The sequence below is a fragment of the Lycorma delicatula genome, chromosome 4, assembly GCF_047948215.1.
Source record: "Lycorma delicatula isolate Av1 chromosome 4, ASM4794821v1, whole genome shotgun sequence".
Classification (NCBI taxonomy): domain Eukaryota; kingdom Metazoa; phylum Arthropoda; class Insecta; order Hemiptera; family Fulgoridae; genus Lycorma; species Lycorma delicatula.
This window is the reverse complement of record NC_134458.1, coordinates 25,996,964-26,141,142: the sequence shown is the minus strand read 5'-3', so window position 1 is coordinate 26,141,142 and position 144,179 is coordinate 25,996,964. Positions and strand designations below refer to the sequence as shown.

The following is a 144,179-nucleotide window of genomic DNA, read 5'->3' as shown; positions in this document are numbered from 1 at the left end:
CGAATGGTTAACGGTTGCGGAATTTCTGCACTATTTGCCTAGGAAACGGATTGCGGAATCAATCTAGGGTGCTGCTTGGTCTTGTTCCTGAGTACTTTGTTGCGTTACGATTTCTTGTTAGTGTAATATCGATTTGTTTGTTTTGTTATTAGTTTTATTTTCGTGTTTTTTTCGCGTTTGTTTGTGTGTGAACCGACTTTACTTTTCGGGTAAGTAGGCGATTCAGTTCCTCGGACGATTATTATTTTCAGTCTTGCTTGAGACTAGAAATGTGTTTTGTTACTTTTAATATTAGTTACACCGATGGAAATGTCGCTTGCGGCATTCGCATCGATGGAATCCTCGGCCGAGGCGACTGAGAGATCGTATACCGAGGTTTAAAAGACGACCCCCGGAGCCCGTCAGGGCTAGGTACTGATAGGCGGATGGTTGGAGGGTTTCTTCTCCTAGGGGATCAGGATTTCGTTTCAGCGATTCATTACTACGCCACATAATTTTCTATAAGAATATCGGTACTCGACAGGTAGAAATTTTTCGATTTGATTTACGACCCGGAATGCTTACAGCTAACTTTACTTTTAGTTGCGGTTTAATAAGTATTTTAACGGAAAATGGCGAGCCTCTTTTTTTGTGCGTAAGATGGTATTAACTATAACTTATATATGCCGTTTAAAGGTATAATGTCAAGGATTCTCTTACGCGGCGTTGTTTATAAGAGTAATTTTATTACCGCTTTACTTACCACCCTCCTATTAACGGCTGCGCTCAGAACTGATCTCTAAACTTTATTTCAAATATTTGCTTTTTTTTAATGCCGGAGTTCATTTAAATTCTTCATTATTCTTTCTCCGTCTCTGGAGGGACACTCGGCTATTTAATTTTCGTTTCATTTAACAATGTTTCATTTAAACCTGCGCTGATTTTAGGTAACGGTGCGTTACATCCTCCTTGATTGTGTACGATGTATTTAATTGTCGGGTATTTTTGTCGGAAATAGAAACTACTACGTAAAATTAGCAATATTTTATAGGTGATCTGAGAAAACTTAATTTTTTTTTTTAAATCTGCTGCTCTTTTACCTGAACTTCGATATAATTCTAGTCGATTTATATTTTTGGTGGAAGCCCTTTACATTACCTCGTGGTTTGTTTGAAATTTAACGACGTTGCGTTTTTGTTTTTGCATTTTGTTGTTTTTAAATATAATTTACAACTATTTTTTTGTTAGATAATTTTTCTTAGCGAAGGGATATTTTACGCCTATCTTGGTTTGTTTCTCTTTATTATATTCATGAGGTCTTCAAACCGCTTGTCCTTTTGTCCTTTTTGTTCTGTTTGGTACCGCTTGCAATATTTTTTGAGGGTAATGATGATTTATCCTCGAATTTCATGTTATTCTACGAATTTACAGTAATGGAAAAAACACATAAAAATGTGAGAGTGTGCGTGTGCATGATAGAAAATGCTTTGCTATTCACAATTTGCGTGATACTAATATATTTTGGCGAAATTTATAGATCGATTCCTTGAACTGTCTCTATGAAAAACATATTATCGCTAAATTCCAAGGAAGAGACGGTTAATGATTTTTGTGTGGAAATCTTTAAATCCCAACTTCTATATAATAATTGTATGGAAAAATGAACGGGTAATTTTTATTTTTTGATTATTATCTCCGCGGCGGCTGACCGCCAAAACTTGTTTTTTTTTTCGAGCTGCGTTTTTTATTCCGTTTTTTGTGCGGTTTCGTAGAAGTAATTTGTTTTTCTCTCAAGAAACATTTTTGCTATTTAAATATCTGAAATTGTATCCCGGTTTTAAATTAGCTATTTTTGCATTTCCCTAATTTTGATGATAGCTGTCCGTGTATATGGCGACGGGCCAGCTAGCAGGCGTAGCGAAGGTCGTTGTTTGCAGGCAATCTTACGTACGTAAACGGGCAGTCGGAGGTTTTTAAATCCTTTTTTATTTTATACTAGATCATAATAGAAAATCAATTTTATACGAGCCTAAAATCTCTACCGGCCGGTTTACAGAGGCTCTCAATACGTACTTGCTATGTAATATATATATATATTTTTTTTGTTTATTTTTTGTCTTCAGTCATTTGACTGGTTTGATGCAGCTCTCCAAGATTCCCTATCTAGTGCTAGTCGTTTCATTTCAGTATACCCTCTACATCCTACATCCCTAACAATTTGTTTTACATATTCCAAACGTGGCCTGCCTACACAATTTTTCCCTTCTACCTGTCCTTCCAATATTAAAGCGACTATTCCAGGATGCCTTAGTATGTGGCCTATAAGTCTGTCTCTTCTTTTAACTATATTTTTCCAAATGCTTCTTTCTTCATCTATTTGCCGCAATACCTCTTCATTTGTCACTTTATCCACCCGTCTGATTTTTAACATTCTCCTATAGCACCGCATTTCAGAAGCTTCTAATCTTTTCTTCTCAGATAATCCGATCGTCAAAGTTTCACTTCCATATAAAGCGACGCTCCAAACGTATACTTTCAAAAATCTTTTCCTGACATTTAAATTAATTTTTGATGTAAACAAATTACATTTCTGACTGAAGGCTCGTTTCGTTTTATATCGCTCCTGCTTGGTCCATCCTTAGTAATTCTACTTCCCAAATAACAAAATTCTTCTACCTCCATAATCTTTTCTCCTCCTATTTTCTCATTCAGCGGTCCATCTTTGTTATTTCTACTACATTTCATTACTTTCGTTTTGTTCTTGTTTATTTTCATGCGATAGTTCTTGCGTAGGACTTCATCTATGCCGTTAATTGTTTCTTCTAAATCCTTTTTACTCTCGGCTAGAATTACTATATTATCGGCAAATCGTAGCATCTTTATCTTTTCACCTTGTACTGTTACTCCGAATCTAAATTGTTCTTTAACATCATTAACTGCTAGTTCCATGTAAAGATTGAAAAGTAACGGAGATAGGGAACATCCTTGTCGGACTCCCTTTCTTATTACGGCTTCTTTCTTATGTTCTTCGATTGGCAATTGTTCTTCTATCTCTGTATTTGAACCCTAATTTTTTTTAAATGCTGAACATTTTATTCCAGTCTACGTTATCGAATGCCTTTTCTAGGTCTATAAACGCCAAGTATGTCGGTTTGTTTTTCTTTAATCTTCCTTCTACTATTAATCTGAGGCCTAAAATTGCTTCCCTTGTCCCTATACATATCCTGAAACCAAATCGGTCTTCTCCTAACACTTCTTCCACTTTCCTCTCAATCCTTCTGTATAGAATTCTAGTTGAGATTTTTGATGCGTGACTAGTTAAACTAATTGTTTTGTATTCTTCACATTTATCTATATATATATATATATATATATATTGTGGACTAACAAATTCAAAAATGTCAATTTTTATATAGTATATATTCCTGTCTGTAAATTTATTTCTGAAAATATTTTAAAATATTTTGAAAATTTTATATATTTTTGAAAATTATCTAAATGCTTTTCATGAAAAAATTTTGTAAACAAACAGAAAATTCGGGATTTATTTCTGTTTCCGTAAATATTAAGATGATACTACTGTTAATCGTGTGATGTAAAGAGAAAACAAATAGAAGAACTTTTTTTCTGTAAAATCTATTTTATATTTATTGGAAAATGCAATATTTTATTTATTATTCTCCTGTAGATGTACGATATATCCAAATTTAACATGTTACGCACGATACAAAAAACGTGTTCGTAAATATCCCCGGGTAAGTTTAGATTTATTTTACTTGTCGGTGCTTTTAATGTTTACATTTTAGTTAACGTAAGAGATATTTTAAGGGTCAAAGGTTTCTCTCGCTTGTTGTTATACTTGTTGAATAATTAATGTTTTACCTTATATATGTTCCTTATGAAACCTTCTGTTCTTCCATTACTCTTCTGATCAGCTGTACAAATGTAACACTCATTTAATTTTCTATCACGTCCTTTGCCTCTTATCTCTTTTCATCTTTGATAAAATTTCATAGTTACTCTGGGTAAATTTACTTTGATGTTGTGTCCGTACACACACATGCACAGTTTATACTCGTATATGTAGCAGTCATAACCTACTTGTTGAACTCATTAAAGTGGTCTTTATTACCTTAAGTAAAAATAATTATTTTTTTTAATGATCCTATATATTATCTGAAGAAAATAATTTCAGGGTTTCATTTTATAAATGCTGTAATTTAGAAATTTTTTTTAATAATATGAAATTGTTGCAGTTTAAAAAATGTTTGTATATATGTTATATATAAAACCGAAACTTTGTTTGTTTGTTCTCGCATCACGCTAGAACCAACCGACCAAAAAAAAGCTGCTGTCAAATTTTCCGGATACAGTCGTGTTATCCCAAAGAAGATTTTAAGTTTTAGATGGAGGCCCTAGTAGCCCCCTTGGGAGGTGAAGTTGTGAATTAAAGATATTCATTAAAGAAAAGATTAATCTCCTTACTGCGTTATTATTATATTCTTATCACCGAAGCAACAAAATAAGTCAGGAATTCTTTGTCGTCAGAGGTGTATACTTTAGTTACCGTAGTTACTATTATTCTGTGTTTTGTAATCGAGTTTCTTTTTCAGGTTTCATTGAATACTTTAATATCATTGTAAACATCGAACACTGCGGTGGCCAGGGGGCGGAGCCATCTGGATAGACGGATTGGCGATCGAAGCCAGTTCTGCGTAAAGAGCGAACAAAGCGAGCTATGCGGGGGTCCAGGGATGGAACCTTCTGGCTAGATGGGAACGGCGAGCGAAGCGAGCTCTGCCGCCCTAGGGTAGGCCCCGGGGAGCCCCTGGGTCGACCTGGATCTGGGGGCGGGCTACATCGACTAGTATATATACTGTATATACCAGCATCTCCGTCGCGGTTTCGCTTGCGCTGTGTGGTTACTTGCAGTCAGGGGAAGTCCAGCCGGTTAGGGTTTTCTGTGCTCATTAAACTTGTAAGAATAAGGTAGTTAAATAAAAATTAAACTGTTGCAATTTATAAAAACTATCAGTATATTGTCATTCCTTCAGAGCATCAGTTTGGTTAGTGCAGGACCTGCTAATCGGTTATTAGATTTCCCATCGCGGTTTCGTTTGCGAAATACATAATCAGTATTACAAACGTAAATTACCATCAAAATTTTACCAAATCTCATAAAGATTGATTCAACATTGATAGTATAAAATTGTAAAAACGGAAAAGATTTTTTTAATCTTTAAAAAATAGTTCTTTACTTGTTAAAATCTTGAAATTCCAAAAACCCGTAAATCGGTTTTAGGTTCACATCTGTAGACTTATTGCAAGCACGAATCGAGTGAATATCTCGTGTTTAGTATAGATGGAAATGTGGAAAATTTGTAAGTTTTGTGGAAATTTATTGACGTATTTTCACCCTTTTCAACGTCGAATTTCAATAAAAATTAGAAATTGGTTTTTAGATATTCACATGAAGATAAAACACGTAAATAATCATGTTGATATCTTCGTTTGTCGTCACCGATTGGCTTGATATCACCGAAACATTAAAAAAAAAATAGCCGGGTTTCAAAAAACGCGTCTCTTCCCAAATCAGCCGATTTGGAAGTCGAGAGTTACAGCGTTCAAGTCCTAGTAAAGCCAGTTATTTTTACACGGATTTGAATACTAGATCGTGGATATCGGTGTTCTTTGGCGGTCGGGTTTCAATTAACCGCACATCTCAGGAACGGTCGAACTGAGAATATACAAGACTACACTTCATTTACACTCGTACATATCAACGTCATTCATCCTCTGAAGAATTATCTAAACGGTAGTTACCAGAGGCTAAACAGGAAAAAGAAAGCCGGGTTTCAAAAAAATTCAAAACTCTATTTTAACCCTTTATGCTCGGGATTTCAAAAAAAATTAGAAGTTGTTTTTTCATATTCATACGAAAATTACTCGCTAAAGCCAAACTCAACTCAAAAATCTTATACGGCCACGGTAACAATTATTTACGATAATTGATAGCCGCGAAACAATTAATGAATTTTGGTTAAAAGAAAATTAAACTTCGTCTATCCCTTCGCTCGGTAGGTGCGGAAACCATTCCGGGTAGTACTTTTTTAAAATTTCAATCCAACAAAAATAACTGTAAATTTACGTGATATTACTTCTTAAATCATTTGTAATAATCATAATCTGTGAGAATAATTTAAATGAAACTATGTAGCTTGACACTTGATCGGAAGGCCCTTTGAATGATAAGTAATTTGGTATAAATAAAATAAAAAAATTGGTTCACCGGTATTGAAATTACCGGCTTCGTTGGGATACAGTGTTATTGACCGACACAAAGCATTAGTGTGAAATCGTCCGTTCTTGTTAAAAATATGGGTTTTACGTTTCTCCAGCATCGAAAAACCCGTACCGGCAAATACAGCATTATAACGTCAGTTAAAAACACGAAAAACCAATAATAAAGTACTTACTTCTTTGCCGGTAACATGCTGAAAAATTTATTACCGGATAAACTTAATGATTAAATAAAAACTCATAAATGAATAATTTTTAATCAAAAAGTAAAGCTTAAATCATTCATTACTTAATTTTGTTATGAAGGTTTGTAACAATAAGAGTCCTTAAGAAATAATAAATGGAACTTTTTTTTTTACCTAAATAAAATAGTATCGGTGTTTAAATCGTTTGTTCAAAATGATTCCAATTTTCCTGTAAACAATAATAATAGTCTTTGTTGGAATTCACATCTTACTTTTAATTAAGGTTTCTTTAGTTACATCCCTACACGTTTGATTTTTCAACTCTTGTATGTTAACACGAATTTCTTTATAGATTATTGATTTTAAATGATCCCACAAAAAAAAGGTCCAGCGGTTTAAGATCAGCAGATCTTTCCGGCCACTTAACTGTTTCTCTTCTACCAGGAAACATTCGGTCCAACCATCGCCGAACTGGAAGTGAAGCATGTCTTCGTCGAGTAACATGTTTCCATAGTAATCTAACTGATTTTCCAAGGCGTGGACTATTAGCGGGTGAATAACTTCATCCGGCAACTGCAAATACTTTTCACCTGTCAAATTCCCATCGATAAATACCGGACCGATTATGTTATCACCGTAAATCCCGGCCCGCATATTTATTTTTTCAGGATGCTACAGGATTGAAACACGAGTATTTACATCGCTCCAGTATCGGCAGTTATGTTTATTAATAAAGCCGTTTAGAAAGAAGCTGAATTCTTCAGAAAACCAAATATTTTCGTAAAACCAAATATCGGATCGGCATCTACTAATTGAATCCTTCTGTCAGCATCATCCTAATTCGGTTCTTGATGCGGTTGAATTTTATACGGAAAAAATATATTCGATTTGAATGTAGCGAGTGAAAACATAATCATAAGAAACCTCAGTTTCGCGGGATTTTTTACTACATTTCCCAAGATTTCTTTTGCCTTGCACGACAGATCCCGTTTCTTGGAATTTTTTTGACCGACACAAAGCATTAGTGTGAAATCGTCCGTTCTTGTTAAAAATATGGGTTTTACGTTTCTCCAGCATCGAAAAACCAGCATTTAAAACCAAGTTTTACAATGTAAGAGTGTGAAATATTTTTATTTGGATGCCGTTCATTAAACGCTTGGGCAGTTCTTCTAGCCCATTTATTTTTTTCTCCGTCTTTTCTTCCAGATCGCAAGTCATTTTAGCGAAACAAGTTTACTAAAGACAAAAATGAAAGGCCAAACGGTAGAACAGTAACACAAACCGAATGCCAATTTTAACTAAATAAACACGACGATAAAATAAATACTTTTTGCCACTAATTACGTACAATAAGGAAGAAAACAATTTGCAGAAATTTACCGTAGAAACTAAGATCTCAGTAATCGGCAGAAAATTATCTCCTGTTATAACAAGATATCTTGCCGGCAAAGATGTAGGTACCTTATTACTGGTTTTTCGTATGTTTAACTGATGTTATAATGCTGTGTTTTCAGTGCTGGAGAAACCTGAAACCCATATTTTTACAGTTATACTCTATCCTAACGTAATATAAAAAAGCAAATTTTTAATCGTAACTTCCATACCGGTTTTATTTTATTCAAAGGGCCTTCCAATGACATGTCATAAGCTCCATCGTTTCATTTAAAAAAAATAATTTTCAACGTTTTAATCCACAGATTATGATTTTTGAAACCGTTTAAGAAGTAATATCACGTCATTTTATAGTTATTTGTTTGGACTGAAATTTAAATAAATTACCACCTCAAATGGTTTTTCGCACGTACCGAGCGAACGGGTGGGCGGATTTTAATTTTCTTTCACCAAAATTCATTATTTTTTGAGTCGGGGTAGGCGTAGCGGCGAGGGTGAGTTCCACCCCTTTGAAAATAATTTTAAAAAGGTTCCCCTCGAAAATGGTATACGTGCCTGCAAACAGAAATACGATGGGACTGATAGCTGTCTAATAATAAATCCGGTAACTTTTCAAACGATCACCCGGTAAGACTAAAAATAGCTTCTTTAAAAAATCTAACTGTAGAATAGGTCGAATAATAAATTAAACGTATAAAACTATATCGTTAAATCGATAAATAATCTTCTTACAATTATATCCACGCAGTGGTGAAATAGTATCGTGTTGACTTTTCACCCGAATCACATTTTTAAAAAAAACTTACGTATCACGTCCCTATCTATCAATACTTGAGCTTATTCGGTGAATTAATTATCTAATAGAAAAGTCTTTCTAAACTAAAAGTATTTTGGAATATAAGTATTTAGAAAGTTTTGATTTTATTTTACTTTATATTTTCGTTTTGTTTTAATTTTACTTTATAATTTTATTTTAAATGACGCGTATGAATTTTTCGTATGATAAATAAATCATATATAGAACACAAGCTTACTATATAAATCGAGATAAAGTTTAAACACGTTTCGACGGAGAAAACTTTACGGGCAGCGTCACCGGTCAGGTCTGACTAAAACTTTGTAATCGTGTTTAAATAAACACGGTTACGTCCGTGCTGAAGGTACTGTAATATGCCGCGCTAGCGGCGGGACCCTTTCTTGTTTCATGTAACTCCTTTTACGAGTAATCGTAACCTTTGTATACATTATTTTTAATTAATTTTATTATCTTAAAAATTTTATTAGTTAAAAAGAAATAAGTTTTACTATTAATTTTGCGATCAGATTTCTTCTTGTTGTTTAAATTTAATTAAGTTTTATCGATAAATATTTGTCTTAATCTGATGTATGTTTATGAAAATAAGATAGGAAGGTATAAAAAGATCAAAAACCGTTCACAAAAATTGAAATATAAAATAAGTCTCGTCATTAAACGCAAAGGAATTAATAAGTAAATTAATTACAAGAACAGAATATTTACGAAACGTTAAAAAGTTTATTAAAAAAAAAAAAAAAAACTTAAAAATGATACAAGTTTTAGACAGTTCTAGTGAAAAGTTACATTAAATACTAAACGTTGCTAAATAACTTAAAATCGCTATTCTCTCACCCGTCGGTTTTTATATATTTTTATAAACCGGTAGAAATATTCTTCGTAATTCCCCCAAATTTTTTGTTTTATTTATTTTTTCTTTTCGAATAGCCCGTTCAGAAGGCACGCTTAATCGACTTTTTAGCCTGCGCTTCTTTCATTATTCTAGAGCGGTGTTCTTTGACTTCTTGAGTCCATTTTCTCCCTCTTCTACAAGTGAGTTTTCCCTCTCCTGAAACTCTAATTCCTGTATTGTTTTTTCTGAATGCGGCTCTGTCTTTTAAAATGTCTGAGTCTATTGAATCGTTTACTAGGTCATCGTCTATTTCTTTAAGCCAGGTTATCTTGTTCTTGTGAGCGTTTAGTCGGGTGAAGATCTGTTTTGTTAGTCTGGTGTTCTCCGTTCTGTATATGGTGTCCGTAGAATTGCATTCTTCTTTTCCCGAGTGCATCTGTTATTTTTTCTATTTTGGAATATAAGCTGTCGGTTTGATCTTTGTTTATAATCTAGTACCGTGTTGTTTTTCGGGCCTAATATTTTCCGTAAGATTCTTCTCTCTATTTTCTCTGTTCTCTCTACGCCCTGTACTTTATGTAGTTTCAGCGTTTCTGCCGCATATAGTATTTCCGGTCTAAGTACCGTTTGGTAGCGTCTTAATTTGGTGTTCCAGGAAAGGGATTTCTTGTCGTAGATATTTTTCGCGATATCGTATGCTTTTTCTATTTTGAGTAATCTGTTTTCTAGAGCTATTTTTTCAATATTGTTTTGCGTTATCCATTCTCTGGCTATTTTATTTCTGTTTATTTTAAGATGTTGCGGCGCGTTCTTGATGTTTGTAATGTATTGTGTTTTCTCAAAGGAGATCTGTAAGCAAGCCTTAGCCTCTTGTCTTTGGAGTTCTGATATTTGTTCTTGCTCGTGTTCTATCGTATCGGTGATTAACGCCATATAATCGGCAAAAGCTAAGCGGTCTATAACAACTCTCTTGTTTTTCGTTCCGAGATGTAGGCCTTTGGTGTTAATCGCCTTTCTCCATTCTCTAACTATCTTCTCTAAAACGCGATCGAACAATAACGGTGATAAGCCATCTCCTTGTCTTACTCCTGTTTTATTTTTAAACGGCACGGAGTGTTCTCCCGTGAATTTAACTTTGGAGGCGGTGTTTGTTAATGTGACTTTGATCGACTCTGTAGTTTTACCGTCCGGTCCCAGTTCTCTTAAAATGTTGTTTAATGTGTCACTGTCTATGGAATCATAGGCCTTTTTAAAGTCGATGAAAGTTATGACGTACTTTAAATTTCAGATTCTTTTAATATCCATCAGGCTTCTAAGGTTTAGTATTTGTTCTACGCATGACTTGCCCTTCCTAAACCCTCCCTGATATTCATCCGGTTGCGGGTCAAGTCTTGCCTCAGCACTGTTTAAGAGCGCTTTGAAAAGGATTTTATAAGTCGGGTAGTAAGGATATTCCTCTGTAGTTGTTTGTGTGTGTTTTGGCGCCTTTCTTATGTAATGGATGTATTAACGCCGTAGTCCAATCGTCTGGAAGTTTGTTTGTTTTCCAGATCTCCTGTAAAAGAGTTTCATTTTTATTTTGTTTTGTTTTATTTTTATTTATTTTGTCGATATTTCTTAGATTCTTTTATTTTTTCTCCTCTTACTTACGATCGTTAAATAGTGTCCCTGTTCATCTAGTTTATATTTCTTCTTTTGTAGGTCGTTTTCTCTTTTATATTTTGTTAACTTTAATATTTTTTAAATGATTTATCTGTAAATTACGGTAAGAGTTTTAAAATGACGATTCCTCGTTATGAGTTAGTGAATTCCGATTATTCTGTGCTTACTTCCGTCGAGCGTTTGAACGATAGAGAATATTGAATTCTCTTCTTTTTTCATTAACTGTTTATTTTCTTCTGTAATATTAAGCGCTGAACTTTTTAATTAATTTATTTTTGTAAAAAATAAAGTTTAAAAAATTGGACCGAGTTGTTTTAATTAGGTGAAAAAACAGTTTTTACTGTTAACAAAAAATATCTTTGTGCTTCCTACTTTCACGTACATACATACATGCATACACAGATGATACCTACAACCCTGTATAGAGAAAACAAAACGGACGGGGTGTTGCTATATAGGCTATGTCGTGTTTTTCCAGAATGAAGAGGATCCTTTTGTGATTTTTCAACGCCCTGAACGCTTTTTGTTTGCTTGTTTGTTTTTCCTCTTCTACAGTACGCGGCTGTGTTGTTTGCGGTTGTGTCGACGTAGTAGTTTTTCACGCTTCAGCAAAGTTTTCATCTTTTCGTTTCTAAAATTACTCTTTTCTAAACTTATAATATTTATCTTGATAACGTATCGAAATAACGATATTCTCTTAGCAAAACGTAAACGCTTTCGTTTTCTTTTGTAATGCCGATAGATGAATTTACTCTTTTATAGAAATTAGCCGATTATAGTTTACCGGTATTTCAACCGGTTCGATTCTACCGTTCTACCGATGGTCAGACGGTATGATTTTATTTTCCGAATCGGAGATAAATTGTGGACCTGTTAAAACTTTAACGCGTTGAAATTTTTATTTTTAAAATAGGAAGTAGAGACGGGCACCACCCGTAAGCAGAAAAAGTAAAACAAGAAAAAACATTCAATTAATTATATTCCATGTGTGTGCGCGTGCGTTTGCACTTCTTTCCCACACACTCATATCGCATACAACATGTGAAAATTTAATTACAGGTATGCACCGGTAAAAAAAAATCATGAACTTCACATCGGTCGCTAATACTCTCGAAGTACTACAGTTTTGTATCTATAGACCGATATCGACGTTTTTCCCGTTTCTGGAAACAGCGGGTAATCGATCTTTTTCCAGATACACTCTTCCGATGAATGCTTCGTGGCTCGACATATTTTCATAACTGATGAACCGCATTGTCCGGTCGATATTCAGAACTTTTTCTTCGACGAGAATCTTGTAATCGTTTCATCCTCGTTAATATATGCATTAATCGCCGATCAGACGGTAGCTTTTTCGCGTTTGGATCTTCGCTTAACATCTTTCCCTCATCTTTGAATCGTTTATACCGTTCAAAAAAAAAAAATTTTTTTAGAGGCCGTCACCATATGCTTTTTTCACCAGCAATTTTTACAGATAACTGATGTTAACTAGGTGTTCTAAATTATATCGTTAAGTATTACGCTGAAAGTTATGGTAGGCCTTAATTTTATTAAAATTGCAGGCTAAAAAAATCGTTTTATAAGCTTGAGGTTAAACGCCCTGATTCTAACCGAACGGTTCGCTGCGGAACCGTTCAGGGAATTAATTTGTCATACCTCGTGCGTAAAATGATCAAAAGTACAGTTCATATGTAAGTTAAAGAAATTTTAAATGCTGATTTTAATCTACAACACATTGCCGTATGACGTACTCGATTAATGTAAAATGATCGATGAAGGTCGACCGAGTTTAAGCTATGCGGCTATATCGTATCTATCAAAGAGGGTGACTCCACCCCCCACCCTACTGCATGATCGGCTAATGCAGTACAACAAGGGAGACAGATTGCGATTGCTAATCCAAATCCTAACGGTCAGGTATCAGTGTCGACTTTATTTTTAATCGTGAAACGGTGAATTTTAATCGTCGAAATATATTTTCTAGTTCTTATTATTTGTCGACCGATTTCTTAGTCGGAATTCGTATTTATCTGAATATGTAAATATATCAGGATGAATTTGAATTTTACGCCTTTTGAATGCTGTATTGCCTTTGAGTCGGTTCAGTTAATTAATGCTCTCTGACATGTACACATTGACACTCGCTACATCTCTTTAGGCGCTGAGGTTAAGAAGTGTTTATCGGGGTTGTGGAATAGCGATTAATTATGCGTTGCATAATTAAGTTTACGTCTGCGGTGTATCTTTTTGAGCTTTAGATACTCTTGAAAGGTTATATAGGGAATATTTGATGAGAACTGTTGAATTATTTTGGTAAACTAGGTCGATGCATGTTGTGCGATAAAATATACTGTACGCATTGATAATTTTGGAAATTGCTACTTGCATTTTATCTAATATATACTCTTGCGTGTATCTATCTATCTATATATATATATATATATAAAAATTAACATTGTTATATTTTGTTAGGAACTATATAATAAAATATGTTTACTGGAGAATTTTTTTTAATATATATACATACTAACCGGGAAGTCACCGTACCCCCTAAAGTTAGAACTAAAAATTTGTAATAAAATGAAAAAATGCGAATTAATTCTTTTATTTAGACAGTCGATACGTAAGTATTAATTCTAATATTCCAGTGAATCTGTGTGAATTGTTGCACGCACAATTCTATACGTCGCCACGTCCTGTGTGATATGCACGACGGAGCATTTCTGGTGTTACGGTACGGAAGGCGTCCTTCACAGCGTCACGCGATTCTTCATTTGTGGTGTAGCGACGTGCAGATACGTGTGCGTTGATTATTCCCCGTAATGAATCGTCCGGTGAGGTGAGATCAGCGCTTCACGGTGGCCATGATAACGGAGCTGGTGACGCTGAAGAGTACTGTTGTGGCCGATCCAACGCCCCGGGAATTTTTCATTCAGAAACGCGCAGACCGATGGAGTAAAACGTGCAGTTGCTCCATCCTGCTGCAACTATACGCGTTTCACGAGATACTTCTCTTGGTGCTGCGGTATTAACCGTGCCCCAAAAATCTCTAAATAAGTGTGTGAATTCACCGACCCGTCGTCCAGTACATATCATGACGTGCGTAGATTTCTTTCGATTTTGTCGCGTAATAAGGATTTTCTTTCGCTCAAAATAACACATTTCTGGCACGCGAACGCGATAGATTGAAAATTCGTCGGTAAAAGCACCTTTCTACGGTGCGCTGCAACGGAAAATTTTTCTAATAAAGCCCGGCAGCATGCAGCGTGACGTTTCATGTATGCATCTGCAGTTCATAAACTTTCGGTTTGACCGTCGGACGAAATGGCTTCGCTTTCAAGTCCTTTTTCATCCGATCTTGCGTTGTCGTCTGCAGTATACGAAGTTCAGCTGACCGTTTACCGGTCGATTTCATCGGGTATTGCTCAATGGAAACCGCAACAACAGCGCATATTTCTAATCGCGATCAATTTCGTCCACTCTGCGGCCTGTCTTTAATACTGTCTTATTCAAACGCGCGTTTCTCCCGAGCCAACATTGATGCTTTTCGTTGTGGCGGCTTATTAAAGCGTTGCCGAAACATATCACCGATTAGCTTCATTATTTGATTCGTATGTTGCCGTTCATGAACCCAAACACTTGTCACTAACCGCTCCTCGACGCTGTAACTACTTGTGTCAGCCATTTTAGCACGACTCTCTTTAGTGTCGTGCTAAAATGGCGAGTAAAGTACTCAGAGTGTATAAGTTTGTAAAAATCTGTTAACAAACGACCCCAACGAAAATACCGTATGTCCTAAACACATATTCTAACTCATATTTTTCGTTAACTTTAGGGGTACGTTGACTTCTCGATCCGCTCTTTACAAAAGAAAAAAAATACACGCGATATTTTTTTTTCGTATTTTGTTGGAATGAAGGAAGAAGTAATAGTAAGGACCGTTAATGTTTTATTTACGAATTAGAATTGTAATATTTAATGTTCTGTAACTACTGAGTATCTATATATAATACGCTAAAATAAGACGACGATTGTGCACCGTTTATAAGACGCTATCAACATCCATAAATGTCATTTTTCTGGGAAGGGAATTGCCCCCGGGTTTGCATCAAACAAATTTAAGACTATAAAAAAAGTGTTGAAAGTGCAAAAAGGTTATTTAAATTCTTTTCACTGGCTCATTGATGCGTCCTATCGACACCTTCGCAGGCCGTATGTATATTTCAATAATTGTACAGCTGTGTTTTCACGGGTTGCGAAATTTTCGCACGGGTCCGCTTGTTGTCATTAAAGGATGAGAAAAAATCGAGAACATCTCTAGTAATTTTACTTAATATATCTATTTATTATTATTATTATTATTTTCTTAGCCGTAAACATTCGATTGCACTGTGGCGTTATTAGTGAATCCATTTTTCGTAAACATATTAAGAAACGTTTCTTGGCTGAGCGCTTTGGATACATAATGTCGTATATTATTGTTTCGATACATTTATACTTCGCTGTTCAGAATATAAGCTTACAATATTATATTAGTGTTTTTGTTTTGTTATTTATCTTTTTAAATATGAGAATGAAGTGTAATTAGGTGATGTGCAAAAGCTATTTCTTTGCTTTCTGTCCGTGCTAAAAACATAGATATTTCTCGATATACAAGATAATTAAAATTTTTAGTTTTAATCCTTCAGGTTATCGCAACGAGAAAGACAAAAGGGTTTCGCATCGGGAATTCAGAAAAATAAAAAAAATTATACGATCCGAAATACTATAAAATGAGATTAAAAAGTTTCAAATTTTGATTTCAGGGTTATATATCGTTAATGCGGATAATGAAATCGGAAGGATTAACAGAATTGTAATATACTGTATCTTCAAAACACACTTACTGTTTATTATCTTTCGTAACTTTTCAAATAATTAGTGATTTTTGTCTTTCTTTCAAGAAGTTCATAAAGTCGATCCAAAAAATACTCAAATAGAATCTTGCAGTAAAGATCTGGCAGACGGTTTAACAGTTCGATCGAATGCATCCGCTTTTCATTTGTTTTGTGGTTCTTTTCCTGTTTAGCCTTCAGTAATTACCGTTCGGGTAATACTTCAGAGGATGATATGTACGAGTGTAAATGAAGTGTAGTCTTCTACAGTCTCAGTTCGACCGTTTATTTTGTGATTGAGAAAAGGTGTATTTACTACTTCCTTGTACGAAGTAAAGGAAGTATTGTGATCTCGAAAAATTTCGGTTTTCAGATTTCAACGGAAATATCAATTTTCACCGTTCCTGAATCCATTTTGACTAGTTTCGGCGTGACGTCTGTACGTACATACGTATCTCGCATAACTCAAAAACGATTAACCGTAGAATGTTGAAATTTTGGATTTAGTCTATTGTAACATCTAGTTGTGCACTTCCCGTTTTATTGAAATCGACTGGACCAAAAGTGTCCAAAAAAGTACAAAATTTGGATTTTCAACTTTTTTTAAATGCAGTAGTAAGCCCTCATCGAGAGCTTTTCAACGATATATCATAAGTAGTACTTATTTTCATCGGTTTCAGTATTAGAGCCACATAAAATTTAATTAATGAAGTATTTGGGGATTGCAAGGGGAAGGCACATAGGTTCGAATCAGACTTAATTTGCTTCTTTTTTTTTGTAACTTTTTTTTAATTCAAATATATTGATTTATTAATAATTATTAATCTCTGATTGTAAAAAAGTTTTACGATAAATAAGAATTCAACAATTTAAAAAAAATTTCAGAAGTTATTAATGAAATAAGATTTTTATGTACTTTTCATTTGAAAAAAATGTGTATATGTAATTTAATAGGCGTACAAGGAAGTCATGTGGTGTCCACATCAGAGTTTTATCGTACGGAAGCCTGCGCGATTTTTCAGACGGTTCTTTAGTAACTGGAAAAATAGCAGTTTTATTGCTCGGAAAATATTTTAAAGCTGCTTAACTTATAAACGGTGCTGATATTATCCTTAGTAAATATAATCCAATTTCCCGAGAATTTGTGGGGAGAATGAATCTGCCGCCTGGAGCCGACTAAAAGCGACGTATTTAAAATTATTTTTGCGGATTTTTTAAGGGAAGATCACTTTCTTATTAATTTACTCTTCCTTTATTTTCTACTCTTAACTTCACAAATTTTCTACAAAACTTCGAGGGTGTTTTGGCCAGATGCTTATCGAATCCGCTCTTATGTTATATGTACCTATAAATTTGTAATTATTCGTTTTAAGGGAATCTCTAGCGGCAGAGGTACAATTTAGCGACTGTTTTTTACCTACCCGGAGTAAAATCTCGGGATGAAGTGCTTAATAAATGAAGCCTCTTAATTTTTCTAATACGATGACCGTACTGCGATTCGTATAAGAAAAATAAGACTGGATTAACAAATCGGTGCCCGTGCCCTTGATTTTTTTAGGGTAATTGTTCACAAGTCAAATTGAATATATATTAAATTTATTTTCTCGTAATTTCTATATAACAGTAAAAGATTTTCCGAATTCATTATGAAGAAATGTTAAATGAAACGTTATTAAGTGACGCTTTTAAATTTTGATCGACAGAAAATTAAATTATTAAGGACATTTTAAGTTTCTTAATTTAGTCGTTAATGACGAAATACATTTTATATTTCAGAAATGTTAAGAACTCAAAAATTTATTGTTTCCATTGAAATTAATATTTTTCTATCGCACCGTAAAATTTAATTAATATTATTCAGGAAATTAATCGATTATTTTATTATATATTGCGATTTATTTACTTTTGTTCGTGTAATATTAAATTTATTTGAGAGAATGTAAGCTAATTTTGTACATTCTCGTTAGCTGTGGAATGTTACCCTTATTTGTTATCGCGGTATGACTACAGAAGTCGATACAGAAGTCGATTAATATAATATCAAAGGATGACATTAATTCCATTTGAATTTAATTAGTGTATATTGTTTGTTGCTACCTCACTTGTTATATATAATTATCGTACGATATACGACATCGATGCAAAATAACGTAAATCGAATTAAATTTTTGTAAATGTATTGTCCTATATGATAATTCAGTTTTATTTTTTATAAGTTTTCGTTTTTTAAAAAGTTTTATCGTCTCGTTTACCTTTGTTGTTTTACTATAGTACTTGTTTTTCTTCTTATACAATAAACTTTCGGAGTCTGTTAAAAAAGTAAAAGAGTTCTCTTGTGACTACTGAACATGTCATTCGTTAAAAGTTTTCTTTTCCGTTCATGTACGCTATTGTTGTTATTGTCATCTTTTATTCTGAGTTTTTGCTTTCGTAATCGTTCTATCTACTTCGGAATCTCCGTGTTCCGTTGTTGTATTTTATGAAATTATTATTAAATTCACTTCGAATTTTACAATCGTCACAAAAAAATCTTGTTTATTCCTACTCTGTGCTTGAAATAGTTTCTGACGCTATAAATTTGTTTTTCTAATTTAATGTGTAGATTTACCTCGTAGGATCTTGACCGTTATTTTCTCCCCGCCCAGTCAAACAGATTAACGAAAATCATAAAAAGATTCTTATCTACCATTTTATCGGCTGCTTTTATCACTTAGATATAAAATTATTATTCGTAGTAGATCGTTAACTCATAAGAATACTATGACCTCTGTATTAATAGATTTTTATATACGAGGGTTATTTTTTTTTCAAGGTCCGATCGGTCACGAAATTAAAACCACAGTGAAAATAAATAAAAAATTTATTTGTAACAATACTTACATAGTTACGCTATTTCTCTACATAGTCGTCACTCCGATTTAAGACATCTGTCGTAGCGCGGTACCAACTTTCCGATACCCTCGTCATAGAAAACGGAGTCGCCTGTGTTTTCAGCCGTGTTTCTACGCCGGTCTGCAGCTCGATGTCTGTGTCAAAATGTTGTCCTCCTAGCCAGTATTTCATGCGAATAAAGAGGTGAAAATCGGATGGAGCCAAGTCCGGGCTGTACGGTGGGTGATAAAACACTTCCCGACGAAAACGCTGCAGGAGCTTCTTTGTTACAGCTGCAGTGTGCGGCCGAGCATTGTCGTGGACAAAGACAATGCCTGATGACAACATTCCTCTCCGCTTATTCTGAATCGCCCTTCGTAGACGTTGAAGGGTCACGCAGTGTGAGGCTGCAGTGATGGCCGTGCCGCGTTCCATTAATTCCACCAAGAGAACTCCATTCCGGTCCCAGAACACAGTAGCCGTACGCTTTCTGTTGGAGAAGGTTCGCTTGAACTTCTTTGGTTCACTCGTACAGGGAGAATGAGAACGCATCCGCTGTTTTGATTGTTCTTCGGTTTCGAAATGGACCCGTGTCTCGTCCCCTGTGACAGTTTTGTTCAAAAAATCTTCTCCTTCATTGCGGTAGGGCTGGAGAAGATTAGAATCTTCTCATTGTTTTGTGACGGTCGGACAGCATCTTGGGAACCCATCTCGCACACAGTTTGCGGTACTGAAGTCTCTCGCTCGCAATTGTGTAGAGAGACCTTGAAATTTCAGGAAACGAAACACTCGATACAGAAATTGTGAACCGACGATTTTCTCGAATCGCCTCATCCACTCGCTCAACGAGATCATCGGTCGACACTCGCTTCCTTCCCTGACCGCCTGCATCATGAACATCTGTACGTCCTGCTTTAAGGTTCCTGCACCGTTGTCGCACTTTGCCGTCACTCGTTGAAGTTTCACCGTACACATTACTTATTCGTCGATGAATTTCGGCCGCATTACACCCCTCAGCCTGAAGAAATCGAATTACCGCACGCTCTTCACACTTGGAGGGAGATGCTATTGTTGTAGACATGTTTACGTGCTAGCCGCGCGTTCAGAACTAAACGAAGAGACGCGGCGTAATTGACGGCCACAGTAGAGACGCTGCACAACACGTATGCGCAAAGGTTCATCCGATTTTTGCGCGGGTTTTTATTTCGCGACCGATCGGACCTTGAAAAAAAAATAACCTTCGTCCTATAAGTCTCGTTAAATCTTTATCGTCGAGTATTTAGCTGTCGCATTGTAAACATACAGCTACGTTTTTATTCGAAGCTGTAACCCTTTCAAAACAGGTTAAAAATCGAGGGCTGGCCTTATTCTATTTTCGAATCGGTTTTCTGTTAATTGGATGCAATATTTTTAACAGGTTGGTTTTTAAACGTTATTATTTAATAATGAAATTTATTAATATATTTCAGTAATTCTATTACTGATATTCAAAAAATAAAACCAAAACCGTATAAAAGTATAATTTAAATAAATAACTTTACTACCATGTGAACGAAAAAAATCTACGTTTTACGTTTTCAAAATTGTATTCATTTTAATTATTAAATCGATAACATTTCGGAAACTGTTATAGTTCAGCCAAATTATGTTTCTTTAGTAAAATTTCAAGCGGGCTTTCCGTATTATGAACAAATTGACGTCATTGTTCAGTTGCGGTTTCAAATTTCCCGTGCTACAACGGAAATCGTTACCGTCCTAATCGAATTGTCGACGTTCTGATACCGAATCTGGGAAAGAAGTTTGAATGTTGAACCGGTTTTTCTTATTGTTTTTTTTTTTTGTTTGTGAAAAAGAATACTGCGTTTTCAGCAGTTAGCAGTTATTACTATTGAATAAATAATGTAGTATTTTTTTTATTTGCGAGTTGTTTACAGCTTCCTTGTGCCGTTTCTTACATCCCGAAGGCCGTTTTTATCTCTGCTATATTCTCTCATAAACCTCTTTTTCCCCGTTACATCCGCAATACCATCACTACTTTTTGCTTTCCCGTCTAGATAGAGCTACAGCTCTAGAAGGGTAAGTATTATAATCGGTCCTATTTGGGCATATGCGGTTTTCACTGGATCTTGACGTTTTCACACCTAAGGAAACCAAAAAACCGGATGGAACTTTTCCGGATGTTAATGTAGGTGCGTTCGGTGTAGTTTCTAAATCATCTTATATCGACCGGCTATCACCTTATATCGACCGATTTTTTACCAAACTTTATATACGGGGCATTGATGCCATTAAATTTTCAATTTAACGGTCAAGGGGATGAGGCTCTGTAAACCACGGCCGCTCTCAGTATCTCGAGATTTCGCCTAATTAAGGTCATATTTTTTCTTAGATGCATTTGTTAACGACCAAAAATAACAATATTTGCAAAATTGCAATCCGCCCGAAAAAATGCTGTTACAGTCGTCTGCTATGTTGTGACGTTACAGGTAAACGGTAGAATTAAATAAATGAATAATATTTAAGGTGTAAAAACGTAATTCGGTGTGGCCGGGTCTCGAACTCGATCGTCTGGTCGACTCGATATCTAGTGCGTTAAGCCTTGCGACTGCACCAGACTGCCGACCGTACAAACGAAATTTGTTCTATGTAAGTTGTGAAATTTCATTAGTCTGGTTAGTGGCGCCTGTCGCCGCTAGTACCGCCACACCTGCGCGAATTAAATACGGAAATGCGGAGGCGCCTTAGTTTTAATCGTCGAATTAAATAAACGATAAAGTATTATATTTAAATAAAGCGATAAATAGGAGGGTAAGTCGATTATTATCCGCAATTTAGTTATATTTTTGTTTACGTTATTAGTACTGCCGTGTTGCGTAGATGACGCACGCGTGGTTTAATTGTTATGTCTGTGCAGGTTTGATGCTGCTAGGTTAGTTTCATTATCGCGGCCCTGCCGTTATCCATGGCCGCTCCGTTTTCTGTTTGCACCGAAGAAGAGCAACGTTCAGCGATCCATTTTTTGCGGTCGGAAAGTGTATCAGGAACCGAAATTCGTCGAAGTCTTTCGGTACAGTACGGGAACAGTGTGCTGCCGCAACGGAGCGTCTACCAATGGATTGAAAAATTGTCGCACAAGTGTTCTGCACGACGAAGGAGTCGGGCGACCGTTTACCGTCACAAATGAGGAAAACATTGAGCGTGCACGCGACATAGTTTTCTTAAACACACGAGTAGCTGTCGATTAAGCGGCATATCGTCTGCAAATTAGTCACGGTTTTGTCTACGATATCATCCACAACAGACTTGGGTTTCATAAAGTCTGTGTAAGACGGGTCCCAAAACAACTCACACGGTCGCATAAACAAACTCGCTTGGACATCTGCCAAAAATATTGGATCGCTACGGTAACGAACGGGACATCTTCTTAGACAGAATCATCACCGGTGACGAAACACGGATCCATCGTTACAAACCGAAGAGTTAACCGCAGAGTATGGAATGGAAACATCCAAATTCGCCCTGCAAAAAAACGTTCAAGACCCGACCGTCCGCAGGAAAACTGATGCTTACGGTTTTTTGGGACTCACAAGGCCCAGTACTGGAACATTATGAGGATAGGGACACGACAATAAACAGTGCGCGTTACAGTGAGATGCTTACTGTCAAGCTGGAATCCTGCGATTCGAAACAAACGCCGAGGACTGCTGTCGAAAGGGGTTGTGTTGTTGCACGGCAATGCCCGTCCACATACTGCTGAAACGCTCCGAAAACTCAACTTTGAAGTACCGGCTCGTCCTCCGTATAATCCTGATCTTACCCCTTCTGACTACCAATTGTTTGGTCCACTCAAAGAGGCATTAAGGTTTACCTTCTTCCTTTATTTCCATCATTATATTCCTTTTTTTTACTCGTGTCTTGTAATCTCTTAGTTTCCTACATGAATCGTAAACTTTGTAATCGCCGGCAAGACGTGCGTTAAATATTTCTAATGACAGAAACGGTAGCAGTGTAAGAGCACGCGGAATTCTACTGAATTCTACGAGGCATTCTGGGAACACGAATTAAGTATTCATAACAACCCAGCTGTCAAATGGAGAAATTACAAGAAGTGTGCGCCGAAAAATGAAAAAATCAATTCGTGTAATCGGTGGCCCGGGTCTGACAGTAGAAATCGACGAGTCTCTATTCGTAAGGAGGAAGAATAACGTCGGCAGAGTCCTTCAGAAGCAACGGGTTTTGAAGGGCTGTCCCGTGTAGCTGGGGTATATTACATTTCGCACTAGATAATCGTTCTGGAGATAGGTTATTGCAGAGTGTAGTGTACCAGATCGAATAATAATTTGTGATCGGTGGGTAGCATACAACGGGATATATATTTTGAACACGGTTAATGTGCAACCCACCGGGTCGGTCTAGTGGTTAACGCGTCTTCCCAAATCAGCTGTTTTGGAAGTCGAGAGTTACAGCATTCAAGTCCTAGTAAAGCCAGTTATTTTTACACGGATTTGAATACTAGAACGTGGATACCGGGGTTCTTTGGTGGTCGGGTTTAAATTAACCACACATCTCAGGTACGGTCGAACTGAGAATGTACAAGACTACACTTCATTTACACTCATACATATCATCCTCATTCATCCTCTGAAGTATTATCTCAAAAGTAATTACCGGAGGCTAAACAGGAAAAGAAAGAAAGAAAGGTGAAAAATCCGCAGACCACCATCGATAAACCCGGTGTCACAAGTGTTGTATACACTCGTTCGTTGTGAATCGGCTTGTCGGTTTGCTTAGCATTTCTCCCGCCACCTCCTCATTCGGTCACCCTAAAGCATAAGACCGATTGTCTGTGCCGCAAACTGCTATTGAGCCGCGAAACAGTTTAGCGACCGGTGTCATAACTAGCTCGCAGAGCTAACCTAAAAGCGTGAGCGGAATAAGCGTGGTACTATACACCACTCGCTTGCGTTTCCCACCGCCCACTTGTCATACATCACTGTAGTGGGTAGGCGCACCCCGTCAACTACTAAGACATATATGACTATCAGTAGTTGATTTATCTTGTTAAAGGCAGCGATTCGCTGCCACGCCTAGGTCGTTGAATGTCAGCAAGTACCTGTCCACCATTAAAGCGCATGGAGCCTTATTCTGGCTGGTAGCCAGCCGTATCTCTCGGTTAGCTTCCTACAGCAGCGCGATAGGAGTCTTTTCGCTTAGGTAAACTACTGATGTCGGTTGAATAAAGCAACCGCATCAAGGAACTCCCACACGGTCCGACAATGCGGCTCTCGCCACATTGACTTGCCGCTTGTGAGTGGCCGATTTTCCCCTTGACCTCTAAGTTCCATGGTGGCCTGAGTTCTGGCCCTCCCCAAGAGCTGGGCGATCGAATATCACGTGTTCGTTCGATCGGACCTCCCCGCAGTTGCACAGTTCATCAGCTGCCAGGTGGAGCCGAAACAAATATCGGTTTAAATTTACATTGTTGGAAAGCACACGGGCTCCCGTCGCCCTTAAAAACGAAGGAGAGGCAAACCATCCCCCCAGATCCTGTATAAATCTATACAAGGACCTTCCTTTAGTCGTGGCGTGCCATTCTTGTTTCTATCGTGAGGCTGTAAAGCCTCCTCCGCAGGCGGGAGACGGGAAACTAATCGAAATTTAGAACCGGTGTATCGAGATCGATCCGCTCAGGTACAGGCCCGGCTCGAAACCGCATCTCGGATACCTTAGCCTCACTGCCTCTTCGCAATTTCCACGTGGCCGCCCGAACTTTCACCACTAAATCGGTTGGGAGAGCCTTTCCCGATGCAATGGTAGCCTCGTAGGAGGTTGTTTTAAAAACACCAGTGCGTACAATTAAGGCTCTGCGCTGGGCGCTCCTTAAATTTTGAATAAGTGCTCGACTTCTTTCCACCTACGCGCCCAAACGGACGCGGCGTAAGAGGTCAAACCTTTGAAGACAGATCGGTACGCTATGTACAAATGACGGCCGGATAGTCCGTAATCCTTCCGAGCAATCCTCCTAAGCTTGTGCATCACAGAGACGGCGTCCGCTGCTACTTGCCTAATGTGATCGCTAAAACAGCAACTTCTCATCGAACAAAACACGTAGGTACTTATCGACTGGAACTCGACTGAGTACAAGCCTTTATACTTATACGGGGGTTACGATCGTATGATAATTTGTCTGCACCCTTGTAAGCATAAACTTCGTCTCGGGCGCAGAAATCCTTAAATTTTGAATGTCCATTCAGGCCTCTGCGAGTGACAAAGCCGCATGCGCTCGGTTTTCTAGCTGCGGTCGTGAATTACCACGAACTAATAGGAGGCAGTCATCGGCGAGAGCCTGGGCCGTGACTCCTTCCGGGAATGTCAGTCCCAAAAATCGGTCGAATACCAGGTTCTACAGCAAGGGACCGAAAACGGAGCCCTGATGGCTTCCCCTGGTGACGGATTTTTCCACAACTAGGTGCGCATCCTTAAATAGAGCCGTGCGATCCGACAAGTAGTTCCGTACTACTGCCTGCAGGACTACGGGAACATTGCGGCGTTCCAACTCATAGAGGACAGAACTCCAACACAAGGAAGGAAATGCCGCCTTTACGTCGATAAAAATAGCCAAAACATATTTACAGTCGGCGTTTTCCACCTCGGCAAGAGCATATTTAAGATGTAATCCTCGATGCCAAGCCCTTTCATGAATCCATACTGGCCTCGAATTAGAAATGAGTTCATATCAATGCTTTACGGGGGACGCATATTCCAAAAATAGTACGGCAATTTAGGGGGCGGCAAAAAATAAAACGTATCGTAGATGAGGCGCAGCAAAAGAATTTCTAGGCCGCTACTTAAGAATTCTTATGGCGGAAAAACGTGAAAACGGATAATCGCAATGTGTTTTAAGCAATTTACCAAGATATTGCTGTTTTTTGGCTTGCGCAATAAATATTTGTATTGTAATATGTCTAAAATATTATCTCGATTTTAGCTGTCCATAATTTGTGTTTAATCGTTTTAATTTGTATTTTTTTATAGTTTAGAAAAAAACGTTAGGCCTTTTTTTGCACATTTATTATTAATTTCTTTTAAATGTAAATTAACAATCTAAGAATTTTTTAAATATTTTCCCCAAAATGCCAGTACAGTGTTCTATAAATATGGACATAATAAATGGGGGGGAAGATAATTGAGGAATACCGTTGTATTTCTCAACGTTTTGAGATCTGCGGTTCAAAAATACTAAAATGTATGTCGTAAAATTCCGTTTATGTTAGTGCGTTTTGTTTTGTACGTTAGAAAAAGGAAATTTGCTCAACGGTTTTTATTTTATATCGTTTGATTCTTTTCAATGTTGAAAATGAATGGCGATCGGGCTCGTATTATTGGTGTTGAAGGGGTTGGAGAGTTAATTTGTGGAACGTTCTATTCTTAACTTATTTTATTTATTACAAAAAAAAATCATTCTTAGGTTCCATTGAAAGTTCTGTTGAAACAATTGTAAATGCACCGTCGCCATTGATTTTTTTTTTTAAATCAATTAATTTCTGATGAGTTGATTTATTAGACGGGGTAACAATTTTCAATCTTTATTACACGTGTAGAAACCGTTAAATAAGAGCGATAGTATAATTTCTATTTAATATTTTTGTTATTCGTTCTGTAGAAATTTCAGAAGAGATCCATCCAGTGATACAGAAGAGTATATCGTGAAAAGCGAACAACTTTGTGATATCGAGAAGGTGTATTTCATTTTTAAAATGATTTATTCATTATTATGCGCAATCCTGTCTTTGCGTACCGGTTTTAGAATATGTAATTTTATTAATGGCCTACTACTGGACGAAGGCTTCTTCCGCATTTCTCCGCTTCCGCATTTACACTTCTTTTTCTTTTCCGCTTATCTTTTTTTCTGTCTCTCCGATTTTTGTTCTCGATCTTACATTTTTATACGTAACTTCTGTTCATAGATAAAATCGGTTCTACGCAAGAATTAATAACTCAATCTGCTGTTAAATCGGAAGGTTCTTTTTCGTATATTTTAAATTCCAGACATCTTTTTACACGTTATTTATTCTTACTTGGGTTTGTCTTAATATTTTCTGGCCGAGAAGATATTTTGGCCACGATAACTATATTTCTACGTATTCCATAAGAGAACATCTTCAGTGAGTTCCAGCTTGACATGTTCGTAGAATAGGTAGTGCGATTCATTGTTTTTTTTTCTTTTTACTTCAGTCTGTTCTTTACTTTAAGTCGATTTATAATTTCTTTCATTTCATTGAAATACTTTGTTATATTTACATATTATTTTTAATTTTATTCAAACATTGTCTTATATGTAAAGAATAAAAAAATTGTAACTGCTAGAAAAAAAAAATTAAAAAAAAAAATGCTTCGTGAAATTCTATCGTATTTGTAACCACGACTTCACGATAGCACGAGTGGCCTCCCGTGGGTGAATTAAGAAACAATTTTAAAAAGTACGATGTAAATTTGCCGAAGACTTAAAATGTTACTTTGGTACATAAATCTTTGAGACGGTTAAGTCTTTCGGTTTTCCAAGTCCGGCGATTCGATTTTATATTAAAATCCGTATGAGATTTTTCATAATTCAGTAGTTTGTACGCATTTTGAGTAAAGTCAATCGGGATTTAAAACTTATATAACGTTTTCTGTTCCGTCACGTTTCCTGCGCGGTCGATTATCGCCTTTTCTTAACATTTGTGTCTTCTTCGGTTTGGCTTCTGTAAATCCAGGTAATGACCCGTTGGGTTTATGCACTCGCGCGTCGTTTGTATATCTGTTGGGTTTTGAAACGGCCTTTGGATCTTGTTCGGTGGCTGCATAGTAAACAGAACGGTACAGATATCTATAGACTGTAACGGGTTTTAAAATTCAGGTATTAATACTCGAAGATAAAATTGCGTTATAGTAATCTGTAAGAAGAGAAATAATTAATTTATTCTCTCAAACGGAAATTTGCGCGATAGGTTTTTGTAGGCTGTACGCAAACAATATTAATCTGGTCTAATGATAATTTCATTTTAACTTTTAAACTTATTTATATATACTAGCTAGATACTTAATTATTTAAGTCTTAACCGTACCCGTTATTAGAATTTATTTGCGTTTATTTAAATCGTTTAGATCTTTGGAAAATTAACATACGTTTATAATATATCAGATATTATCGTAAACTCTTTTTATAATAACGGTATTTCTTGGATCGCGTGTTTTGAATAATACAGTAAAAAATAACTAGTCATCGTGGTACGAACGAACTTCGCCTACAAGTCGAGTCAGATCGGTCAAATGAAATAATTCTGGTCGCATAACCTAACAAGACTTTTATGCTGTATAAAGTAAATCGTGGATCACAGTTACGGTAAAGAAGCAGAACTGACAACAGCTCTGTTCGGTCATTTTGTAGAAATGTAATTTATTTATGACGATACACGAAGCGTTGTCGCTAGATGGAAAATCAGGTTTATTATATTCGGAATCTATTTTAGTCGTATGAATAATTTCTTCGTGTATAAAAAAAAAAAAGAAAAAGCGTGAAATATTTTGTAACGAAGCCTTGTTTTTGTATTCAGTCGGCTGATTTTATTGTGCATAATTGATTTCAATAAATTACTGTGTGCGAGTTACTCAGGACTGCTTCGTATTTCAATATATTACTATAACTATTACATATTTTTTTGAAATAAAACGTACGTTTAATTTTTTTTTACGCTTCATTTTTGTACATTGTTATATAGAAATATTAAATATTATTTTGTTATCGATACGTTAACAAATATAGTATTGTTATAAAAAAGTACGTACATATATTTTTTCTATCGGAAAAATTCCTAAGTAGAGATTGTAAATTAAATAGACTTAGATATATTTATTATTTAAAATACAGCTTGCGGTATCGACTCGTAAATTTTAGTACGGGCTGCTAGTCGAGATATAATCGACTAAAAATTATACTCGGTAACTATACCTAATTCAGTTAGCTTACAGAGTTCACGAGTGTTCAGGCGGCCGATTCGCAAGCTTCTCATGTAAATCCTGATGAATATAAAAGAAGCTATGCGACGTTAATATTCAGTAACGACGCGCTATTTTATTTTACAAAAAAACTATTCGTATATTTTAAAAGTAAACAAATAGACATGTTAAACGATCGATAAATATTTATTTTCTTGTAAACCCGTGAGTATTTTATTCATTGAAATTGTTTATCGTTACGTAGTTTCCTTCAGTTTTTTAAGAATTATGAAATTGTCAATCGTCCACTAACAGGAAGAGTTCACTGATATTTTAGATTAAATTTCTATGATAATAAACAAATAATAAATTCAATTCGGTTTTCATCATCTGATAACGAGAAATCCATAGTGTTGTCGGTATTAAGAGAGGCTCAATTTTGTTTTCTACTATATTATCCGGTTCCCAATAATTTCATTCAACAGTATCCGTTGCGTGTTTTATACAGTTTTTCCATTCCTTCTGGCCCGATAGCTTTTAAGCATAAATTTCTAACATTAAATATTTTAAAAGTATTATTTTCTAACGCTACGTAACTTTTAATTTGTCCCCAAATTAACTCATCGAGGTCATAAAGATAGGGAGGTAATCGAAGCACGATTTCGATTAGCACTGGATCTTCTGAACTTGTCGATTTTATACTCGTAAAAATTATTTTTAATTCGCGAAACCTTTTGCAGTAATAGTACCTTAACTTTATCTTCTTTCAAATTCACTCCTTTTGATTTAAGTCACATTTTTATATCGTTATTTTTTCTAAAACGCGGCTGTAATTTTTTCCTTTTTTACTTGCTTTATTTTAACTCGCGATGTTTTTAAATTTTTTTTTCATGTTTATTCCTCAAATCTTGCGTACTTAACTTAACATACTTCCTGGCAATTCAGTTACTAAGGTCGGGTGACAATACAATATTCCACCGTTACTTTTCCAAACATCCCCTGTACGGGGGTAAATTTGTAAAATGTATATAAGCGACAAAAAAAGTTTTGTTAATTTACAGTTGTCTTCCGGTAATCAAAAATTTCACCGTTTCGTTAATTTGTACAGTAAATATTTGGTTGAAAATTTGTTTGATATTTTATAAATTTCAATATATGATGATATCTTTTGAAATCCAAATTAACCTAATAATTAAAAATCGTGCGATCTATGATAATAATTTGATTAAAGTACGACAAAAAAGTAGAAAGCAAGTATTTAAAAATTAAAAAAAAATCTTTGTAGTATTATTACGGAATGAAAAGGGGCTTTGTCTACGACAGCAAACTAATTATCTTAATACATCGCTAAACCGGTTCCCAAAAGACTTGCCTCGTTCATCTCGTGTTTGTTTCATGTAGGTGAAAAATCCGTAACCCACCGGGTCGATCTAGTGGTTAACGCGTCTTCCCAAATCAGCTGATTTGGAAGTCGAGAGTTACAGCGTTCAAGTCCTAGTAAAGCCAGATATTTTTACACGGATTTGAATACTAGAACGTGGATACCGGTGTTCTTTGGTAGTTGGGTTTCAATTAACCACACATCTCAGGAACGGTCGAACTGAGAATGTACAAGACTACACTTCATTCACACTCATACATATCATCCTCTGAAGAATTATCTAATCGGTAGTTACCGGAGGCTAACAGGAAAAGAAAGAAAGAAAGAAAGGTGAAAAATCCGCAGACCACCATCGATAAACCCGGTGTCACAAGTGTTATATACACTCGTTGTGAATCGGCACACGACACGACACGTGACTAAGAAGAATCATGACGAACACACAAACGCAGCGTTTGTTTATTCTTTACTTGCAACCGAATACACCATACATACGTAAATAAACATAGACTGTACGATGACAGATGAATAACTCTTCAGTTTTTTCCGCGGGATAACTTCACTATGTCTGTTGTTTGAATTGGCTTTATCATTCATCAAAATGGATTTATGTATTTGCTGTACGTTTCATAGGGATATGAAATTTTAAGCGGATTGTAGGCCGATGTTTCTGCAATAGCTTCTTGTATTTTTAACGATTTCTTTTTTGAAAAATGTTACCGGCAAGTAACACCACCTCTCGCGTAATGATTCTTATTAAAATTTGCGCGCTTATATCTTTTCCAATTTATTTGTAGCGTAATCACTCGCTTCCTTATTAGGAAGCGAGTGATCTTTTTTAATGTTATTACATTAAAAAAGATCGACGGTGGTCTTACTTTATTTTTCGATCGCGTTTTGTATTAACGTAACCGATTTGATTTCACGTGTGAAAATTTTCTTAAAAACACAGAAGAAAAACGATAAATTTTACTGCACATCCTGATCGATTACTGTTCAAAACCGACTCGTTTTATAAACGTATGAAACGCGAAAAATTATTAAAAATATTCTTTAACCGTACAATAATTTATCGTTCCTGTAGCCCGATTTTAGAGTTTTTGTACCCAAGGCTTTTCACTGTTTAGACATTTTTCCAATAGTAATTATTTCGGCGGAAATATTTTTCTTAATTAATTACGAAACTGTTACCTTCTTAAAATATAGAGTGTTCAAAATGTGACGCGATCGTTTGGAAGAGTGTTTTCTTCTTTTTTTGCAGCATTAATTGACGAAAAATGGATTCCACAACGCACCAGAGAATATTCATTGCGTCCCAATACATTAGAGGTACCGTTATGCCCGGAGCCAGAATCCCTTTACAGAAAAGTACGGTGTGGATGGACCAAACAAGTTCTGGGTGTGTTTGGTGTGCAGTGTCACGCGGGCGAATATTTATGATATTCTTTCACGGCCCGGCGAACGGTGGGCGATACATACAGAAGGTGAAACGATTTGTGAACACTACCTGCTGACCGGCTAGAGTGCACGTGGTTTCAGAAGGACAGTGTACGGCTTATACAGTCTACAACAACATGGCTTTCTTGGATCAGCGTCTTGATGGACGAGTAATTTGGGAAGGGTTGTGGCCCCCCTCGGTCTCCTGATTTATTCCCTTCTGACAATTTTTTTGCGGGTGCACCTTAGGGATGCCGCTTACAAAACACATCTTCACACCGTTCCCGAATCGCAAAGCGAAATAGAGCGATGCGGCACTGCAATTCCTCAACAATTTGTGTTTAACAGCACGCACTGTCCTATTCGATTATGTGAATCGCATAATGAAGGCCACTTTCAACAACTATTGTAATTTACTCGTTTTCCTTTATCGTTGAGTCGCTCTTTGAACGCTATATGTAATAAATAAAGTTTTGGTCGGTTATTTCATTTAAAAATCTTCCTTGCCAAAATTTATATTTTTGTAATCGTGGCCGATAACCGGTTTGAAATGTTAGGTCCAAAGGTACGTAAACCGGGTAAGCGGAATAATCGCTTATGGGTTAATAAATTTCAGAAGAATAATTTTAAGCGTTTCAATTCGGTTTAAAATCAGGTTAGGTTAAAAAGTCAATCGACAAACATAATTTTCTTTAACAGGCTTTTTAAAGAAAAATGTCAGTTTTGTGATTAAATAACATAGGTTAACACTAAAGCGATCGGGCGGTAAAATAGGATTCTCGTGGTATTTTTACCGTTAAAATAAGATTTTAAACTTCATCCCTCGTCGGCATAGATGTAGCGCTAAAGTATAGTTTCGATTGTAACAGTATTATAGTGTTTCACAGTATTATAAAATCAAGATAAATGTGACAGATTTTTCATAGTTTTTCTTATGGGGTTAAAGGTATTATGTATCGTAAACATGTATTTATTTAAATCTAGAATATTAACCAACCGGGTTGGTCTAGTGGTGAACGCGTCTTCCCAAATCAGCTGATTTGGAAGTCGAGAGATACAGCGTTCAAGTCCTAGTAAAGCCAGCTATTTTTAAATGGATTTGAATACTAGATCGTGGATACCGGTGTTCTTTGGTGGTTGGGTTTTCAATTAACCAGACGTCTCAGGAACGGTCGAACTGAGAATGTACAAGACTACACTTCATTTACACTCATACATATCATCCTCATTCATCCTCTGAAGAATTATCTAAACGGTAGTTACCGGAGGCTAAACAGGAAAAAGAAAGAAAAGGTAACGTCGTTGAAAAGCGGAGCCTCAATATTTTACTTCTACAACACCCATACGTTGTCAAGGGTGACCTGCCAGGTTTTTCAGGCTGGAATAAATTCCATGTTGGTGAAAATAAATCTGCCGTACTGTGCAGGAAGTCTATAGATAGTGACTTTATACGGCAAGCCTCTGACACGCATCACGTCGTAGTTAAGCTTGTGGATGGTTTCGACCTAGTTGTGGTTAGTTCATACTTTCAGTACAGAGATCCCACTGACTTACACTTGGAAAGATGGGATAGAATTATCAGGCTGATAGCGGGTCGTCCTATTCTTATAGGAGTTGATGCGAACGCCAAATCGCTTCTTTGGCACAGTGGGATCACAGATGACGGCGGTGAACTTCTAGAAGGCTTCATCGCGCAGCACCGTTTTGAAGTGTTCAATGTCGCCGGCGAGTTGGCTACTTTCGCCGGCGCGGTGGGATTGCGGAGGACCTTCCTTGGTACCAACATTGATGTTACCATAGGTAAGGATATCCCTGGTAGGATTCTGAACTGGTCTGTAGTCGATGATTGCGAAAGCGATCATCGGCTCATAGTTTTTGATTGGGTAGGTGGGCTGCGCGATGTCTTTAGGGCGGACGACCCTGTTCAGCAGGGGCGCTTCTTGCACAGGCGGGCGGATTGGCCCAAGTTGTCAGTGAGTTTTCAGATATCTGATTTATACTTTCAGCCAAGAATTTTGACTACAATTACCTGAAAAATGACCCAGCTTTTTCATAAGTATACTTTTCTTTATATTGTATCTTTGACCGGTGAGAATATTTTGCTTTTCCATTCTACTAATGTCATTGGCTTTGCTGCAAAATTGATGTTATATTTTGCTTTACTTTTTAAGTATTCAATTCTTAAAAATTTGAATAATTTTTTTACCATTTTTCCAGCTTTGATTTATTTTCACATTTATATTTACTACATTTTTATTTTAATTGTTACATGTTTGTGTTTTAAAACAGTGATATTTTAAAGTGATATAAAATTTGGTGTGCTGTATGTAATTCTATATTATATTTTACTCGTAATTAGTGTTTTATACTTGATATAAAATTTTACTTAAAATAAATAAAATTCAAATGAAAATACTATTTAAAAAACATTTAAACCTTTGAAACAACTAATACAGTGTGTGAGCAACTTAAAACCGATCTGAGCCAGCTTGAACTGCAGTTATTTGAGGATCACCTTTAATGCTCTTAATACCACTATTACTGATTGTATATGTTACTACTTTCGTCTATTATTGTGAGTTGGTAAATTTTTCATGTTGTAGTGGAGTATCGTTTTATTCTTTGCAATTGTGTTTTTCTAAATAGCCTTATTCGATTGAGGAAAGGGTTGCTGTTGTGGAAGCTTATGTGTGTTCTGGATCCTTTCAAGAAACATGTCAAATATTCACTGAAAAATTTTCAATTGCTAATAACGAAAGCAAGAAGTAGTACACATGATTTGGTTAAAAAATAGTACAACAATGTCGTTTTCAAAACAAAACAAAATAGGCAGCCTTTTGTTAGTAGTCCAGAAGTCGGAGCCAATATTCAAAGAAGAATTTCTGCCAATCTGAAAAAAAATTTGTATGATTTATTAAAACAAGTGTGTAAAATACATATCTTACCATAAGTTTTTCATGATTTAAATTTTAAACCATATGTGTAACAGTTCTCCAAACAAATTAAGAGAATGGACAAACTGAAACTTGTTGCAACTGGCTTTTCAAAAACATTGTTAATAGACAGATAGACCCGATGCTGTATTTCACATCAGGCAATGCTGGTTTCACGAGGCATGTTAATTTACACAACATTAGGTACTGGGTGACTGAAAATCCTCATAAGATGTTTGAGCATTCACTTAACATTGAGAAAATTGGTGTGTAATGTGCTGTTTCTGGTAATTGTATATTGGAGCCAATATTATTTGACCAGCCATCAGTACAGAAGTGCATTGTACAGTTGTGAAGAATTGTATGCTCAGCTAACAGATAGGAAAAAGAGTAGAGCTTCTTCCAGCAAGACAGAGCAATGTGTCACACATCAAAGAGTTCAGTAGCATGTGTTCATTTTTTCATTTACAGAAGAATGAACTATCAGCAGAACTCTCTGCTAGATAAATTTGTTGGTGGAGGTCACCAGCTGGTGACTTCTGTGTTCCCCAAATTTGTCTAGTTGCAATTTTTTTCCTTGGGGCTATTTGAAAGATAGAGTTTATGAATCAAATTGCCACAGTATTGATGAACTGAATGTGAACATTCAACAAGAAATTGTTGTTATTGACAGCAATGTATTGTATCAGATGACTTGCAATATCACTTGAGCACAAAAGTGTACATCTGTGCTTATTTTGAACATCTTTTCAAAAATATGGCAAGTATGTTAACTTTTGCCAATGTAAATTTAATTTAAAATTAAATTCAGAATCATATTTAAGAGTGGAAATAGCCTATTTTGTACAATTCATTTTAGAATTCTGTGTACTAGAAAACATATAATGTATTAAAACATCACGCCTGCAAGGCTGGGAAAGAATTATCTATTATTGATGTTACATATTTTTCCTTCATTTAACTCCTGTAATTGTAAAGTAAAATATTTTCTTTCATTTCCACTTTATAAAAGAAAATATCTAATAAAAAGTAAAATAAGCTTTCCAATTCTGCTTTATTAAGGGCCTTATGCATTATGATGTGATTGCATCTGAAATTTTTAGCATTATATTGAGAGGTTGCATAGAAAGGTTTTACTGTACGTGGATTTATACCTTTAAACTGTATATGTAGCATTACAAGTCCTTGATTAGGTGCATTAAACTTGTGGAATGTGTACTCCACAGTGAACAGATTGATTTATATAGACCCACGGTTTGGTGTAGTGGTGAATGTGTCTTCGCAAATCAGCTGACTTTGAAGTCGAGAGTTCCAATGTTCAAATCCTAGTAAAGGCTAGTTTTAAACAAATTTGAACACTAGATCATGGATTCCGGTGTTCTTTGGTGGTTGGGTTTCAATTAACCACACATTCACACTCACACGTATCATCCTCATTCATCATCTGAAGTAATACCTGACAGTGATTCCTGGAGGCTAAACAGGAACAAAAGAAAAAAAAAGATTTATTTACATCAACATTCTATACTATTTTACATTAGGTAGTAGAGGATCTATTTCACCTTTATGTTTATGTTAGAAGTAGAACTTTCACTTCTTTGAGTGAAGGTACTCTGCTGGTTGGTAAATTTCTAAATTTGTTGGTAAATTTTTGATGTGATTTATGATTCTTTCAATTGTGATTCATTATCATAATGTAAAATAGTAGAAAACTTCTTAGCTCTCTCAGCTTAATACATTTCATTTTAGTAATATGCATGCTAGGTTTTATTATTTATTGCTAAAATAAAGATTGAAATTGTTTATACTAAATTTACTTAATTCATGAAGGGTTTTGTTTTTTTATAAATCATTCTGCATTTTTATTTTTAATTGTGTGGAACATATATAATGCATTTATTTATGAAAATATTTTTATTTATGAAATTTATTTTATTTATGAAATATAAATGGAAATAAACTGATTAACCGAATGAATAATATCTGTAATATAAATTTACATTTTTACTCCGTAACTTATCATTCTAAAGAGATATGACTGAGATTGATCTGATATTTATATGGAACATCAGTAATTGAAAAATGTTTCTTTACCCTACTGTAATTCACATTATGCTTAAGTTTAGATCTAATATATTGTTGTGTTGTTGAGTGCTGCTCTACGGGCGGTTGCTGAAATAACACGGAGAGCTGGCAGTTCAATTCAGATGCAGAGCTCATACAGTTAACATGATACATAATCAGTAGATTCAACCAGAACAATTACAGATTTTAATTTATACAATTCAGTTATATTTAATTATGTTCGTTGTTAAAAATTCAGTTTAGTTAGTAAGCAGTGATTAATAGTGGTTAATATTCAGTGCTAAGATATTGTTAAATAAAATTCTATACAATTGAATTTAGTGGGATTCATTTGTTCCCCAACATATATTATGTACTAGTAATTTGATCATATCACGATAATTTATTTTTGATAAATATTTTATAAGTATTTTAAAAATTAATTAAGTATTTTAATAATTTATTTTCAGAATATAGTGTGATGATGTAATGGAGATAAAAGTTTGTTATTATCAAGTAATATGTTTTTTCAATCCTCTAGATTAGCATTTCTCAATCTCTGGGAGTCACGGTGATATGAAAGGGAGATCGCAATAGCCTTCTACTTTACATGTAAACAATACCATTCTACCACTGATCAAATGATCAGCTTAGAGGACGTTATATATAACAGCTTCATTAAAAGGAAACATTGTGTCGGAGTCTTCTTTGATCTTCAGAAGGCTTTCGATATGACCTGGCGTCATGGTATAATGCTCCAGATACATGAATGGGGCATTCGTGGCAATCTGCCTATACTGCTCAGCAACTATATGAATGACTGTACCTTCCAAGTACGCGTCAACAATGAATATTCATGTGAAAGAATCTTGGAAAATGGCATACCGCAGGGTTCGCCGTTGAGCAGTACCTTGTTTACCATTGCCATTAATAAATTGATATTAGCCATTTAGCCATTCCAGTAGAAATCAGCAAAAGCGTCTATGTTGATGATCTGGCAATTATGTATGCCAGCAACAAGACTGCTATGGTGAGGTACAAATTGCAACGAGCGATCAATGCTCTAAATGAAGTTGCAAGGAATAACGGATTCCAATTCTCACCAGAAAAAAGTGCTGTGTACACTTTTGTAGGAAGAGAATTCCTCATCAAAGTCCTGCGTTGACAATTGATGATAATCCAATACAATATAAAGAAAATGTAAGATATTTAGGACTAGTATTGGATAAATCCCTTACATGGGGATTACATGTACAGGACTTGAGTGATAGATGCAAAAGAGCCCTACCAAAACATTATAAAATGTCTATCGAACTTAAATTGGGGATCAGACAAAGAGACATTATTGAGATTGTATAAAGCATTGGTTCAATCTAAACTAGACTATGGATGTATCGTATATTCATCCGTTAGAAAGTCGCATTTAAAAAAGTTAGACGTAGTTCATAATAACGGAATAAGATATGCAACTGGTGCTTTCTGTACAAGTCGGGCGGCTAGTCTGATGTCTGAAGTCGGAATAATGCCACTACATTATAGAAGAGAGATCCTTTTACTAAGATACGCAGCAAATATATGGGCTTATCCTGCCCATATAAATAATAAACTTTTCAATAACCATCCTATGGCTGCATTATACGAACGTTGTGCTACCTATTCCAGACCAGCCGGAATTAGGTACCACGAATTAAGAAGTAAATACGAAATTGCCATTCCAGATACATTGGCAATTTCTACTAGAGAAATACCGCCATGGCTCTTGGCAGCGGTAAATACAAGTTTGGATCTCTCTCAAGGAGAAATAAAAAAGAAACCAGCAGTGATCATCCAAAGGGAATTTTTGGCAACCGTCAGTAGTTACGAAGATCATATTAGAATTTATACTGACGGTTCTAAAACCGAACATGGTGTTGGATGCTCAATACATGTAAATAGAGAAGCCCACTTTTGGAAACTGCCAGATGTGGCCAGTGTCTACACGGCAGAACTCACTGCAATTATGCAAGCTCTTCGCTACACTGAACACTATTGCGAAGAGAGAGTGTTAATATGTTCCGATTCTTTAAGTGCACTTGTCGCAATTCGGAACAAGAACATTAAGGATGTCCTAATTGCAAACATCCTGTCCATTTTATACGTTCTAAAACAACGAGGACAGCGATGCGTATTTGTATGGACTCCGGGGCATGCTGGTATTACAGGTAATGAAATCGCAGACGAAGCTGCCAGAAAGGCAACAGTCTGCGATGATTTGGATGCATTTCCTGTAAGAGTGGCAGATGTTAAAAACCGTCTAACAAACATAGTAAAAAACAAGTGGAATGCTGAATGGAGGAGTTTAAATACAAAATTAAACTCAGTAAAAACTTCTCCTTATAAATGGAAAAGCGACTTTAAGTTGACTCGCCGTGAACAAGTAGCGGTGACCAGACTTAGAATCGGTCATACGCAATTAACAAATTTATATATGTTAACCGGCGAAGTGAGACCAATGTGCGGTGTTTGTAATAAAACACTGACAATCAAGCATCTAATAGAAGAGTGTACCATATATGAGGACCTCAGAAAGAGGTTCCGTCTTAGAAATAATATTAGTGCTGATCTGGATAATGGAAATGAAGAAAATATAGTTGCATTTTTACACGCCAGTGGACTTCTTAAAAGTCTATAAAATGAAAGTTTAAAGTTGTGATAAAAGAATCTCTAAGCGGTAGTTTTTTATATATATAAAGAAAGAAATGGTATTGATAAGTTGAAATTTTAATTTCATGGTCTTTTGAGAACCTTATCTCAAATTTTAATATCGGGGCCCTTTACACCCCATAAGTGTTTGTGATTGTCCTTGTCTTTTATGTCTTAATGTTTATTGTGAAGTTTGTGTTTTTAAATAAAATGTAAGGGCCCTTTACACCCTTACATATGACGATCCTGATGGAGATAATAATTTCTTTTAAAGAATGTGATGAGGGCTAATGACCTTAGCAGTCGATGCCCGTAAAAATTCAGAAAAAAAAACAATAATGAAATCATTTTATGGGAAAAAAAATCATTTATTATAAAGTTTCCCCATACATTGATCATTGTTAGAAACACACAAAAGCTAATTGTTTTCAAGTTATAAAAGTCATTCCTATAGTTAGTTTTTAGTGCAACCATAGATGAAAAATTCTTTTTGCAGAGGTAAGATGTGGTGGAAGAGATTAATATTTTCAGTGCTTCTTTGAGTAAATTTCCATATTCACTTCGACAAGTAAGCTAAAATGTATCTAAATCTTCACAACATCTGAATTGTAGTTGCAATGTTTTATCAGTAGATATTTTAATGGGCTGGTTATGAATCTCAACTGGTAACTTAGCAGTAAATGAATTCAATACCCATCTCTTTGAGAAGTGATTTTTATCTTTTGGTAAATACTCTGCAGACTGAATTTTTTGCTCGCACAAGTACATATTCATGCTAACCAAACTGTGGTGAATGTGTGTCTTATTCATCCAAACTTTTCTCAGTATAATTGGAAGTGAGTGAAAAAATATCAAAATGTTTGCTTTGAAGGCAAATAATCCAGATATCAAGCTTCTTGATGAAAGCATGAACTTTGTCTGTGATTAATAAAATATTTTGATCATGCACTTGTAAATTCACATCCAAGTCGTTTTAAATTCAAAAATACATATGTTGGGTTAAGTTTGCTGTTAGTTATGTAAGTTAACAGGAGCATATACTTGTTATTCTGTAACAGAATTGAGAATGGCATTCGTTTATCCTGGAAAAATATTAACTCATCTTGCTATTTCAATAACCGGTTAACACTTTCCCCTGTGATAACCATCTGACCTATATGGAAAAAAAGAAATATTTTCTTTTCGCCCATTTCATCGCATAGTTCAGCAAGCAGCCTATTCTGTAACAGTCAGCTATTAATAAAATTAACCATTTTTACAGCTTTACTAAGTTGATTTTGAGATTTTTCAGAATTTTTTTTTTTGTGGTAAGAGCATGTCTGTGAAAGAAGCACTGTGTCCATTCCACCCTTTGTATACGACAGAGCTTTTCATTTTTTCAGAAATTCAGTTCTTTCCTGTTATCATCTTGACACCACCACTACATTCTGCAATACATTTTGTCCAATCTATGTTATAGTTTTTAGTACTTTCATAAAAAAAAAAAAAAAAACATCAAAAAACATTGTCCTGACCAGGTATTATTGATTTGCAAAACAACATATTTTCTTTGATTGATCTGTCCTTATCGCATTCATATCTCACAAAACATAAGAACTGAGAAATGTCTGCTATATCTGTTGATTCATCAAACTGAATACTAAAAAATTCACTTGAACTTACTTGCTGAATTATCTGATCATGAACATTGGCAGCCATGTCAACGACTCTCCTTGATACTGTTTCATTAGAAATGACACATTTTTTCAATTCTTTTGCTTCTTTGATGCCTATTAAAATACTGACCATATCAGTTGCAGCAGGCAGTATGAGGTTTTCTGCGATTTTATGGGGTTTAGACATATTAGCCATAGTTAATGCTATGAGGTAAGATAAGATGCTTCAAGTGTACTTATATCAACCCACCGGGTTGGTCTAGTGGTGAACGCGTCTTCCCAAATCAACTGATTTGGAAGTCGAGAGTTCCAGCGTTCAAGTCCTAGTAAAGCCAGTTATTTTTACGCGGACTTGAATACTAGATCGTGGATATCGGTGTTCTTTGGTGGTTGGGTTTCAATTAACCACACATCTCAGAAATGGTCGAACTGAGAATGTACAAGACCCACACTTCATTCACACTCATACATATCATCCTCATTCATCCTCTGAAGTATTATCTGAACGGTAGTTACCGGAGGCTAAACAGGAAAAAGAAAAAAAAAAAAAAAAAAAGTGTACTTATATCAGTATAGCTTGATTTACAAATAGAAGCTTGCTAATTTCTCAAAGTATGTAATCTTTAAAAAAATGTCAACAGGTTGCTTTTATGATCCAGTTGTTTAATTTCCAAGTGTTGAATTAATTTTGATAGCTTAATTCTTACATTGGAGAGGACTTGAAAGCCACAGTGTGGCTTTCGATTGAATGTGGTAAAACCGCAATTTAAATAACTTTCATTGTACAATCTTGCCTTTTTACCAGGCAATTCAATGGATGTAGATGGCTTACTTCATTTTTTCAAAAATTATCTATCCATTTTTCATAAGAATTTAATTGAAAAAAGTTACACTGTTTGACAACACTGAAACTAAAATTATTTTAAATGAAACTACACTTTTAAAAACTTTAAGGCACCAGATACTTGCTTTGCATTCGAAACTAAACGGACATTCTGCAATCCCTTATGCCTTTTCTATACTGCTGTGAGCATGATGTGTTCAAACGTGTATCACATGCATGTTTGAATATAATGTCTTAATAGTGAATATTATGCAAGCAGACTAAATTACAAGGAGCACGTACATATCAAGTTGGAACCTGTAAATTGCTTAGTTTATGCGTGTTCATACCTGTTGCTATTAGTGCAGCTAAAATAGTTTTAATTAAGTTTTATTGGGTTGAGGTTGGGGGTTGTGAAATATTCATTATATATTCTTTTTATTTTTTGGGGGTCATAAAATTAAAACAAACTTGAAATATTTGATCTAAATATCTAACAATGATATTTTTCTCTGGCTCCTGTACTGTATGCTTTTCAGAAGTTTCCAGTAGACATTGTGGGTTTATTGTTCACTATAATAGAAATGTGCAAGTTAGTAATATCATGATAATATAATTTGTGATGTACATGTATTTTTTGTCATTCATATATTCTTTTGTTATTGTTCAATTCTTTGTTATTCTAGGATCCAGGACTATTCTTTGTGGTGGTAGTGGTGTAGGAAAATCTACATTGCTTCGATATCTTGTTAATCGTAGTTTGTCATCTTGGGATAAAGTTTTGGTGATAGATTTTGATCCAGGACAGTCAGAATTCACAGTTCCTGGATGTGTATCTGCATTTCTTATTAATACACCTCTTTTGGGACCTAATTTTACTCATATTTCAAATCCATTAAGGTTAGTTAAAATAATTTTTCTTTTGCTATTAATAAAACCCATGAAACAAAATAATTTTTTTCAGAACTATTGTTGAAAATTGGTTTTTAAAAATATTTCTGTTAATATTTTCACCATTGTTCCTTTCTCATATGACATCCTTCAAGAATATAAAACTGTACTTTCTGCCACAAATCAATAATTAAATTATGTATAATTTTGTATAGATTTGGGGATTGTTTTTTTAACCTAAAACAAAAGAATTTACATGAATTCCAATTCAATAAAGTAAGAATGAGTGAGAATATGTACAAAACATTTAAAAATGAATATGTGCAGACACAGACCTGTGTAGAAGGGGAAAATTTTCAAATGAAGTAAACTCTGTTAACGGTTTCTTACTACTGAAAGTTTTATTATATTAAAAATTAATCTTTAATATTTCTATATAATAATGTTTTTACTCGAGGAAACTTAATTTGCGACAGTTTAAAAATTCAAATATTTTACTGTTTGTATTGGTTATATTTATAAGTAGTTCAAATTATTCACTATTTACTAAACAACTTAGGCAAATGTTGGAGCACATCTGAAAAAGTGAAAGGGTGAGTTTTATTTTGTTTTGCATTAGGAATAATTGTTGTGGAAGTAGGGTTAGAAGGTTTTGTACTTCTAAGGACTCTCTTTTTCTGTTTAGTCTCTGGAACCACCCTAAGGTATTACTTTTTAGAGGATAAATGAAGATGATGTTTACGAATGTAAATGAAGGGTGAGTTATATATAACATAGCAACTTCATAGTAAAATCTAGAGTGTAGTGATAACTTTAAGTCAAATTGAAGTGAATAATCAACACTACATCTAGCTATTTTTCAGATTTCAATGGAAATATCCATTCGGCGTGACATCTGTATGTATGTATCTTGTATAACTAAAACACGATTAGCCGTAGGATATTGAAGTTTTGGATTTAGGACTGTTATAACATCTAGTTGTACACGCCTTTTGAATCCAGTTGACTGAACCAAAAATATCCAAAAAAGCCCAAAATTCAAAAAACCTTTTTCTTAACTGCAGTAATATTAGCTCTTATTGAAAGCTTTTCAATGATGTATCATAAGTGGTACTTATTTTCATTAGTTCCAGAGTTATAGCCAAATGAAATTTTAATTAATGAAATATTTGCATCTTATAAGGGGAAGACACATCAGTTCGAATCAGACTTCATCTACTTTTTTTAACTTATTTTTTTTTTAATTTAAGTATATTGATTGTAAAACATTTTTACAATAAATTATAATTCAACAATAACAATTAAATATATATATATATATATATATATATATATATATATATATATATATATATATATATATATGAAAAAATATCAGGAGTTATTAATGGAATAAAATTTCATGTACTTTTCATTTTAAAAAAATGTGTTTATGTAATTTAATAAGTGTATAAGTAAGTCATGTGGTGTCCACATCATATTTGGTGAAACATCTGATTAATCGTTTTTTTTTTTTTCATTTTGTTGATGGTTACATTGTAATAATTTAAGAAAAACATAGTGTTAGATAAAGACATACATTTATTTAAAGAGTAATAAAGGGACTTACTCTATCCTAATATTTCAAGTAAGGTTGTAGAATTAATAATTAAATAAATGTTTGATGTTAACTAATATTTTAGCAGTTGTGTAAATGTTCACTTTATTAAAGAGTTGGAGGATCATACCTCACTTTCAAATGAAATAAGTTTAAATGAAGTGAAACAAAAAATGTGTACATAAAATTTGATAGGCGTACAAGGAAGTCATGTGATGTCTACATTAGATTTTTTTAATATGTCATCAAGTGAAGGGTACGATAAGAACACTGTGGACAGTTAGTTATTTTTTCATCAAATTACTCGCAGAACACCCAATGTTGTAAAAAAATGTCAAGAGTGCCAAAAGTTATTAATGAAAAAAAGAAGGAAGATGTATGTAGTATGTATCCCCAAGGTACTGGGATTGAAATCTCTGTAGTTCAAATGAAGAAAAGAATGTAACTGCGATGTGATATTGACAGGCCAACCAGTAAAGTAGCTAGCTGGTTATTGATTATCAAAAAATAATTTTAATTTTTTATATTATTCTCATTATTTTGTATTGTAGAAATCTGTAATCATGATTTTAAAAACAGATTGTACTGTAATTGAGGCTATACAATATGTATTCCAAACAATAAATTTAGGTTCAACATTCAGCATAAAACATTACAAATTAAATAAAATGTAACATATACTACTGTTTCTGTTCCCAACATAATTTTCTTATATTTTCTTATCTCTTCGCCAACTTTTTCTTTGGTGAAGCTCATATTCCTTCTTCCATGTCCTCGAAATGAAATAAGTCTAAGATGTTTGGCAATATTGTGAAGCACAGTGAAGCTCATTGTTAGTTTTGGTACCTTTTCTAGTGATATTTGCATGCAGTTACCAAGGATTGGGAAACTGTTTGAGCTGACCAAACACTCTTTCTATTATGACTGTTTCTTTAGCTTGTTTGCTGTTAAATCAATATTTAATGTTGCCTTCAGGTGTCTTGAATGGCGTGATCATCCATGGAGATATATTGTTGCCAGAGTTGCCTAGCAAATAAGCAGTGGCGTCACATTGAGAGATAATGTCCTGAATATCACTTGTCTGTATTCTCAAACAGAGCCCTGCCACTCGGTGCTAATGCTTGTAAACTTTTCCTCATCACACGTCACCTGAAAGTTTATGCTGGTGTAACCCTTGGAATTAATATATTTGTCCCCAAACATTGATGGTTTTTTTTAATTTTTATGTGGGTGCAATCTAATGCATCAAAAGTTTGTAAATGATAGTACATTTGCCATAGTAACTTTGCATTATTTATTTGTTGTGCTCTACTGGGAAAATAAATTGAGTTATAAGCTTTTTCAAGAATATGACCCATAACATTGTTACTACTTTTACATGTTGTTAGTCCAAAATCTTCCGCCATTCCATTCTGAAATCCAGCTCAGCAGTGTAACATAAAAATATTTCCAGGTGATTTCCAAGGGTTACTGTATTTCCTGAGTTTCATCATATATTCACTTTATTCACAGGCTTCACTTTATTAACAGTGAAGTTTTAACTACCTTTCTGGAAAAACAAATTTGCAACTTCACACCAAAGTTAGTTACCACTTAGAAATATTGTAGTGATAGCATCGACTCCTTTTTATTTACTTTACCCTTGTACAGTCTCAGATCAACCACTCCTGAGGTGTGCGGTTAATTGAAACCCATCCACCAAAGTACACATCGACGCTCTAGTATTCAAATCCGTTGAAAAGAAACTGCCTTTACTAGGATATGAACCTTAGAACTCTCGACTTCAAAATCAGCTGATTTGCGATGACAAATTCACCATTAGAACCACCCCAATGGGTTGTACTTAGATAGCAGTGGTACAACATACTGCTATCTATAAAAGTCCTTGATCATCCCTCAGGTGTGACTAGTAAAAGCATTTTTGATATAGATTTTGTATAAGAGTGTTTCACACTAACAATACTGAACTACAATTTTTGGTAGATGGGTAAAAATAAGCGAGCTAAATATATATGTGTGTGTGTGTGTGTGTGTGTGTGTGTGTGTGTGTGTGTGTGTGTGTGTGTATACGTTATGTAATTGTCAGTTAAATGAAATTAGATTATTGTTTGAATGGTATGAAAATGTAAAATTTTATTAATTTATAAGTATTTACATCATGCCGTGATTAAATACTTGCATTTGAAGGCAGTACGCCTTAGCAAGTTAAAACCAAGTTGAACGCTGTTTATGGGGACTCTGTCCTATTATTTGTCACTGTGAAAAGATGAGCAGCTGAATTTAAACATGGTCGTATCAGCTTGGTTGATGAGCATTTGGGACAGCCAAAAACTGCAACCATTAACGATATCGAAAAAGTTCACCAAATCGTACTGGATGACCGACAAATTAAGGTTAGAGAGATAGCAGAGGCTTTGGGCAAATCAAATGAAGATGTTTGTCATATATTAACTGAAGAATTGGATATGTGTAAGCTATCCGCGTGTTGCATGCCACATTTGCTCATTTTGAACCAACAACGCATTTGAATGAACATTTCCAAGGCCCTGCTGGAACAGTTTAAGCAGAATTATCCATGTTCTTTTAATTCTCCTGGACGTGAGTTTTTTGGCCCTTTAAATAATTATTGTTGTTGTTTTTTATGTAGATAGATAAGCCGTATGTCTATATTTCAGTACAAGGTGTACTCGACGAGCTATTGATAGATTAGCAAAAAGTAAGTCATATTATTTTTTCATTATAAATTTTCCTGGCCCAAAAAACGTGAAAGTGAAATATCAAATTATCAGCCATACTGTGCATTTTTATAACAACTTTTTCATATTTACAAACAAATAGTACAACTTATACATTGCAGTTGATAAAAAAATTAAATAGCATTTTAAGTTAGTAAAAATCTGTTTTGAGAAAGAGTCGGAAAATCAAATGTTTTAGGTACCGCATGTACGGAATGCTGCTATCAAAAATTGGGTCTGGAAATTTATTTTCTTCATGAGCCTATATCTCGAAAACTTAATAAGTGATTTAAAAAATAATATATTCTACTTATTTACCCATACTTCGCTGGAATGCACCTTATACTGAAACACAATGTATAAACATAGTATGCATTTCACACCCCTTCTTCCCCCTTAGACTACGCCTATGACAACAAAAGTCGATCGTGACACACTTTTAAGATAAAAAGTCGGTCTTATATACAGAAAAGTTGGCCACTGTCATACACCAGTATGTGCGGCCTATGCTCAGCCAGGAACTGAGCCTTCAGCCCGTTCTGTAGAATGTCGGCCTCCAGCAGCTGCTTCACCTGCTGCTCAAACGACTTCCAAGATTACGCTGTGTTCCCTTGTTTTCGTGACCCAGGAGACTTGGGTCCAGAACCTTTTTAAGGGTTAGCTTTGTCACTGTCAATGAAGCCCCTGGACAAGTTTAATCGGGACTACCTTGACAGTGGCTCGCTTAATTTTTGTCGTTGGTGCCTGAACTGGCGGCGGTGGACCAACTCATTTAGGTGCAGGTGCTCCAGCAACTGAGGTGAAGGAGACAGGCTTTTTTACTTTCTCCTCCATCCGTTTAATAGACTTCTGCAGTTCACCCATTGCTTCACCCGTCACTAGTTTGAAACCCCGAACTCCCTTCCCAACCCGGTCAACGTTCCCTGATAACTGTGAAACGACTGAATCCAGGGCAAGGTTGGTGAGAATTTTTTCTCTTACGCTGAACAAAAATGAATATGTTTTGTTTAGTGAATTTAGTGATTAATTGCTACTTTTGAAATAATGTCATTTAATGTTTTATTTTTGTCGGTAGTACAAATTGACTGCTTATTCCTTATATGCTGCAGTCATTGTCGGTTTGGAGACTCATGATATAATTGAATACTTGAAGAGATTGAGTAAAACAAGCGTACCAGATGGCATTATTGAATTCATTAGGCTTTGTACTCTGTCATATGGAAAGGTACAGTTCTTTCATATTTTTATTTTATCACTTTTTGATTAATAAGTTTTATATTTTCAGACTTATTATTTTCATTAGTATTTACAGATCGATAACAAATTTTCCATAATGTCTAATTTTTAATAGTTAAACATATGAAACAATTGTATTCTGAGATTTCACAATGTTTGTTGTGTTTGTGTAATATTGAAATATTACACTAATAAAGGGGGGGGGGGTCTTGGTACATCTGTGTGGGTGCAAGTATGTAATATGAATTAGATTCTGCAGTATATACTTATAAATTGCCCATTTAATGAATATCTATATATGTATGTACCCATTTACTGAAGAGTCTTCACCAGTTATTACAGTCTTGGAAGTTGGAATCACCATTGGTGCGACATCAAAATGAATTTTTTTCTCTTCAAGTGAAAGCAATTTTGACAAGAGATATATGGTCACTTTGTGTATGCCTGAATCATATGTTATAATTATTACATGAGACCAATGTCATTTGTAATTTCTTGGACAGTCAGCCAATGATTTTCCGCATCAAACTGCATAAATTGTCAGTGATATTTAAGTTTTGGTTTTTGGGCTGCTAGTACACTGGTCATTCTCAAATGAAGTCTGGCCACTATAAAAATGATTTTACCACTTTTTATTTAATTTGTGTAATTCCTGCAGCTTCATTCACCAAACCTAATTAATCTCTTTCAAATTTTTTCTCTTTGGGCACCCACCGATCTTCTGGCAGAATTTGATACGGTAATCTTGTTCAAGCATTTCATCATTATACACAGAATAAAAAAACCAGTTGCAGTAACATGTACACATTGGCTGCTGAACAGACTGACATGTTTCATGAAGTTACGTAAAAAACATTCATGCACAGTAGTTTATTAATGTTGCTATTTACCAAGTTTTATTGCTTACACTCAAATATTTTCAAAACAAAAAAAAATAATGGTGGATACTTTTTGAACGAACCTTGTACTAAGCCATCAAGGTTTGGTTAATTTTTTAATAGAGAGATGTTTAAAGAGGTCTAGGAAGACAAATATTGAATTATAACGTAGCGTGTACAATGTAGTAATTATATTTATGCTAAAAGATAAAATATGTTATAATATGTCATACTACAAAAAGTAATGAAGAGTTGAATAATACTAAATAAAGAAAAGAGTTAATAATTTAATAATATTAAAAATAAGTTTCAGCTTTATGCAAATATTGGAAAAGTTAAACTATAATATTGCCAGGTGTTCAGTTATTATTATTATTTTCTTAAGAAATTTCATATTAATAAAAAAATTTACTAGATATTTATATTTGTTTGTATTAAATAATATGTTTATTATTATTATTAAATGAAATTAACTTTATTAGGTTAAAGAAGTAAAAAATAAATGATGTTAAAATATATATTATTCCAGTAGAAATGATTTTACGTAGCAAGTGATTGATGTTTTGTTTATTAATAATAAGTATTATACTACAATTTGTTGTGTCATTATCAGTATTTACCCAAAAAATTATTTTTACGGTATACTTATAAAATTTCTCCCAAATTTTTACAGGTTAAACTTGTTTTAAAACATAATAAGTATTTTGTGGAATCGCCATTCCCAGATGTTCTTCAGAAATTACTTAAAGATCCAGTTATTCAAGAATGTCGTTTACGAAGAAATGTTGATAAAGAAGTGGCTCCAATTACTACTAATATAATTGATAAAAAAGGCATCCCACAGGTTTGGTTTATTTTTTATAACGGTTTAAAGTTTGCTAAAATTTTAACATTTTTTATCTCCTTTTTGTCATTTTTATCGTTATTTCAGTAAAAACTGGTTAATTATTGTATTATATAAAATATTATTTTTGGTCAGATTCAGTAATTTTTATAGGGAAAAATATTTCTGTTATTTATTGTTTAATTTACGGTTAAATTATAATGTACATGGTTAGTTGATGCTTTATAGTGCTTAATTAGCAGCTGTATTATGTTTTTGTACGATACAAAAAGTTGTTACGGTAGTGAAATAAGTTATCAATTTTTTGTCGCTTTGTTCCTTCTGCATCTCTGATTCATATCCGATGGTTTAAAAAAGTTTTACGTGTTTGTATTTTATTTATTATTAAATTTCTGTCTCGCAATTGAGGGACTATGGAAAAAACTGATACTTTGGTTAAGAAAATAGCTTCTGCTAAAGATGAAACGATTTATTTTAAGTCGATGGAAACATTTTTACTTGAGATAAAATATTTATAGAGTTGACAAAAGACATGGTGTTATTTGTGCACAATGCATTCAAAATTTTGGATGTAGGTCTGAGTGGCTAAAAGTCAGTCTTTTCAAAAATTTTATGAAATGTTTTAATCGGCAGGTGACTCAAAAATGATCGTGAATTAGAAAGAACGCATTAATTGATAAGTAAGTGGTAGTAGCAAATGAATATGACAAGGTTATTTTGAAGCTTTTAAGTTTCTTCAACAGATATGTCAGTGTTAGTGATTGTTATATAAATAAATAGACTAAGATATTATTGTACTATACAAATTACTATACAAATATAGGTTATTTACTATACAAATTTTTTATTGTAAAGTTTTCATAAATTGCATTTAATTTTACGATTAATTTTTTGTAATATGAAGATAGTCTGTAAAAATAATTTCTGTTCTTTTAATAAAATATTTTCATAATATAATGACTAATTTTGTTACTGTTATTTTATTTTTCATTTACAATTTTAAAATTATTTTAATGTTGCAGATAATCAATTATTTTAATGCTTTTAGTTCAACAGTATGCAGCAACAACAACACCAGCAGCAGCAACAGACTGATATTCAGTCAGGTGGCGCAACTGGTGAAGAGGAAGAACCAGTTGTTGTGCCGGAAGATATGTCTGACTTTTATGATAAAATGGATAAAGCTGATGAAGATGATGAGGAGGAGGGTATACCGAAGACAGTATCATTTGAACTAAACCAGGTAATGTGAATATTGTACAGTGAAAATTTGGGGAATCAATTTTGAAGTAATGTAATTTGATTAGTGTGCAAAATAAAAAAAATTATTTAATAAATTGCTTATGTATTTGACTGCAAACTCTGTTTTATTGTTAATGTATGTATATAATATACATACATTAGAAAACATTATACATTATACATACATCTGCATTAGATGCAGATTGCTCAGTAAAATGATAAACTTCATTCTTACAACCTGATTGTCCCTAAATTCCTATAATATTTCAGAAAATAATATTTAAAATTGAAGGCAGGAAGTAAGTATAAAAATGTCTGTGGTTGAAGACATGTGAAATAAACTGGTTTCGATTGATACGCGTAAGTTGAATAATGCTGATTGCAGTCTCCATGTGTAGATCACCATAATTTGTTGGCATATTTTTGGTCAATGACCTTACTAGTAAAACAAATGCCAAAATTCTTGTCCTGATTTCTAGAAGCTATCCTCCATAGGAAGCATTTTTCCATTTACTTTTACACAACCACATGAGGTGTATATAGTTATACAATTCTAGTAACCTTCTGTGCATTCATAAGTGTCAATTATTCTACCTGAAATCTATTCTGTTGCTTGTAAAGCATACACATCTTTTTTACTCATAATAATTGCCTTTCCATTCCTAGACAACACATCAGTTCTACTTCAAAATATCTTACACCCATTCACAATTTTTTCACCCTGTTTCTGTTTCGTTCCACACAATCCAAAAACATCCAATTTGCTTCTGATAAAACATCAAATTTAATTTGTACACAAAAATAACAATTTTATAATTTATAAAGAATAAACTTGTAATAAATAAAAAATGAACTTACTATTTTTGGGATTTGCGAAACAGTGTACTAGGACTATGTTGCTTATGCTTCTCTCTCCAGTTGTACAAAAAAAATTAAAATAACTCAACAGATCAAAAAAAAAATTACTAACAGCGATGAATAATACACATTAATTATAAAAATAAAGAAAAATGACAATAAACACATTTGACTCAATACTCCCATAACTAGTCTACTTGAGTTCATAGAACCACTATTATGTAATAGAAGAAACACATCAGAACTTAACAAAATATCTTATTAATACTTATAATACTAAAGCATTGGCCAATCCAAAATTAATTTTAATTATAATATTAAACATGATTTGTCATTATAACATGTTACATTTTCAAAGCAGTCTTCTGATAAATCCATGAAGTGTTTGTATGGAAAGGCCTTTGACATTAAATTCTCATATCTGTATTTTGTACAAATCATAGTTTATGAATTTCGTGATCAGTTTGCTTAACGTACTCACTGCACTAAACTAACCATGTTAAAATCCAACACAAAACTGACGCTTTCTGATGTTCTCACTGGTCTAACCCCACCGTTACTTCTCGGAATTAACAAGTCTGTGTGAGTATGTGTACTCATACAAATGTAACACTCTTTTTATAGAAAAGTTTGTTCATTTTTCAAACATAATGTCATATTTCTTAAAATTATGAATCATGCTGCTACTAATTTAACTTTTATGTTTTTAAAAAATATGGTCCGTCGACGTATTAAGAAATCCAAATAACAAAATAATTTATAATAAAATAAAATACAAATAAATTCACCAATTTAAATAAGCCAATTCACCAGCTTACTGAGCTTGATGTGACCTACACCTAGTTGATTGAGCTGTAATTTGCATCTGGTTGCACTGTTTAAATGTGCTGTTATTTCCCTGATATAGTTCAGATGTTTTAAAACCATTAGGATACATCTTTGAAAAGTGGTAAAAACTTTTTTATTATTAAAATAAGCGCTGAAAGGGAAATTACCTGAAATTAGTATAACAATTTTTGTATATTTTTAGAATTTATTGTGTAGTTAACTGTAGGTGTACAATAATCCATTTTTCTGCTGAGATGGAACATTGTTTACAATAGAATTTTTCCTACAGAAAAGGGCAGATTATTAATTTATTTTTGTGGTGTCTGTATATCATGTGTTACAGTCTCTACTTATTAGTTATTCTCACCAAATTATATAGATATTTATTACACTGTATATGATATCCATTATCCTATTGGTAAAGAAAATGATATTGTTGGGCTTGAAATTGCTTGTACTTAGGTTGACTTAGGATGCTGGTCTACAATAGTATATTTCACTAAGTGAAGAAGGCAAATAGTTAGTCATTCACTTTCTATAGTAACCTTGATAATTTTGATGTAGAATGATTTTTATTCTTGAGATTAGCTGTGTCATTTTTGATAATGATTGCACTTATGTGGAGGAGCTGTGCAGCTACCTATAGTATGATTATGGGGCCTAACATTCAGTAATCATGATGGAAGCTGTGCATTAATTTGTGGTGTTACACTCTTTACCCAGTCCTATTAATATGATACATTAAACAACTTGTATAAAAAATAATCAAGAATTAGTTTCTTCAAGAGCAGTAATGTTTATTATTTGGTTGTTCATGTGATCAGCAGAGGGAATATACCACTAGTGGGATATACATTTAGTAATGAATATCATCTACAGTTTGACTAAGCAAGCTTATGTGTAACACTATGTTATTCTCATTAAAGAAGGCACTTATTCCTTACATAATTTCTTGTGACTTATAGCATACTTTTGTTATTGAAAATGGTTATCCTATTTTCAGGAGTGATGTTTTTTTTTTGTTAGGATGCCTATAAACTGTCAGGGTTGACTGCTTTTCTGTGTCGATTAACATGCTTAAATAAACATAAAATAAGTTTTAATTCTATGCAAGCTTAAATTAATTTTGTTTTTGATGTGAGAAAGGCCTTTTCTTAATAATTTAATCAAACCTTTTTCAGTTTTTGTGTCAATTTTAAAAATAAATGGTTCAAATGTTAAAACATTATTAAAATCAGATTTTTTTTCAAAATCTTTATAAAGATCTAATATTGTATTATGGATATCCTAATCTTCCTTCCAGGTTCTCATTATTTTTTTAATAGTATCATTGAAGAAACAAATTACAGTTAAATATTAATTTTTTTGAAACCTGAAATAGACATTATAATTATAGATTCTTTAATTTTTCATACTTGAGGAACTGTTTTATAACTACTTTACTACACGATTGTTTTTCATGTATTTGTGGGTATTTAGGTGAAGAAATAATTACAATTCTTTCATCAGGTTAGATAATTTACCAGATTTTATGATTTTTTTCTTTGACGCTGACGCTGACGCTGACACTTGACGCTGACTAACAGCCTTTGTCACAATTAGACTTGCAGTGTGGCCACAAAATGGAAATCAGCTATCAAGTCAGTACAGCAGGCAGCCCCTGTAACAGATATTAAGAATTCACTGGCTGTCCATGCCCTGGCATCCTTAGAATGAAGAATCTAGTAAGATCAGATCTGCACCACAAAACTAATAAAATTTGACTGGCAAGAAAGAATGATCCTCTCTGGGACATATCCTTTGTAGCATGAGATGGACTAAAGAGAAAACTGTTACAGGTATATGAATTGTTTTGTAAATTATAAGATGAAGTAGTTCTGTAGTTCATCCTTTAAAATAATTTTTTTTTATTATAGGAAAAAATTGAATTGGTTCAAAAGAGATGTATTGAATTAGAGCATCCGTTACTTGCAGAATATGACTTTAGGAATGACACCGTTAATCCAGACATTAAGTGAGTATGAATATTTTATGATTGATCCTGGAGTTGTATCAGATCTATATTTTATTGCTGTAGTCTTTGAACAGGTGGTTTTGAAACAGTAATTTTTGTTTTTAAGTGGTTTAGTTACAAAATTTGAGAATGGTATTTGCACTACTTAAATATATGTTACTTCTTTAATTTACCTTTTATACCTTGGAATTCTCCATTAAACTCTTAATGTTATAGATATTCAGGTATGTTATGACTAGTTTTTTTGTCAGGAAGAATGTTAAATTGAATAATGTTTAAATTGTTTTTTTAACAATTTAACAGAGATTAGAAAGAATGTCATTATTGGTTAGAATAAGATTAAGGAAGTCATTTTTCCAACTTGAAATAACTAATCACTTGAAGTTAAAACTCTGAATAATTGTGTTAATGATTAGTTCAAAGTAATAAAATATGGCAGTCCTGAAAAATGGTCCTTTCGTACATGAAATGTTTAAGAAAATAGCTATTGAAGTAAGATAAATGTCAATTCTAAACTTGCTTATTAAAGCAGTTCCAAACAAACAAACTTAAACTGTAGAAGTTTCAGTTCATTTTTAATTGTTTACTGGTCTTAACAGAGGTCATTGTCCATAGCAGCCAGTTGGGCTAAAAATTAGAAAAAAAAACAAATATTAGCAGTTTTATTGGTAATGTACGATTCAGTTATTAAATATTTAATTATATTGCTTTATTTGTTTCACTTATTAGTATCGATTTGAAACCATCTGCAATTTTGCGACCATACCAAGAAAAGAGTCTTCGTAAAATGTTTGGCAATGGTAGAGCGAGGTCTGGAGTCATAGTCCTTCCATGTGGTATGTATATTATTTATGTATTTAACAATTTAATCACTGTTATTAATGAAAAATATAAATTGAGTATAAGTTTTTTTCTTAATGTATTTGTGTAAGTATCCTTTTATTTAATCAATTACATTTGATGTGTTTCCAGTATATCATTTGAATTAGAAGGATTTAAATTTAATGAACACAGTAACATATAAACAGTTTTTTTCATAAAAATGTATAATTGAAAAGGAAAAAATATTATAATTGGTTATTGAAATAATAAATACTTGAAGGATTATGAGTTATAACCGAACATAACTTTATATAATTCTATCTATGGATAAAAACTATATTTCAAAGCATATTTTATGGATAAAACGTTTTCATTTGTAATTTCATTTAAGGGTTCTTAAACAAATCCAGTTACCCTAAATGATTCTTAGAAAAGTTGTATTAGTACTAAATATGTTGTTATTACATAAAATTCTTAGATTAAGATTGGAAACATCATGCCTAATAATCTTTACATTGAATTTTAATGATGTTAGCATAGTGTAAAACGTTTTTGGTTAAATTAAATTACTAAAGATGTAGTTGAAATAGGAAAGGACATTTGGTTTCAAAGGTTGAGAATTATGACATTCAAGAATTTATTTTGATAATTTGACTTTAAAATTAAGAGTGTATTATAAAAGTGAGAGGATTTTTATTTCTCCTTAGAATGTTTTGACAGTTAACCGGTCAATTAACCAGCTAGGTAAAATCAAACCTAGTCACTAAAATAAGCACAATCCAATAACTCAATCAAATTTTTATTAAAACAAAATTAAAATCAAACGCAAACTCTATAAAAAAAGTTTTTGGTATGATTCTTCAGTATGATGAGCGCTGTTGTTTTATTAACTTTTTGTAGTTCTGAAAGTAAAGTTATTGACAAATTAATCTGCAAGGATAATTTTTTCTGGGTGAGTTGAATTATATTGTTCTTTCACATCCTCAATAACTTCTATGGTTAAAAGTGATGTTGACTTGAGCCCTATTGATTCTACGTACATAACTATAACTTAAAACTTATATTATTGACTTATTAGGAATTAAAAAATTAAGGAAATATCAACTTAACTTAACACACATATTTGGAAGATTTATCTATAAAATAATTTCTACAATAAATACAGGTTCATTCTTGGATAATGACATAGCTGATACAACACCATAAAATAATGGATAATGAAATGTTGAGAATAGAACATGACAAGGTTACTTCAGTTGCTGCTATATGTTAAATTTGGGTACAGTATTGCCATCTGGTAAATATTGTACTGTTAGACTTTACTCATGCATGCGTAAGTTATACGTATTCATTTTAAGGTTTGTTTCCTGTTTTAAATGCTTGACATGCATTTTTGTCAAGTAGAAAGTATTCCAATTTTTTTTTTAGTATTACACTCGAAATCATATATGTTCTGTTCTCTTATTTCTTTTATAAGATTTATGTTTTAATTGGGTTTTTATTGTGATATAAATTCATTATTTTAATGTGACTATTTTTATTACAGGGGCTGGTAAAAGTCTTGTTGGAGTCACTGCTTGTTGTACAGTTAGAAAAAGAGCATTAGTATTATGTAACAGTGGTGTTTCAGTTTAACAGTGGAAGCAGCAATTTAAAATGTGGTCTACTGGTAAAGCACTTTTTTGTTTAATTAAATTGCTGTAAAAAATAAGAAAAAAGTTGTAGATCTAATATAACTGTAAACATAGTAAAATTTTATCAGACTCATATGATCTGTTTTTGAGAAATTCAGTTTTGAGTTTTCTACAGTTATAATTATATAAAATTGAACCTGATATGTATATTTATATATATATATATATATATATATATATATATATAACCTTTGATCCAACAATGTCAGCTTTATATATATAAAACTGTTTTAAAGAAGTATAGCTTTACAATTTTACAAAATAGTAGTAATGCTTATCTTGTAAAACCTTTTGAATTTGACTTGGGATGATTTATTTATAATTTTATTATCAAATAAAATTTGATAAGTTAACATACAAGCCAAATTATGTTAATTTTTTTCTATTGTACTCAAGTTTTGTGGTTGGACAGTACAACTTGTTTTGTTGGGAACAATGTGTTAAGTTTTTGTAGTTACCTGGTATAAATGAGAGGATTTTCAGTCCTTAGAAGATTGTTTTAAAGTTAAAATAGCCAACCAGATAAAACCAGACCTACTCACAAAAATAAGCACAGTCCAATATCTCAATCAAATTTTCATTAAAACAAGATACTCTATAAAAAGTTTTTATAGTGTGGTTCTTTCAGTTTATTTTGATAGCCTCTAATCTTTGAGGATAATTTTTAAGAGTTTTTCTGGGTGAGTTGAATTCATGTGGGTTCTTTCTTGTCCTCTCAATAATTCTATGATTAAAAGTGATGGTTGGCTTGAGCCCTATTGATTTTATATATATATATTTAAAAACCATGGTTTTTTATATATATAAAAAACCGTGTCTTACAAACTTATGTATTAGACATGATAACTAAGTATTTACCAATAACTTCAATAACCCCTATTTATTTACCAATAATTTTCATTGGGCTTACCTTACCAGTCAAAACTCAAGCACATCTCATGTAACCGTATTTATTTATAATAAAATATATCCTGGTTATTTTCTATCAAAGATTCGTCCATTGATTGATGATTGGTCTGTACACTGTAAAAGTGCCAATTTGAATGATTAATTTATCTGACGCAGATATTGAAAAATTGATAAATAATGTTTTTAGTATACATTTTCTCAGTTCTGTTTTCTTGGTCAACACATATTGTAACTGAAAATAGAGAAACAATGATAGCAAATGTTACATCTATGTTTGATGAGTTTCATATATATTACATTCAAGCTGGCAGTTAATAATAATTGTTTTTAATAATTTTACATTCAGTTGCTTGCATCTTTGTTGATCGTAATATGCATTTCTGAAGTATTATTTGAATACTAAGTATTAAAGTACTTAAAAAAAAAGTATTAAAAAGTAAAAGTAAATGCTTATAATATTTACTAAGTATGTATAAGTTAATGTTAAGTATTTTTATAATAAGTAAAATTTTCTCGTTTTTTGTTTGGAATTATTATAACAATACTGCTGACACTCTTCTGATAATATATCAAAACATCCTTTTTTGAAATTGCACTATTTATTTTTTTTTTTTTTGTTAACAGAAAATGAATTTTTATTTGTTTTTAGATTGAAGAAAGCTTTTTTATTCATACATGAGTATAACACTATTTTTAAGTTTTATTGTATTAAACATTATAATCGTGACTAAATTAAAATATTTTTTTATACTTGACAGAGAATCTTCGTAATTATTTTTTTGTTTTGTTTTTTTTTCATTAAAATTTTCAAAAATGAACTTTGTTGTAAGGTAAACCAATTTTTATAAAAAATAATATAATACTACTATTGCATTTTTAGTTTTCAAGGGCACCCTGTAAGCTATAATTTAAAAGATTTCTGATTTTTATTAAAAAGTAAAATATGTCTAGGTTTCCAGGCCGCACATTTTTTCTGAATTTTCAGCTTTAAGTGTTAAAAAAAGTATGTCACTGTTTTATAATAGAATAAATGTCAGAATTTGAAATCTAAATGTATATTTTCTTGAAAAAGATGAAAAAGCAAATTATTATTTATTTTAAGTTATATGATAATATTATTCAGTGAAAATGAAAATGTAAATGTGGTTGCTTATTTTTTTATATTACAACAGATGCGAGACATTGTAAGATGTGTTTAATACATCACTAAATTTTGAAACCAGTGTTTTAACTTGTACTATATAAATTAATGTATGAAATATGAATAAATATATAGAAATGAATAGTTATATAAAAGCAATATTTTTTAATTTTAATCACTTATTTCATTTTTATTTGTGTAGCGGATGACAGTATGATTTGCCGATTTACATCAGAAGCCAAAGATAAACCAATGGGTTGTGGTATATTAATAACAACATATTCAATGATAACACATACACAAAAAAGATCATGGGAAGCAGATCAGACAATGAAGTGGCTTCAAGATCAAGAGTGGGGTATAATGGTACTTGATGGTGAGTATTTATTTAGATTTTGTAATTTTATTTTCTCTTATAAAACTTATGTCTGAACTTTGTCAATTTTTGGACAGTTTAGTTAAAGAATATAAAATTATGAATATTTTCAGCATAAATGTTTACATTATTGAAACATAATTGCTTATTATTACAGTTAATTTTCCAAGAACTAGTATTAATTTTATTTTAATAAATTTTTACGTATCAATATGTAGTTATTTTCAATTCAGATAATAACCATTTGTCACTAACAAAAATGATTTATATGGTCCGCTTGTGGCTGGATTATCTAAGGAATTATATTATTATTATGTTACTAAATAAGAATTATATATATAAAATAAAAATACTTACTGCTGTGAAAATTCTACTTAAATGAAGATTAAATTTTTCTTATCTGAATGCAGAAGTCAGATAAATAAATAGTCTTATGTATAACATATTTTTTAGTTTTCTTTCCTGTTTTTGGTTTTAAATAACATAATTTTTAATTTGATATAAATGTAGGAGGAAGTTTGAATACATACATCAGATATAAAACTTGCGACAATTAAAAGTGGCACTTATATGTAGTTATAGTATATGTAGGAACATTTCCTGAGGGTGTACAAATTATAGCATACGCAGATGATCTGGCAATCCTTGTGCAGGCCAGAACGATCGATGAAGTTAAAAACAAGGCAAACGCTGCATTAGAGACAGTTGGTAGATGGCTCATTGATAGGGGATTGCAGCTTTCGATTGAAAAATGTAAATACATTAAATTCACTGGAAAACGTGTATTGCAGCCAGTAGATATACGAATTGGAGACTATAATATTGAGGAAGTAACAGTATTAAAATATCTTGGAGTCATCTTACAGAAAAACTGCAGATTTACTGAGCAGGTACTAAGTGTCTGTCAGAGTGCAGAGAAACTGACTAAATGCCTAAATATAATTTTGTCAAAGCAGAGCGCTCCTCGGGCATCAAAAAGAAGAGTTTTAGCGACAACCGTAGTGTCAACAATGATGTATGCCGTGCCGGCATGGAGTTGTGCTCTCACTACTAGCAGAAATAGAGACAGGTTGAAGAGAGCACACAGGGGGATACTACTGGGAGTAGTATCTGCCTATAGAACTGTTTCTTATGAGGCCCTCTGTGTGCTCTTGGGAATGTTACCGATTGACCTTATCGCCAGATATAGAACTGACAGGTTTTTAGGGAGAGCAGAAAATGAAGTCAGGGAAAACATACATAGAATCTGGCAGGAGAGATGGGCGGAGGCTGGAGTGGCTGGATGGACAAGAACCTTAATTCCAGAATTAACAGGCGGCATGGAGAAAATGACTATTGGATCACCCAGTTCCTGACGTGACATGGGTGTTTCAATGGTTATCTCCATAAGGTGGGAAGAAGGAATGAACCCACGTGCATGTACTGCGAACAGGACGATGATTCTGAGCATACGTTTTTAGTATGTAATAAATGGATAAGACTAAGACACGACGCGGGTATTCATGGAAAAACACCGAAGGAGACCATGGATTTCATGCTCAGCAGTAAGGAGAACTGGAGGAAGGTCGCTGATTATATAAAGACAGTACTAAAACAGAAGAATGAAGATGAAAGAAGTATGGGTTTCTAGTATATTAGGTTGGGTGGACAGCCTCAGCGGTGAGAGCCAGCATGCTTAGTTGTGCTGGTTTCAATGATCTGCTGAGGACTCCTTGGGGTGTGCTGTAGGAACAAGAGAGTATTATAAAAAATCCGGAGGTCACATCACGACTTGTAGGTATGATGTGGTTCCATAGAGGACATAATAGAGAATAAAAAATTTCAAAAGAGCCACCGGTAGGCCTGACCTGCCATGCCGGTATATAGCCAGTAGGCGGGGAGGGCCTATTAGAGTAACGGACACTCCCCTGGGTGGCGTAATACCATCAAGTCGGTCCGGCCCAGGGGAGTAGAGAAAAAAAAAGTATCCAACCTTATTTTTTATTGTGGTAACCAGTTTAGCGCAGGAGGTGGACCATTGTGGAATTTGACCTTGACTTATTTGCATATGATTGGTTGTTTTACTGCCCATTACAGTCATTCATTGCATAACAACTGTGGAAGTAAAATGTATGATAGTGCTTGTGTTTCCTTTGCAGTTCAAAATGACTGAACGGATTGAGCAGAGAATCTGCATTGAATTTTGTCGGAAACTTGATGATATGCAAGTAGAGACAATAAGGAAGATTCAAACAGCTTTGGGTGATCAGGTATGGGTTTTAAACAAATTAAAGAATAGTATCAGCATTTCCAAGATGGGCGAACATCTGTTGAAAGTCAAATGTTCTGGCTGATCTTTCATCAGAAAACCGATAAAATCGAGAAAGTTCATTAGATGGTGATGAATGAATGTTGAAATACAATTAGATAGCTTGAAGATGAAGTAGGAATTTCATGTGGCTCAGTGCAATTGATGTTAATGGAAGATCTTAGATGTGACATGTAGCAGCAAAATTTGCCCCTAAACTTCTCGCTTATGAACAAAAGGAAAACTGCAAGTTGCACAAGACAGGATAAATGTATTACAAGCATAGGTCTATGGTAATGACCCTGAAACAAAGTTTCAAGGTCGCAGTCATCTCATTGGAAAGTTTCATGTTCTCTGTGACAAAAGAAAGCCAGACAATCACGAAGCAATATAAAGGTCATGCTTTAATTTTCTTTTGATTATCAAGGCATGCTTCATCACAAGTATGCTCTTGAAGGACAAAGTGTCAATGAAGTGTCAAAGTGTCAATTGTTACATATTTGTTCTTTGTCAGTTAAGAGTTGCTGTTTGATGCAAGAGATCACAGTTTTGGGAAAATGGTGATTGGACAATTCTTCATGAAAATTCTCCAGCCCATGCATCACATTTTATTTAGAGATTCTTGGCAAAACAAGGGATTGAACAACTTCAGGCTCCTTCCTCACCAGACACAGCTCCCCTCAATTTTTGGCTGTTTCCTAAGTTTAGAATTCCACTTAAAGAAAAATATTTGAAAACAGAGAAGAGACAAAAGAAATATGACAAATCATCTTATGGAGTTCACTAAAAATTACTTGGAAAAATGTTGACAACAATGTAAACATTACTGGGCTAAGTGTGCTATATCAGAAGGGGCCTAATTTGAAGGGTACAAGTCATCGAACTAAATATATTTTTGTTTTTATGAGACAAGGTCAGATACCTTTGGTCACTTCTTGTATGACCATTTTTTGGGTCTAATGAAAATTGGTTACATTAGACATCTGGTTGCTATACAGCAGTGCTTACTACCTTCTGGGGAGATCATGATAAAGAATTGAAGTGGGGTTTTTAGGATTTACAAATTAAAATCAAAACACCTTACTAAAGTTGTACATTTAATTTGTATGTAAGAATGTATAAAAAAAACTGATTTATTTTTATTGTATTTATAAATTACAGATTTTTTTATTATTAATACATATTAAAGTACTATTATTATATGTTTAAGAAAATAGACAATTTCAATTAGAAAAATAAAAAATGCTTCAGTATTTCAGTTTTTGAGTTAAAAAAAAAAATAGTTTGATAAATGTGATCTTGACAGTTGAAAATTGTTTTGGGTTTAAAACTATGTATATTCCAAAAACTGTTCACACTTGATTGCATGCTTGTAAAAAAAATGAAGTCAGAATTTTCTGTATCATATTTTGATAAATTTTATTTAGTTCTGAAATACGCTAGAATGAATCAAACTCCCTTTTCTCAAGTGATATCATTCAGAAATAAAATTTTTTATAAATCTGTTTGTTTTATCATGGCCAGTATTAACTTAACATCTCAGTTTTACAGACCATACTATTCAGTGTTTAAAGTGTTCAAAAATATAAAGGAAGGCCAGTCCAAAAAAGAGAGAATTTGACAGTAGTGCAGAGTAACTAGATTGTTCATTTTTCAGGTACTTGAAAAGTCTTGCTCTTAACTGAAAAACTCTTTTCAAGACTTTACCCTTTGAAAGCTGCTTTACTTCTTTTGGGTAACTGGATTTTCGTAGAATCAATCCACATTTTCACAAATTTCATTGAAAATATGAGTTCGCATCATTCCTTTTTTTTTGGTGAAATTAAAATAATCCGTTTCAGATAGCCATGATTTTGATGCAAAACCTACCTACTTTTCATGAAATTTACCTACTTTAATGGTAAATTTTAAAACAGTCTATTTTAGTTGGTAATGATTTTGATGCAAGAAACATCTTGTAATAAAATAGTACAGCCATATAGCAATTTGAACATTATCTCATATAATCTGACAGTGAACTCATCCTTATAATCCTATCATTACCTTGGTGTCTTCAGTATAGTAAAAATTTTTCTCTACTGCGTTGCATAAAACTGTTGAATTGCTTTTTATAGAGGCAATTTTAACTTTTAAAAAATTACCCAATTTGATTTTTTGTCTGGGTGTTTTTTGTATGTTTCATATTTTCTTGTGATAACACTTCTGGACAGACTACATGTGAGATTTATTGAAAATAATAGTAAAAGAAGTTACTGTTTGAAATATTCATCATTATACAATTTGTTATTTTTTTTTTAATCTTGTTACTGAGTAGAAGGTTGTAATATTTAAAAAATTTATTAATCTTTAACAAAATTCATAAAACTAGTTGTTGAATGATATATTTTACTCTTCTATCTGTATTTTTATGCTTTTATGTAGTTCAGTTAATTCCAAAACATTCCAGTATCATCTAGCAGTTAGTAGAAATAGATTTTTGAATGTCAAAAGAAGTCAAAAAAAACGTTTGTATCAGAGAATTATAGTAAATATAATAAGGGAGTTACATAAGCATACTACCTTGTTTGGAATAATGAAGTTGTAAAAAAACAGAGAGACATCATTTTAGATAGGCTAATAGGCTAATTGTCTTGCAATTAGTAATAGGCATGCATGCAATTATTAGTGTGAATGGTACTACTTATTAAGAAGGATGAATTAGCTGAGTATTTTTTTTAAAAATTATCTTTTATGAAAATGTATGTGTAAACTGTACTAGTAGTAAAAGGTACCCCTGACTTGTAGTCTGATGGCTCTAGATTTAACTTATTGTTTAATAATTGTTCAAATGTTGATTGTTTTTTCAACACCAAATGAGTAGTACTATTCCTTTCAAAATCATTGAGCTTAATCTTTGCACCTAACCTTTCCAACATCATAACTACTTTGATTTTTCAAACTTTAATTTTTAAAATTACTTTTACTGTGTTTTCTTAACACACATCAGTATACAGAATTAATTTTTTTTTTACTAAAGAAACTTAATTCAAATTCTAATTTGAATTTGGCTTTAGTAACTTTTTTATTACTTCCTTGTATGAAGTAAAGGAATGTTGTGATTGCAAAAAAATTTGGTTTTCAGATTTCAACAGAAATATCCATATTGACCATCCCTAAATCCATTTTGACTAGTTTCAACATGACATTTGTACGTATGTATCTCGCATAACTCAAAAATGATTAATCATAGGATGTTGAAATTTTGGATTTAGGATGTTACTTATTTAGTTGTTCACTTCCCCTTTTGATTGCAATCGACTGGACCAGAAGTGTCCAAAAAAGCCCAAAATCCAAAAAACTGAATTTTGGATTTTTTCTTAAGTACAGTAATACGCTTTCATTGAGAACTTTTCAATGATATGTCATAAATGGTACTTATTTTCATTGGTTCTAGAGTTGTAGCCAAATGAAATTTTAAATAATGAAATATTTGGATTTTACAAGGGACGGCACATCGGTTCAATCTGATGTCATCTTCTTTTTTTACTTTCTTTTTAATTTAAATATATTGATTTATTAACCTCTGATTGTAGAAATGTTTTTACAATAAATAATAATTCAACAGTAGCAATAAAAAAAAAAAAATATTAGAAATTATTAATGAAATAAAATTTTATGTATTTTCATTTAAAAAAAAAAATGTGTATATGCAATTAAACAGGTGTACAAGGAAGTCATGTGGTATTATCGTATTTTTTTATTATTAATAAATAAATCAATTCCTAATGTAGTAGAAAATATGATTTTAAATTACTAATTGTGCGATTACAAATTCTTAATGCTAAATATTACAGTAAAATGAATTATAAAAAATTAAGCCAAATTAAAAAAAAATTAAAAGCCAATTAAAAGTAAAATCTGAAATCAGTAATTACAAACCTTTCTGTATTCTCTCATTACATTCTATAATTTTTGAAAATAATATATTTGTTGTCTTAATGTATCTTAAATAAGTGTAATGAGTTGAAAAATCCTGTCAAAGGAGTAGAATGGTTTCAAATTTTTGAAGAATGGAAAATCTGTAGACTGTATCGGTCTTGTTTACAGAAAAATTTTTTAATGTGTGTACACTGGAAAAAGAATATTTTCTGTATATTTTGATATTAATAAACTGTTTACTTTTGCATTCTAATGTTAAGAGAGAAATTAAGAGCGATTAAATTGCAGATAATACATGTAAGTTATTTAATTGTTATTTAAGTAACAGGAAACATTGTGTTGAAAATAAGATTAAAAATAAAATCTGGTTACAGATTTTAGCTTTGTTAAAGTGGAATTATACAATCCACTTAGTGCAATTTTCTACTTAATTTGATTTATATAGATAAAGGGGGGATTTATTTAATACCAGGCAGTACTATTATGTATACATCTGTTATATAAAAGGTTTTATCCATTCATTGTAGTGCAAGATAATTTTACTTAGCCGACATCTGTCTGATTAGAGGTGAATTAATATTTAATAAGGAAAAGACATGTTTAATTGAATTTTCAGAATAAATTCACATAACACAGATCAACAGTACTCTAAATGAAAATGTTATACATAATTTTTTTAAGAGTTGTCACTAGCAAATTAATATTTATCGTGGAAATGACTTGTAAAATATCATCTGCATATATGCTTTAAGAAAATTAAGAGATTGAACGACAAAAAAAATTAAGTATGTCTGTTTATCATGGTTTTATTGTGTTACGAAGTAAATATTAATTTATCTTAAAAGGTCTATTACTTCCTTATGCTATAATAGGAAAACATTCTTTAAATTGTAAAAGTTATTAGATCTGTGTTCTTCTTGGACTTATATAAGCAAGATTTATATCATTAGGTCTAGCAATAGTTCCAAAGTTTATATATAGCAAGGAGATTAAAAAGTAAGAATTTTGTAGGTAAATTTTATACCCACTTATATCTTAATGTAATTTTCCATCATTATAATTCATTTGTTCCAGTACTCTTTAAGCTTCTTGATGTCAGAAGAAAAGTCATTTAGTAGACATATTGACCTGTTCATATATATTGTCAATATTTTTTTATTCAAATCTTATGTACCCCAAAATGTTCTTTAATGGTTAAATTGACGATAGCCCGACAACAGTAAATCTAAGTTGGAAGGGAGGTCTGAACATTCTACTTGAGCTGTTGTAGTTTCCATAGTTATCAAGTGGTAATCTGAGGATGAAGATTGTTCTGGAGGAGACAGACAGAAAACAGATGATTTTCAGGCTTCTTTTTGTTTTTCAAATTGCAGAATAGTACTGTGCAGTTGTAGTTCCTTTTTTAAGAAAGTCAAGATAAATTATTTCCTGCAATACCTAAAAGAAAATGTTATTATTTTTTCATTTGAAAATTTGTTATTTCCATGGTAGAGGTGAGCTTGCATATTAGGACTGCATACTTACTCATTTTCACTAGCTTGAGATAGTGCACCTATGTTTCATTTGACTTATTCTTTTGAAAACTTAAATCTTTCACCTTTTCATGTTGCTGCAGAGTTGTGTGATTACAACCAATCTTGTTTTCTTTGGATTCAGGCTGCAAATAGGCAGGTGCAAATTCACCTTCAATCACTTTGCTAAATTTGAGGTCTGTTATTATTCACTATCACTATCACTACCACCATGTAAGTTTTTCAGAGATTTCCCTTGCTGATTTTCTCAAATAAGGTTTTCTGTTCAGTCTGTTTTTTATTGTCTTTGATTCTTGGGCGGTGAGCTTGTAATTCATTTTCACTTCTTTCCTGATGATCACAAAATGACTAACATCATTCCTATATTCCGGACTTTCTTCTCAAACTTATGTTTTAGTGTTATATGAATCATATGTAATGATTCCTACATTACAAAATGATTCCTACAAAATTTAGTAAATTTCTGTACATTACTATTATTCGTTCAGATATAATGATTAAAACTTATGAAGAGAAGAAAAAGAGTAGTCAACACTATTGATGTCAAGTTCTTATATACAAGTGTTTGTTCTATGACTCGTGTTTACCTTGCATTCATTATAAGAGCAAAGCATGAAAATCCCCGTTTTTATTTGAATCCCTCTTGTACATAAAATTGTTATCTATTTAAATTCATTCACCTTAAGAAAGAATGAAGGTATATTTATAAAATGAAGTTATATTTGATGAAAAATACAAGCAACCAAGATCAATATCCATATTAAAAGTTTAAAATTATTTCCAAACACAATATCACATGCTAAGGTGTAATTAATACAAAACTCTCTAGAATTTTGTATAGTAAAACACTATAGAAATCAAAGATCATTAAATATATTTTTGATTGATAAAAAATTCTATATAATTGATAAATTCCTACATCATAAAATCAGGTTGCTCATATTTAATTATTAAAATATTATACTTAGTATGTGGTGATGGTAGCATTAGTAAAAGTTATACTTTGATAATAGTATTGCATATTAATTCTAAGTTTTTAAGAATTTGTATTCTTGTCCTTATGATTTCTTTTATTAAAAAAAGAATCTTTTAAAAATTCCCGTCAAAAAATACTAATTATTGACTCATTTAATTAGTTTTAATGACTTAGAAATATTTATTCACTGAACTGATTGTTCTCTTAAACCGTAAATTTTTTTTTCTAGATTCTAGAAGTAGGTTATACTTACTTAAAAATATTAATTTAAGTTCAGAAGATTCTTGTACTTAATTTACTAACTACTATGATAATTTCCTTAAGGAAAGAGGTAGTTGTCCCTTCCATTTGAGAATGCTGTGTTGGGAAATTTAGATTAAAAAAAAAATTATAAATTGGACAGTTTGACAAAAATATAAAAGCAAGATTAACTAAACTGTGGATGAGATAGGAGAAATGTGAATGAAAGACACAGAGTGAAATGGTAGTGTATAATTCCTACTGATTTAGGTTACTGCATTAGGAAGGAAAATATATAATTGTATTTGAAATTAAAAGTTTTTTATTACATATTAATAAAAATTAAGTAATTTGTTAGAGGAGAAGAAATAAAAACTTGCCTGGATACAACTTGATAAGAGCTAGATTCTGGTATTTACAAGCAAGGAGGTTTTGGGCCACAACTTTGATTTTTAGACTGTGATAAGAAATAATTTTGGATATGGTAGAGATTCTTAGTTTGATTTTCAGTAGGATTAATTAGTTTGTCTTTATTTAAACATTTTTGCGGTTAATAAATGAGGAAAAAGATACTGGATAAAAAAGTTTATTGTATGAGCAGGACTGCTATTGTTTTTCACCATGTTCTAACAATCTCACCCAGTTTCCTTTTTTATCAGACTTATGTATAAGATAGTACTGTATATTCAGGAACTTTGATATAAAATTAGTTAGAATTTGCCTAACTATAAAAATGTTAAACTAAAAATGCTTAAACAAATATAAGTGCTGAAAATAAATGATACATAATTCTTATTACACTTTATAAATAATAAATTATCAAAAGGTAATGTCAGGGATTTTGAGTTTCTTAACCGTAAAGAATGTATTATTAGTAATCAGGTTTATCATGTATTCTTTACAGAATCCATCTAGATCTGTTTAACTTATTTTAGACATTAACTGATTTTTGTTTTAATATTGAAAGAAAATGCTAATAGCAAAAATATTTTCTTTTTACAGAGGTACATACTATACCTGCTAAAATGTTTCGACGTGTATTAACCATAGTTCAGTCGCATTGTAAATTGGGTTTAACTGCAACTTTGTTACGAGAAGATGACAAAATTGCAGATCTTAATTTCCTGATCGGTCCAAAATTATATGAAGCTAATTGGTTAGAATTACAAAAGAGAGGTTATATTGCACGTGTTCAGTGTGCTGAAGTTTAGTGTCCAATGACACCAGAATTCTATCGTGAATATCTTGTTTGCAGAACAAGTAAAAAATTGGTGAGTATTTTTCTTTCTTAATTTTAAAATACTTTATGATAATTCTTTCTGTACAGAAACTTCACTTTTATTTGATTATTTATCCATTCTACAACTAAATATTACTTGTAAATAACTAAACAATATACAAAGTATATTTTAAAAAGTGTTGATTGAATTGTTCCATTGCAGCACTGTGGCTAATGTTTGTACTGATTTTCCACTATTAGAAAGCTAAAGATGCCATACGTGAGAAAGTATTTGTTGGTATGTATATGTGTGTGCTTATGCATGCATTCTGTATTTAAAAGTGTTGGAACAGTGTGCCAACTGTGAAAAACAGCTTTATTTATACCGTGTTTTGAATCCAAAGATTACGATACGTATAGATCTAGATGTTCAGTGAAAATACCGTTCGTGAGGAGGATAGGAGGTGAATTGTAGTTTGATAAAGTGCATGATAACTTGCTGGTGGCTGTTTGTGGTCATTAATGATTTGATGCATGTAGTGGACTTTGCAAGTAATAATAATTGTGATTCTTACAGCTCTTTACTTCTTTTCATAAAAGTTTACATAATTTCTCTGTGAAATTGCCCCAATACATCTAGGTTATTCGAACTGTCAACCAGTGTTAATCACTGAATGCTGAAGGCATCTTTTGAGGGAAAATAAAGTGAGCTGGCAATGTTTTGATCTTTCTCATGTGGCTAGAGGACACAAGAAGGTGGTTTCTTGAAGAAGTTGTCTTTGGAGACAGGATGTGATCTAACATTGTAGCACCATTATATTTTGAAATGAAGGGGTTCAAATTAAAAGAGGCACTGTCAGTTACTTTAATTTTTAAGTAATAGTTTATTTGTAAACACTTAACATAATAATTTACAGGTGTTGAAAATGATATCCATCCACTTTTAAACAGTTATCAACATGTTTGACTATGTTGGCTACTCTTGTTAGCAGTACCCTGTCTATTTACTGTTTGTCTTCAATTTTTTGCAGGGTGTGTGTATTGCTGCTGTAAACAATTTCTCTTAAGTAACCCCATAGAAAGAAGTCTGAACTAGTCAGATCAGGAAATCTCGGTGGCCACAATTATTTAGAAATGATTCTTCCACCAAAAAAAAGCTGTGCGTCTCCATAGTAGAGCGAGTTATATGGCAAATGGCACTGTCCTGTTGCAACAAGCAGTAGTCATGCTCATCCTCTTGCAGTGAGGTTATGAGCTTGGATAATTTCTTGCTAACGGCAGCATCCATAGTTTTGCAAAAAACAAGGGTACTATTATTCCTTGCCTTGAAACTGCACACCATAATGCCTATTTTTTGTGGGTGTAGGTGAGATTCAAAGAAAATGTGTGGGTTTTCAGTACTCCAATTCTGGTAGTTCTGACCCATCAAGCTGAAACCAAACTTTGTCTTTGAAAAACACTTGATCGAAAATGCCAATGCTGCCTCTAATGAAGTTCTTGAAGCATTGACATTTGTGAACCTTTTAGGATAATCAGCATTAGTTAGCCGATAGAAAACCTGCATTCAATACAGATAATACTTCAGCATTCTCCTTATGCAGTGTGGACTGATCTTAGTAAAATGTTCTTTTTCCAGCTTAGTCTTTGCAAAGATCTATGAATACTTATAGCTGCTGCTTTAATGTCCTGTATGACCTGCATTCTCATAATAGGAAAACAAAATGTTCAGGCTATTTCAGCCTATAACTTCATTTGCACAGTTTTTGGGACAGAAAAGATTTCTAGTTGAATTTGTGCTTCAAGGTACAAATGTAAACGTAGCTTCCTATTGTGAGATTAACACTGTGACACGTGATCCATATTGAAAGGTGTTAGTGCTTTCTTGTAAAGTTGTATTGCTTCTTTAAAATCCTAAGCTTAATACTGCTTTTCAAATTCTATTCTTCAAATCTTATCTGAATGGGATGCCTTCAAATGTTCTTTTTCTTAAAAGAAATGGAACGTAATTCAACCTACATTTAGCTGTTAGAATAATTTTCATGTGTTCCTGCATCTGAAAATGTTTATTTCTGATGAACATTTCAATAATGATACTTATGTCAAAAAAGGAGTATTAACAGCCTGCTTCATTTTACAACTTAGGAATGGAATAAGAATGTGTCCTTAGATGTCCCCAAATCATGATGGCGAATTGTATTTCTCTCTATACAATCTCCTTTATCAGTTGTGGAGGTTGAAGTTGTACCTCCTGACGTCAATGGTACTGGCTCAGTTGGTGACGAATTTTGCATTTTGGAATGCAGTCTCTTTAACACTTCTCGTGTTCTAAAAAACTTCACTTTCAAAACAAATTCACTTTAGAAACAAAAAACAAATCACTTTCCAGACATAATAACCCTTACTGCATAACTTTTTTATTTGTGATGAAAAAACTTATATTACACGTAGAATGCATCCTAAATAATAGAAAAATTGTTTAACAAATGTTTCCCCACGTTGCTTTACTTCCATGTCCCAAAAATTGGTTTGGATCTAAGCGGGACATGTATCACAAAAGAGGAGATAATATGATGTTTGATCCAGTCTCACATCTCTTGGTGGTGCTATAGCAGCTGGACCTTTTTGTTGTTTAGTCGTATCTGTTCTTCAACTTCATTTCGGGTCTGACCTTTTGATGGAGTGATGGGTTCCCCGTACTTGCATAAGGCTACTTCGATTTCTGTGAAAAACTGAGCAAGCTTTAATTTAGTTTTTTCACCTCCTTCCGAACAACCCCTTTTATACAGCAACCAGGAATTTACAATTACCAAGCCTAGTAAATGGTAAAACAACCTAAAATACCATTTTTTGCTTCTTAAACTATTCCTATACCTATCGTGCTGTTTGATAAGTCAACTCCTCCCATATGTTTATTGTATATAGTAACTATTTGGGGACATTCGACATTAATTGTTTTGCGTTCTTTTCTATCATACCTTTTTACTGATGTTTTAGGTTCTTCTACAAATTTTGAGGCCAAGATAACAGTTCTGTTATCTTTTCCTACTGCTGATATCTCTACTACTTCAATTGAAATAGTGCACTTTTCAGAGTACCCACAAGGCATTTTGCTCATATACTTTTCATTACAAAGTTTAATGCCGAGAAATCGATTTCTGCAAAAGGTACTCGGACCATGAATCTGCCTCTTTTCCAGTTCCACAAGAAGAGGAAGAGTTATGTAATAATTATCAAAATATAGCTTATAGTGATAGTTCTCGAAATCATTCGAGAATCTTACAATTATATTTGCACTTGGTCCTAAGTCTCATTCTACTTTGTTTGCAAAGCCCCTTATTCCAGCAAGAATGAATATTTTGTATCCCCATCTATGTGGCTTTGCAGGCATAAACTGTTTTAGAAAACAGTTTCTAGTTCATCATCACTATTTAATGATATTGTCATCTGGCAGAAATTTAATATTTTATAACAAAGCTGTTCAAGAAATATAATAAATGAAATTTATAAAATTCAAAAAGCAAAGATTATGAATAAATTTCAGAATGACAGCAGAAAACATGCTGTAAATGTAAATATAAATGCATACAGTTTTGTAAGCAATCAAACATAACCTCAACTAAAATTCAAGTATGTACTACACAGTGGATCTTATGAGATACAAATACTTTTTCAGAAAATATTTGATGATAAACTAAAATAATTATGAAAAAAAATGGTTCACATTAATTTTAAGAACATATCAAATATTACCTATATTTTTTAATATGTTGGCTGGCCTAGTGTATAGGAAGTAGTTCTGGTGCCACAGTGCACAAGGGAAAACCTGTCTGTCAGACCATAACAAATTATAACTGTTTTTAATTTTTAAAGCATGTTTTTATATGTATATATAGTTAAAATTTAATACTAACCTCAAATAAAAAAAAGTGAGTGCACTAGTGCTACTCCTCGCCTCATAATGTTGCACATATCATTTATGTGTTGTCAGTATCATTGGCATTACTCTCCCAATTAATATCTTCTAATTAAATTAAATTCATTGTTAATGTTAATGTACATATACGTTTTCTAAGTAATCAAAAATAATAAAATTACAGTACAAAATTAGCACTAGTCCTTTTATTCCAAAATCTGATTTTACTGTCAGTGATGTTTAGTAAAGTACGGTAAGCACATAAACTTTTTACATTCATTATTACACATTGTAGATATAAGTTTTACATTTGTGCTATAGTTCATCCCCAAACATTTGCAGTATCTACATACCAATGCGCATATCGTCATTAAATTTTCCAATTTTGTTGATTTCTTACTGAAATGGCTTCTAACATATGCTTCTTGACATCCTGTTCATTTGGAATATTTTGTTCAGCAACGGCTTTCCATATTTATCTTAGTCGACTATGTTGAGCATCTGTAAAACTAGCTGCTCCCTGATTGTCATAATCTGAATTTTACTGTTACGAAAATGGTTATAAATAAATGGTTAGAAAAAGGTTCTCCTTGATCTCATACTAATTCAGTAGCCATTGGCAGATGTCAAGAGACAAGCATCATTTCTTTGGTTCCTTGAGAGAAGGAGCAGAACCCAACAAGTTGACACTTAGCTGTACCCAAGCTCATCATGAATGATTTTTTTGCATACTGCCATAATGATCTCAAGTTAAGCAGCAATTTCATCAGTGATGAAGCAATTGTCAGTCATCAAATGGTAACAAATTGCAACAATGTTCTCGTTTGTCAGACACCTTCTTGATGATGGCACTCATTTTCAATCTTCTCTCATCTTTTAGAGAATGTTTTATGCCATAAAAAACACACAGTTTCTGACTATGTGTAATTAAGTGTTATTTTTTACTCAAATTGGAAGTATGTGTGATTATTGAGGATTAAAAAAGGTAATTTCACTGTTATCATTAATAAAAATTAAAAGTTTTTAAGGTTTTCTTTAAAGTTTATTTTCAAATCAGGTCACACTTTTTTATCATATTTAGATATTTATCATTCAGATTACTGATACTCTACCACAAAATGTTATACTCATATGTATGAATTGCTATTTTTGTGAATTGTTAATTTTTTATTGTAATTCAAATTAGAGAATATTTACTAATCTGATATTTTATAATTAAAGGACCAAGTGACAATTTGAAAAAATAAAAAGAAATTAACAAAATATTATTTTAAATGTTAATGCAACAGTTATATCTTTTTTTATTTTTTCATTATCTCAACTTTTATAGATATGGTCTATTTCACCTTGTTCATGTAGTTAATTTTTAAATGCATTGTGTTTCTTTTTCCTGAACTGTTAATAAAGTCTAGGAATCACGATCAAGACTATTAAGTTTATATTTTTCTAAATTTTTCAGTCGTGAATTTCAATCTACTAAGGAATGAATATTGAATTAATAAAGATTTTGACAAATTTAAACAAAAATTTATTTTGGAAATAAATAAAGTACCAATTTAATACTTATTTTAAAATGTTAATATATTTGTAATTTATTAGAAATATATATTTCATATTTAAATATGGTACTTATGAAGTATATTATTTAATTCTGGCACTGTATGTTATTGGATATAATTAATATATATACATACAGACTGCCATATTTAAAACCAGCTCAAAATTGATATATAAAACCTGCAAAAATGTTAGTTGATGTTTAATTGAGCATATAAGTGTGTGTATATGCAATTCTTTATGTATATTTAGTTATATCTAAACATCAGGTACAATGATTCAATCAATTTTCTTGAAGCAATACAAAAATATTACATTATATCAACTATAATAATAATTTCCATCAATTGTTCTTAATTTAAAAATATAATTTCATATATGTATATTTTCTTACCTTAAAAAGATAATTTCCTATATATATATATAAGAATATAAGATATATAAGAATATATATATATATATATTAAGAATATATATATATAAGAATATATATATAAGTTATATATATAAGTTAAGAATATATATATATATATATATTCTTAACTAAATATTTGAAAATTTCTACATCAGTAATTAAGAAAGAACCGAAAAATATAAAACTTCTGTATTAAAAACTATAGTGTATGTAAAATCTAAAGTCCGGTCCTCCCTACAAGCTGCCTCTACTTGCCTCCTATAACTCACCATGTGGAACATGTGCTACTACTGATTACCACAAAAGTAAGACCTCCAAAATGATAGACTTGTATTTATTATTAATTTTATTTTTTTATTATTGTTTATTCTACTATATTCATTTATTTTTTCTATTATTTATTTATTTAAATTTGTCATTTAATTATTTATTTCATTTGTTATTTACGTATTCTACTGTATTTATTTATTTGAGCTGCTATTTATAGATTATTTTGTATGAAATCATTACATGTTTTACGTTTATTATAGTTCGAAATTAATATTTCTGTGGTGTTCATAAATTATTTATTTATTTATATATTTTTTTGTATAATTTAATATTTTTATTTTGAATTTTGTAGGCCTACAAAGTTCAAAATAATATTAGTTATTGGTGCAAACGGTGCTATTTAGAAATAATTTTCGTAAAAACTACACCACGTCAAAGAAAATAACATTATAATCTATAATAAATAAACAACTCATTTCATATATGTTTGTATTCCGTCATCATTATTGCTTAATTATAGCAAAAACATATTTTAAACTTTTTTTTGTCATCTTTTGTTTCCTCCCTTCCAGAGCCAGACCCGCAATTAAGCATAAACTCAGTTCCGGGGGGGGGGGGTGCCCTCACCTTAAAACTACCTCGGAAAGACACAAGGCCCTGCCCAAGTAGCCAGGACTTGGTTTTTTTGATTGTCATGCCTCAAGTAGAGGAATCTTGCCCCCATGCCATAGGGCAAAGGACTCCCATTGGGATTGCGGTTTTGATGCCTTGCCTCTATTTGGGATTCCCCACCAGGACTACGGTCTAATTTTTACCCCTCAAGGGAGTCGCCGCCCAATATCATCATAGGTAGGACCACCCCCGGGAGTGAGGCTTTCCCTCAAAGAAACCATGACGTTCCTATGAAGTAATATTCCCATCAAATAATAGTTTGTCTTCCAGAATGAGGGGCAGTGCCAACGTGACCACCTGTGTGTAAGCCGGCTGCATTGATAAGAATCAATAGTGACCAACTCACCTATTGTTTTGCGAACCTCTCGAATAAACTCGTCCTGCGACGTGAGGGTATCCACGTCTACCAGCTAGGACCATGGTATCACCCACTACCTTTTCGGTGATTTCCTTACTCAGTTGATCTGATGCACCACTATCCGCCCAAACCCGGAGGTAAAGATTCTTCCCTTTGCTCTGCTGGACGGAAGGAACCTCAGTTTACACGGGTGAAACCACCCCCTTCACCAAACTGAGAAGATCTGCGAAGGTCCACCCCTCCGCCTTAACCACAACGGTGGACCCGTAGGTCGCTTCTTGCCTGTAGGCATCGATGATGGCGCGACGCCTGTATCAAATGTACGAGAAGTTGCTTCCTTGCCCTTCTGCCTACATACTCCACAGGCTGTAGTAAAATTTGCCCAATCTGCCCTTGCAGACCACAAAAGCACACTTTTCGATCCTGTTATCCAACAACACCCGCAGGATGGATTGCAGATAGAGGCCATCCCACGATCCCCTGCTGATGGAGTCAAAGACCAGAGCGTAATCGGTCTGACAGAGTGCCACCATGCTGCTTCTACCTTCCTCGGAAAGGTCCCGAGTAGTTGACTGCAAAAGGAAAATCTGAAGGTTTCAATTTACCAGTAGCAACCTAAGCCACGGAGCTTTCTAGTGTACTGTCATATGCTGGGAATGCTCAATTCCAGCTGCCATGTCAACAACCCAGGTGGATCCAACTCCTTTATCCAATCCGTCAGTGTCCTCCATAAGAGTGGAGGATTGAAAGATGGCTTCGGGAGAGTCCCTAAGAACCAGCTACTCAAGGTCAACATCAACAACTCTATCTTCGACCACCTGTCAAAGCTCCTCCAGTGACCAACTTGTGACCCGTCCCAATCCCCCATCTGGAGTCTGAGATGGTGTGACGGAGATGACATAGCACATCTCAGTAGCCTTGTTCTGTATTTGGTCAAACCATTTTTCCCCCTGAGATCCATCTTCTAGTCGGCCCAGAATTTCTTCAAAAGACTGTAACATACAAACACTTCTGTCCATATCCTCGGAGCACCCTTTAATTTCAAGTTTAGTATTCGAGCAAAACACTTCTTCTGTTTCATAACGGTCTGTTCCAAACCTTCCACACACCACTGTTCTGCAGGTTCAGGCAATAGACTTGGATACTTTCTATAAATATATATATCTCCTTGAAACTCCTGCCTGCACTGGGCTTCGTTGAATGCAGCAACTTGTGCTAACCATCCATGTGACAATAGAAACAGAGAACATCTTTTCAGAATCAGAGAACAGGGATATTTCTTGATATGATTAGAAATTCTTTAAAAAAGAGAATTCATAATTAGGAATTAAATTACTAAAATATCTCCCTTCTCATTTGAGTATATAGCAAACAGTTTATTTTTTAAATAAGTTGAAAGATTTATTTTTTTGAAAAAAATCTATTCATTAGAAGAATTTGTTGAGTATTATGCTATCTTATGTTGTAAATTTTGATTCTACAAACTTTAAATATGTATACAAGTGTCTGTATTTGCTGTTTTTTAATCTTGAAGTTTATATTCTTTATGAATTATCTTGCCGTGTTGATCAATATGTTGTAACATTACTATGTTATTGTTATTTTACTTGTAATTAATTGATCAATAAATTCCAAGATGTTCATATTGTTTATAAATATATTTCCTAGAATACAATCAGGAAATATTAGTACCTATTAATGAATTAAGTTATTGCAATGCAGTTAATCTGTGATATGAAGTGAACCTGAAAAAGGCATTTTTTCCCCCAACAATTTAGTTAAAAGCAAAAACTATTTTGCTATCAACGTTATAAATGTTTACATTAATCGTTGGTATATTAGTTTTAAAAAGTTATTGTAATTGTAAAGGTCTACAACAGTGTTTTGTTACAAATTAATAGCTTTGTAACAACATCATTTGCCATCCTAAGATGACCTCTGTTTTGCATTGAAACATCTTATTAAATCGCTAAGTTTTTCATCATTATTAAATGTTTGTACCTATGTACCTAAACATTCCGAAATGTAATAACATCTCTTCAGGAACACTAAAAATTAGAATAAATTTTCAAGATACAAAAACAGGCTTTCGAATCATATTTTGTAACACTCTTCTCATTAAGGTTTTCCTTGATCCATCCAGACAAATGCTGGGGGGGCAGTTCTTTTTTTTTATCCATCGAGTAGCATACCCTACGTGTTCCTGGCTTGATGTACATAATGTATTATTATGTATATGTACCAACCAATATAAAAGATTTATTTATGTAAATAAAATAAAACTGAATAAAAAAAATGATTTAATGTTAACTAAAAAATGCTATTGAAAATAATTAAGTAGAGTATGAGTAAAAACTCCGAATCTTATTCAGCATTTCCCTTCTTATTGGTTACTCAATATGACATGTCAGTCAAACGTCATGTTAGCGTTACATATGTCGTCATCTAGTCTTACAGAAAGAATAACTATGACATTGTGTTATTTTTTCTCTTGTAGAATCTTAACAACATCTAATGGGTAAATGTCAAATTTCAAGCTGAAAATTACCAGTCATTAATGATCAATTACTACATCGTTAATGGTAAAAAATTAGCCAGGCTAATAAATTACAAACTGACTTTCCGGCTGAAAACATCTTTCCATCATTTTATTTAAAATAAGAGATTTTCTGTTATAAAAATATTACACTGTGTTGTAAGTTGCATTCAATGAAGCTGTTTAAATACAATTGAAAATGATAAAAAAATGGAAATTATAATCTCAAGCAACCTGAAATCATGTAACAGTAAAATCATAAGTAGCATAACAAGATTATAATTAATTTACTGCTTAATTAAAAAATCATCTGTAATATAAAATTTAGTATTCATTGAGATTCAACAGAGGTATTTACTAAGTTTTTGTTTTCAGGTAAGCCATAATATTAATTAATTAAAATAACTGAATTTATTAAATTAATTTCTTGTTATGTTTTATATCAGTAATTTATTTTTACATTTTGTTGTGAAACAGGATATGAATTGGGACAAATTGCGAATGAAATTTATGGTGAAGTTTTAGAATTATACAAATTGCCACTGATTAATATTACCATTCAAACTTCACAGGAATTCATCGATCGAGTAAGCCATACTTAAATTTATTCTTAATAAGTTATTTATATAAATTTTAACAATTTACTTGTTTTAAAAACAGTCCTTTTAATTTTTCAATTATATCTGTTGTTGCTAAAATCTAACTTTGTATATATCGTATCTGTTTTATGTAAGTTTTAAGGCTTATTTCAAATCTAAGAACCTGTTGCTAATAAACAGCAATTGACCGCAGCTAATTGAATGTGTACACATCATCGGTTCAACCAGTTTATTAGATCTGTCTTCCTTCAATTAAATTGATTGCCTTCCTATGGCAGTAATAACAATGATTGTGACAATCAGTTCTTTCACTCGCAGCCCATACAGCACAAAAACATCTTCAGGATAGCTAATAGACATTCAAGCAGGATGTCCTACAGGTTCCAAAATTTTGAGGACATCTCTAGAATATAAAAATGTCTTTTCCTGGTGATATCCTAGGGCTATACTTACTGAATGGGATAAACTATGAATTCTTGGGATCTTGTTAGGATATCCCTAGAACATCCTACATACATATGAAATAATTTTCTGATGTCTCAGGATGTCATGTATTGTTTATGATTTGATTTCTTCGTGCAAAAGATCATAATGTTCCCAAAGTTCATTATAAATTGTGTGAAATTTATGGGTCTACAGTATACATAAAGGAAAATATAGTGCAGTGACATTTTGAGTATAACAAGGATGATTCTAATGAAGAGAATAGAAGGTATAACATTCAGACAGGTGGTCTTTACAGACAAGTTAATGTAAAATTAAGATATATAACATTTAACATAACTGTTAAATGTAGTACACATCTGACCGCATTGAGTTCCAGTTATCTGTTCTTGCTACTGCCAGATATTTCACAGTATACAGTGTATAGAATCATTGTTGTTTAAATACTATGCTACATCTTAAACTGTATGCCAGATATATACCAAAAATGTTTGACGGGGAGAAAAATCAGGGGATGCCATCTGTGTATTTTTGACTGCTACAAGAGAGAAGGATAAATGTTTTCCTGATGATTTGATGAAACGAGATTTCTTGAATTTTTAAAACTATCCTTTCAATTTTTAAGTATCCTTAAAAATACGTTCTAAGAAACAAATGTATAGTTTAAATAAAAATTTTTACTTTAGTCAAATTTACAAAATTGTTTCAAATTCAAAATTCATTCTGGATTGCATACTTTGAGTATATATCTAGTGAATAACTTAAATATTCTCATTAATTAATAATCTACCTACATGGTATAGTCTCATACAAATCAATAATAGATCTCATTCTGCTTCAGAAATTGTTGTTTAAATCATTTTGTACTATTCTGATTTTAGCGCTTGCTTTTATTCCTTTAGTTATAGCTTGTATTAATTTGTTCATTCAAAACTTAATTTCATCATATTATCAAGGACTAATACTATTAATTTGATTCATTTATGTAGGTAATCCTTGTGTATAATAGTTTTGATGTTGACAGTAAAGTACAGCATGTGACCCCTGTTTTATATAGACATATCAACAATGACTTATCACGTAATGCTCTCAGCAATAATATGAAGTAAGTCTTAGAATAGCTGTTTTTATGTTGACCAATTATGATAAAAGTAATTTGTTGTAAGGTTTTTTTTGTTATTTTTAGTAACCATTTTTTAATAGTAAAGGTTAAGCAATTAATAAAATTGGATGGTATTTAATTTTTTTACTTTCTGTTAACAAAACCCATTCATTATAAATATTTACAGCTGATTATGTTAGACTAGAAACGTGAACCATATCTCTTATTCTTACAATATGCTATTTATGATATATCTGGGAAACAAGAAAGTGTTGAAAGACAATTAACAAAAATTACTCCAAAATATAGTCATTTTGACTGTTAAACAATTTTCATTAGTATCATATATATATATATATATATATATATATATATATGATGATTATATATAAAAAAATAAAAATTATATATATATATATAATTTTCTTTTAGATTTATTTAAAAATTTTTTTACCAACTGACCTTTCTGATTGAAAAGATCTTTTCACCAATTATTTAAAAAAAAAACTTTCTTTTATAGAACCTACTTACTACAGTAAGTTTTAGGCTGCACACAATAAATTATAATGAAGCTATCTAAATACGATCAAAAATTAAAAAAAAAGGTAATTGTAATTCCAAGCAAACTGAAATCATGGAAAAATAAAATTGTAAATAACATAAGATTACAATTGACTTACTCCTTAAAAAAAATCATTAATAGTATAAAATTTAGTACTTGTTAAGAGTAAAGAATACTCAGTTACTCAGTTAAATATAGAGAATTTAATAGTATTCTATATTAATTATAGCTGAACCATTTTTGTAAAAATATATATATATACATACTTAAAAAAAATATTTTTTGTACATACTTAATTTGTATTTTACTGGAAATGTAAAATACGAGTGCAAACCAGGTAACATGAAGAATCATTTTAGGCAACTTCAATTGAAAGCATAAAGCTTCTTAAAAAGGTTTAAACAACTTAAACCCTGAACTCAGATTGCTCACCACAACTGGCCTTTTTAGAGAGCCATATAACTTACTTTTACTTTCATTTCAATCATTTTTTTAGATTGTCTTGTGTCCTCAATTGTAATTATTGTATTTTGTAAATTTGTATTATCCACTCTTTAGATGGGTTTAATTTTATTTTTAGCATTACCAACAGAAGAGATCAGTTTTCTCTGTAAACACACTATTGTTAAATTTGTAATTTTTCAGAATGTGTTTTTTCCTGCTTCTATAAGGAGGGTAATATAAAGTTTTTGTCATACTTTGTCTGATCCTTCTCTATTATCCTGAAGTAATGTTTTGCTATACTGGCTGAATTTATCGATTCTTTTCTGTATGTTACCAGTGGTTTCTCTTCTAAACTTATGTTTTATAAAGCAAACTGGATGCCACTTGGTCTGGAAGATTATCACATAAAAATTAATTTTATTAAATATATAGCCAAGTTTGATGGTTTTACCACCTTAGCTTGAAAAGATTAATGGATGAATTTCAAAAAGATTTTTAATATTCTGCCCAAAATAGTGCTCCCCCTTTAATGTAAAAGATTCCAAGTTGCATTGATTGGTTGAGTACTTATCAATGGTTTATACGTATATAAAAAAATGTTTAAATCATGCAAAAGTCTTCACTGGGGAGAGTCTTTTGTTTCACTATTGATCATTGATATAATTTTTTAGATCCAAACAATGAATCTTGTATCATAACAATTGAAAGGATATTGAAAAGTGCAAAATGATAAAATAAGAAGGCATAGCTCATATTTCAGTAAGTTTATATAGTATTGTATTAACAGAATAATGACACTTTTCAATAAATCAAGGAATTGTTAAGTTCTGGCCACTATAATCATCATGTGAGTAAGATCCATTTGAAACAAACTTATTTATGTATAGAAAATGTAAAGTACAAGTGGAATCCATGTAACAAACAAGTATTAAAATTTTTATTTCATTATCACAGGAAGACAGATCACATTAAAAAAAAAAAAATTGACTGAACCGTCTACTTTTGTACTTTTAAAAACAAAACATACAACACTAAGTTAAATACAGTGGACATTGGGATTTTGCTTTAAAATTTACGTCACTGGAGCCAGAAAAGAGTTAAACTCTAGAATTAAATTACAAAGTATTTTCTAAACCTCTTTCTGTTTATATCTTCTTACTTCCGTTTTTATTCTAGGAATTGGTAGAGTAAAACTCTCTTTATATTTGATCCTGATAAAGGGTTGATAAAATTAGAACAGAAGCTTCCAGTTCCATGGCATGCATTTAATGAGACCCCAAATTTGGCAGTAAGTAGTTTTTCATATTTAAATTTACTGTATAGGTTGTTTAAAAGTTGTGGTTACATAATTATGAAGTTTGTCATTGGCAGTTGGTAAATTTATGGATTATGCAACGTTGATTTTTGAAGTTACTCAGTAAGGAAAGAGAAGTTATAACTTTTACCTCTTCTTTCATTTGCTTTTTCCTTCTTATAATTTGTATACTCTCAGGTGGTTGTTTTTTGTCTGTGTGTATTTTGCTTTCTGATCTTTTACATTTTTTTTGTAGTTTCGAAAGTAACACAATAATTTCTTTCCTGAAAATGTTGATAATTATGTATGTTGACTGTTCATTATGTATGCTAGCATTATACTTTTTATTTTAAGATGGGTGCCTATGATAATTCCACTGAAGGAGGCTCAATTAGTTTTGAAAGGATAAAACAATTCTTGTATAATTTTGAGATTGAGTAGTTTATAATATTTATTAAATCTAGTGTCATCGTATTTCATCATGCTGTGTAATGAAAAATGATATTGTGAGTTAAGTCACCAATTTACTTAATTTTTTGTTCTAAGAAAAACATTTTTAGTTAAATATTATTATGGTAAATTAGAGTTTTTATTTAAAGTATTTTTTTTTTATAGGAAATACCTGAATACAAGGCAGTAATGGAAATTCAACAGTTATTTTCACCTTCCAATATTACATTCTGGACTCTGTATTACTATTATATTCCATACATTGATCCTGTAAATTGGCTTCCACCATTCAAAGGTTTGTTTTTTAATATTATATTTATGGGTTCATAAATAGTAATCCAAGTAATTGTTTCATTTAGAGGTGAAGTAAAGTAAAAAATTCAAGTAACGATAATTTTGATCAGTTTGAAAGTGGAAAACAGTGGATTGCCTAGGGCTAAGTTGCACTTGTGCCAAGTGGCAAATTAATCCATTGGTTTATTTGTCTTTGAAAATAATTCCAATAAAATACTATTTCTGTATCGATTAAAATTAATTTAGCGATAAGAAAAATAATTTTTTTAAATGTACTGGCTTTTTCTTTTGAAGACTTTTTTTGTAAAAATTCATTTAACGAGGCCTTTTATACACTATTTTTATAACTTACACTAATTAATTAGTAATATTATATACTAGTTCGAAGAGGATGGTTTGAAAAGTCTGTGCAAAAATAAAAACCATTTAATTTTTCCAGATAAACCTTTTTTATTTCTCAACGTTGTCTCCTTTTCAACTTATACTTTTCATCCAAGTTGCTCCAGTTTGTTGATCCCTTTCAAGTAATAAGATTGTTCCAACTCTGCAGAATAGGAATTTGTTCCTGCAATCACCTCGTTTGAATAAAATCTTCCTTCCAGCCTTATTTTCATTTTGGGAAATAAATAATAGTCAGATCTGGAGAATAGGGGGCATGCAGAACTCATTTTGCATGCCTAACACCCCCTAACTTAGTTTTTCAAACCCTAATTCTTATCAATTTTGCAGCTACAACTGCAGAGCATGTGCATTATCATGAAGGAAAAGGATGAGGGCCTATTATGGAAGTTTTTCTTACAGACTGATTTTTAAATGGCCCAATAACAATGCATGGTATTTGCCTGTAATTGTTGAATCTTTTTCTTTATAGTTGTTGAGGATTATTCTTTGCGAATCCTAAAAGACAGTTTCCAAATATTCCTGGCTGAAGGAACAGTCTTTGTCTCTTTGGTGCAGACTCCTTGCTGAAAACTCACTGTTTAGATTGTTCCTTGATATCAGGCGTGTAGCGGTATATCCATGTTTTGTCTGCAATAATGAAAGGACACTTAAAAGCCTGTGAATTTTGTTGAAACAGCTGCAAACCGCCCATGGAACATTTCACACGATTTTGTTTTCGGTCAACTGTGAGCAATCGCGGCACTCATCTTCGGCTAGCTTTTTCATGTTTAAGTGTTGGTGTAAAAATGATGTACCTATTCAATTGAAATGCCCACAGCATTATCAATTTTATGCATCTTTATTCTGCCATCATCCAACAGCATATCATGAATTTTATCGATCATTTCTTAAGTAGTGATCTCAACAGCGCATTCAGAATGATTGACATCACTTGTGCTCATATGAACACTTTAAAAATTTTGAAACCAGTTATAAACCGTTCTAATCGACGGTGCAGATTTACCATAATATTATCAAGTCCATTATTTTAATCTTCTGAGGTGATTTGCCCTTCATAAAGTAATGTTTAATCAATACATGAAACTCTTATTTCATCAATTTTTTTTAGAAATCACTCCAATTTCTCAATACAAATGGATGCCAAACACAGAGAAATTAACTGATCAGGTTAAAACTTGTACATTCTTCCAAAAGATGCTACTTACTGAAATTCACTTCGATATCCGCTGGTGGTGCCAACTTTCAGACTTTGCACAGACTTTTCATACCTTCCTTATAAATACATACTGGATCCTGGGTGAGACAGTATACTGATAAATTAAACAAATGAATAGATATCCTTTTTCACCTGTCCCCTTTCCTTTTCCTTGATCCAATCTTTCCCTTTGTCAGTTCTGTGGGTGTCAGTCTGTTCCTGTTAGATTCACCATACTCCTTGTTATCTTATAGGATGGACAAACTTGGGAATCTTTCTTGTCCAGTGGCTGATAAGCTGATAAGCCTAATGGTGAAAGTGCCTATCAGATAAAGTAGGACAAGTAGTTCTCTCTTCCAATAATCCAATACAAGGTATACTATTTTAAATGGCTATTTTTTCTTTCTTATATTTATTAAAAACTTTAAAGTTTTCAATACACTTATAAAACATTCAATAAAACAGTCAACACAAATATATTAAATCATTATTCAATGAACTGTTAAATGTGTGAGGCACGTCAATTAGCTATCATCTGCTTTATTAAAGCAGTTTAACAAACGTAACTTAAGAAATTACTTTTTTTAATTTAAGCATAACATCTACTGTATCTGGAACTCACATTTACTAGAACTATCTGAGATCTCTGTTTTCTCAGTTTAAAAAGCATTGTAAAGTCGATTCAATGAAATAGATGGCTGTTACAGCTGCTAGCAAAGCTCTTTAAAAGAAGGCCCTTGTGAGTTTACAGTGAATAAATTCAAGTAAACAAATAGGGTGTTGGTCGGCATGCTAGATTTGAATCTAGAATAGAGTGTAAAATGAACTTTAACTTTTGAGTTAATCAGTCACCTTACACAATTAACAAATAAAATTTTTTTACTGATTTTAATTGATATATTATTATTTCTAGTTTTCAAGAAGGTAAATATTTTGACCAGTAAGGATAGTATTCTAATTTAAATTTTATGTTAAGTTTCATAGTTTTTTCATTTACAAGAATGTTTACAAAGGAATTGTAAAAAATATTTTTAATATTTAGTTTTTTTATTGTTTCTTATTATTTTTATCATTTAATTTATCTTAACATTAAATAAAAAAAGTATACAGTGAAGTTTATTTATGTCTAATTTGTTTTTGTAACACTTATATCTGTGATTCTAGGTTTTTTGGTAAAAATGTAATGTGGGATATAAAGGTATATATTTTAGAATCATAGACAAAACTTTATTTTTCTACATCAACAAAAGTATTCTCTTATACCGTTAATTAGCATTTGCACTTAACTTGAAGAATAATTATTTGTCGTTTACTTTTTATTGTACATTTCTGACTTCACCGATTACTTTTTAAAAGTAATTTTTTTTTTAATATCATAACATTACGTATAATTTGTTACTTTATTATTAAGAAACTTGAAGCAATTTTGTGGCACATATTCAATATATATAGCACAATGTGATCATAAAGATTAGTAGTACTGATTAAAATGATTGTAAATGCTATCAGAAATGTCCAGTTATAAAGTGGTAGTCAAGCCAGCTAGGATTATATGTTGTTTTAGGTCTACAGGAAAATTTACCTACGATTTATGTATGAAAAGACAAATATGTAAATTATTAGTAAAAATAAATTAATAATAACTGTATGTAGTATTCAACATTATATATTGTTACGAGCTATATCTTGAAAGTAAAGATTTTAAAGACTAATTGTTTTTAAAATATTTGCAGTGAAAATTAGCGATTCAAAGTAATAAAGTAATTATTTGAAGTTACACTTGTTCTACCCATTTTAAACTGTTCAATTCAGAATGAACAGTTTCAGGATTCATACTACTTTTACCATACTGCTTTAGCATCTAGGAATAAATTTGTTTATACAATTATTTAACGAAGTAATGATCATCCAATTATGGAAATTGTGAAAGGAAAATTTACAAAAATTGAAGTGAACAGACTATTAATGCGATTTGAAAGAAAATAACTATAATTAGACAAAGGGCCGTAGGAATAATTATTGATAACATTGTACGTAAATGATTTGATATTACTGGATTGCAGGTCTCATTTTCTAAGTTCAGCAGCCCTGAAAAGTTCAACAAGTTTAATAATTCATGGTATAACATCGGGTATATAAAATGGGTATTAAATGACTGTGAAAATTAATATTTTGTGTACCTTATTTGAATCAGATACCATTTTGTTATTTGTTAATAAATAACCCTATCTTGCTAGGGTATAATAATACATTTCTTTTAAATCCACATTTTTTATAAAAATATTTTTCACTGTTAAATCTTTTCATCAAATAATACATTTTTCACAATTGCCACAGTAGCCATAAAAATCACTGGAAAATGTAATATACAGTATCCATAATTTCTCCTAAAAAAGAAGGTTTATTGTATAACTCATGTTTTATGTGTTTTTTTAATCATTTTCTTTTTTATAACTTTTAGGCTGGTACTTTGGTAAAACAGCTGGATAATTAGGCACAATGGATAGCGAGGCATATAATGATTTCTTATCTTCTGATGGTAAGATATGTACTGATGTAAATGAATTTGCTGATAGCTGGGCTCTAGATGTTGGTTGTGCATCAGAAAAAAACATTTAGCTTTATGAAGGAATCTGATAATTTATTATCAGAAACTTGCAACTCACTTTATGCAGATAAATCATCTGATTTCAGCGTTTGCTATCCAGTGGTAATTTATATTTATTTATATTTTTTTATGTAATAAAAATTTATATTTACTTTTGGTAATTATATTTTTTTTTTATTTTTTTTATATCTTCATGTTTATTTACCCCTTTGCAGCCGGTAAGAATTATTAGTCTCATAGCTTTTCATAATGGAAGAAATTTATGAAAAGAAACATTTAACTGAGATTAATTCAATAACATGTGTAACTCCCCTGTCTGATGTAAAAACTTTGCCCTTCACATGATGCTTTTGTTAAATGTTTTCTACATCTTGGAAATATGAAATCTCTTTATGCAATTTCAACCAATTTATCTAGTCCAAGGTCAACTGAATGAGGTCATTGCTATCTTGTAAATCATGAGTTCATTCATTATTTTTTTCTTTAAATTGAAAAGAAGTATGATAAAAGAAGTTCTTCCTGAAAAAGCATGATAAAAAACTTGTTTACTTTATAACATTCTATAAGTTTCTGTCAGAAAAAATCCATTCACATGTCAGTTCATGAGAAAGAACCAAAAGGTTTTTCTTTCTTTATAACTTTAGGCACAAAGAAACTGTTTATTTATTGTTTAATACTGTGATTGTACAATGCACTTGATATTATGTGAAGTATACTCTAAGTCATATGTTCTGTATCTTTACTTCAATTAAAAATATACAGAAAGATTAATCCATTTTTATTAAGAGAAATTGTAACTATTGCTCTTTGTACATTTTTTCTGCTGGACAATTTAATTAGCTAAAATATTTAATTTCATAGTTGTATCTAGTTTATTAACTTTACAAAATAACTTTTCTAAATTAATTATCAATTCCTGTTACTTTTTTCAGTATGTGCTTAATAAAAAAAGAATTTTAAGTTATCTGTAAGTGTAACTACTATATTAAAGTTTATAATAAGGCTTCATGTTTTTGTTTGAAACATTATTGCCAGATTTAATAAATTATTATTATACTTTTTTATTTTTCACTTAATGTTTCGTGTAGAATTTGCTGTCTTTACATTTTTTTTTCATGACACGTCTATGAAATATGAGTTACTGCAACTTAAAATAGACATCATTTAATACTACTGTAAATTAATTTTGGTTACTCTATTTAGAATAGAATAGACAGTGTTGTTTATATCATATATTTAAAATGGAGGAAATGTTCCCTGTTTTATTTTGATCATTTTTTGTTGTATGAAAAGAGTTAAAAGTAAACATTATCATTTTAGATGATCTAAGTTTGAATTACATATTGTGCATCTACATGTCCATGTCATATTAGTCATGTTATAGTCCATGCCGTGAAATTCATACATGGGTGGATTTAATTAAAAGTGCCCTTTTTATGTAGTATTTAATCTATAGCTAAATAGTTAATTAATTTCCTTTTTTTCATAATATTTTTATTATTTTCATTTTGCTAGTGCAAATTTTGCCCAACACTAGTCACTGATTCACTTTTCTCAGTTTTTCAATTATAACTTCTATTGTGAAAGAGATATGTTTTTACATTCTTTATAATAAACTTTATAATATAGTTAAAAAGGTTCAAGAAATCCATGTGATAAAACAAAATTAAATGACATATGAACAATGAAATCATATCCAAATCTATTACATTATAGTTATAATAAATAGAAATTTTCCCAAAATTTAAAATTTTTCTTGGAATTGAGGTATACTTAATCATTACAAAATTATTTTTCAGGATTTTGAATCAAGAGTTATTGTTATAAACAGAAAATCAAGGAAATCTGGCTGCCATTTTGAAATGAACAATTCTATAACAAATTGTTTTACTTATTTTGCTCTGCCTATTGTCAAGAAACATTACTGCAAAACTTCATAAAAATCAGAAAACACATTTTGTTGTATTTGTGTCATGAATAGACAAAATGTAAAAAGGTGTTATAACGGGACCTTGCTTGCTTCACTCAATTAACTATATCCCAATAGTTTCCAATGATGCAAAGACTTGGAAGATAATAGAAAGGGAGTACAGGAGACTAAAACAAGTAAAACCAAGTCCTTAAAAAAAGTTAAAGATTAAATAGAAATAATAGAATTAAGAGGTGTAGAAATGAAGAAACCCCTGGTTAAGTAAACACTTAAAGAAAAGATAGCAAAAGCATGGATATGAATTTTATCTTGCTATTTTTTATTAGCAAGTTTGTTTGAGTGTATTTTAGGCCTGGGTGTTTAGAAATTATAAGTTATTTTCATGGTGATTGAAATACTCTAAATTTACACATTAAGAGCTACTAAACATTTTCATAAAATTATAATAATACTGTGTTTTATTTCTTATAAAACACAGTATTTTTTCATTGGGCATTATATCTGTATACCTAGTTTCAAATTTCTAGGTTAAACAGTTTAACTAGTATTTTTGTTGAATAAATGTACATCTGAGTTTTACTAAAAGAGTTCTAGTAAAACCCTAAAATGTGAAAGTTATGTTAAAATACAATGTAATTAATTTGTTTCATGGTAAGGTAACTTAGTAATAAGTGAATAAAGTATATTTGATTATAGAAAAGGCGCAAGGAAATTTTGCAATACGACCTTATTTTTTATAATTTTTAAAAATAATTTCTACCATACGTTATACACATCTCCATCCTTCGAAGCCAGTCTTCAAAGAAACCCTGCTGTGGTTTATTGGAGATCTGAGCACACTCATTGTCTCAAGCCCTTACAAGGTCATCATCACTCATAAAATTCCACTTTTTCAGTCTGTTCTTCACCTTGGGGAATAGTGCAAAGTCACATGGAATGAGGTCAGGACTGTAGGGACAGTGCTTTAACAATCTTATTCCAGTGCTGGTCAAATACTTGGAGCAAGTTTAGTTTGGTGTGTTGGGGTGTTATTGTGGTGAAGAAACCACGTGTTTGTCCTTGAATTAGGATGCAGGTTCTTGAAAGCTTTGACAACTTAAGCAGGCATTCTTTGGTACCACTTCCCAGTAACTGTCTTCTGAGTTTCCAGCATACCTCTTTCTAAAACCCCTCTTACACCAAAAAATACAATCGCCTTTCTCTTCTTCACTGATCTGGATTTTCAAACAGCCTTGGGGTCTCCACATCTTTGAACACCCACACTTTGTTCTCAGCCTTGGTTGGGATATCATAATAGTACTGTCAAGTTTCATCACCTGTTGCAATACTGTTCACATAGGGAGACCTTCCATTATAAAACGTTTCCACCATTTCATGGCACCATGAAACTTAAATTCGGACATGTTGAAATGCAATTCTTCAACAGACCATAATTTTTCAATTTGTTGTTGAACATCTGATGATGATGCAAGACAGCAGTGTAGGGATGGAACATCCGAATGTGAAGACTCTGGTATCTTTCCGGATATTATATCCAACCTAAGGAAGTTTTTTGCAGGATAGGATTCCCATCTGCAATCGTATTTGTCCGACGCATAGAAGGTGATAAAAAACTTCTGCTCCAATGAGAGCATCAACCTTGTTCGGCTGGTAGAAAAATGGGTCAGCTAAATATATGTTAGGTGGAATAAACAATTTTGAAGTATTAATTGTTGAACTAGGTAGCATTTGAGTAACTTTAGGCAGCACTATAAAGTCTAGCTGATTTTGAAAGTTAGAGAATTGTGACTTAATTGTAGTACTAACACGTGAATTAGCAACTGTACTCACATTATTGATTCCGCTAACATGAGCTAACGTTTGGCTCTTTTGTCAAGAAATTCCAAAAACTCTGCAAAGGTAGCAACACGATTATGAGGAGAATGAATTTTCCATTCTTTTACTGAATTATAATCTAATTTAGTAGGCAACAGGTAAACTAACATAGTATTCCAAGTATCAGTAGGCTGTTTTAAAGATTTTAATGCCCTAATGTGAATGTTAGTTTCATCAATCATTTGTCTAATTGCAAAACTTGAATCCTTGTCTAACTTAGGATAATCGAACAAAGCCTTAATATGACGCTCAATAATGAGCCTTTGATTTTGAAATCTTTTAGTGAGTAACTCCCATGCACTTTTATAGTTCTGCTCAGTCAATGCAATTGAATCGATTAATTTAGCAGCGCTTTCCCCTTTCAGGGATTGCCGTAAATAATAAAGTTTATGGACCTCGTCAATATCTGGGTTTTTATCAATAACAGCTGTAAATAATTCCTTAAAACTAATCCAGTCTTCGTATTTTCCAGAGAAGTTCGGTGCGTCTATCTGAGGGAGTTTAACCCTTACAGAATGCGGCAATTCTGACGCAAGTGTTTCTTGTTTAACAGAACTACTCTGTTGAATTGAATTAAGCAACTGTTTGGCCCTGGCAATGGTTTCAAAATATGAGTTTTCGAACTCCAATCGTTCATTTACGTTTTCTGTTTCCAGTTCTGGAGCAGAGTCTAAAATTTCTATTTCATCTTGTATTTTATTGAATTCTTCCCATGTTTCTTTAAAGTTATCTAACGGTAATGACTGTTTGGCTATTGTTTGTGTCTCATCAGATGTACATGAACTAAGGAACGTCTTAAATCTAGTTGATTTTGATTTTATAAGCCCTCGTTTAAAGATTAAAGTTTTCAAATCCACGATTCAAAATGTAAACAGACTGAATGTCTACAAAAAGGTAAAATACAAACGTTTTAAATGCAGCCTTTTAAATTCACATTAACAACATAAACCAAAACAAAATATTATTCAAATTATATAGATGATAAATCAATAAATATTATTCTAGTTGTAAAATATGTTTGAGTAAATAAAATTCCAATTAAAACGATGAATGTAAAAATAGATTTGTAAATCGATAATAATGCGTATAATAACTCCACAAGAACTCATTAAATCAAACATTTGTTTAATGATAGAAGTTGTTTATCAGAGCAATTAGGGTGGAATGAAGACAACTAAGAATAAAGTAATGAATAATTAGGAGTAACTGGAAATGACGATAAGAAATTATGACTAAGGGATGTATTGGGTTTATGAAAAGTAATTAACGATAAGGCGAACCACTCACATGAATAATCCCATGCATTCATGCAGCATTGCGCGCTCACAGTGCCAGGGTGTCTCTTCAAAATCCGTCTGAATAAGTATCATTCACTGTTACACTTACAGTGGTGTTCTATCTTCATGTTTTTAATGTTTTACAGTTAATTATCGTGTGCACAAATAATGTTATACGCGCTATGCAAAATAATCAATAGCACCAACTAATGCATTAATTTAACACCATTAAGACAGTATTTTGATTGTAACAAAATGTTTTTTGTTTTATGAACATAAGTTGACTGCACGAAACACTGAATTAAAACGAAAATGTCTTTTAAAATCCGGCAATGGTGGACCAACATGTAGGGGTAGGTCCCAAATATTAAATTGAATTAACACAACGAACTGTATATATAAACTGATTTATTACAAAAAAAAACACTGAACACCTGAATTATTTATATATTGACTTGGATTGATTATACACTACATGAATTGAATATAAACTATTACTTAATGCACAAAAAATGACTTTGTTCATAGATAAAGTATACTGAATGAATAGTGGACTGTAATACTGAATGCGCAGCCGTCGGCAATCGGAGCACGACTGTCCCGACGACGATTGCATAGTATGCCTTCCTCCCAACAGAGCGAGGCAAACACGTGTATTGTATATGAGCGGGAATACAAAACGCAACAGAAAGGTAACTTTGATTTATGTTATACATTGGTATAACTTATGAGGTTTCATCTGTTAATCTGGTTATAAAAGTTAAAAAAAAGAAAACATAATCCAAGTAGTAGATGAATATAAATTTCCTTTTATGCTGCTGTATTACTTTTTCTACACTCACCATGGGATCTACATGAATTGTAAATATTATCTAAACAAATAACATTCTTGTTATAAAATTGGACTCCACAAATAGTTACAGTTATGAATAGTTCAAAAACAAAAACAGCCATTGCACTGAAACTTTACTAATTCAGACTAATGGAGTGTGAGTATTGAGTATGAATTACTGTGAGTTTGAATCAAAATGTTTTAAAAAGTAGTTTATGAAAACATAGAATTTACACATAACAACAGAATTATAACATAAAACATAATATTTATATATAAAACATATAGTATTTATATAAACATAAACTGCTTTAAAAAGTATATTCTTTAAAGAATTAGGACCAATAGTTTAATTATTGTATTTGTACAGACCAACATTTTAAGATTAAAATTTTATATATATATATATATATATATATATATACATTGTATTTGATGGTATTGATTTGAAATTATTTATATACATTCTGATCATATCTATTTTTATTTAAAAACGTGCTACCATCTGTTGCCGCTTTTATAAGAGTGTCATCTTCATAATTCTGTCTGAAAGTTCATCAAGCTGGAAATTTTTTTGTATTTATATATTTATAAAAGCTGTCCAAAATGTCCAAATTTTTGCTATTATTATTAAATTAAATTTTTTGATTTCCACCTATTTCCAAATTTGTCTGAAGATCAGATACAGAATGTTTGTTATTAATAAGGTGGTCAGTAACATTAGATAAAACCAATTTGCCATTTTTTAATTTCTAATCTGTTCTAAGAATCTAGTTTTAAAAGATCTATTAGTTTTATATATATATATATATATACAGAGTGTGACCACTCTGTACAAGTTTTTTGTCAAACACAATACCAAAGATCTTGGGATTTAGATTCTTCCTCTCCTACCTGATTCAGAAAAAGAATTCTTCAGCGGTCTATCTTGAAAAGAAATTTTAGAGAAATTAAAGGGATAGATTAGATTTCACTTTTTAGATTCTTAGCCAAATATTATAAAATGTATAGTTAAGAATAAAACATTAGTAACTTGTTGTAACATCAGTACTATTTAATGAAGATGATTTGAGAACTGAAATACTTCCTTTGTTGTAGAGGGCATTATTTGCTTTCTCATGGCTCCAATTTAACAGTCTTGTGTGTTAATTACCATCTGGTGGTTCATAAGGTTGTGGTTGTCACTACTATTATAAATATATTTCTCTGACTGAACGTCTTTCTATGTCATATTTTAAAATTAATAAACTATTTTGTTATAAATTAACATATTTACCTTAAATTATGATTTTTTTTTAGGCTAATGATCTTCATTTTCGCTCAATGAATTATGTAACAGTTGATTTATCATACAACAATATTTCAGTGATTGATCTTCAGCCGATGGAATTACTGGCACTTGCACAATATGAATAGAATTCATCAACTTCACACCATTACAAAACATTAGAAAATCATAGTGCTAGAATTAATCTGATTGGAAATCCCTTATTATGTGACTGTAGAAATTATTACCTTAAGTTTTTGGAGGGAACTCGAACACCAGAAGCTTATTATTTGATTGATATCATTTCAAATAATCAAATAACATGTTCTGGACCAAAGCAACTAGAAGGTTTGTACTGGAATATGGTGCCATCAAAACTTCTAAAATGTGAATTAAGTCAAATAATAAACGAATCTAGTACTATATGTCGAAAAGAATGTAAATGTTTCTACCATCCACAAGAGGAAGGCTTGATTATCGATTGCACTGAACTAAGGATAAAAACTTTCCCCTCGAAACTTTCTTCTTGGAATATTACAATTCTACACTAAATCATATAAAAATGTTAATCATACCGAGCTTATTTAGCAAAAAATTATTTATCATCACTGCCACTAGAATTAGATGAAGGTTTCAAGTATATCACGACTTTATCACTTCCCTCAAATAACATTTCACAAATAACCTTGACCGGCTTATCGCCTAATATAACAGTAAGTATCAGAATAAATTATTTTAAGTATAGCCATAATGATTGCACATTTAATAATAAATATTTTATTTAATGATTTTCACACTTGTTGACTATAAAATACAGTAATTAGACAAATTGTACTAAAATTGGTGTTATAGAAGAGGAAGTTGAGGAGGATGAAATGGGAGAAACAATACTGAGATCTGAATTTAAGAGAGCATTAAAAGATTTAAATGGCAGAAAGGCTCCTGGAATAGACGGAATACCTGTAGAATTACTGCGCAGTGCAGGTGAGGAAGCGATTGATAGATTATACAAGCTGGTGTGTAATATTTATGAAAAAGGGGAAGTTCCGTCAGACTTCAAAAAAAGGGTTATAGTCATGATACCAAAGAAAGCAGGGGTAGATAAATGAAAAGATTAGAAGCTTTTGAAATGCGGTGCTATAGGAGAATGTTAAAAATCAGATAAGTGGATAAAGTGACAAATGAAGAGGTCGCGGCAAATAGATGAAGAAAGAAGCATTTGGAAAAATATAGTTAAAAGAAGAGACAGTCTTATAGGCCACATACTAAGGCATCCTGGAATAGTCACTTTAATATTGGAAGGATAGGTAGAAGGAAAAAATTGTGTACGCAGGCCACGTTTGGAATATGTAAAACAAATTGTTAGGGATGTAGGATGTAGGGAGTATACTGAAATGAAACGACTAGCACTAGATAGGGAATCTTGGAGAGCTGCATCAAACCAGTCAAATGACTGAAGACAAAAAAAAAACTTGTTGCAAGGTTAATAAAAAATGGTTTTTACTTTGTAATTGACAGCTTATTTTGAGATATTTGTTATATTATTTGAAATATTTAAATACAAGTATTGTTTACGTATGTAAATTGTATTAATTTATAATATTTCTGAGAAAAATAATTGGAAGGTTTTTTAAAATAATTTATAAGATAGAAATGCACGTGGGTGTGTTTGTGTGCGCGTGCGGCGGGCGCCAGTGCATTTGTTAAAAGGAGAAATTACTTTTTGTCATAAAAATTTGGTTGTTTTAACATGATTTTTAAAAATGACAAGTATAAAAAATAATGCTTAAAGTTTATATTAAAATACAGCTAATATTTGGTACAGTGATCTGTACATTTGATGGTTACTGTGATGATATTTTCTTTTTTTCCTACAAAAACTATTCAGAATTTTATTCAATATTCAGAATATTGGAAATGGAATTTATATTCAGAATTCATGAATACATTATGTATTCATACATTATGAATACATAGGAATGTATTCATAATGTTTAGCGACCAGGCGGGCGCATGGAAGTGGACGATGTGAACTTAGTTGTATCACAATGGCACAGATATTTCTCTGTATCATGGCCTGTTTGTGCTCAATGCTGTAGTAGCCAGTCTGGTACACTACAGACCTTTTTAGGTCTGGTACACTACGATTTGATAGATGGTTTTGAATGGGTATTTGAGTTTGTTATTCATCCGTCACCAGCAAACCAAAATGGCTTGCTACACTGAGTCGCCATGATATATACTGGCTTCCCCAGAGCTATTTGGTTACTTATTGGATTTTCAATTAGGTTAATTAATGGTTCAATTATTGGTTAGTGGATGTTTAACTTTCTTTCTTTTTCCTGTTTAGCCTCTGGGAATGACCGTACAGGTATTACTGAGGATGATATTTATGAGTGTAAATGAAGTGTAGTCCTTGTACAGTCTCAGTTTGACCATTCCTGAGATGTCTGGCTAAGTGAAACCCAACCACCAAAGAACACCAGCATCCACGATCTAGTGTTCAAATCTGTATAAAAGTAACTGCCCTTAGAAGACTTGAAAGCTGGAACTCTAAACTTCCAAATCAGCTGATTTGGAAAGACGTGTTTACCACTAGACCAACCCGGTGGGTTAGTGGATGTTTAGCTGGCCATGGTTCGCTTTACTTCCTTGTCCCATCTAGTCAGGGTCTTTGCTTCCTTGACTCTATGTTTTTAATTAACATAATTATTATTCTCATAAGCAACATTAACTGTTGCTTGTGACAATAATAATCATAAAAACTACAGCATGTTCATTTTATGAGAAACTATCAGTGAGTTGTAATTTTGTCAGAGTAACAGTTTGGTCAGTGTAGGACCTGAAACTTTTGAGTGATCTTAAATATGCCGGTTTCAGAATAGTCAGTCGGCCTCCATCTTAAAAGTAGTTGTTACTCAATGTAGAGCTGGTTCCTGATATATATGCCCAATATGTTATGTCAGTATACTAGCTAGTTACCTGTTCTCATACTAGTAAAAATGTATTTTGCTCATTCTTTAGCATTAGCTGATAAACACCATTGAGCGTTGATCGTACTTTGTTTCTCTCTTTTTTTTAGATGATTATCTGAAGAGTATTTGGAAGCGCACATCTACTGAATATTTCATTCAGTACAGTTGTAAATGAGGAAAATATGTAATCATTGCTGAACATTTTTTTTGCCTTTCTTCACCTCTTTCAAGGTCAAATTTTAAGAAATCTAGAAATGGTATTTTAGATATTCACATGAAGATTACACACACCAAAAATCATGTTGATATCTTCATTTGTTTCTGAGAAATTCAAAAAATTTCTGAATTTAAAATAAAGTTGAAAACCCTTAAACATGGAATTTAAAAAATCTACAAATTGGGTTTTACATAATCAAATGACGATTACACACACCGAAAATCAAGTAGATATATTATTTGTTATTAAAAAATTAAAAATGATAGTAAATTTAATTTTTACCCCCATTAGAATTTCAAAAAAATCCTTTCGTGTGTGCACTTACATTGTAAGATGAATGTATATACAAATTTTCAACAATCTATCTTATGTAGTTTTTGCTGGATGTTGATTATGAATCTCTCATGACATATTGCTTGTTTTATCACGATCATGCACATGCATAAACACACACACACACTTTTTAACAATAATCCAATCAGTACTTAATTGCATTAAAAACTGTACTAAATTTGATTCTGGTTTTGTGCTTTATTTACCATTGCTCATGTAATTTTTATTCCTTAAATAAGTTTTTTTCGTTTTATGTTGATTTTCTGATGGCTAATAACCTAAATGTCACTCATTTCATGTCATGAACATCACATTTCATGATAAATAAAGGTTCTCATATAATTTGTGAATGTAGTAAATAAATTTTCTGTAATATTGTAAATTTAACGAAATTAATTAAAAAGTTGGAGTAAAAATTATTTACAGAAAATTGAATAATAATGATGAATCCCTTCTAATATGTGTATAAAAAAAAAATAGAAGAGAACTTTGAATTAAAACCAAACTTAATATAGTGATAGTTAGTATAATATAAATATTTGTTTGTGTCAGTGCACACAGCATCTGTGAGGTTTCTGTAGATCATCATACTAGTTATATTGATAATAAATTAGTATACTTATAGTAGAATTTATTTACCTAAAAGTTCTTATTTTCTCTCCCAACCCTTATATATCTTCTATATACAATTTTTACTTTTCTATAAACCTGTTTATTTAAAATAAAAGCAACAGTCTAATTTCAGAATTATAAGGGACTCCAATGGTTTTCAAAGAGAGAAAAGAATTGAGTGATAATGTGGTGCATGGAAAAGATAGGTGAAGAGCTTTTTTAGGGTGTGTTGACATTGCAAATTGCTTTGACAACAAAAAGTTTTGTTGTAATAATTTATGTTAAAAGTATGTTGCTTATATCCTCTTTTTAGTCTGTTTATAATGGACATTTTAGTCTTGCATCACTTAAATTCTTGATAATTAATTTAGGGTTTAGCAGACGACATGACTGAACCTCAAATATTTTTTTTTTGTAATTAAAACATCAACTAATATTTGATTTATTTTATTTTTATTTTTTTGGAAATTCTAATTGAAATTGGTTTATTAATTAATTATTTTAGATATTAAATACCAGTTACATTTGTGCCATGTAAAATTACATCAGTCTGATGAAGCTATCAATATATTGCAGTCTATTTCGGCTAAGCAAAGAACACCTAAGGTGAATATGACTTTGGCAAAGTTATTTTAGCAAGCAGGAATGGAGAGACCTGCAATTACCGCTTATAAAGAAGTACTAAGGGCTAGTAATTTTAATTATTCTTGATTTGAAGTGTTGTATTCTTTTATTTTGATTCAGTCTTTTAGTTATATAATATTTTATAAATGGGTTGAACTGTGAGTAGTGAAAATATTCACAATAATATATTCATTGTAGATCATTTTACAGCATCAACAATTTACAGTTTACTGTATACTCCAGGGGCATTATGTTTGATTATGCTGTGTGTGCAGTGGTTTGTTTGTTTTGATTTTTGTTCCAAAGGCTTCATTGTGTAAACCTTTAAATCCAAGAATAGTTCTTTTTATATTTTTGTCTGTTCATGTTATTGCAATGTATTTTTTGTTTTGGTTAACTTTGTTCTTATAAAATTTGTGCGAGAGTGTGTTGGTTGGTTTTATGTGTACAATAAGATCTGTTTAATTTTTATAAAATTAGGTTACCATTTTATAAAATAGTAACCCATCATATTTTATAAAATTAGTAACCCATTTATATATATTTTATATAAAATATAAAACACAAAAAAATATACATATATATATATATATATATATATATATATATTTTTTTTTTTTACATTTTTATATATAAGTATGGTTATACTTATATATAAAAATGTCAAGAGAACACTCTTAAGAGAAAATTTTTAGAGAATAGGACTATTCTAAGAGAATGTATTATAGAGCCTTTATTACAGAAACCGGCTGTAATTGGTCAATCAATGAAATAAAACAAGTATTTCGTGTTAGAATTAAAAGGAAAATGTCAGAATATACCTGAATGTGGAAACATATCAGATGAAGACTGCAGCTTGAATAAGAGAAATTGCCATTGATGCTGGATACAAAATGAAACTGAAAAAGAAATTGTCATTTATGGTCAAAATAAAAACATTATTGAAGGAACTATTGAGAGAGTTTTGATTAGGAATTATGTAACATAGAGGGAAGAAAATGATGCTCAAAAAATATTTTGGCTTGAGAGACAAAAAAAAAATAGAATAAATAAATTTTGTAGTATGAACAATAATGAGTTCCTTAGTTTGCCATAGAGAAAGAAAAGAACTCTGAAAATATGAATGATGTTGAGGGAATATGAACTCTTAAAAAATTAAAAAGTAATAAATTACAAAAAAAAGAATGTAAAACAAAAAAATTAAATTTGTGAATGGACTTGTTTTTTTATCTCTTATGTACTTTTATGACAGTATTTTTTAACATTATCTACCTTCCTATGTTCTTTTAATATGTTAGTTTTGTATTTTGTGATGTTTAGTTTGTTTAAAAATGGTTACTGTTTCTGACATTTGAATATGTATATATTCAAATATCACATTTTTTCCATCGCATTCTAGAGTTGTATCTTCTTAATTTGCTTCCTTTGAATTTGAAAAGTAATACCACTAAAATTCACTAAAAGTGCAAGTTGTACCAAGAATGATGAATTGCTATTACATAAGTTCAAAAAATGTTAATCTAAAGTGAATTCGTCATTAAAAATTATTGGTTCTATACCAATTAATTAATTTATTAAATTTAAATATTTATAAGCTCCAATTTCATTGTGGATGATGGAAGAACCTGAAAAGTACACCCCTTTTATTATTTTAGAATCCCAACATTGTGTACATCCTAATGGCATTCAGTGTAAAATTTAATTAATCGATTCAACTCATCGTAATTGTTAATTGTTTGTGATTGTCAATTCTGCTATTGAACAATTCAAGCATATTAATTACTTTGATGTCATATCGGTTTTATGGAAAGATCAATGATTTTTTTTAATAAAAATTTATAACATTTTAAAAGTTTACATGTTATATGTGCCATGTTGGATGTGTGAACAGTAAATGTCCATATTAAGATAATTAGATAAGCTTTCGTCGTATTGTGATTCCAATTCTTTTATAGAGCATCGGTGCATGTACTCTTAAGCAAAGAAGAATACAGAGGAAATAAATTTGCTGAGAATGGTCTGTGATGTTTATAATCGAAAGAAACTGGTTCAGAGTAGAGTTATTTGTTGTAATTGTTACAAGAAGCTATGAGGTGTGGCAGAAAAGTAATGAGACTGATTTTTTTTTTTAAATTTCATTTTATTTTTATAAATCAGTGTATTGCCACCTTCAAAGTAGTTACCTTGGACAGACATACTTTGGCAGAGGCATTGTTTCCATTCTTTGTAACAATACTGGAAGGTTTCAACTGGAACTGCCATTAACTCCTTGGTTATTCTTCTAGGGATGTTTTCTGTAGTAACGAAATTATGTTCTTTCAAGGACTAAGATCAGATGGGTAGAGGGGCTGAGAAACGTTTTTCATCAAAAACTGGTTGATGGAGATAGCTGTGTGACATGGTGGAGCATCCGGGTGTTTGAAATGTTCAGTCTGACGTGAAGCACCCTATTTCTGGTCCTTTCAAGTAGAGGCTTCAAACCATCAAACAAAAAACTTGGTTGACTGTTTGTCTTTAGGATGCAAATTATGTGTGAACAATCTCCCTACTGTCAAAAAAACAAATCATAATAGACTGGATTTTTGATTTGCTCATTTGAGTTTTCTTTGGGCGAGAAGTGTCAGTGTGCCACTCTTTACTTTGACATTTTGTTTTTTGGATGTACTTGAAAATCCATGATTCATCACCATTGATCATACAACTGAAGAAACCTGGATGATTTTCAAAAGAAGGTAAAACACACATTCTTCTAATTTTCTGTGTCTAATGGAAAGGATTTTTGGCACACATCTTTTTCATGTCCAATTGTGAGTTAAAAATATGATAAAGGGTAAACCTATTCAAATTTAACACACCACTTATCAATATCATTGCTAATCAATGGTTTGACCTCAAGGGAGCCCTCACTCTTTTCACATTTTCCTCAATTTTTGATGTTGAAGGCCTCCCTGAGCAAGGTTCCTCTTCCACTACTGCATGGTCCTCCAGAAATGTTTTTTGCTAATAAAAAAATCTTTGATCTTGTAAAGAATGTTCTTCAAAGGGTCGTACAAAGTACAAATTTATCTAAAGTGTAATGTTCATTTTTTATTTACATTATTACATTTTTAAATTTTATTCCGATGAAAAAAATTTGATTTGTGATCAGTTTTATTCAGTTTGGAATGGTTTATATTGTTCTATATAATCAAAAAGAGTTTCTAATATTTCTTCAAGTTAGGTTCTGTGCAAAATCAGAAATCATGAATTTAGAAAAGAAAATCAAAATCAGGGTTCCAGGGATTGTAGAATTAACATAAAACAACATATTACAGATAAAAATAATGTAGTGTACTTACTTCTAATTACCAAGATTTATGGGTTTTGTTGGGAAAAGTAAGTGATAATTAAGAACTACTAATTTTTTGTTACTTTAGAGTCAATTACATCGTATTGCAGCAAGAGTTTTGAGACTTGTTGCCAGGTGAATTGTGCTACTTACATTATATGTTATGTATGATCTGTTGAATATCACATTGATATTGTTTGATATATCACATTGTTGCAAGGGATTTATCATGTAACAAGTTATCTGTATGTCTGTTATGTTAAGTGATATATCCATAATGGTTGTAGGTGACTTGACTTGAATTTTAAGTTATTCTTGAAATTGATGTAGCCATCTTCAGGTATAACTAGGGAAAGTGAGGAGTGTAGTTGTTTCCCAATGATTTTTCTGAACCAAATGTGTGATCGCTTAAAAGCATGCCAGGTCTACTAAAATGCAGGCAGTATTAAGCCATACAAATGACACTTTCATTCTGTTCATTAAGGGACTGACTACAGTGAATATTGTACTCTCAGAGTACAAAATATTGCTAATGGTGCATCTTTTACATCAGGTCGTTTATATATGTCTCACTTAAAAGAAAAACTGGGATAGATAATATAAAGAAACTAATTAATTACTCCTGTTTATAGCTATTATACTTACTCCTCACTATATTACATTATTCCTTTTAAGCTGGAAGCTTAAATATAAATTAATCAATATATTATTTATATATTATATTCAATTTATGAAATAAATTATTGTAATACAAAACTAACTTCCTTGACACAATAACAAAAAGAGAAGTTTGCTTCAAAATCAATAAATTGCTAAGGAGGATAAATTCAAAATTCTTCTAATTTTTATTATTGTTTACCATTTGATTTGACCCATGTGTTTTGCCTATATGTTTGTTTAATTATAACTACAAAGCCAAAAATAAATCGTATATATGATCCTAAGTGGATAGTCAACAGTATTTTCAGTATAGATTTATTTTTATCAAAAATAGTTGCGTTTTAAGATCTGGTATGAAATTGAATGAATGAATTACAGTAGTAAAATTAATTTTATAATTATTGTTACTGTTCTTGTATATTGTTTATAAACATTTAAGAAAAAATGGACGATTTCTTTACGGGCAGTATGTTCGATCATGTAAGCATGTTCTCAGCTGAAGGGGGACAGATACACAGGCAGACACACATACAAACGCCCTTCAGTAGGGTAGGATTAATGGAGAAGAAAGATATTAATCCAAGTAACTTAAATGTTAATTTCATTCGATGTGTAATGTTATAAATTCAATAATTTGTGTGATTCTATATAATTATTTAATGACATGCGGTTGATCCTAGTAATCAAAGAGGTATCGATTTATTAGCTGCTTTACTAGCAAATGAAAAGCAAATTTCAGAAATAGAAAGACTAATACCTCTTTCTTGGACTCATGAGGAACATGGTCCCCAGGCATGGACTGCTCTATCATATTTATTATATGTAAATAATCATTTATCACGCGCTGCGTATTTAGCACAAAAGGTAATGGAAACAAATCAACAATTTATTCATTATTAGCATTTATTTGATATCATTTTAATATATATGTTTTTTTTATAGATTTTTATCTGGTAATGTGCTATTTGTGACTGGCAAGCGGTTTTTAAGCAAAAAATAGCCTATTGAAACAGTAATAAAATTATTTTTAATGAACCAGTCAGTTTTAACTCATTTTATGTCATTTCAATCACAAAAATATAGGCTGTAATTAAACATAAAAATCAATTTACTTAGCTTTTGCAACAAAATCAGTAGTAAAGTCACACTCAAATTTCCTTTTTTTTATAACTACAGAAAGAAATTGATTTTTATAATCCATAAAAAAGTTTAAATAACTTATTATATTATAATTTCCTGGCTATACAAAACACCTTATATCCAACATGCATTAATATAGAAACTTGAAGAAAAAAAAACATAAGTAGCATTTTTACATAACTATATTTATGTTTGGCCTAATTTATCCTTCATTCCGTATTTATCACGGTCTGTTTCAATGCATCTCTTCTTTTATCATATGTTTTATTGTCAATATCTCATCATCATTAAAAATTCCATTCTTAAAACTTATAAAATAAACTATAATTCAGTAAAACATACAATAAATGTCACTGAAAAGTAGAATAACCAAACATAAACACGCACAAAGTAGACAATAACAATGACATATGGCGGACATAACCAAACTTAGAAGGTTACAAAGAATAGGGTTATAAAAGGGAAATTTGTTTGATAAATCTATCGTACGCGTGAAAAATATCTAAAATGATATGTAACCTATCGATATAAAGTAACTGCTGAACTCTACTAGTCATTCAAGGTATTAAATAAATGAGAAAACAAACCATCTTGCCTTGGGATGCTGCCGGTTTTGTGACACGCTGAATATCTCACTATGGGACATTTGTCAGAGATTGGGTTAATATATACAAGTCGTTATTTGAATACTGATTCCAGCTTTTTAGGAAAGTGGTGGAACAATATTAAAATTACTCTTTTAATTTTTTAAAAGTAATTATAGATTATTTTTATGAAATAGATATTTTTCAATGTATAAAAATGCAATTTAACAAATTTAGTATATGTTCATTAGTAATTTTCTAAATAAAAGTATTCAAAATATTTGGTATTTAATAATCGAAGGAGGAATTTATGTAAATCTTTTTCAAAATTAGTTAATTTACTTTTCAACAATAACATAAAATTATCTGTTCTAGTAACTAAGATTATCTTTGGCATATCTGAAAAAGCCATTCTCTCTATGTTTATACAATGCATCTCTGATGCAATCAAATTTGGGCTGTAGGCCATTGATGAAAAATTATAGCAAAATTAGTTTATCATAATATCCCAAGTGATTGATCATTTTTCTCTGTACAGTTAGATGCTTACTATTTCTTAAAGTAAGCCAGCCTCTGTGGCGTGAGGTGTAGGATCTCAGCCGTTCATCCCGGTCAAAAAAGCTTAGTTTTTCAACTACTAAAGTATTGTAGTTAATTTTTTCCCAAAGATGTGGTGTTTTATTTACCTAAATAGATGAAATATCTAAGTATTAAGAAATGAGATTTCTGGGATAAAATAATATTTTTTCTGGGTGCTGCCCCAGGACTCGTTTGATAAATCAGATACATAAATGTTGTAATATTTTGTTTCTATTATTTTTCTGCTTTGTCACCCTTTCTCTATGGCTTGTAATAGTTGATTAAAGAATAAAAATTGAAATATTGAGCAATTTTATTAGAAATTTTACAATTGTGTTTCATTTAAGTTCTAAAAAGAGGACATCGTATTGTATTACTTACATAAACAATTATTATTTTAAAATCAGTCTTAAAATAAATTTTAGTTGTAAATTACAAGAATATATCTCATATTTTTAACTTATAGTCAGGCTTAATTTATCCACTTGCAGACTGATAATATAAAATTTTAAAAAGTATACTTTATGCCTATACTAAAAACGTGGCTTATCATAAAGATATCATATTAAAAATGATGACTTAAAAACTAAATAATAAATTACTATACATATGTAATAATTAGATCTAACTAACATTAAGTAAAATTTTTCTTTCTTTTATTTTTGTTTATATTTGTACGAATGATTAAATCTAAAATTCCTAAGGTTCTCTATAAATATACTTAAATAAAACTTAAAAAGTTGTTTAATCTAATTCCTATCTTAGATCTTAAACTCTATATGAGCAACATTCTCTAAATGATGTACATTACTTATTTTTAATTTATTTGAGAATTATGTACCTAAACACTAAATACTATGCGCACTTATGCGACTTATAATTTCTGCTCATTTTGTATAATTGATGGTGTTTAGTCAATAAAACTGTTTGCTGGTGGGGATAAATTAGGATCTGAACCTTTTATGAAATCATCTTTATACTTTAAACCGGTGTATTTTGCTGCCTTGTTAAATTTCTTCGGAAAAGAGGTATTCCTAGGCAGTGTATGTTTCTATTTGAACTCTCAATATGTGCCATAGGTTTGGGGTTCATGTCTAAGCCAACATGCCAACTGATTTATTAATGCCCAAGTGAAGGTAAATTAATGAAAAATTGTATTTAAGTTTCTTTTTATACTGTGTAAATGCACATTTAGAAAGGATTTTTTTAAATTCTGAATTTAAAGGGTTAAAATGGAGTACAATGAAATTTACTATTTTTTTAATTTCTCAGTAACAAATGAAGATATCAACTTGATTTTTGGCACGTGCGCTTATGTGTGTGTATAATAATCTTCATGTGAATATCTAAAAACCAATTTTTAGATTTTTTGCAAAGGGATGAAGAAAGTTAAAATATTTTGAAAAATGATTGCAAATTTTTCCCATTTCTGATTAGACAATATATTAAGTAGATTTGGGCTTGCAATTATTCTTCAGATAATTTCTAAAGACCATTTTTTGTTTTTTTTTCCGATTTTTTAAGGGATTTGTTCGTGTACTATTGGGATGCTATTGGTAGCTCAACCAATAGCCACGGTTACTGTAGTGCGACTCAGCTGGCTGCACCTGCCTCCAGTTACTTGACCAAAAAACACATAAGAAAAATAAGAAACAAAATATGATAACCTCCTAGTGGTGTTTGTAGGGTAATACTAAGAACCAGACTAAATATGGATGGATATAACTACTATTTTTAAGATGAAGGCTGACTATTTTGAAACCCACACTCTTCAAATCGCTCAGAGTTTTGGGTCCTGTACTGACTAAACTGTGCTTTGAAGAAATTTACCTACCATATAATGATATTTTTTTGTAAACTGAACGAGGTTTAAGTTTTATTTATCAGTATTATTCTCACAAGCATGAGGATATCGAAGCACATTGGGGGTCCTGGCTAGACAGTTGGGTAAGAAAAGTGAGCCCTGACCAGCTAGTTTTTTTTAACAAAATCTTATTCCAACTTATACCCGAGTAAATAATTGCAGTTAATTTATTCAGCCCAGTAAAAATGATGGTGTCTTTTCTTAATTTGAAGTTTTAGTCCAGTACCTTTGATTTCCTACATTAACTAATGTAAGAATTCAATTTTTATTTTAAGTACATTTTCATGAAATTCAGTAAATTTCAATATACTGTTATAAAATATTTCTCCAGACTAAAGGAAATATTTATTAAATATTTCCTTTAGTTCATTATGAATTTGTGTAATTTTTAATTACTGATATGGTGATACGATCCAAATCTATTGCTTCTAATGTTTAGAGACTATAACTGACTCTACTTCATTTTATAATGGTTATTTTTTTATTTGGCTTTTTTCTGGATGAAAAATGCTTCGGCATTATCATCACCTGAATTTTATAATGATGAGTCGATTCTGTTCTCATATGCAATATTTTGATCAAGTTTTATGTAAATCAGATCAAACTATGAAAAAACATCCCCTATTACCATCTTTCTCTATTTCATCACATTCTGTTTTCAAATAAAGTTTTGTTTTTATTAAACATTTTTAGTAGCTGTAATTATTGTGATAGTTTCAGGAAAGACTTCTTACATTTCTGGCCTCAGGAAATATGCATTATCATATTTTTTTTGTGTAAATTTACCTTAATGTTTGGTTTTGAAGTAGCTGAATGATACATATTCAATATCCAGTGTTTATTTTCAGAAGTTTTATGACAAATCCGTGTCGATTACCACCAACAGTACGATTAAGAAATTTATTCCCCCTTTGTTATATCAGTCAGGAAATGTCAAGGCTAATCCACCCTTTGTTTTCTTCATTCATTGATCAGGAAAGTCATCATATAAAACTTAATGTACTGATAATGTTCAATAAAAATTATGTATATGAGAAATTTTGAAATCTAATGAATGAGATGACCTTGAAATTTCATCAGTAGTGATTTGTCTAACCTTACAAATTTCAGTGTTGATTTCTTGCTTCAGTTCTTTAATACAAGGAAAGATCATTCAAAACAATCTCTTTTCAGTCCGATAAATTTCAGTGTAGCTTTATTGAATATGTTTTATTAATTCTTACATTTTATTTATAAATATTCTTATCACCATATACTTTACCTATAAATTTTTATAGTGTGAATTTTTCTTGCGTTAAAATTTAATTACAATTCATGTTTGGCCAAATTTTTTTATATTTTCAATAAATTTTAAACAAGTGTAAATGTTATTTTTTTTCTAAACAGCTTTCATTTTATACAAAATGTCTAATTTCTCTCAGCTTAATTGTTTTTAATTATTCAAAAATTAATTTCTATGATTCTCACATTGCCTTTTATTCAGAGTGAAGACAAGTAATTCGTTAGTATTAAAATCCATATCGATCATCCATGTAAAGTTTTTTATCTTAACTTTTTTAGAAACGTAGTTTATATACCATAATATACCACATTACCATATCTACCATATAAATCTTTAAGATGGGTAATAACTAGAGATCGGATTATATGCATTTGCACTTGCATATTAAGCCCATTTTCACCGGTTATTGCATATTTTCCTTAAAATCTAGTGATGATGCATATTTTCACTATATTTATAATATTTTTCATTAAGGTACCTTGTTAATAAATGAAATCTTATGTTGTAGCTGGCCAAACCTATTAGCGACATGCCTCTTAGAGCGCACTTAGCAGCTGCAAAACAATACCTCTGATTGTTTGTGTTTACAAAAGTAACAAAATGTTAAATAATTGTTAATTATTGAATTTATCGATATGTTATTAATTGTAGTAATTACTTGTAAATTTAAATTACAAACATTTAATTACTAGTAAATGTAAATTTACTTACTAATTGTATACTGATTTTGAAATAAAACTAAAAATTACTATTTTTTATTATTATTTAAAGTTGCATATTTTGACACTTTCTATGCATATTTTAAACATTTTTCATGCATATTTGCATGTATACTTCAAGCTTTTTATGTTGCATATAATCCGGTCTCTAGTAAAAACTAGTCAGTCTGAAATCACTAACTAGTAAGATAAATACTGACACAACCTGCTGCAGGTAACTTATGGTATTTTAGGGCTTCATGATCTGTAATAATTGTTAAAATTTGAGACAAAGAAATAATCTGAAATGATTCTTACTTTTTCAAAATGATTTTGAATGAAGCTTAAGAAGTCCTTTGACTGACAGTCACAGGCCCAAGGATTGTTATATAAGGAAATTCGTTGTAATTGGTGTGCATTGCTTAAAAATTTTATTGAGTGCTTCCAGGTATGTCATGTTGTTGTGGTTCAGTTCAAAGATCTATGAACAGAAAAAAAATAGTTTTTAATAATATAATCATGTGATCAGTTGAAATATCAACTGATTGATGATTAATTCACTATTTAAACCCAAAACGTTTACACTGGGATATAAAATGGAAATTCTTCTTTCATATGAAAGGCTGAGATACTATAACTCCACCCCAGAGGTTCACATACACACACACACATATATATATATAAAACAGGATGGATCAAAGAAATTAGAGAAGATATGAAAGAATTGGGAATTTCCCTGACTGACCTACAGAATAAAACTGGAAAAATTACAGAGCTAAAAGACAAAAGCATTAGATTTAAACAAAAGACAGACAAACGACAAAATACAACGAAGAGGGTGTTTACGGTTGAAGAAAAGAAAGCAAGATCTGAACGGATGAAGAAATACTGGGCAGCTCGGAAGAGTAAAATAACACGCTTTTCTCAGAAAAGATCCAACTAAAATTACTTAAGTGGTCCCATGTTGGATGTAAAAGCATAATAATAATAAAACAGGTATTTGAAAAGGATCAACCCCCTTTGTTTGATGACATGAATTTATTACAAAGATATTAATGCTAATAAAATACTTATACAGCAATATTCAAATTACCTTTAATAACTTTACAATAGATTTTCAAAATGATTTCCTGTGATCCCAATGCAGGTTCCTAACCTTCATAACATTTGCACCAGCTTTTCGTAATGCTTGAAATTTCACTTTAAATATTAGCTTTCAATTTGTCAAGTGTATGAGGATATTTTTAAACTACACTTTTTAAATATTCCCAAAGAAAAAGATCTGCTAGTGTAAGCTCTGGGGATCTTGGAGGCCAAAAAATTCCCGTAACATATTCAGCGTTTCATTAGCAGTATGACACATTGCATTATCCTGCTGAAATCAACATTCTTGTTTGTGTAAATTTAATACGGCAATAAACATGATTTGTCGCTGAAATAAACACAGTCCAAAATTTCAATACCATTGTCATCAATAAGAGAACGAAACCGACAATATTGTAAACGTTTTCCACGGTATACTTCTTTCAGTTCTTAAACGACACCGATGCAATAAGTATGTAATTGTAATTTTTTAGTAGCACTGAAAGCTGTAAACAGTGATAGCCCGGTCAATGGAGATAACTTTCTGAGAGATCTTCTGGGTGAGCGAGTCAAACGTTCTTCCTAACCTTCCAGAACTTCTATTGTTAACAGTGATGGTTGACCCGTACTTTTCCGATCATGTACACCCCTACTCTCACGAAATTTATTAACCAAACACGATATTGTCAACTTATTAGTAATTGAAGAGTTGGAAAATTTTATCTGAAACTCGTCTTTCACTCATTTGTAAGATTTATATGCACAATAAATCTCAACAATAAACACATATTTGTCCTTGGAAAACGACATAGTTAACATAATAGAGACAAACATATACCAGTATAGCACTAGGGTATAAGAAAAACATTTCAATTGTTACAAGCTTTCAATCTTGAATACGGTATTGCATGGTGTCATATAGGGAGAAATAAAATTTACCTACGTGTGACTTCTACTTTCTTAATTTTAGGGTTGCGTCCTTTTTGAAATATCAGTTACACGAGAAAGAACAAACTTTGAAAGGTATGGCTGAAGAGAGCTACTAATTGTACAAGAAACTTTCATGTGTTCAAAAATAGTAAACTTCTAGTTTTGTAACTTTTATTTTTCATTAAAAGATGTACTTTTTCTACCTTAAATAAATGTTAACATTCATTTTCTCATGAAATCTGAAGTGGTGCATAAAAATCTGAAAAAGTGGCTGCGCAATAACAAACATGTACCGTATTTTCCTTTTTTAAACAAATTAAATTTTTAAATATCACTTTAAAGAAAAATAAATAATAAGATATTTTCAAATATACAAGTTCTGCTTCAACTATTATAGGTGACAAATGTTTCCATAAATATTGTTGATGCCAAGCTGCTGACATAACTTTTAAAAATCGTTGTTCTTGATTATTAAATTATTTTTAAAACTCTGAGAAAATACAGTTAATATTATCTAACACAGACTGAATGAAATTTTCAATAAATATATTGGAACTAAGAATTCACTTTATGAAATAAAAATTCCTTCTCAAGATGTTCATTAGAAGTAAATATTCATAAAGTATGGAAATACGCCCAATAGTATAGTTACAAGATTTATTAATATTTAAACATTATTGTTGAGGCAGTATTAGTCAGTAGAAAGATTAAAAATGTTTTTGAAGTAAACCAGGTTGCTTCATATTTCTGAAAAGATGTTAATACAAACTTGTGAATGTAAAAGCATATTACGGTGGTGAAGATATTTTTATTGGAGCTTGTTTTATCTCTCTCTTTCCCCCTCCCTTCACCCCTCTCACTATGTGTGTGTGTGTCCACAAATCTTAATCATTACTTAAAATAATTTTAGTACAATTTGTCTAATTACTGTATTTTATAGTCAACACGTGTGAAAATCATTAAATAAAATATTTATTATTAAATGTGCAATCATTATGGCTATACTTAAAATAATTTATTCTGATACTTACTGTTATATTAGGCGATAAGCCGGTCAAAGTTATTTGTGAAATGTTATTTGAGGAAAGTGATAAAGTCGTGATATACTTGAAACCTTCATCTAATTCTAGTGGCAATGATGATAAATAATTTTTTTCTAAATATAGCTCAGAATGATTAACATTTTTATATGATTTAGTGTAGAATTGTAATATTCCAAGAAGAAAGTTTCGAGGGGAGAGTTTTTATCCTTAGTTCAGTGCAATCGATAATCAAGCCTTCATCTTGTGGACGGTAGAAACATTTACATTCTTTTGGACATATAGTACTAGATTCGTTTATTATTTGACTTAATTCACATGTTAGAAGTTTTGATGGCACCATATTCCAGTACAAACCTTCTAATTGCTTTGGTCCAGAACATGTTAGATTATTTGAAATGATATCAATCAAATAATAAGCTTCTGGTGTTAGAGTTCCCTCAAAAAACTTTTTAAGGTGATAATTTCTACAGTCACATAATAATGGATTTCCAATCAGATTAATTCTAGCACTATGATTTTTTAATGTTTTGTAATGGTGTGAAGTTGATGAATTCTATTCATATTGTGCAAGTGCCAGTAATTCCATCGGCTGAAGATCAATCACTGAAATGTTGTATGATAAATCAACTGTTAAATAATTCATTGTGAGAAAATGAAGATCATTAGCCTAAAAAAAAAATCATAATTTAGTGTAAATATGTTAATTTATAACAAAATAGTTTATTAATTTTAAAATATGACATAGAAAGACGTTCAGTCAGAGAATTATATTTATAATAGTAGTGACAATCACAACCTTATGAACTACCAGATGGTAATTAACACACAAGACTGTTAAATTGGAGCCATGAGAAAGCAAATAATGCCCTCTACAACACAGGAAGTATTTCACTTCTCAAATCATCTTCATTAAATAATACTGATGTTATAACAAGTTACTAATGTTTTATTCTTAACTATACATTTTATAATATTCGGCTAAGAACACATTATCCTGGTACAATAAGCGCTAATTACATTTTAAAGTTAGTTGTTGTTTTACTGAATGGTATTAAAATTGATAAATCGCTATTTAAATAAAAGATATTTACCAAAGCTATATTCCTTCCCCCACATCAACTACCAACTCGATGATCTTTTAAGGAAAAATAATACTTTTTATATTGTGCCTACTTGTGTGCTCACAGATTATTGTTTTATCTAATTATCTATAAAGGATTATTTCTGTCGCTTAATTAGTAATGTCAATATTGCATTCAGTGTACATCTATTTTATTGCCAACTCTAATAAAAAATTCAGTAGGTAACTAATCTCTGCAGGTAATCTCAGTAGGTAACTAATCTCCTAACTATCTCTGCTCATCTGTCATACCCTTATTCTTTAGCATTTTGATTTTATATTTTCTGTATACACAGTTTATTGTTTAATCTGTTCTAAAAATTTTAAGTATTAACTATTATCTAGGAACAACAGAAAAATATTTCAGTATCATAGCGACTGTGTACTTCTCTTTCTATCTAATAGATGAATACATCAAGATCTGTACACCATAGGTGAATTGTAAACATTAGTTTCTTGGTTGTATCTTCTGACCACCACTCATTCTAGGCATCAAATTATAATATAATCTGGCCTCATGAACCAAGTTTGTAGCCAAACTGTATCACTTCATATAAATAATAGACACAGTCACCAAATAAATCCCACCTAGCCCTCCGCCAGATATTTGGAGACTTAACTTGATAAAGACATACAACTCAACTGACCACAAAACTAGATAGATATTTTAATAATTGTTAAAACAGTTAATTCAGTGCAAAAAATTTTTAGACCTTTACTTAGATTTGTTTCTTTTTTTAGACATATTGAAACCTACCTTGGAAAAAATTTGTACAAACTTCAATCACAAATTGTTCTTTATACGAAAAGTATTGTTATATAAAGTATTGTTATAAAGCTTTACTGTAAAGCTTTACAGAAATTTAATAGTCTTTGCATTATTTTTGGCATATTCAATTCCTTTATTCAGTTTATTGATAATGAAAACATCATTAATGTTATTTTTTTATGGATATAAATATATATATATATTTCTGTTTACTGTTCGTATGATCTAAATGCTCAGGTTGTAATTTAAAACAAGGTTATATTATCTTATCTCTTTTAAACAAATAGTCTGCAAACGATCTTAAACTTATGTTGGTCTCAAAGTAATATTAACTTGTGATTTTTATCCCTGACTATTCCGTAGGATTTTATACTTATTTATTTTATTATTGTTATTTGGTAAATCTATATTCCTGTCACTGGATAAGATAAATTTTTTTTTAAGGCTGAGTAATAATGATTACAATTAAAAAACAAGAATTATTTTGACAATCGATTCAATCTGTAAAGCGGTTGAGACAGAAAAAAATATGAAAAATAAACTGCAGTTTTTTAATTTTATTACCTAACTCATAAGATTTAAATTTTCTTCGATCTAAACTAAGGTTCTCCTCATAAAATTGTTATATTCAGTTTCTGTACTGAATGAATATAATTCTTTATCTTGATGGTGAGCTTCATTCAAATATTCATATTTCCAATAAAACAATTTTTTGAAGTTCTTTTGTTAGAATAAATAATTCAGCCAAGAAAAATGAAAAATCAAACATTTTTCGTAGATTTTTTGAATCAAACAAATTGAATTTGGAATTTTCCTTAGTTTTATCGAATTTGATTCCTTAATAAGGCTTTATTCTATATTAATGTGTGTGTACATTAGTAATTTTTTTTTAATGAAAAACATTAAAATAAAAATAAAAATGTAATAGTGACTATATTAACTAATAAATTTTATTTTAAGTAAAGAACAAAGCATTTTAAAAGTTTGTAATAGTTCAAAGTTATTTAATGACATTATTATTTTTGGACCTTTGTGTTCTCTTTCTCATTAAAACCTTACTTCTCCATATCCGTTAATATTTGTATTAATTTTTTATCTTAAACTCCTTGTAACCTTCTCACTGCTCAAATAGTTGTTTATACACACTGGAGTATGGGTTTCTAAAGTCAAATGCTGAGAAGTTTATCTTGTGTCTATGAAAGATTTCTTCTTTTTAATCTGATCTACAAACTTAACAATGATAGAAATCAGGCCATTTTGCCCTATCACACCTTCAGCCTATATAGATATCAGTCATCTCAACCAAACTGGATAATCTACATTTTTACAATGTTAAAAAATTATGAAAAAAAATTCTAATTTTTCTGTTCAAATATCTGATGTATTTCCAAAGTACTGAGTCTAGTGTATCGTTCAACATCTTCAACTTGTTTCTGAGTCGTCTACTACCTTCAGTTTCAGCGTTACTATTCGCTAACTAAATCATCAGTTTTATTTAAAAATTGGTCTCTTCTTTTATCATATGCTCTTTACACATTTTTGTTTCATACCCTATTTAATTAATGAAAGATTTTGATTTTAAGATAACAATTTTTATTAGTATGAGACATTATATAACAATACTTTTCGTATAAAGAACAAAATTTTGTTTGTGATTGAAGTTTGTACAAATTTTTTCCAAGGTAGGTTTCAATATGTCTAAAAAAAGAAACAAATCTAAGTAAAGGTCTAAAAATTTTTTGCACTGAATTAACTGTTTTAACAATTATTAAAATATCTATCTAGTTTTGTGGTCAGTTGAGTTGTATGTCTTTATCAAGTTAAAGTCTCCAAATATCTGGCGGAGGGCTAGGTGGGATTTATTTGGTGACTGTGTCTATTATTAATATGAAGTGATACAGTTTGGCTACAAACTTGGTTCATGAGGCCAGATTATATTATAATTTGATGCCTAGAATGAGTGGTGGTCAGAAGATACAACCAAGAAACTAATGTTTACAATTCACCTATGGTGTACAGATCTTGATGTATTCATCTATTAGATAGAAAGAGAAGTATACAGTCGCTATGATACTGAAATATTTTTCTGTTGTTCCTAGATAAGCTTTCAATTCCATTAATTCTTTTTCATCCCACATCTATTGTTTCTTTAATTATTTAATTACAGTCAAATTTCTGTAACAGTTTTGAAGAGATCCAGAATCTTTGCCATTATGAGATTTCCATTACGGAGAGAGGGGAATAAAAAAAATACAGGATTGGATGTTTTCAAGCCAGAATTGATGTTACTTTACCTATTTTATATCATACCTAACTATAACAGCTCTAAAATTTTATTTCTTAATTTAATCTTGGTCATAATTTTTTTTACGGTATTGTAGTACTCCTACTTTGATAACAATTAAATGGATTTAATGAGTAAAAAAAAAAATGAACTCGCTTACCTCTACGTTGGTTAATAAGGCTATAGTTATTCACAACATATAGCACTTTTGTGATACATTAACACACCACAAAAATGTTGAAGAAGTAAAACATGAAAAATTAAATTTCCATTTTGTTAGCAGAATATTCTCTTCTAAATCACAGTTGGGATTGTTCTTTTCAGCATGTAAAACAAAGCTAGCATGATGGAATGCATCTTTTATTGTTACTTATCACATTTTTCCACACTTTTTGCAGCAGACTTAACTGAATGATGCAGATTGAACTTTTCTTTATTCTGTACAAATACCATTTCTTCAATAAACCTACACAATATTTTCTTTCTGTAGTAACCTTTGAGACAATTAATAACTCCCTGGTCCGTTGGCTGAAGAACCCTTGTTATATTTGCTGGTAAAAATAGAATGTCTATATTTTTTAATATTGTAACATTGGTATGAGCAGTATGATTGTCTACAGGCAATAAGATTTCATGATTATTTTTAATTAATTCTTTTTCCCATGAATAAAATCTTTTTCCTCTTCCACTCATCCACGCTGTTTATTTTTATTTTTTTGTGTGTAGTGCATGAAAATGCCATTCCTGACCAGGATTCAAACTTGGGACTTCTGAATGAAATGCCGAGATGTTACCATTCGCGCCATGAAGACTGGCTAACCACGCTGTTTTACTATTGCCGTACTAGTAGTTTTTTACATTTTTAAAGCATCTTGGTGTTACTGAATTTCTGATAACTAACAAAGGACATTTCTTAGTTCCTGTCGTATTAGCATAGACAAAAAGGGTGATTCTTTCTTTTGAAAGTTTTCTGCTTACATTTTTCTCCTTTGAATTTTAATGTTTTATCAGGGAATGCTTTAAAAAAAAGTTCTGCTTCATCAGCGTTGAGTATGTCTTCTTGCTTGTAAACATTACATATTCTAGACCGCTAAGTTTTTAACCAGTCATTTGTAGCATTCAAATCAAATCTTTTGGATTCCTGTTAAGCGAAAAGAAATTTTATGTCTTTACTTAAATTTTTCTAGTCGATCCTCAGAAGCTTTAAAATTATGTCTAATCTTTGAATGAAGAATTCAGCTTTGGTTTGTTTCAGGGGTCTGTTCATTGGAAAATTTAAACTTCATTTTTGTTGAAACCATTTTAAAACAACTTGAAGAAAAGCTTTATTTAAAATTACTCCCTTCACTGTAAGCAAACTGAATTTTGTCTTCATTTTTTATATTGTGCTTACTGATGAGCTTGCTAAGTTAAATTTCCAACAAACATTGACTTTAATTCAAGAATGACTTCAATACCACTCAGAAATCTGAAGGCACACTCAACGTTGTAAAGAAATGAACAACTGGCCAGGGCTAACCAGCTGACTTCAGTCGTGATATGATAATGTTTTCTTGGAAAAAGTGAGAATGACAGGGAGTAAATGATTGCCCATTTACAGTCATTACAGATGAATACAGAATACAGTCATTCAGTAGTACAACAGGCCTACTACCACCAGGCTCAGCACTCGCTCCCTCTCCCTCTCTCTCTCTCTCACGCTCTCTCTCTTTTCTCACAAGATAAAATTTAACCCTTTTTTAACAGCTGGTTCTTATACTATATAGTTGTAAAATTTTGTTAAATATTTTATTTTTGCACAAAAAAAGCAGGTGATTTAACATAATAGGTTATGTTAGAACTACTAAAAAAAGATTGCTGGGATTTTGTCACCTTGAGTTTAAAATACTATATTTTAGTATAACAGTGTGATGAGACTAAGAGATATTGCTATGGTGTGATTTCTGTTACAAAGAGAGTCACAACAGGGAGATTTGACTGTATTTACTTCATTTTTCTGCTTCTCTAAATAATTTATTAAAATGTTAATTGTTACAAAAATTTGGTTTTGAAGCAAAACAGTTTACATGGTTTGAAATGGATTTATATATTCAAGGCTTTTCTAAATATGTTTTTTCTCCTAAGATTATTTGTTGAAAAAATGGGTGTGATAGTACAATTTTTCTGTACTTTTGTTTACATAGTGATAAATCTTTCTTTGGATATAAATCTCTTCATGTTTAATTATGATTTCTTTTATTGTTCCAATATAATTCTGATTATGTTAAATTTGACTATCTCAGCACTTAATTACAACTCTACAAGTTCAGCTTAATTGATATTTTTGGCTTTATCTTTGACATGAAACTTCCAATTATCTAACTTAACTAACTTTACCTATGTGTTAGTGTGATACAGAGTTTAAATATTTACTGTATTTCAATGTGAATACTTAAACACTAATTTTTATAGCTGTTCTAATTAAGTTTTAACGCTAGCCATTCTTCAGTTCTGTTTTCCGGTCACAATTTATATTTAGGTTCCAAATAAGAACCTCAGATCTTTGTGTAGTGAATCTAGGTTGTAGTAGAGTTGTTGTTATAAAAACAAGGAATATAACTACATATTAGTTTTGATTAAATAAATTTACATATGTCTTGGAGAATTATCATTTGACTCATTTATTTGCTTTATTATTATTTTTTTACATGACAAAATCAGTAGTAAGAAATAATTAATTGTCAAAACGTGCAGTATTGCCTACATTTTATTAATTGTCTTTGAAAATTATAATTTTCTTTTATGATTAAATTTTATATTAAATTAACATTATTTATATTATACATTCATTTTTTTTTTGTAGGAAATGAATTTAGAAGGTGCTGTTGCATTATTAGAAAAACAAGTTAGTATAACACCAACATGTAGGTTACATCAAATGCTTGGTGATTTATTAGGTAGACTTAATGAAGAAGCAAAAGCATTTGATCATTATCACACTGCTTTAGGGTAAATATTTTCTGCTTTATATATTTTTAAAAAAATATTTATAGAATTATTTAATTTTGTTAATATTGTATGTTTGACGGTTCTTAAACTTTTGCATTGAATTCTATCTTTTGCCAAAAAATGAATTTTTTTTGTTATCTAATATTACTTCTGCTAAGTGGAGAAATGTATATGTCTTATTATTTCTCGACAAAAAGAGGAGCATTAGTTTGTCCCAGTCCTTATCGGTGTGACATATGTGATTCATGATATTTAAGTAACAAGAACCTGTTTGAATTGCTTTTTCCAAGAGTAAAGATGTTTGTTATATATTAAATCTTGCGATAAACTGAGTGAATGTGACTTCTCACTTGGAGGAGGAAATTTTGGTAAACTTGCTTCACTGATTGAAGCACTATCTTTTCTTCAATGAAGAAAACAATAGGAAATCGCTTCTCATATTTCTTTATAAGCATTGCATGGAATGCTTATTGTTATTGAAAATTCTACATTATTTTTAGGAGTAGCTTGTATATCATGTCAAGTTGCCTACATCCATTTGACTGTGGCACATAACAACATAATAGTATGTAATTTTGTTGCATTATTTAATAAACTAAAAATTTTCTGTTCATTACTCACTAACTACACTAGTCTGGAGGAGAAAATTATCTTTCAGTTTTGTATTTATAACAGAGTTATCGGTTGACTAATATAATTATTCCTGTATATTAAACACTTAATATGTTTAATTTTGTTCTCTTAGTTATAAATTATTTTACTTGATTCACTAAATATAAAATAAATATAAATTCTTCAAATAATATTTTTATTAAAATAACGTTTTCGTTTTTTTATTCTTTCATAAATTAAAAATTGAAAACTATTTTATTACATTTAACTGTAATTTGCTATTTTTTGTAATAAAGTGGATCTTGTAAAATTGGTGTTTATATCAGTTAATTAATGAAAATAAGCTAAAATAAATTATTTTAAATTTAAATTGTTAGTGATATCACTTTATTTATAAAACAAACTATAAAAAATATAAGATAATTTATGTTTTGCATCATTCTGATGGAAAGAAGCAAATGTTTTGGTATGGAGGTTTTCTAAGACTTGTTATGATAGTCATACTATATTGTAAGACCTATTTTGCAAACTGTGTATTTCCTAGAAAGTTTTCCAGGAAGTACTTTTTGAAAAGCAGAATTTTTTATATTTTTCTAAAATATAAAGTTAATTTTTGCATAACATTTAAAGTGTAGATGAGGTTAAACTAATCAGGTTTAAAACAGTAGGAAATCACTTCTCGCTATTGCTAGTAAATGTTGCATGAGATGTTTGTTATTCTTCAATGTGGGTGCCATTTTTCACGAGTGAATTCAGCTGTTGTCGCTTACAACCATTACGTTTGTGCTATTTCATATATATAGGAGATAACTTATAAAAAAACTTTGTTACAATTTGTGCATTAAAAAAAATTTGAATGATGAAAACAAATTACACCAAAAAGAGTTTCTGATAAAACTTGGTTTCTTCACTATTCAAGTCTATTTTTTGAAAAAAAATATTATTGAAATAGGCTTAAAGAAAGCCTAATATCTGAAAAGATATTAGGATTATCACAAGTCAAAATATTTGAGGGTTACCGCGCAATAAACCATTAACATCTGATAAGTTTGATGGATTAAACAAATTCATTCTACATGTTGAAAGTGCCAAGAAGAATGTATGTAAAAGAATGTATATCTAAGAATATAGATTTTATAAATAAATATTAGAAAATTAAAAGTTTTCTATAACCATTTATTTAAAATTAAAGCGCTAATTTTATTTATTATATTTCTTTGTGTTCTGTTAACCTTGGTTTAGCGATACAAATAATTTCAACATCTTATTTTTTCTAAGCGAATAATGTCGTTTGTGAATATTTTTACTTTTACACAAGAAAGAATTAGCCGTACATTTTGAATGTATTTGGATGTCTGCACTTAATGTTTCTTACAAAAGCTTTTGTAACATTTTAATATTTTATTTTCATTTTGTAAAATGGACCCTAAAGGAGAACTGCTTAAAAGTTGTTTTTTTAAAAAGGGGAAAACTCATATTGAGAAACAGATTTAACAGAGGTGGAATAATCGCTCATAGAAATGATCCTCTCAAAGTGTTTAAACTTTGTATGAAACAAAGATGTTTTGAAAAATGGACATATTCAGTTATCAAATTTTATTTTTATATATGTATAGATGCAATCAATAGTCAGTCGGTTTAGTTTCTTCTTAAAGATACTTTTAATTAATAATTTTAATAAATCTTATCCTCTATTTTAGTTTAGAACCAAATAATCAGAGAGCTTTAGAAGGTATGAACAGATTAGATGGTGTTGGGGTGGAGGAGGTAGAGATGCATCATATTACAATGTTTCTGATGTTGATACGTCTTTTGTTGACAACACACATCCTTCAGATCATGAAGATAGTTCTGAACTTTCTACTTGAAATTTTAGTGTAATTATCATGATGGTGAGTATGTTATTAAATGTTTAATAAAAAACTTTTTTTTTCACATCTGATAAATCCATATTAGAAGAAATCTTCAAAGTGTTGTTCTCCTGCTCTTATGCATTTGTGGCACATTTATTGACTGAATTACACATTTTTTTAATAAATTTATTTCACAATTTATAAAATTGTCTGAGATTTCACTTGGCAGCTTGAGGCAGTTCAGCTTATTTGAATTTAAATAAAATACTGTATCTGATGATTCCCTAGAACATAAAACTGCAAGGTGTCAAGTTGCATGAACCCATGTAATCATTTTTCATCTATTTTTCCTTGGTATCTTATCCATTCAGGAAAATTTTTATTGAGATGGTCTGTAATTTACAGATGGTAATGAGGAAGTATCCTATGTTGCTGCCAAATATAGTAACAACCAATGTTAAACGTGGAGTTGTTTAATAGCTTGGGAATAACAATATCTCTTTATATGAATTGCCTACTACACTTCTATTGAAGGAATAAGGTACTAATCTTTTGTGTTCCCACACTGAAAAATGAATTCAAAAGTAAATTAAATTTCTTCTCAAATTTTTATGAGAGGATTTTCATCTTACCGATTAATACTTTCAGACCTAAACCTTAATAAAATGACTGGACTGGAAGCCTGGGCATTTTTGAGGTGTCTAAAAAAAATTACAATAAGCTAGTGCATATACATAACCTATTATTTGTTATACCATCTTAATGAGAAAGAAATGAGCTATCATTAATGATGAAAATATCTATAATAGATTACCTACCAAAAAAATTGTCACCATCTAAATTTCCTTAAAATATCATAAAAACAAGAAATAGCAATGGTGCAGAGTATTAGTCAATAAACACACAAAATTATTGTAATCACTACTCACTGACATGTTATGCTGTCTAAAAAAAAAATTTCACACTTTATAATGACAAGACAACCAGAAATTTATAATAAATGTAAAATAAGTTATGAATTTTTGAAATTGATTAGTTTTTTTGTACTTTCAGCTTCCATTTCATCTTCATGATCATCTTCATCAGATGATCAGGTTGATATTGAAGTCTAGGTCTCTCTCTATCTTCATCATCAAACTAATAATTTTCAAAATCTGAATCAAAACAAAACTTACCATTTCTTCGAGTTGATTTCAAAACTTTTATTTTGTTGATTTCCTTCATTATCACATCTGAAAATATCGGAATCAGATATATCCTGTCAAACATCGTTAGAATGATTTATTTTCTTGTTTTGTTTTTTTTTGTAAGTCACGTATTTACTATAAAAACACTCCACACACAAAATAAAATGTTAAAAATAAAAGAACAGAAAAGAAACCAGAATACAAATCAAAGCTCGTAAACAACGCCAGGTAACCTTATGTTTCATAACCTAAAGCGCTCTTGAACATGAGGTGTTGTTTTTATGGTTATTAACTAAAACATCCACTAGATGCATTGAAATTCATACTAAATCATTATAATGAACTACTGAAGTAGTCAACAGGCCCAGCAACGAGTATAAGTCTATCACTGTTTACTACGCATTTAAATGAGCAGCCTGGCATGTACTTGGGCTCCGGCCTTATGAACAAAATAATCTGTTGGTGTATACTTGGGTTTAGGTCTGAAAGTGTTAAACATGTTATGATAGTTTAGTAGGTCATTCAGTTTTAAGCATGCACTGATCGTATCATTGAACTAAAGAAATGAGGACGTACTTCACAATGAATAATTAATTCCTCGAAAAATGCTTTCCTTAAATCAAAATTGTCTTCACAAAGTGAATGAAGTAATTGTGGCTGGTAACAGTAAACTTCAATCCTTTTAGAATCTATTCTGAAGTTGTTTTTGGTCTTTTTTTGCTTAATGAAAGCCTTTCTTGTAACATTTGAGAGGTCTTTACTAATGCTTTTGCAATAAGTTTGTTGCCTAGAAAATAAAAGACTTATTTCCTAATTGCAGCTAATTGTTGTATGCTTACCTGATTGTGGAGTGCATCTTCAAAGACCAGCATTTTCATATTTTATGTTCAGCTGATGCAAATGTTGATGGCTCGGTAGTAAAGAATTAGAACATTTTATGTGGAATTTTTCACGGATGGCACCAGAATCATTATTATTTTCTCCACCAACACTGAAGCATAAAACTTTGTTTTCATTTTATGTATTTAGATACTATTATTCTCAATGCAGATACAAAAACGAGCTAAACAGTAATTAAATAGTAATTACATCAGCTGATTGTTGCCAACTGTGAAAGCAGAATTTCCCATTTGCGCAAAATTTAAATGGGCATTAAAACTAACTTTTTACCTACTATGTGTTAAATGCTATGTTCATATGATTATTAACAACTAATAAATGCCAGTAACATGCAGTTAAGTTGCACATGCTGTTATTTAATTTTGGTAAAATTTCCACAGTATATTAATTTTTTGTTTTACTTCATATCTGTGATTTCCGTAATGCTGCACTTGAAACATTTCAAGTATTATGAAACCATTAGATCTAAGAGATTGATATATTCTTACCGATTAGTTTGTTCTTATATAATGTTTTAGTATAAATTCTTCCAATTGTTAGATGTTATTTATTTTTGTATTATTATTGTCCTTTGAACATTTGCTTTCACAGCTTCTACTTCTATAGGGAAACATTATATGAAACAGACATGGCACATGCAATATTTTTTTGTCATTAACATGTTAATGTTACATAAATATAGATCATAATTATATTAAAATACTCATTTTTCTTGTAAAAGATGTAATAATTTGTTTTCTTTTTAAATATATTGTAGAAATATATTACTTTGTACTTAGCTGCAGAACTTATATTACTATCATAAATTTGTACAATCCCTTCTAACTGGTCTCGCTTATTCATGAAACTGTGTATGCAGAATGGGAGAATGATGTCCACTCTCTGTAATCGCAACCTTGGTTTCATATGCAAGTTCTGTGCACTGAAATTTCTGTTGTACTACTACATCTGATGTGTACATACAGATAAAATGTAGTTTTGGAATTAAAAATTTAGTTTAATTTAAATTTTAGAATAGCAGATTTCTTTTTTGATATTGCCACATAAGCTCCAAGCTTATGATATAGAATAGAATATTCTGTATCATTCTATATGATGAATATTCAGAATAGATTGTCAGTATTCATAATTGTAATAGAAAATGGTCTTGATCAATTTATGTTTGTTTATAACCTTTAAGTTTGGGAAAAGAGCAGCCTATTCTTAAGAGCCCTTATTTGGAATTCATTAAATTGGCTCATTATAACATGTGAATTCCTTAACAAATTATTTCATATTTTCAATCATTATTTTTTATAGTATTCAAATGGTTGTGCCAGATTTCAAATGACTAAAACATGTTATTTCCACACTAAAACTCATAGAGTTTGTACACATTTGCTGTATTCAATATAAATCAATTATATGTTAATTATTAAAGTGAAATTAGACAGATTTTTTATAACAATTTTTTGTATTTATTATTACATTATAGTCATGGTGGAGAAGGGGATGATGTTGCCAGGTCTCTTATATGTAGTCACCTTTTAAAAACTTATAAGAATTATTTTTGCGTCTAAGGATTCATTTTTACCCAAAATTTTATATACCTATATAATTACCGTAATATACAAAATATCAGTAAACATTGAATTAATAAGAATAAAAACTTAGTGTCAGTAACTAGTTACGATTGTTTCATTATCATTTTAGCTATTTTATAAAATTTATATAAAATAAATGTAATCTAAATATTCTCCTTTAAATAATATTATAAAAGACATGAATTTAATAAATTACAAGTATGAATTTCATAACAAAGTACTGCAATATTAATAGGATTTACAATATTTTTTAAATCGCATAAATATTATACCTTTAAAGTGAATACGTAATAATCTTTGTTATTTTAAAAACAACTCTCTTCACTCATGCTATACTTGGAATAACTCACTTTATAATGAAGCCAAAGTTCATGAGTTTGGAAGATTAGGAAATTTATCAGGAATATACAAGTATTCTTGGAAACATGTAATAAGCTATAACATGTGCATTAACATTATTAATTATTGTTTAAATTAATAATTGAATTAATTATCTATCAATAGTCAGTTAATTATTATTTAAATTGATTACTTATTAGTTATCATTATATTAACTATTCGCTCATTATAATTGCTGACCTCTGTTAGGAAATCTCTTTGTACAAAATGTCCTGGGTTCAAATCCTGGTCAAGCATTTTTCAGCATTAAGAAACTTTCATTCCTTATTCCCACACAGATGCTTTGAGCTTATCTGATGAATTAATAATAAAAATATTCAATTTAAAATATTGAATTAATTAAGTTTTAAATATTTATATATTTATAACCTAATTATGATTTTTGTGAAATTACCATTAATAAAATGTTAAAAAATGTTACTTTTATATATTGGACAGTATGTTAATCAGATTTGTTTATTGTTTACATTTATATTTATTTTGATCTAACATTTCTTTGTGTTAATTTTTATTTTTATTTTTACATCATTTTATTGCCTTGTTTTTTCTTTTTTGTTGGGACTTGGCATTTAATGAATATCATTAACATAATACTTAGCCAACATAGCATTAATATAAATGTTATAACTAATGTTTATAAAGCGATACTAAATAAATTTTCTGATTAATAATTTATTTATTAATTTTTAATTAAATATATTTATTAATTTCTCAATATCTTGTATAATCAATAAATCTTATTTTATTATTTGTTATTATATTTTATAAAGCGTAGAATTAATTTCATTTCAAAATATTTAACTTGTAAAAGTTAAACGGTTTATTTGGTAACTGGAGTTAACAAATACTAAGTAAATGATTTAACATCAGGAATTTACTGTTATAACTCCTAGCTTGAAGTTGGTGGCACATACTAATACTATGAACATAGGTTTCATCTAAAAAGACAGTGTTAGTCTTACTCTATTTTACATTAGCGTTCATTAAATAATGAATTCTTGTTGTAAAATTGTATCTTTTATTTAACTAGCATGTGTTATTTGGAGAATGTTTCTACTTTAAATCTAATGTAATCATCTGTTTACAACATGAAGAATCATTTATTTTGTAATTCAAGTTGACAGTTGCTTTTTTGTACCCGGTTTTTAAGATATGATTTTTTTTCAACAGAGTAGGATTTATTTTCATGCAATGGATCACTACTACTTTGTCAGAGTTATCAAAGTCTTACTTAGAACATGATTTTCTATGTTCTTTGTTTTTAATAAAAATTGAAGTATTCCCGTCAACAGTCATTTTTGATTATTCATGATTTTCTAAATACTTGCTTGTATTAGTGCTTTTATTGTTTAAAGCGGTTGTCAATTACCATCTTTAATGAAATTAACAACAATTTACCTCCTGTGTAAAACTACAGAACTACCTACTTTGCAGTTCATTGATGATATTGCAGCTGATAAGCTGTAAAACTACTTTATAAGATGTGATAAAACAGCCAGTTAACGTACAAGCACATAAGAAATATAAAAGTTAGAATATAAACTCCAATTCAAGATAAAATAAAAATTTAAGTTAACTCTTTAAAGATTTTCTTCAGGTTATTGAAATGCATAATAATTAGTTTATAGAATCATGCATGTTAAAACTTTGATCTTAGTTGTTATTTCACCTGAAACTATACTTGTAATCTATCTTTTATGATAATTACTTTTTTAATACAGATTGATATTCTGTGTTGTTGCAGGAATTTGGTGAGAACTAATCAAAGTCTGAAGAAACTAGACAATACAATAACATTGTTCTATTTAATTTTATTTCTACCAAAACTGTAATTCTTTTATCTCAAGTTATTGGTTTTTTCCTTTTTACAACTACATAAGAATAAAAATTAATTTCAAATCAATATTAAAATTAGTTAGTTTTATACAGATATATATTAATATAAATAATATATATATTTATATTTCATGTAATTTTTTTTTAATGAAATAATGGAATTTTAGTGCTTTTCTGTTATTATTTATCATAATTTTGATAAATTCCATTATTTGTTTTTAGAAGATTTTGTTTATATCAGTAATTTATGATTATACTACATGTTTGACTGTTGTGATTTATTATGTATATTTTTTTGTTGTCAATGTCATGTTAAATTGTATTTTTATAAAAAAAAGAAAGAAAAAATATATTAAGCATGCATTAATCATCAACTGTATTTTTTTGTTATTAGAGTAAGAGAACAGTAATTTAATTATTTTAATATTTATAATATAGTTTTATAATGAACTGAACATAAAAGGATAGAAGCAACTAGTATCATTACGTAATAGCGAAAACAAAAATTAATATGCAATTCATCATATAGTGTTCTACTTAGACGAATTTGTTTTCAGTTGAAACTAAGAAAATTCCTTTTTTTTTCAGAAGTTTTGGATAAGTGGAATTTAAATACAGCGATTTTTCTCTTGTTTTATAGAAAATATTTTAAAGGAATTGTAAAACTGATGTCATCACAATTAATTTGTAAAAAAAAATACTAAATGTAAATTTTGATCTGTTTGTTAAATTCTATTTTAATGAATGGTGTGAGAATAATTTTAAATTAGTTATGCTAGAAATAATTTTATCACTCAGGCACTAAGCCACATTTGTCAGTAATGAGTAGTATCATATTTTTAAAAGAATTTTATGAGCATTCCATTGTTGTAGTTTAGGTTATATTATTGATTAATTGTTATTGATTTGATGAAAGTATTTTTTTAGTTTTTTTGTTACGGTTTAATTTTTTTAAAAGATGTAGTAATTTATTTTGGAAATGAGGACAAAGTTGAATTGTTTTTTTTTTAATATAATGTATAAAAATTTGGTATGGCCTGTAGTACTGATTTTTTTTTTCATAAAAAACATGTAATGACTGCAATGAATCCTTACCAAATACATAACTGTCTCTATTACCAGAGAGATCCTAAGTTTAAGCTGATTCAGATTAATAAACTCACCCAAGTAATTTTTATCTGTTGGGAGTATGTTAATGTAAATGAAAATCAGTGAACAAATAAGTTAGTATCAGTGACTAATAATTAAGTCATTGATTTACGTTCAACTTAATTACTTCACTGCGTATTAAGTATGAGAACTTGTATTAGAAATATAGATTACCGAGTTCTGATAGTCTAAATGAATGTTCTATTTTTATTAAAAATTAATGTTGCCCAACTATGTAAAATTGGTGTTTTTAATCGGTTGACTAATACTCTATTTAGTTAAGTGTGACTTTTTATTTATTTATAGTTTCATCATGGTGTTATTAAAACAATAAAGAAATATATCAATTGATTTACTGTTCAACACAATGAAATGTACATCTTAGAAGTTTTTTTGAAATGAAAACAATTTCAGTAGATATAATTCTTGTTATGGTGTCTGATAGATGAAAACACTATTATGTCCATTGGAGGTTTATACTTTGTGACATTTATCAATTGTAATTGTTAATTGAGGACTTGTTAAAAATCTTTAACAAGTCCTCCGCTAATTTAACAGAATATTAGTTAAATAATAGTATATTGGCACACACTTACAAAAAAATTTACAGGTGTTGAATGAAAATGATGTTCGTTCACTTTTATGCACTTGTCAACGTATTTGACCATGTTCCTGGCTACTCTTGTTAGCTGTACCCTGTCTATTTCCCGGATGTTATTGGTAATGCTTGTCTTCATCTCCTGCAGGGAGTGTGGATTACTTCTACAAACAATTTCTATTTAGTAATCCCTCAGAAAGAAGTCTGGACTAGTGACATTAGGCGATCTTGGTCACAATCCTTTAGAAATGATTCTCCCACACCAAAAATATCCTATAGTATCTCCATTTGGCAAGTGGCACTGTCCTGTTGCAACCAGCAGTCATGCTCATCCCCTTGCAGTAATGCTATTAACTGTTGGATTAATAATAAATAATTCCTTGGTAGACGGAAGCATCCACAATTTAAAAAAAAAAACAAGAGTCCTAATATCCATTGCTTTGAAACTGCACACCATACACTTATTTTTTGTGGTTATAAAGGAGATTCAAAGAAAATGTGTGGGTTTTCAGTACCCATCAAGGTGAAACCACGCTTCATCTGTGAAAAACACTATCTAAAATGCCAGTGTTGCCTCTAATGAAGTTACTGTCAACGATTCAAGAATCATTCACAGTAGTGAACCTTTTTAGCATAATCAACATTAATTCATGGAAAATCTGCATTTGATATTGATAGCATTTTCGCATTCTCCTAACTACAGTCTGGGCCGAATGTAATGAAATGTTTTTCCCTCATCTTATTCTCTGCAAAGATTTACAAGGAAATCTTTTAACTGCCACTTTAAAGTCCTGCATGATTTGCATTATTAAAACTGACTTGTGTCAGATACATTCTGGTCTAACACTAAACCTGTTTTACAAAAGTTTTTAACTAACTTCTGAATAAAAAATTTCACTTGTATTTCCTTTTCAGATTTCTCCCTAAACTTTTACTGACACGCAGCATAAGATTTCGTCTCTAAATAAGTAACCGTAATGAATATGCTTTCTTCAACAGTAACTGTATTTTAATAAACACATGATTATGCAACCTTGTTCAAAAACCAATATTCAACTCAGTGGCAATACTCAAATGCGTAGGCTATTACAGTACCCCTCACTTCAGCTCCAGTTACCCATCTCACAGCAAAATATGCATTTTAACAAAAATAATGCTTTTAGTATAAAGAGTGATGTAGCTTCTTTAATTAGAACACTCTGTATATGTATGATTGTGTGATTATAAGTTTTTAAATATATTATGATGTACACGGGATAGGTATACCCATTCGGCGAAGAAAAGTTGGAACTATATTGCTTTGTAATGAGCTGTGTTATGGTAACGCAGGCATTTATTTTATCATTTCTAAAGATTTTCTTTGTAAAACGGTGACTCTGTGTTTAAATTTATTGAATAATGATAATGTTTGATCCAATAAGTTAATGCTAACTGGTTGTTGAAAATCTGTTGTTAATAAGACGAAACTTTGAAATTATTGGTACGTATTCAGCAGAGATAACAAGTATTTGGTATGCTCAAAGAATTAAAGATTTTTTCTTTAAATAAAAAAGAGCAGTTTAAGTTGGGTTTATGGATATTTATTTTGGTGATATATAGTTAATATTGAAATTTTAATTTTTATTTAAATTAATAATTTTTATCGAGAAAGAATTAATTTATCAAGTACAAAATATGTATTTTTTTAATTATTAATCGCAATGATTGTTATATAAATATTGTTTTACCATCATTGATATATTATTAATGATTTATTAACTCATTCATAGCCTCGATTATATTAATGTGCGATAAAAATTAATTCCCATAATGCCACAATTTGAAAATACATTCTTTGTTTTGCAAACTTTAATGTTGTGTAAAATTACAGCGATCGAATCAGTCCCTTTCACATATTAATTTATTCAGAATAAAAAGGAAGATTTTCTCCTGTTTTAAATCAATATTATATAAACAGTAGTGTTTCTGTTTTGTTCTGAATACAATAAACAAGGAAGTAATTTGATGAGGAATAATTTGATTTTTACTTTCCTGATTATAGTAACATATGCTGCTAGAGCAGCTATAGCTACAATGGGAAGTATCGGTCAAAAAATATTCTAAAAAAATTTGTCTTTTTTAAGTTTTGTGCATAAAGGAGACATAAAAAATAGATTTAAATAAATTGTAAATATTCTGGGAAACAAATCTTATTCCAATCCAAGTATTAAAAAAAAATATTTTTGTCAGATGGAAGTTTGTGTGTATGTATGTTGGTCTGTATTTGGTCTTATTACTCTAGACTTCGGTCTTATTGCTCGGTAGATAAGTACTACCTTCGAGGTGAAATAATGTATTAAATTTTTGCAAATATTGGAAACAGGGGTGGGGTGATTTGACTGAAAAAATGTAAAATCCTTACTGGGGCGCTTTAGTGAAAACAGTTTTCTTACTGAAGTTAAACTTTTCTTTATTGAAATCACAAATTACCATAAAAATTTATTTAACCCTTCGTGGGCGGTAACCCGTATACGGGCTACCTGTACTTATGCTGGAAGACAGAAACCTATATACGAGTCTCTGAATGTGACTGGATATTTGTCTTCGTGTAGTCGCATATAAATTCCAAGAGATGGCAGGAGATGTTCTTTCAATCATTTTAAGGCGGGAATTCCTGATGCAGCATTATCGGGAACTATTTTACTTCAGTTATGATGAATTCAACGACCGTGCGTATATAACAAGGTGCGTGCATTATTTTTTTCCTGTTTTTCACTCATTTTTGATATAATGGCAAAAAGAAAGCTTCTTACAAATTCTGAAATCGAGCAATTAGCGCATCAAAGTGATGGTGACAAAGATTTTTCTGAAATTTCTTCAGCAGCATTAGTAAGAGTGAGAGTGACCTTGTAGACAGTAGTGCACTTAGTCGGGTGAAAGCGAGTGATTTCGATCCAGTTCCATCTTCTACCATTCTAATATATAATATTCAGCAGGGAACAATTCTTCAATCTCATTTTGATCCGGTCGAATACTCTTATTTTTCTTTCGATGATGAAATATTAGATATAATTACAAAGGAAACATGTATTCATGGAGACACAAATAAACAAAAAGCAACTCCATCGACTAAAAAAAGCTAGGATTTCATCATGGTCTCCCCCAAATGTTAGTGATATGAAAGCATTTATCGGTATGATAATCAACATGAGGCTTTACCCCACATCTGATATCAAGGACTATTTTTCTAAAAGTCGGGTAGATAAATTTCCCTTTTTCGGTGATGTTTGCACGTTGAATTTTGTTTATTATTCTGGAATTTGCATTTTTCTCATACTGAAGGAAATAAAAATTATCGAAAGAAGAATTTATCGAGAATGTTATGGACAAAATAATACATTAGTGCTGTTTGTTTTATTCGCCAGGCCTGTCCATATCGGTAGATGAGAGCACTCATTAGCTTCAAGGGGAGAGTAAAATTCAAAGTCTACAACCCAAATAAACCGGCAAAATTTGGAATGAAGATATTTTCCTTATCTGATAGTTCAAATGGATATTTATTCAATTTTGAACCTTACACGGGACCTTTCTTCTTTTGCGCAGATACTTATCGTCTTGTATCATAATTTTCTTAGTTTTCCTAACACAAATTTTCTGTTATAATATTTTCTAATTTAGAATATCCTAAAAATTCCAATTCCAAATCACGAACAAACCGTACAATTTATAATTCCTTCCTCTTACAACAATTAATACATTTTCTTCAGATCGCATATCCTTCATTATCACAGCCGTTTTCTGATTCATATACAATTTTTAATCGATCTTCTGCATTTCTAATCTATTCTATTTTTCAATCTATTCAGATCGGGCTTTGATATTTAATATTTAATATTATTTGTGGCTTTATGACGATTTCAGCATAGCTTAGTAACGGACCAAACGCCAAGATTCTGTAGTGAATTATGTTACTATAAACCGAACCGTATCATATATTTATATATTAACTAATCCGTAAAATTACATTGTAACGTAGTTTTTTAAAAGCCATTTTGTTACAATAGTTCAGCGGTACAGCGTTTAAACAGGGAACAGGAATGAACCGTGATGAAAGCTCAATTATTTGCACGACTAATCTTTTAAAATATACTTTCTTGTATAATTTGTTTACTAGCTGAATTATCCATTTTTTTCTTCAAGGTTTACCTTTTACCCGAAATGTAATCTTCAATAAATATTTAAAAAAACTTTTCCTTAACTAAATCAATAATATTATATAAAAATAATAATAATATGAAATAAAAATAATAATATTATATATATTTAATCAAATGTTATTTATTTTAATTTTTATTATATTATTTATTTATTAAAATGGATTTCCAGTGCGTAAATAACCGAAAATTGTATCTACTTGAGTAGGATTAAAATATGAGATTTCAAAAAACTTTTTCGTGAAACTTATTAATCTTTACTTAAACTTATCAAACTTATAATTTTATATGAAAATTATTTAAAGTATTATTTCCATTAATGTTTATTTATTCCTGATAATTTTTCACTGTAATTATAAAAAAAGAAACAAAAAACAGTTATTCCAAGAATGGACGGAACACCATTTTCCAGTTTAAAATTAATCATATTTCTTGAAATAATTAAAATTCTATTTTAATTTTTTCGATAAATATTACGTCCGATTCTTCCTCTTCCGGTATATTATAAACCCGCCGGGTCGGTCTAGCGGTGAACTCGTCATCACAAATCAGCCGATTTCAAAGTCGAGAGTTCTAAGGTTCAAACCCTAATAAAGGCAGTACTTTTATACGGATTTGAATGCTAGATCGCGGATACCTGTGTTCTTTGGCGGTTTGGTTTCACTTAACCAGACGTCTGAGGAACGGTCAAACTGAGACTATTCAAGGGCTACACTTCATTTACACTTGTAAATGTCATCCTCAGTAATACCTGAACGGTAATTCCCGGAGGCACATATATTCACATATATTTTTTATACGTGAAGTTTAATATTTTTTGTTCATATATTTAATATTTAATCGTATAATGTAATAATTTAAATATAAGCTAATTATACGGAGTAGATAAACAACGTGCATTAGTTTCTTTTATTAAGTATTGATTAAAATAAACAATTAATTATTTTATTTTAGTTTTATATGAACAGTTGCTATTGTAAGAATTATTGAGGTATGAACATATATATATATATATATATATATGTTTCATCTCCTCCTTATTACTTTGTAAAAAGTAAATAAAAATATAATTTGTATAGTTCTTATTGTAAAACAAATGAATTTGTCAATATTCAGCTGATATTTTGTATTAATAAAATATAACAATGTAATTATTTCTGTACTGTTCAGTCTAAATTTAATATTCGTACAATTAACATCCACACTTATATTGAAACATATATGCACTAACAATGTAATAAAATTCATGCAACATTAAATATTATATATATAAATTGATAAACGTCTCATTTATTATTCGAACCGGTGAATTAATGTTAGAATAACAGTTTGTTATTCGATGATTAATATATATATATATATATATATATACATTGCACACTGCATGACCAAATTAACATATCATCTGGAACTGATTGACAACTGTGAAGGCTCCAATAAACATCAATCTACAACACAATGTATGACTTCATTTTACCCTTGAGCAACAATCCATATGTTCAGAAAAATATTAACTAATAGCTTGTAATCGAGGCAGGACTCTAATGATGACTGGAAATTACTTCAAAAAAGCTAACTACGCAGGAGTTGTAGAACTTTCCTGTAATATTTATAATTTTATTTAAATAAAATATTTTTTAATTTACTTAATTAAATAACTTTTGTAATAAATACAAACCGAAAATGTTTAAATAAATTTTAATTTACTGACAAATTGAAATAACATTTTTATATAAAAAACATAAAATAGATTTAAAACAGCAGTCGACAGGTACTCTTTGCTGTATTGTTTGTTCTATATTAGCACGTACAGTGATCTCGCTAATTTAAACTTTTAAATTTCTAAGTTTACAACATCTGTCGGACAAGTGGTGCAGCCGGTTTAAGACAACAGTTACCAAATTAAACGGGCGATCGAGTTCGAAACCCGGCGAGACACCTTTAAATTTTAAACTTTAAATATTATTAATTTATTTAATTCTACCGCTCGCCTGTAACGTTACAACATAGCAGATGACTATAGTAAATCCACCGGGTCGGTCTAGCGGTGGACTCGTCATGGCAAATCAGCTGATTTCGAAGTCGATAGTTCTAAGATTCAAATCCTAGTAAAGGCGGTTACTTTTATATCGATTTGAATACTAGATCGTGGATACCGGTGTTCTTTGACGGTCGGGTTTCGATTAACCGCACGTCTCAAGAACGGTCGACCTGAGACTCTTCAAGACTGTACTTCATTTACAGTCGCTCATATCATCCTCATTCATCCTTTGAAGTAATACCTTACGGTGGTTCCGTAGGCTAAACAGAAAGAAAGTATATGATAAAAATTCTACCGCTGGAAGGAAAGAAGAAACCGTTCAAATTAAAAAGAAAAACGCAAACTCGCGCGCAAAGATTTATTTAATTTTCCTACGATTTTTTTTTTTTGAAACTGCATCCTCGGCGATTTAAAAATAAAAATTTTAGGTTATGGCAGTGAAATATCAATTACGGTTAAGATGAAACAATCGTAAAAGATTTATTAATTTTATTAAATTAAAAAAAAGTAAATGCATAGCAAAATCATAGCCGTAATACCTGGACGACTAAAATTTAGATGAACTGGATTTAACGATCTAATTTTTTCGTTCTTGTTTTAAGCCAAATATATATATATATATATATATATATATATTGTTAATGCAATGTTGAGATAAAAAGTCAATTTTAATTAGGAAAAATTAGGATTCTCATGTGTGTACATACGTAGTGAAATAATAATACTTCATTTTAATTAATGAAAAAACAAAAGAAAATTCATTTTTTTCTGTACGATTTGAATTATCTAGTTCTATCGCTTAAGAAAATGATTTATCCGGCAAATTTTAATTATCGTAAATGAAAAATTTGGATGTAAAGTACGATTTATGTTTTACGTTTGTATAATTAATTATACAAATTAAGTATAATACGATATAATTACGTATTGTATTTATAATTTATGTTTTTATGTATATGAATTTACGTTTTAAATATCCCCGAAAGTTTAATAAATACTCGATAAAAGAATCGATTAAATCGGACCGGCAGAATTTAGGATTTAAGTAAATATATGTTCAAAAATAGAGTTATTAGGGATGAATTTACTTTACGTGTAAAAAGTTGATATTTTTTTACACAGATTAATATTTTTCGTACGTAAATTTTCTAAATTTGTCGTTTTAAAAATTATTTCTCTATTCCGGATATTGTTGATGAATTACGAGGTTGCACAACAGCAATGCATTTTCCGATCCGTTACTATTATGCGAATAAAGTCATTTAAATCGGCGAGTGGTATTACCGTTAATCGTCTCTTTGAGTACTACGAGCTTAATACATAGGTGGCTGTAATCTTCTGTAAGGCTGCTATTAAGTAGAGAATACAACGGGTCTATTAAACGTCTTGTTTATTAATTTAATAAAGGTATTTGAATTACAATATATTATGTGTTATTCATCGGTGAGCAGGATATTTAACGTTTACCTATCGTAAAGCAACGACTGAATTTATTAAAAGAAGGTGAATAAAAAGCATTATTCGTTGTTTATAACCGAGTTTATATGCATTAGGGAAAAATTGGAAAAAAATTAATTATTTAATATTTCTATGTAGAGTTGCCTGAAAAATTATTTATTTCTGAATGTCTGCCAACAATTTGAATGAAAAACTACATATATATATATATATAGTACATGTATATATATATATATATACAGTTCAATAGAGATTTTTTAAAAACCTTGACAAAAGCTATGGAACCTTCATATCAGAAAGAAATCTTGCACTCCTTTTCAGATATAGAGAACGTAGCTTAACGGTAGTATTTTAGCTAAAGGAAAAGCTACTCCATTTCCTTAACGCACATAAAATATTCAAACTGCGTAAATTTATACAGTAGTATACGCTGTATTTTAAATTTAAAAAGCTTACCTAGATTTAGCTTTTGTTCATCAAAAAAAAAGTTGTTTGTGTGTTTTTTTACCTTCCTTCAATTATTTTATCTTCTTAATAGCAAATTTTAAATATTTTTCTGTTATTAGCAACTCGCTTTGTTAAAATGTTTTTCAAGTATCATGTCATATACGAATGAAAAATTAATTACAAATCTGATTTTATATCAACCGTTCTAACTGTATTCCCTATTCGTAGGTGATATCTTATGGATGTTTCGATTTCTTTTTTTTAACAGAAACTTATTTTGGTATACTTATTGGGAATAAGTTTACACTTAGGGATAAACAACTTTTTACATTAAAACAAAAAAAAATACTTCGCATTGAATACAACTACCAAATAAACAAAATACCCCTGGAATATATAAATTAAATCGTTCTGATTGCAAAATGTTATATGTAGGTCAAGCGGGACTTAAAAAAAATATAACGGTGATTAAAATCGCCTTCTAGCAACATAGCATTTGATAATCATCTCGTAGATACTAATCCACCAACATCGACAACACCGTCGATATAGCGCGCTCTCTCACTCACACACACACACAAGAGGAGTGTTCAAATTTAAATTTTTATTTGAACACTCCTCTTGTGTGTGTGTGTGCCGAAGTTTTGCCCGTTAGCGCTGTCTAATAGGTAAAAACAGGTACTAACATAGTCCAGTCCTTCATTACCTACCTGTTATTATACGCTATTTGTTTGAAAGTACGATTGAAAAAAGAAGCGCATTCAAGCGTGAAACAGCGTATCGTTATAAAATTTCTTACAAAAGAAAATATAAAACCGTCAAAGAATTGTGAAAACTTAAAAGACAGATCGACGAGGAAACTTTAACAAACATAAGCGTCTATAAATAGAGTAAATCTTTGTAAGACGGTCAAAAACGGATCGAGAATGAACTGCATTCTCGCCGTCCGAAAATATCGATAACACTGAAGAAATGGACGACAGGATTAATACGCTTATTCAAAATGATTGTCGAATTGCGATGCGGATTATCGCTTCTACATTAAGTATCAGTGCCGGCAATGCGGATAATTGTATAAGAAATCAACTTAATTACCCGAAAGTATGCGCGCATTGGATTCTACGAACGATAACGGAGAAAACGAATAGACACGCCTGCAGGTATCTCGCATATTATTAGCGCAATATGAAGAAAAGAATGACAAATTTCTACCGTCTATTGCCGTTACTGATGAAAATCGAATATACTATTTAACGCAGATAGTAAAAGAGTAGCTTTTGAAATACGGTGCTTTAAGAGAACGTTAAAAAATCAAACGGGTGGATAAAATGACAAACGAAGAGGTGTTGCAGCAAGTCGATGAAGAAAGAAGCGTTTGGAAAAATATAGTTAAAAGAAGAGACAGACTTGCAAGCCACACATTAAGGCATCCTGGAATAGTCTCTTTAATATTGGAGGGACAGGTAGAAGGAAAATATTGTGCAGGCAGGCCACGTTTGGAATACATAAAACTAATCGTTAGGGATGTAGGATGTAGGGGATATACCGAAACGAAACGACTAGCACTAGATAGGGAATCTTGAAGAGCTACATCAAACCGTTCAAATGACTGAAGACAAAAAAAAAGTAAAAGAGTTTCGATGTAACGGCGACATCCTTCATTTCCGAAACCGAAAAAAAGCATAGAACTTTCAACAGAAAAAACTGTGGCTTCATTCTTTGGGATTTGCCGGATGTTCTACACATCGTTTTCTTACAATGCTGCGCACTAAAAACGCCGTGTTACTCAAATTTACTGAAGAGGCTAAACAGCTATCCAAAACAAGAGGAAAAAAGTCATTTCGTCCGTTTAAAGAATAATAAACGCTCATACCACGGCTACAATCCTCGAATTAAAACGGACTATTAAATTTTATTCGGGAAGAAATGATTAATCTAACAATTCATCGTGAATTTTAGCCGTAACTTTGTTACTTATGAACGAATTTGAATAAATAAGATGTTATTTTCTTTTTTGTAATAATATAATTTTAAATAAACGAGAAGTATCAAAGATATTAACAATTAAAAAGTTTACACGATCGCCATTTTGAAACGGTTTGAGAAATCAGGTTCAATATTTGTATACAAGTAAACCTCTAGGAATCCTAGCAGTATACAAAATTTCAGCTTCATACCTGAGAAATACCTTTTAAGTTAAAAATTGAAAATGGCGAATAGCCGGTTACTAAACGTTTCCGGACGTATGTTGATAAAAGTTTTTTCTTTAATTCAAACGGTCTGTAAACATCCTATACCTCTTGGATGTCCCAAGAAGAAACTGAGAAACTTTCAGGACGTTTTACTGATGAAAATAATGAAAAAAGTTCATATAAAAATAGGTCTTGAAACGTTCTGTTTTCGAGTTACGGCTAACGAAAGATTTCGGCTCTTCTAATAAAAAGAAGCCCTACCGTAATTTTTAAGACTCAAATTAAGGTAAGCGGTTTATTATGTAACTTGAGCTGGGAAATATGATGAGTACTGTACTCGAGCTGGTTTTTCAGATATCCAAGGTAAACGCAAACTTCGGCGTCGATAAACAAGTTCTATTTTTTTTTTTTAGGTTTGTAGTACAATAACTTTATTAAATTATTAATAAATGCGGAAGATTTTGTAACAAAATTTGTAGAGATATTAATTCTAAGAAAATTAATGTAAATACAGCCGATAAAAAGTATACAAAAACTTTTAAAAATAGGTTTTTTTTAAGCAAAGCAGACGAAAACCGGACAGGATATCGTATTATTTTTTTTGTAACTAATAAACATTATTCTTAGTATAGCAGACAAAAAAAAAAAAAAAAAAAAAAAAAAAAAACTCGAATGAGAAATGGTAACAGAATAACAAACCTCAGTTAGAACGATTGTTCGAAATTCCCTTCTTCACAATGACAAGCCGCTCTACACGACGTAAAATATTTCCCAACGGAAATATTTTAGCCGTAACTCGAAAACAAAGCCTTTCCAGACCTATGTTTGTATGAAGGTTTTCATTATTTTCACTAGTAGAACATGTCCTGAAAGTTTCTACGTTTCATCGTGTTACACTTTATATATAAAATTATTTAATATATATATATATATATATATATATATATATACGAGGTGCGACAATAAAGTAATGAGACTGATTTTTCTTTGCGAGATGTGGCAACCCTGCAGCTGCGTAGGCACACCGTCTTTGATGTTGGTCTATAAGCTACTTCTAGTCCAAGCGGCACATTGATGCGACTGCTCGGTCGTGAGTTGTGATGTAATAAGTGAACACGTGTTTGTGTCTCTCGTCAAAGAAGTGAAACCGCAAAATATTGCGCGACGGTATGCCGTTTATTTTTGCGTTAAATCGGGTGAAAACGTGACGACAACTTAAGGTAAGCTTCAGAAGGCTTTTGGAGAGGAGGTTATGTCAAGAGCTCGAGTTTTACGGTGGCGTAAAATGAATCCGGATTTGTTGACCGGTGTTATCGCTGGTGATGAAGGTTGGTTTTTTCAATACGATCCAGAAACAAAACGCCAAAGTTCGCGATGATGCTCGAAGGGATCACCCGGACCAAAAAAAGTTCGCATGTCAAAGTCAAAAGTGAAACGCATGCTTGTGTGCTTCTTCGATTCCAAGGGAATTGTTCATAAACAGTGGGTGCCTCCTGGACAAACAGTTAACCGATATTTCTACAAAGAAATTTTAGAAATACTTCGTAAACGAGTTCTTCGTGTCCGTGCCGACATTGCTGATAATCGGATTCTGCATCACGATAATGCACCATCCCATACTGCTCTGTCAGTACAGCGATTTTTAACCTCAAAACAAATTTCAGTACTACCACAGCCACCTTATTCGCGAGATATCGCTCCGTGCGATTTTTTTCTATTTCCAAGAGTCAAAATGGCGGTCAAGGGACACCGTTTTCAAACAACACAAGATGTCTAAAAAGCTGTGAAGAGGGTCTAGGAGGATATTACAGAAGATGAGTTCCAGAAATGTTACCGTCAATGGCAGAAGCGCTGGAATAAGTGTGTAATCAGAAGGGAACTACTTTGAAGGAGACAACACTAAACCTGACTATAAACATTTTTTTTCACATCAGTCTCATTACTTTATTGTCGCGCCTCGTATAGATGGGAATCGAATTGACTGTGACATTGCATACTGATACCGTTTCAGAGTAATAATGGAGCACTGGACTGCTGTACGGTGTGTGTTCATAATGGAAACGTATTTCAGAAATTGTGATTTAGTTGTGATTACAAAGCGTTTCTGTTCGCAATTCAATATTCCACGTCTTGGTGTTGTTCCTAGCCGCAATACAATAAAGTTGTGGATAACAAATCTCCAAGTTACTGCTTCTGCAACAAGAAATGAACCACCAGGTCCTG

General features: G+C 31.3%; 2 protein-coding genes and 1 pseudogene across 2 annotated transcripts; 2 read left to right on the top strand and 1 right to left on the bottom strand.

Annotated features, from left to right (window-relative positions):
• The first annotated feature begins 46,153 nt into the window (after positions 1 to 46,153).
• On the top strand, positions 46,154 to 89,187 carry LOC142322584 (general transcription and DNA repair factor IIH helicase/translocase subunit XPB-like; annotated as a pseudogene).
• On the top strand, positions 89,183 to 124,002 carry LOC142323202 (uncharacterized). Its single transcript, XM_075362544.1, has 4 exons — positions 89,183 to 89,316; positions 94,825 to 94,988; positions 121,363 to 121,508; positions 123,821 to 124,002. Exons 2-4 carry the CDS (start codon positions 94,863 to 94,865, stop codon positions 123,999 to 124,001), a joined length of 453 nt encoding a protein of 150 aa, XP_075218659.1. The 5' UTR covers positions 89,183 to 89,316; positions 94,825 to 94,862; the 3' UTR covers position 124,002.
• LOC142322583 (uncharacterized) lies at positions 92,998 to 94,335 on the bottom strand. The gene is made up of 2 exons (XM_075361659.1): positions 94,307 to 94,335; positions 92,998 to 93,802 (listed from the first exon to the last, which is right to left on the bottom strand). The coding sequence occupies exons 1-2, from the start codon at positions 94,333 to 94,335 to the stop codon at positions 92,998 to 93,000; spliced, it is 834 nt and encodes a 277-aa protein (XP_075217774.1).
• Positions 124,003 to 144,179: the final 20,177 nt, after the last annotated feature.

Excerpts from the sequence above, each read along its gene's own strand:
- LOC142322583 (XM_075361659.1), bottom strand. The coding sequence starts at position 94,335 with ATGCTGCATGAATGCATGGGATTATTCAT. Across the intron at positions 93,803-94,306 it reads GAATGCATGGGATTATTCAT|TTCATGTACATCTGATGAGA; the intron begins GTGAGTGGTTCG and ends GACGTTCCTTAG.
- LOC142323202 (XM_075362544.1), top strand. The coding sequence starts at position 94,863 with ATGCGCAGCCGTCGGCAATCGGAGCACGACTGTCCCGACGACGATTGC. Across the intron at positions 94,989-121,362 it reads ATACAAAACGCAACAGAAAG|GAAATGAATTTAGAAGGTGC; the intron begins GTAACTTTGATT and ends TTTTTTTTGTAG. Across the intron at positions 121,509-123,820 it reads CATTATCACACTGCTTTAGG|TTTAGAACCAAATAATCAGA; the intron begins GTAAATATTTTC and ends CCTCTATTTTAG.